Source organism: Somniosus microcephalus, chromosome 34, assembly GCF_052327205.1.
Source record: "Somniosus microcephalus isolate GS21.2 chromosome 34, FLI_Smic_1.0, whole genome shotgun sequence".
NCBI lineage: Eukaryota > Metazoa > Chordata > Chondrichthyes > Squaliformes > Somniosidae > Somniosus > Somniosus microcephalus.
Window position 1 is genome coordinate 13,145,468 of NC_141020.1, and position 144,179 is coordinate 13,289,646.

Here is a 144,179-nt window from a genome sequence, read left to right on the forward strand (position 1 = left end):
GGCATCTTGTCGATAGCACACACTGCAGCCACGGTACATCGATGGTCGAAGTAGAGTGGGCCAGAAATTAGAAGCAACAAATAATTCTACCTGGAACTGCGGCAGGATTAGGGCGATTAGCGAGATAGCAGCATGCAGTGCTTGGTGGCGTTTGTTTACGATGGCTTGGAGCAATTTGAATCTGGGGAGCCTGATCCTGCTCCTATTTCGTGTGTCTAATTCTGTTAGATTCAGGAGATGGGTCAGTGATAGTAGATTGGCGGTTAGGATCAGATCAGCCATGATCTTATTGAATGGCGGAGCAGGCTCGAGGGGCCGATTGGCCTACTCCTGCTCCTATTTCTTATGTTCTTATTAACCAAAAGCTGATACAAAACTGGGGGGGGGGGGGGGGAAGATGCAAGATAGAGAAATATGGTCAGACTGGGAAGTGGGGCTAATGAGTGGTAACTGGATGAATAAAAAGTGGCGAGATTGGTAGAAGGGGAAAGAAGATATATTAAAGCGGTAGTTCAGAAGGCATGATAGAGGAGGGGGATCTGGGAATGCTGTTGGATAGACTGCTGAAATCATCAGCATTGCTATAGCACCTTTCACGACCACCAGACGTCCCAAACCACTTTACAACAATTTACTTTTGAAGTGTGGTCACTGTTGTAATGTAGGAAACGCGGCAGCCAATTTGCGCACAGCAAGCTCCCACAACAGTAATGTAATAATGACCTGATAAAAAAAAACATTAAGTGATGTTGATTGAGGGATAAATATTGGCCCCAGGACACCGGGGAGAACTCCCCTGCTCTTCTTCGAAATAGTGCCACGGGATCTTTTACGGCCACCTGAGAGAGCAGACGGGGCCTCGGTTTAACGTCTCATCCGAAAGACGGCACCTCTGACAGTGCAGCACTCCCTCAGCACTGCACTGGGAGTGTAGGCCTAGATTATGTGCTCAAGTCTCTGGAGTGGGGACTTGAACCCACAACCTTCTGACTCAGAGGCGAGGGTGCTGCCCACTGAGCCACAGCTGACACACAAGTACTCATCCCGGGGGAGACAGAGTTTGTGGTGTGAATCAGTCCAGCCCTGCCTGGAGTTCCTCGTATTCTAGGGTACACTAGTGTAGTGGTTATGTTACTCAACTAGTAATCCAGAGGCCTGGACTAGTGATGATGCGAACGAGAGTTCAAATGCCACCGTGCCAGTTTGAGAATTTGAAAAATCTGGCAATAAAAAGCTAACATCAGTAAAAACCCAACAGGTTCACGAATGTCCTTCAGGGAAGGAAACCTGCCGTGCTTACCCGGTCTGGCCTATAGGTGACTCCAGTTCCATACCAATGCAGCTGACTCTCGACTGCCCTCCGAGCTGGCTGAGCAAGCCCCTCCGTTGTACCAGCCCAACACCACCTTCTTATAAAAAGACTTGCATTTCTATAGCGCCTTTCACGACCTCAGGATGCCCCACAGCGCTTTACAGCCAATTTAAATGTTTTTGAAGTGTAGTCGCTGTTGTAATGTAGGAAACCCGGCAGCCAATTTGCGCACAGCAAGCTCCCACAAACAGCAATGTGATCCTGGCCAGATGAGCACTCCCTCGGTACTGGCCACTGAAGTGTCAGCATTGTGCTCAAGTCTCGGGAGCGGGACTTGAGCCCACAACCTTCTGACCCAAGAGGCGAGAGTGCTGCCCACTGAGGGTAACTAGGGATGGGCAACAAATGCCAAACTTACAAGTGATGCCCACATCCTGAATAACGATACAAAAATAAACCCTCCAGTAACCCCCCCCCGTCCCCATACCATCGAGCTTCCTAACCGCATGGCCCAATATTAAGCTGTGGCACCGAGTCAAAGACTTTGCTACAATCTAAACACGAGTCTGCCTTGTACAGCTCGGTCAGTTCTTTGTGGAAGTCCAACCTCTTCCGGCTAGATGTAGGTCTTATAATCGCTGGAGTTTAGAAGAATGAGAGTGGTTAGCACTGTTGCCTCACAGCGCCAGGGACCCGGGTTCGAATCCGGCCTCGGGTGACTGTCTGTGTGGAGTTTGCACATTCTCCCCGTGTTTGCGTGGGTTTCCTCCGGGTGCTCCGGTTTCCTCCCACAGTCCAAAGATGTGCGGGTTAGGTTGATTGGCTATGATAAATTGACCCTTAGTGTTAGGGGGATTAAATACGTGGGGTTACGGGGATAGGGTGGGATATGTGTTGGTGTAGGGGTTACAGGGATCGGGTGGGATATGTGTCGGTGCAGGCTCGATGGGCCGAAATGGCCTCTATCTGCACTGTGGGGTTTCTGTGGTTTCTGTGGAAACGTATAAAATTCTAACAGGACTGGACAGACTAGATGCAGGATGTTCCCGATGGCGGGGGAGTCCAGAACCAGGGGTCACAGTCTAAGGATAAGGGGTAAGCCATTTAGGACTGAGATGAGGAGAAATTTCTTCACCCAGAGAGTGGTGAACCTGTGGAATTCTCTACCACAGAAGGCAGTGGAGGCCAATTCATTAAATATATTCAAGAAGGAGTTAGATATATTTCTTAAGGCTAAAGGGATCAAGGGATATGGGGCGAAAGCAGGGACAGGGTACTGAATTTGGATGATCAGCCATGATCTCATTGAATGGCGGAGCAGGCTCGAGGGGCCGAATGGCCTACTCCTGTTCCGATCTTCTATGTCCACATGCTGTGGTATAGTCATTCCAACCCCACCAATCCCGGGAGATCTCTGCGCTCCAATTCTGGCCTCTTGAGCATCCCCGATTTCCATCGCTCCACCATTGGTGGCCGTGCCTTCAGCTGCCCAGGCCCCGAGCTCTGGAATTCCCTCCCTTAAACCTCTCCGCCACTCTACCTCTCTCTCTCCTTTAAGACGCTCCTTAAAGCCTGCCTCTTTGACCAAGCTTTTGGTCACCTGTCCTAATATCTCCTTATGTGGCTCGGTGTCAAAATGTTGATTTATAACGCTCCTGTGAAGCACCTTGGGATGTTAACGGCGCTATATAAATACAAGTTAGGGACGTCCTGAGGGTGTGAATGGCAAGTCTTTCTTCTGGATCTCCGGGGTAGCTGCTAGTGGAATCCTGAAGGACGGGGCCAGCAGATATCCAAGTGGGGACAGATGACTATTCTCCTTAAATTGGGAAAGCCAGTGTTAAAAGAGATGCGCCTTTGGGAAGGGCGGGTGGTTTTTGGGGGGGGGGGGGGGGGGGGGGGAACGTCGAGAGGATACCACAACCAAACAGAACATTGGGGAGGTGGGGGAGGGGTCACTAAAATTCACTTTTTTATTTAAAAATCATAGCATTCAGACAAATTTTACATTGAGTTTTGTCGGGTTTTTTTTTTATACATTCTTAAACATAAGTTAAGAAGAGCTGCAGAATTAATGAGAAACATATTCGGGAGCCAGCTCGTTCCAACAGAAAAGACAAAGTCACACTTTGTGAACACATTTTTGGGGGGGGGGGGGGGGAATTAAAACAACACTTGGTTTTGATAAACTCCAGACTGTTCAATCGTTTCCTCTTCTGCCCTAATGCTACTGGCAAATATATTCAGAGTCGCTTTCCCCTCAAACTATAGCAAGGATGCGCTAACAAATACGGGATATTGTTCCCTACAAGCTCTCTCAACAAGTTGCATTCAGTTAAACATTAGCCTCACACAAATCAGGACACAGCATCGCCACTTTTCCATTATTCGAAAGAAAAAAAAAACAGGAAACTGGAGTATACACAGTAAAGAAATGAGAAGGTGGGCAGTCAGCACATCAAAAAAAATCTTAAAAAATTAACAAGAGAAAAACACTTTACATATCCACATCGTTCAAAATTACAGGTTCATGATTCCAAATGTTTTGCCTGGAGCTGAATGCACTCAAAAAGCTCAAGGGGGTGAAAGCCCAGAGGGGGGGGGGGAGAGAGGGGCAGGAGAGGGGAGAGAGAGGGCAGGAGAGGGGAGAGAGAGGGCAGGAGAGGGGAGAGAGAGGGCAGGAGAGGGGAGAGAGAGGGCAGGAGAGGGGAGAGAGAGGGCAGGAGAGGGGAGAGAGAGGGCAGGAGAGGGGAGAGAGAGGGCAGGAGAGGGGAGAGAGAGGGCAGGAGAGGGGAGAGAGAGGGCAGGAGAGGGGAGAGAGAGGGCAGGAGAGGGGAGAGAGAGGGCAGGAGAGGGGAGAGAGAGGGCAGGAGAGGGGAGAGAGAGGGCAGGAGAGGGGAGAGAGAGGGCAGGAGAGGGGAGAGAGAGGGCAGGAGAGGGGAGAGAGAGGGCAGGAGAGGGGAGAGAGAGGGCAGGAGAGGGGAGAGAGAGGGCAGGAGAGGGGAGAGAGAGGGCAGGAGAGGGGAGAGAGAGGGCAGGAGAGGGGAGAGAGAGGGCAGGAGAGGGGAGAGAGAGGGCAGGAGAGGGGAGAGAGAGGGCAGGAGAGGGGAGAGAGAGGGCAGGAGAGGGGAGAGAGAGGGCAGGAGAGGGGAGAGAGAGGGCAGGAGAGGGGAGAGAGAGGGCAGGAGAGGGGAGAGAGAGGGGAGAGAGAGGGCAGGAGAGGGGAGAGAGAGGGCAGGAGAGGGGAGAGAGAGGGCAGGAGAGGGGAGAGAGAGGGCAGGAGAGGGGAGAGAGAGGGCAGGAGAGGGGAGAGAGAGGGCAGGAGAGGGGAGAGAGAGGGCAGAGAGAGGGCAGGAGAGGGAGAGAGAGGGCAGGAGAGGGGAGAGAGAGGGCAGGAGAGGGGAGAGAGAGGGCAGGAGAGGGGAGAGAGAGGGCAGGAGAGGGGAGAGAGAGGGCAGGAGAGGGGAGAGAGAGGGCAGGAGAGGGGAGAGAGAGGGCAGGAGAGGGGAGAGAGAGGGCAGGAGAGGGGAGGAGAGAGGGCAGGAGAGGGGAGAGAGGGCAGGAAAGGGGAGGGGGAGAGAGCAGGGGGTGATGGAGAGAGAGGGGGAGCGAGAGAGAATGGGAAGTGGTGGGGGGAGAGGAGGCGGGAGGGGAGGCGAGAGGGGGGAGAGAGGGGGGAGGGGGGGCGAGAGGGGGGACGAGAGGGGGGAGGGGAGGCAGAGAGGGGGGAGGGGAGGCGAGAGGGGGGAGGGGAGGCGAGAGGGGGGAGGGGAGGCGAGAGGGGGGAGGGGAGGCGAGAGGGGGGAGGGGAGGCGAGAGGGGGGAGGGGAGGCGAGAGGGGGGAGGGGAGGCGAGAGGGGGGAGGGGAGGCGAGAGGGGGGAGGGGAGGCGAGAGGGGGGGAGGGGAGGCGAGAGGGGGGAGGGGAGGCGAGAGGGGGGAGGGGAGGCGAGAGGGGGGAGGGGAGGCGAGAGGGGGGAGGGGAGGCGAGAGGGGGGAGGGGAGGCGAGAGGGGGGAGGGGAGGCGAGAGGGGGGAGGGGCGGCGAGAGGGGGGAGGGGCGGCGAGAGGGGGGAGGGGCGGCGAGAGGGGGGAGGGGCGGCGAGAGGGGGAGGGGCGGCGAGAGGGGGAGGGGCGGCGAGAGGGGGAGGGGCGGCGAGAGAGGGGGAGGGGCGGCGAGAGGGGGAGGGGCGGCGAGAGGGGGAGGGGCGGCGAGAGGGGGGAGGGGCGGCGAGAGGGGGGAGGGGCGGCGAGAGGGGGGAGGGGGGCGAGGGGGCGGCGAGAGGGGGGAGGGGCGGCGAGAGGGGGGAGGGGCGGCGAGAGGGGGGAGGGGCGGCGAGAGGGGGGAGGGGCGGCGAGAGGGGGAGGGGCGGCGAGGGGGAGGGGCGGCGAGAGGGGGAGGGGCGGCGAGAGGGGGGAGGGGCGGCGAGAGGGGGGAGGGGCGGCGAGAGGGGGGAGGGGCGGCGAGAGGGGGGAGGGGCGGCGAGAGGGGGGGAGGGGCGGCGAGAGGGGGGGAGGGGAGGCGAGAGGGGGGGAGGGGAGGCGAGGGGGGAGGGAGGAGGGGAGGAGGGAAATGGGGAGGGGGAGGTGTTGCAACAATCTATCAGCAGCTTCCACTGATCCTGCTATCGAAGGTAATCTAAAGGTGAAGGTGTGAGCGAGTGCAGCCTTGTCGTGATTCGGATCGAAGACTTCGGACAACCGGTCCCACAAACACAAAGTAAACCCTTGCTGCCCTGTGTGTCTGCTGCTAACCCACGACCCATTGTTGAAATGCTAGTCACTGCCCTGTACCAATTTTTTTTTTTTTTTTTAAGTGGTTGTGGGGGTGGGGGGAGATGGGCAAGAGAAAGATATGAAAAGGAATACAGCACCAATCTGAACAGTGGGCCCGTCACACAGTTAATACAACATGTGTTGCGCAGTGCCTTGAAGATCTGTCCCCTTAGTGCCCCCCACCCCTCCCCGTTCAACACTAGTGCTGACACCCGGGACGTTACAATAGTCAGTACGTGTTGAAGTGTCAAACTGTTTTATAATTGGAGCCTCTCAGAAGTAGAGCGTGGTTTAAACGCTCTACATTGCAGCCGGTCCTATTCCAGTCGGGAGATATCACAGCACTTGACGAGTTACACCAACACTTCCAAAATTTAAAGCAAAGCCTTCTTGGAAAAACGTACGGCATAAATAGATATGGATACAGGCCAACTCTGATCAGCAGGCCGCTGGTTTATTACGGGGGGGGGGGGGGGGGCCTGGGGCATTTATTGGCGTTTGCAGTCTGTCCATTTCACCGTGGCATTGCCAACCCATAACGACAGTGCTTTATAATTTAGTAAGCACAAAATCACAGGCATATCGTGCTGGGATAACCGATACTAGCAGAGTGCAGCCGTGATACGACCGACAAGACTGCACCCAAGACAAGGTTAATCGCAGCAGGGATTTCATTCACTGCATTAAAATATCAAAGGTTGTCCGTTGTGTTTGGGCCCCTTCGAGGCTTTGCTCCCCGTCGATTGGGAGGGGCGATTGTTACAGGAAGCGGGTTTGTGCAGGGTCACTGCAGAGCCCTGCCCAGACAGAGCATGCAGCCCCGTACAGGCTGGTGGGGAGAGGGGACAGAGGAAAGAGGGCAAGGAGAGTGCGCCCAGGTGAGCGCCGTCCCCGGGCAACGAGGGCGCCCAGGTGAGCGCCGTCCCCGGGCAACGAGGGCGCCCAGGTGAGCGCCGTCCCCGGGCAACGAGGGCGCCCAGCTGAGCGCCGTCCCCGGGCAACGAGGGCGCCCAGCTGAGCGCCGTCCCCGGGCAACGAGGGCGCCCAGCTGAGCGCCGTCCCCGGGCAACGAGGGCGCCCAGCTGAGCGCCGTCCCCGGGCAACGAGGGCGCCCAGCTGAGCAATGTCCCCAGGGTAAGGAGACAGTGCCCAGGTGAGCAATGTCCCCGGGGTAAGGGGACAGTGCCCAGGTGAGCAATGTCCCCGGGGTAAGGGGACAGTGCCCAGGTGAGCAATGTCCCCAGGGTAAGGGGACAGTGCCCAGGTGAGCAATATCCCCAGGGTAAGGGGACAGTGCCCAGGTGAGCAATGTCCCTAGGGTAAGGGGACAGTGCCCAGGTGAGCAATGTCCCCAGGGTAAGGGGACAGTGCCCAGGTGAGCAATGTCCCCAGGGTAAGGGGACAGTGCCCAGGTGAGCAATGTCCCTAGGGTAAGGGGACAGTGCCCAGGTGAGCAATGTCCCCAAGGTATGGAGACAGTGCCCAGGTGAGCAATGTCCCCAAGGGTAAGGGGACAGTGCCCAGGTGAGCAATGTCCCCAGAGTAAGGGGACAGTGCCCAGGTGAGCAATGTCCCCAAGGTATGGAGACAGTGCCCAGGTGAGCAATGCCCCCAGGGTAAGGGGACAGTGCCCAGGTGAGCAATGTCCCCAAGGTATGGAGACAGTGCCCAGGTGAGCAATGTCCCCAAGGTATGGAGACAGTGCCCAGGTGAGCAATGTCCCCAGGGTAAGGGGACAGTGCCCAGGTGAGCAATGTCCCCAGAGTAAGGGGACAGTGCCCAGGTGAGCAATGTCCCCAAGGTATGGAGACAGTGCCCAGGTGAGCAATGCCCCCAGGGTAAGGGGACAGTGCCCAGGTGAGCAATGTCCCCAAGGTATGGAGACAGTGCCCAGGTGAGCAATGTCCCCAAGGTATGGAGACAGTGCCCAGGTGAGCAATGTCCCCAGGGTAAGGGGACAGTGCCCAGGTGAGCAATGTCCCCAAGGTATGGAGACAGTGCCCAGGTGAGCAATGTCCCCAAGGTATGGAGACAGTGCCCAGGTGAGCAATGTCCCCAAAAGTCGCTACTGAAAGAGCAACCGGCAGAGCTTGTAGAATGGGAGCAGCAGCAGGTAGCTACTATCAACAGACTAGAGCAGCAGGCCAGGCCACTGGGAGTATGAATCAGCACCTGGTACGTAGTAAACACCAGCTTGGCTTGCTGTTACAACCAAGCCTTGTTCATGCCGCCCCGCCAAACTGCAGCTCACTCTGACTGGATCCATAGGAGAACAGCCAGTGAATGGGGTAAATGAAGATTGGCGCCATTGAGACGACGTGTTCTGGGACATTTGGGAGTCGAACTGGTGAAACTAGCTGCGCCAGGCACCATGGTGGTCTCAGGGAGGCAACGTGGCCAATTCCCTGCCCCCCCCCCCTCAAAGCCACAGCCCATTCACATCATTTCCAATCTGTGTGCGTGTGCGTTTGGTGACGGACACTTTAGAAGAGGTAATAGGCAGCTGTGCACTTTGTCTCCAACATCTTGAAGGACAAGGTCATTAGTTCATCATCAAGGCTTCAAATAAGTGGTCCTCCAATCAGGCTTGGGATTGGAGGGTGGGCAGGAAGACACGAGGGGAGAACCATCAACCAGAGGCCTCGCTAATCAATATAGTCAAAGAACCACAGGTTCTTATCGTTGTAAAAGAACTGGTACCTGTGTACAAGAAGGGAGCCCAGAATCAACAAGTCAGGTCTTCTACTGAATTATTTCAGAACCCTGCACATATTTCAAAGCAAAAAACACACAGTACACACACCCGTCAGAATCTATAGTGACTGCATTTCAAAACAACCAGCGCTAGCACAGGGATCAACTGCTGTGCATGGCTACACCGACACAGGGTGGGGCCAGAACCCACCGGAGATAAATGGGACCCTTCAATTGGGAGACCCAACCACCGACATATCTCAGTGCTGGATGGCGTTTGCATCCTGGGTTCTCTCAGGTCAAAGGGGGGGCAGGTGGGGCAAAGAAAAGGGGCAAGAGACACGGAAAGCAAATGCAATATTAGCAAAGCCCCTCCCCTCCGCCACACACTCCAACAAGCTCACCACCCGAGCATTTTACCAAGGCGCTGTACCAGTGGCATCCGTGGCATTGAGAGGAGATCTCATTGAAACTTATAAAATTCTAACAGGACTAGGCAGACTGGATGCAGGGTGTTCCCGATGGCGGGGGAGTCCAGAGCCAGGGGTCACAGTCTAAAGAGAAGGGGTTGGCCATTTAGGACTGATGAGGAGGAATTTCTTCACCCAGAGAGTGGTGAACCTGTGGAATTCTCTACCACAGAAGGCAGTTGAGGCCAATTCATTGAATATATTCAAGAAGGAGTTACAGGAAACTTTGGTTTATCCGGAGGTTGTATGTCCGGAAACCTCGATCTACCGGCAGAAATCAGGAGCCGTTTTGTTAGGTTTTTTTTCTTCTCATGGCTGTTTTCAACAGTCAGGCTCTGGAAAGTCTCTCTGAAGCTGTTGCTAAGCTACAGAGATGCTTCCAAGGTACGGGCCGACTGTTTACAAGCTGTTGCTAAGCAACAGTGTTTGTTGTCAGATACGGAGATGAAAACCTCCGTATGCTTCAACATTAACTTTGTATGTCCAGCAGTTTTGATAGATCGGCAACAGCTCGGTCCCGTCGGTGCCGGATATAACAAAGTTTCCTGTAGATATATTTCTTAAGGCTAAAGGGATCAAGGGATATGGGGAGAAGGCAGGGACAGGGAACTGAATTTGGATGATCAGCCATGATCTCATTGAATGGCGGAGCAGGCTCGAGGGGCCGAATGGCCTACTCCTGCTCCTATCTTCTATGTATCTATGTGTCCAGGGTAGGAGGAGCAAGGACTTGCCCACCTTCCTCGCCCATCGTGTGGGTGTGTATTTTTGGGGGGGGGGGGGGGGGGGGGGGGGGAAGAAGGAGTGGTAAAGAAATACCAGAATGAGAAAGTGGGGAGGCGGGTGGGGGGTGACAAGGTACAGAAGGCGCCCCAGAGATGGACTGTTGGAATCGCAGGTGATCCAATCTCGCGTTTGTTTTGAAATACAGCAATGCATCAGAAGGGCTTCTCTCAATTCGACAAGTGTCACTGGGCCGAGTCCTTCTGGCCCAGGATGATCACTGTTACACACGTTGAATGTTCTGAATCACACTTGGTTTTAAAGAAACATTGTTTCAGTCTATAAATGTCTACGTTAGAAATTACTAATGAATTTTTTTTCCTCTGAATGCTCCAAAAAAAAAAAGCAAATTTTAAACAAACATCATTAAAAAGGGAAACAAACTGTTGTTTCCCGGAGCTGGGATTCCATATTCCTCGATGAAGAAGCATTGTAGAATCACCATTACATGACTCTTAAAAATGCCACATTCCACAAATTGCCAATAGCAAAATGGCATGTCGCGAGCACCAGGCCATGGATATGCCTTTCATGCATAGATCCCCAAGAATTGGAGGCATCTCCTTAACTCACTCCCAACTCTCCAGCACGGCCTTCCCTGGCTCTTCCAGTGGACGGTGACTGGCTCAATCCGGCACGGATTCCCGTTCGGTTCTCGACTCGGGCTGCGGGTGGGGCCAGTGCTGGTAGGGCCGGCACTGCGCTCTCATGGTCGCCCCGTCCGGTCAGAAGCTCTCCATTCAAACTGACCAGGGCCCCGCAGAGCGCAATGGGCAACTTCTAACTCCAGGAGGCTGCGAGTTGGGCCAGTTCTGGTCTTGAGAGTGGGAGGTGATTAATACACGGCATACACAAGCCAAAGATTGGGGGGTGGCGGGGGGATGGGAAGGTTCGAGGCTCCAGCCTTGCGTTACCAAAGTTCTTGCACCCTTCCATCTCTGGAGAGAGAGAGAAAGAGAGAGAGAAAGAGTCTCTCTCCTCTTTGCTCGAGTGCTTGACTTGGATTGGATTTTGAGAGGTTTCTGCATATTCTGAATGTACATCTGTAAGCTCGGGGTTCAATGAACACAAATCCCTCGCAACCCCTTCACACTGACAGAAGTGAATCTGATTGACAAACGGGTCTCTTGTCGCTTGCGCCCCCCCCCCCCCCCCCGCCCGCCCGTCATTAGTATGTACCAATTCCTTTCAGTATAAATCTGCTTTAACACTGTTGACGTCTTGACTGACTAATGTCACTACAGTACCTCCAATAAATATTACTCCGTACCTAACACAGGACACACAAAATTAACGTTGAATAGCGCGCCCCCCCGCCCCCCACATTTACTAACCTGCTGCTAGTTAACATCCTCATATAATCCCACCGCCTCAACAAAAAAAAAAAACCAGGACACAGCCCACAGCCAATTCTCTGCCTCAAAGTAACGCAGCTATGTGCCGGGCAGTCTGGCATGTTTAAATGCCTGACAATGCAACCCCCAAGCTTGGAAAACCATAAAAGAATAGCACCAATTATCCCATTCCCCAAATTTTGCCGCCATTCCAAGAACCAAAGATGATTTTACGGGGGAACTAGAAATTCTCTTTCCTGGGGCATCCCGGACGGAACCTGGTGCCAAACTAGGCCGATCGGTTCCAGGAACTTGGGGACGGCAGTGGGCAGCTCGAAAAGGGGCAGAGATGCCAACCCAGCCGTCCCGCTTCGTTTCCCGAGCACAGCCCAATGGTCAAGTCCCTCCACTGCCAGCTGTCCCGGGACACCGGCAGCTCGCGCGGATTGGGCGAAGCACGTCTGCGCCGGATGTCCAGACGCGGCCGTCGACTGGACGGGGGGGACCCTGACCATCAGCCAGATCCACAGTTGCAATACCGGGGGGGCAAGCCATCGGAGCGCCCCTCGGGGCCGGCCTTGAAGGCGAGAGGTACGGAGCTCCTTTGCATGCAAGTAAACGCAAACATGCGCGCTCGCCCTCGTGATGGGCTGACTCTGTCGTTTGCATATAAACTTATTTTCCATCCCGGGCAAATTTACGAAATGGCATTGGGCTAAAAATCTGCCAGGTTGGGGGCTAGGAGTTTCACTTTCCACTGCAGGGCGGGCAGCCTTTGCAAGCGTCAGTAATGCTTATTTTATATCTACCCTCACAAAACGACGCTTCGAACCGAATGGGGGAACGTTTCTTTATATGCAAAATATGTAACAAAGCCCTGGTGAAAGTGGAAAACCACAGCCAGAGGTCGCTGCCCCCATCCGGTATCGAGCTCTGTTTTAGCACAGTAGGGATTTGGTGTCATTTATGTTCAAAAGTGGCTGACACGTTAGAGAGAGGTTAAAATTCAGAGACAGGCTGGAGCTAGTGGGAGAAAGGGGGGGGGTGGAAATCGGTTCGTTAACGAGTTCTCTCGAACATTAATAAGACCGCCATTCTACTGAGTGCTCTGGGGGCAATAGGTGGATCATTGCATTCCTAATTCTTTCAGGAGGGACTCGCACGGGACGTCGGAAGGGACCGAATTCAGTCGTGCGCATCGTGAGGCTGGCTGGGAGCCATATCTGTATTGGGGTGGGAGTGGGATAGAAGACAACTGGTTTAACAGACAACCCTGCTGGGAAATGCCCCAGAGAAGGGAGGGCTGGGAGAAGGTCAGAGGTCAAGCTACTAGCGCCCTGGCCAAGTTAAGGAGTCAAAAAAGGGCAAAGGGCCATAATGGTCGGTAGTTCCAGGCTAGCTGGGGAGGTTCGGCACAGGGAGTGGGAAACCTCCTTCATTTCATTGATGACCAGTTTCAGATTTAAATAAAGATAACATCGAGCCCGCTAACCGGGTAAGTGCGAAGTCTCTTTTTTTTTTGATATTCAAAGAAGCGATGCTGAATTAATTCCAAGCATGGCGAGGTTACTGCGTTGCTTCGCGCCACTCACTTGGTAAACGGTTGTAGAAATAAAGCGAGTTGCTGAATTACATTCGAGCGCGTGAATCGGTCTACCTTTTGGGAAGTCGAGAGAGACACGCACGCGGAAGGGCCTGGTCGATGACAGTGTCCAGTTCAGCTAACAAGCGGTTTTCACCGCAGTGACATCCTGGGTCACACACTACTGCGCGACTAGCTGTAGGGCAGTAAAAGCAAACACCTGGTCGTAAGGGCTGGGCTGGGGGGGAGATGACTTACAGCGGAGACCAATAATGCTCAGCCTGAGGGGGATAGCGAGCGTAGAACTGACATTTGTTAGTTACAATACAGTTAGGGTGCTCGGCACGCGATGGGCGGCTCGACATTCCGCGACGAGAGCCCGTTCAGTGGCCACGGCGGCAGATGGGCACCCGACTGCATCGCGCTCCCTGCAGTCGTGTACGGGTACAGACCGCTGTGGAAACCCGCAGGTCTTTGGAGGTAAACCTCCGCGAAGGAGGAGCCGTGGCCGCTGTCCGGTCTCCACGGGATTCGGTAGCGGCAGCGCCCCTACCGCGCCTGGCACTAAGGGCAGACGCGGGATACCGGGCCCCCACCCCCCCCACAATGCGCCAGCACAGCAGGCACGAGGCAGCTCGCAGGCACCCGAGAGCCTTCAGGCAGTGTACGAGGGATTTCATGATTGTCAGAACATTAACACTGACATTTAAAAAAAAAAAAAAAATTCGGATGACACGGAAGCAACCAAGCTCCAGACTACACTGCGGTGTCACCGGGAGCAGGCCAAGACTCACCCAAGTATAGACTTTTCATAACCGTTTGGAGAAATGCACCAAGTTCATCTGCCGATACTGCGGCAAAATGCTTTGTTTTCCTCTCCAAACCCCAGCGGTCTCTTCCCCGCACCTCCCCAACGCCAATTAAATAAGCACAGACCCTGGAGTTGAAACCCGTGACCTCTGCTCTGGGTAGGTCACTCAGCGCCTGAGCCACGGGGGGTGGGGGTAAAAAAAAATTCTGAGCTCCCGGCAACTGAAATGGAAATATATTACAGCACGAACCGGACATTCAGCGGACTCGATCCTTGCTGCAATTCCCCGTCGATCAACTGTAGCGGGTGCAAGGAAGCTGTGGGCCAGGCTCCCTTGCCCCACTCCGCTAATGCTATTGGCTGCAGGCTGCAAAGGCGAGAGAATAAAAGGGCAGAAATACCAAGGGGGTCTGATCATCAAATCTCCACCGTCCTCCACTCAGACTGAATTAAACTGCAACGACCAGGATCCCTCTCCACCCCCTAGCACTGCTCCTTCAACTCTCCAACAGCAATGTAGTGCCGGCCAAATATTCAGTCTTAGCTCTGCCATTTGTTCGATCTAGTGTGTGTGTGTGTGTGTGTGTGTGTGTGTGTGTGTGTGTGTGTGTGTGTGTGTGTGTGTGTGTGCGTGCGCGCGTCTCGCTGTACGTCTGTGTGCCCCGCGCGCGTTTGTGCGCACGGGGTCTGCGTGCCCGCCGCATGTCTGTGAGCGTGTCTGCGCCACCGTGCGTGTCTGCGAGTGCCGCCCCCCCCCCCGGCAAGTGCGCGCGTCTCCGTCTGCCCCGCACGTGTCTGCGTGCGTTTCTATGTGCCCCACCTGTGTCGGTGCGCGTCAGTGTGCCCCCTCTCGTGCCCGTGCGTTTTTGTGCGCGCTCCCGTGCTTGCCTGAGTGTGCCCGGGTGGAGCTTGTGTGTGTGCGCACATGTGTATGTGTACCCAAATGGAACATTAAAAACTTGAGATATAGAAATTAATCTTAAAAAAAAGTGTGAAACTTTTGAACGGTGACGTGACCTGCAGCAAGGGGCGCCAGCAGTTCGCGACCTCACTCGGCCATGGGTGGCACCGGGTGTGGGGAGGCCCTCTCGCGCTGTACAGATGTCTCCTTTTTTAAAATATGCACAAACGTCCCCAAAACCATGGCTTTCACAGCAGTGGAGCAGTCGCTGCGAGTTTGTTGTTTCATATGTACATATATAAAAAACACAATTTCTAGAATGAAAGTGAACCGGTAGTAAATTTCCATCCAGCAGCGTCTGCGGTTTTCCGGGGACTCCTAGCTGGCAGCTGAAGACCGATGGTGGAAAAGGTGGATTTTTTGGGATACTGTAGAATTGCCTTCTCCGGATCAGGAGGAGAAAGTCCTGGGTGGTTTTTTTTTTGGTATCGTTGCCGGGTTTAGTCTCGCACACTCGCTGAGTAGGAGAACTGGGGAAAGTGTGCTTTCTGATCACTATCCATCAGGTCCAAGCTGTCGACTGCAGGGGAGAGAGAAGAAAATAAGGCATCGGGCACAATCAGAGGAAAAGCATCACCATCGCCGAATCCCCCACCGTCAACATCCTGGGGGGTCACCATTGACCAGAAACCTAACTGGACCAGCCACATAAATACTGTGGCTACAAGAGCAGGTCAGAGGCTGGGTATTCTGCGGCGAGTGTCTCACCTCCCGACTCCCCAAAGCCTTTCCACCATCTACAAGGCACAAGTCAGGAGTGTGATGGAATACTCTCCACTTGCCTGGATGAGTGCAGCTCCAACAACAGTCAAGAACCTCGACAGCATCCAGGACAAAGCAGCCCGCTTGATTGGCACCCCATCCACCACCTTAAGCATTCACTCCCTCCACCACCGGCGCACCGTGGCTACAGTGTGTACCATCTACAAGATGCACTGCAGCCACTCGCCAAGGCTTCTTCGGCAGCACCTCCCAAACCCGCGACCTCTTCCACCTAGGACAAGGGCAGCAGGCACATGGGAACACCACCACCTCCAAGTTTCCCTCCAAGTCGCACACCATCCCGACTTGGAAATATATCGGCCGTTCCTTCATCGTCGCTGGGTCAAAAATCCTGGAACTCCCTCCCTAACAGCACTGTGGGAGTACCTTCACCACACGGACTGCAGCGATTCAAGAAGGCGGCTCACCACCACCTTCTCAAGGGGCAATTAGGGATGGGCAATAAATGCTGACCTTACCAACGACGCCCACATCCATTGAATGAATATTTTTTTGAAAAGCTACAGAGAGTATATGGGCAAGAATCTTTCTGGGCCCTCAAGCACGCCTGAAGCTGCCAGGGGGCCATCTCCCAGCTCCCAGGCACCTTGACAAGTGCCTGCGGGGACGTGACTGACTGTCAGGAAATCTGTGGCCTCTGGGTGCGATTGGCAGCTTTATAAACTTGCAGCCGTGGTAGAGCTGGGATCTTCCTCTGCAAATCCGGCACCTGCCATCGCCACACCGTGAAACAAGCTAGACGAACGTAACCTTCTGCTGAGTTATGTTCTGCTCTAAATATATATCTATATATACTGTACCAAACAGCTTGCGTTCGGCATGAACCTCTTGTACATCAGTGGAAAATGTAAATATTTGTAACTAGAACACCAACTAAATGTGGCAACATTTCATTGTAGCATTGTCACTTTGTTGAACCAACTGAATCACTCAAAAAGCTTTTTTTATTCAGTAACTGATTTTTCTAATCTCCAAAATAACGTTTTAAACAAAATGAAGTTCAAAAATGTACCCATTGCATAATAATGATTTAATGTGCCCACTAAACTGTAATCTGTGCTTATAATATCCAATTAAAGTTTTTAAAAACATAAGAATTAGGAGCAGGAGTCGGCCATTTGGCCCCTTGAGCCTGCTCCGCCATTCAATAAGATCATGGCTGATCTTCGACCTCAACTCCACTTTCCCGCTCGATCCCCATATCCCTTGATTCCCCTAGAGTCCAAAAATCTATCTCAGCCTTGAATATACTCAAAGACTCAGCATCCACAGCCCTCTGGGGTAGAGAATTCCAAAGGTTCGCAACCCTCAGTGAAGAAACTTCTCCTCATCTCAGTCTTAAACAGCCAATCCCTTATCCTGAAACTCTGCCCCCTCTCCTCTCCCCCCACCTCGCTGTTCCAAACCCCACTCTCTCTGTCTCTCTCCACTCGCTGTTCCAGGCCCCCCACACTCTCTCTCTCCCCCCACCCCGCAGCTCATGGTTCCCTCCGCCCACCATCCCGCCCCAGCCACTCGCTGTTCCGGTTTCACTTCAGTCTCGAGCAGTCAGCCTCGAGGAAAGATGCTCCGAAGGAAGCAGAAGGAATCAAGCGGTGTCCTGCTCACTCACCGGGTCCCCGCAGGGCGTTCATACTCACATTTATCTGGGGGGGTGACTGTTATCGACTCTGCTGTGAACTCATCATCAAAGTATCGCGTGTCTGTCTCCGAGGACACCTGGGGCTTGAATGGGGGCACGAGCTGTTGCACAGAAGGGGAAATGGAGAACAGAGGAATTAGCACCGGTGTCGGGTTCAGTCACTGCACCAGCCAAACTCTCGCTGGGTTCAAAGCGGCACACGATCAGAGCAAAGCTCCACCCTGGGCTGTACCTACCCGCACATCCTGGGCTGTGCCCACCCACACGTACCCCACAGCCAACCCCCCCGTATCCTGGGCTGCACCCTCCCGCACCCCTGGAGAGCAATCACCTGTGCCCCACTGCTATTTGCAAGATTTTGCAGTATGCAAATTAGCTGCCTCAACTTCAGATGTATAAAATTACAAGGGGCCGAGATAGAGTGGATAGGAAGGACCTATTTCCCTCGGCAGAGGGGCCAGGGGGCATAGATTTAAAGTAATTGGTAGAAGGATTAGAGGGGAGTTGAGGAGAACTTTTTTTTACCCAGAGGGTGGTGGGGTCTGGAACTCACTGCCTGAAAGGGTGGTAGAGACAGAAACCCTCATCACATTTAAAAAGTACTTGGATATGCACCTGAAGTGCCGTAACCCGCAGGGCCACGGAGCAAGAGCTGGAAAGTGGGGTTAGGCTGGATCGCTCTTTTTCGGCCGGCACAGACACGATGGGCCAAATGGCCTCCTTCTGTGCTGTAATAAAATTCTAACAGGACTAGACACAGGGAGGATGTTCCCAATGGTGGGGGAGTCCAGAACCAGGGGTCACAGTCTAAGGATAAGGGGTAAGCCATTTAGGACAGAGATAAGGAGGAATTTCTTCACCCAGACAGTGGTGAACCTGTGGAATTCTCTACCACAAAAGGCAGTAGAGGCCAATTCATTAAATATATTCAAGAAGGAGTTAGATATATTTCTTAAGGCTGAGGGATCACGGGATATGGGGAGAAGGCAGGGACTGGGTACTGAATTTGGATGATCAGCCATGATCGCATTGAATGGCGGAGCAGGCTCGAGGGGCCAAATGGCCTACTCCTGCTCCTATCTTCTATGTAAATTTCTACGATTCTGCTCAAAGCAATCCAGTTGAGGGTGAAGTGCTTTGAGACGCTGGTGTGACACGATCAGGCACTGTATAGACACAAGTCTGACAAACTGCCAAGAAAGATCCCATTCAGACCGTTCCAAAGCAGCTCTTGTCCATCCCTGGCTGGTTTTTTTTTTGTCGCTGTTTCTTAGCCATAAATGAGGTTCGCCAACGGCTTCGGTTCTCTCACCCGCTTCTCTATGACATCCTGCCAGTTAACTGGTACAAAGAATTTGTGTTGCATGACTTCCTTCGCATCGTCGGGACCACCGCCCAACCTGGAGGTTAGAGGAGAGGTGAATAATAAGATTAGAAACATATAACATTCTGAGGGGGGATTGACAAGTTAGATGCTGAGAGGTTGTTTCCCCTGGCTGGAGCGTCTAGAACGAGGGGTCACAGTCTCAGGATAAGGGGTCGGCCATTTAGGACTGAGATGAGGAGGAATTTCTTCACTCAGAGGGTTGTGAATTTTTGGAATTCTCTACCTCAGAGGGCTGTGAATGCTCAGTCGTTGAGTATATTCAAGGCCGAGATCGATAGATTTTTGGACTCTCGGGAAATCAAGGGATATAGGGATCGGGCGGGAAAGTGGAGTTGAGGTTGAAGATCAGCCATGATCTTATTGAATGGCGGAGCAGGCGCGAGGGGCCGTACGGCCAACTCCTGCTCCTAATTCTTGTGTTCTTATTTTCTTAATAAAACACTGCCTATCCAACCACCACCAAACACCATCCAAATCACCTGTCCTCTCCAGCCTTCGCCAGCTCCCTACCCCCCCAGCGTGGCAATTTCAGAATCCTTGTCCTAACAAGTTCCAAGGCGCTTCACGGGAGGGCTTTCGGACAAAATTTGACACCGAGCCAATAAGGAGATATGAACATATGAAATAGGAGCAGGAGTAGGCCAATCGGCCCCTCGAGCCTGCTCCACCATTCAATAAGATCATGGCTGATCTGATCCTAACCTCAAATCTTCTATCACTGTGCATCCACCCGAACCCATGTGATCTCCCGGGAGATGCGAAAAACCAGATAAAGACCCAATGGCCATTTTGGGAGAAAAAAAATCTGGGAAATTCCTCTCCGACCCATCTAGGCGATCGAAATTCTTCCAGGAGATCACTCTGTCCCTATATTTTCTACAGTACTTACCTTCTGCAAAGGCGATCTCCACCCCAGCCAGGAACAGGAATAAAACCATCTCCTGAAATCTAACACAGAATTAGAACACAGTAGGAACAGAACCAGGCTACACGGCCCCTGGGCCCACTCCACTACCGGTGGTCAAGGTGGATTAAGGAGTGTCTCAAAAGGAGGAAGTGGAGGTGGAGAGGTTTAGAGGGAATTCCAGAGCTATGGGTCTCGGCAGTTGAAGGCAGGGCCGCCCAAGGTGGAGCGATTAAAATCGGGGATGCGCAAGAGATTTCAGATAATCACAGGACCGGGTTTTACAAAGAGAACTGCGAGGCCGCAGCGACAATCCCACAACAGGAAAACGCCATCACGGCACGGCCAATTGTCTAGATCAGTGAGCATAAGATAAAAGGAAAGCCCTGCAAGTCACAGTAATGGAATGAGAAGATTAACCTCATGATTGTGAGTAAGTTCCCCTTTAAACGAGAATGAATAGTGCAATACCGGAATGATGACAATGTTGGCAAGTAGTTCCCCTTTAACCGTCCCTACTGCATGCAGTGTTGCTCCAGACTTGTTTTTGTGAATATAATTAGGGCAGAGTGGGGAGGGGAGAGGAAGGGGGCCCAGAGTGGGGCGGCGAGAGGAAGGGGGCCCAGAGTGGGGAGGGGGAGAGGAAGGGGGCCCAGAGTGGGGAGGGGAGAGGAAGGGGGCCCAGAGTGGGGCGGCGAGAGGAAGGGGGCCCAGAGTGGGGCGGCGAGAGGAAGGGGGCCCAGAGTGGGGAGGGGGAGAGGAAGGGGGCCCAGAGTGGGGAGGGGGAGAGGAAGGGGGACCAGAGTGGGGAGGGGGAGAGGAAGGGGGCCCAGAGTGGGGAGGGGGAGAGGAAGGGGGCCCAGAGTGGGGAGGGGGAGAGGAAGGGGGCCCAGAGTGGGGAGGGGAGAGGAAGGGGGCCCAGAGTGGGGAGGGGAGAGGAAGGGGGACAGAGTGGGGAGGGGAGAGGAAGGGGGCCCAGAGTGGGGAGGGGAGAGGAAGGGGGACAGAGTAGGGAGGGGGGAGGAAGGGGGACAGAGTGGGGAGGGGAGAGCAAGGGGGACAGAGTGGGGAGTGGGGAGAGGAAGGGGGACAGAGTGGGGAGGGGAGAGGAAGGGGGCCCAGAGTGGGGAGGGGGAGAGGAAGGGGGCCCAGAGTGGGGAGTGGGGAGGAAGGGGGACAGAGTGGGGAGTGGGGAGAGGAAGGGGGACAGAGTGGGGAGTGGGGAGAGGAAGGGGGACAGAGTGGGGAGTGGGGAGAGGAAGGGGGACAGAGTGGGGAGGGGAGAGGAATGAGCAAAATACAGCTTACTCCTTCAATAAACTTTACTCGGCAGGGATGGTTTGAGTGAGGTGGGGATGGATTGCAGCACAAGGGTTTGGGAGTTTAAAAACATTCACCCGAGAGACCCCCGCGTCTCGAGCGACTCTTACCTCTGTTTGGGGTCTTTCTTTAAGAGACCCGAGAGAAGGGACTTGGCTTCGGGGGACAAGGTGCGAGGGAACCGAATTTCTTCCATGAGGATCAGCTCGAAGAGCTTCTCGTGGTCTTGGTTGTAGAAGGGCAGCCGGCCGCACATCATCTCGTACATCACCACTCCCAGCCCCCACCAGTCCACAGCGCGGCCGTAGTCATTGTCCTCCAACACCTGGGGCGAGACAAGAGGGGGGGGGGGGGTGCAATCAGGGAACTCGTAATTTTTTTTTCCCCCCCACAGTGCAGATAGAGGCCATTTCGGCCCATCGAGCCTGCACCGACACATATCCCACCTGATCCCCGTAACCCCACGTATTTAATCCCCCTAACACTAAGGGTCAATTTATCATAGCCAAATCAACCTAACCCGCACATCTTTGGACTGTGGGAGGAAACCGGAGCACCCGGAGAAAACCCACGCAAACACGGGGAGAATGTCTGTGTGGAGTTTGCACAGTCACCCGAGGCCGGGTTCGAACCCGGGTCCCTGGCGCTGTGAGGCAACAGTGCTAACCACTATGCCACCGTGCTGGGGTCAGTCTCCACTGCAGAACTAAACAAGTAACTTCACCCACCCCACCCCCCTCCCACCCCACACCGTGGCCAAGTTTATTTTTTTATTTGTTCACGGGATGTGGGCGTCGCTTGGCAAGGCCAGCATTTATTGCCCATCCCTAATTGCCCTCGAGAAGGTGGTGGTGAGCCGCCGCCTTGAACCGCTGCAGTCCGTGTGGCGAAGGTGCTCCCACAGTGCTGTTAGGGAGTTTGTGGATTAAAAAACACTGGACGAAGGGACCCCAGCCTGTCGTGAACAGCCTGCGTGGTCCCACCACCTTTCAACGGCACAGCTATGTTCGTGCATGGTTAGCAGTAAAAAGTAAAACAGACTTGCATTTCTATAGCGCCATTCACGACCACCGGACATCCCAAAGCGCTTTACAGCCAACTAAGTACTTTCTGATCATAACCTAGGCCCCTATCACACATATATTTTCTTTTTTTATCCACTTTTTGTTTGGCCTTTTTTCCTTCCCTCCCTTCAGCGGTCCTTCATTCTGCCAGCGCAATTCACACCTCATCTAGAGCAACCTTTATTCCTTAACCTGTCCCATTACCACCTCCTCGCGCCTTCAATATCTCTTAAAGTCTCTCAATCTCTCCTGCCTTCTATCCTATCACTGACCTTCCCTTTTGTTCTTTCATTCCCTCCCCCCTTTTCCCAGCCATAGAGTCATAGAGTTTTACAGCACAGAAAGAGGCCCTTCGGCCCTTCGTGTCTGCCCCTAAACTTGCTTTCCATTGCCTGTTTTTCCCCAGTTCTGACGAAGGGTCTTTGACCTGAAACGTTAACTCTGTTTCTCTCTCCACGGATGCTGCCTAGCCTGCTGAGTTTTTCCAGCGTTTTCTGTTATTAAGTACTTTTTGAAGTGGAGTCACTGTTGTAATGCAGGAAACGCGACAGCCAGTTTGCACACAGCAAGCTCCCACAAACAGCAATAATGACCAGATAATCTGTTTGAGGGATAAATATTCAAAATTGTGTCACGGGATCTTGTACGTCCACCTGAGGGGCCTCTGTTTAACGTCTCATCTGAAAGACGGCACCTCCGACAGTGCAGCGCTCCCTCAGCACTGCACTGGAGTGTCAGCCTAGATGTTTGTGCTCTGGAGTGGGACTCGAACCCACGACCTTCTGACTCAAGAGGCGAGGGTGCGGCCCACTGAGCCGCGGCCGACACCTCGTTCGCGATGAAGAATATTTACAACCGCTCACCTTGCATCGCAAGTCCGAGGAGGCCAGAGAACATTCTCTCTCGTAACGTGGTGTGGCTAGGTGCGGTGTCCTCAGTCTGCTGCGGAAGGAGCTGAAGGATTGAATGGACTGAGGTGATAGTACAGCAGTGCGTGGAGGGAAGGGGGAGAAAGCAAGATCACCCCTAAAAGCCACAAATCTCCTGCTTGGGAAGGGAGGTCAGCACCTTCAGAGAGAAGACACTCTTCAGACGGCACGGCTGGCCAGAGAGCCAAACAGCAGTCTCATGGAGCCAGGGGCCGATCCGAACCATAAAGCTGCATTACTAGGAGGAGGCCTGTTATCCACAAGGATGGGTTGGGGGGGGAGAAATAGGAGGGCACCTCCTACTGGTCAGCTCTTAACCCTGTAGGATTTACAGATCCCCCATTATGAAAGAAAATCCGTATTAAAGTGATTTTGGACCCTTGCAAAAAAAAAAACCTCAGTTGGATAAAAAGCATGTTGGGCCCAGCAGGGAGATTAAAGGTCAAAAACAGACTTGGCATTTTTAAAAGGACACGTTCAGGCATGTTTGGGGAAAAAGGCTGCAACAAAGAAGTTGGGATCTACCTATGCAGTAGCCAGTTTGAGTATTCGAGGTAATCAAACTGGGGGGAAACTGTAAGCGTCACTCAGCCCCTATCAAGACATTTACATGCCGACAATAGACCCACGGAAGAACAGCCTCACAGAACCCATCCAAGTCGTGCATAAACCAAATCGTTTAGCCAACCAACAAAGAATCTCAAGGCCCCACAGGAAACTCAAAGACTAAGGACAAAACTAACAATTAAACAAGAGTTTAAACAATCGATGGGACCATCCAGAAACCACTTCACACGTTCTTAAAAAACTTAAGATCGATGGGACCACCCCGAAAGCAATTAAACAATTGAACAGATCAATATTAATGAGCCCGCCCAAAATCTATCCAGATTCGCAGGCCTCGTTTAGTATAACTGGAGACCTGTTTTTACAAGAAAGTAGTTAGTTCATTGAGGGGAGTTCATCAAGGATATCACTTCTCGGCCTTTTGGCTAAGATGAAGTGTAGTATCACACCCCAGTAATGGGATGGTGATGGTCCCCCCCAGCTATGGGGCGGCGTAAATGAAAACCCCCCCTTTTAAGGGGCGGGAAAAAAAAATCCAGAAGCAGTTCTCTCTCTCTACAGAGTTCAGCAGTCAGTTCAGAAAGGCAGCTCTCTCTCTACACAGTTCGCTCTCGAGTTCGACACAGGAGTTCTCTCTCTCTGGAAGCAACAGTTCTCCACAGAAGTTCTCAACAGTGTCAGCGATCCAGATCATCATCAGACACACAGTCGAAGTCCTCTACCGCGTCCGGGGTACGGCAGGCACCAACTAACACATCCAGTGAACCCCCGAAACCGCAAACCAGCTCGACTGCCAAGGATTCGTTTGGTGAGCATTATCCCTGGTCCTTTGGAGCCCAACTCAGCTAGTGAAGTGGGATTGGGAGGGGTGAAGTATTTGTCTACTGTAATTTTCCCTCGTATGTACCGAAGTGTTCCCCATTTTTAGAGTGTTAAGATTATTGTTGTGTATTTTCTTTCTCAAATAAAGATCAAAGTTCTTTCACCAAAATTCAGTTTGTCTGCTGCAATTTCATCACAAACCCCCAAATAAGTCCCCGGTCTAGAACCAAGGGAGTGGGAGCGATTCGAACCGCTCATCAGTCAGAGGTGAAGCTGACCCCACACACCACCCCCTACAACCCCCACCACCTACTGGTCAGCTATTAACCCCCACCTCCTACTGGTCAGCTATTAACCCCCACCTCCTACTGGTCAGCTATTAACCCCCACCTCCTACTGGTCAGCTATTAACCCCCACCTCCTACTGGTCAGCTATTAACCCCCACCTCCTACTGGTCAGCTATTAACCCCCACCTCCTACTGGTCAGCTATTAACCCCCACCTCCTACTGGTCAGCTATTAACCCCCACCTCCTACTGGTCAGCTATTAACCCCCACCTCCTACTGGTCAGCTATTAACCCCCACCTCCTACTGGTCAGCTATTAACCCCCACCTCCTACTGGTCAGCTATTAACTCCCCCACCTCCCAGAGACCTTCGGGGGCAGCAAGGCCAGATAAGAGCACATGGTTTGGGGAGAAAAACCCAATAGGCAAAGAGTTAGAGAATAGCAAACCCCATTGGAGAAGAACTAACCAGCACCCTTTTATGAATTTAATTCTAATTTTGTGGCTGGTTTGGTTACACGTTTCGTAAGATTGATCGGTGAAGTGCAAAGTTGGAAACCCGCTCACCTCGGGTGCCAGGTACTCTGGGGTTCCACAGAAGGTCTTCATGGTGGCTCCGTCTGTTATCCCCTCTTTACAGAGGCCGAAATCCGTGATCTTGATGTGTCCATCTTTATCCAACATGAGGTTTTCCAGCTGAAACGTAAACAAGGGGCAAGCCCCCAGAACTCAATGTTGGCGTTAATATCGTCCGCGCTCCACCGTCGGCCGTGCCGTCAGCTGTCTTGGCCCCCAAGCTCTGGAATTCCCTCCCTAAATCTCTTCGCTCCTTTAAGACGCTCCTTAAAACCTAATGACGTAAGAAAACTACTAGGCACTTGGTCTAAGCGTTAAACAAAGCTTTAATCAACTGTTTCACAACATGGAGGTCTAGTTGTGTCCTTCACTAGTTCCTGTTAAGAATGTCCTGCGCAAGCTGGGCCCGTGCCCGAGTATTTATACTCTCCCTGGACAGCGCCACCCGTAGGTCGCTCAGTATTATTTCATAAGTCTTTCTTTCACGAATGACTGATTCACATCACCTACCTCTGACCAAATGTTTTAGTCGCCCCTCCTAATCTCTCCCCTTGCTCCATTCCCAACTTTGTTCCTTCGACCCGTGAATGGCTTTGAGGTGTTTTGTTACGTTAAAGATTCAATATAAACGTAAGCAGTCTCTTTAAAAAAAAACTTGCATTTACATAGCGCCTTTCAAGATATCAAACGTCCTAAAGGGCTTTACAGCCATTTAAGTACTTTTTGAAGTGTGGTCACTGTTGTAATGTAGGAAACAATTTGCGCACAGCAAGCTCCCACAAACAGCACTGTGATAAAGACCAGATCATCTGTTTTTGCGATGTTGATTGAGGGATAAAGATTGGCCAGGACACCAGGGAGAACTCCCACTGCTCTTCCTTCGAAATAGTGCCATGGGATCTTTCACGTCCACCCGAGAGCGCGGTTCAACGTCTCATCCGAAAGATGGCACCTCCGACCGTGCAGCACTCCCTCAGGAGAGTTAGCCTGGATTTTTGTGCTCAAGTCTCTGGAGCAGGACCTGAACCCACGACCTTCTGACTCAGAGGCGAGGGTGCTGCCCACTGAGCCACGGCTGACACTTTAGGATCGTAAAAACGACCTCCATCCTTCCCCACTCTGCCCCCTCAGCCCCACTGCCAACTACCTGCACAGAATTGGATGCTGGTGAATCAGAATCGGCCATGGTCGAATACCAACCTTCAGATCTCTGTAGACGACGTTCTTGTCGTGGAGGTAGTCCAGAGCGGACACGATCTCAGCCCCATAGAAGCGAGCGCGATCCTCGGTAAAAACGCGCTCTCGAGAGAGGTGGAAGAAGAGCTGAGGAAGGAGCAAGAGGGAGCGAGTAAGCATCGGATGTAGGGAGGCCATTCAGCCCCTCGAGCCCGTTCCGCCATTCAATTAGATCGTGGCCGATCTGTGTCCATCTATACCCTTGCCTAACAAAAATGTATCAATCTCAGTTCTGAACTTTTCAATTGACCCCCATCCTCAACAGCTTTTTGAGAGCGAGCTCCAGATTTCCACTACCCTTTGTGTGAAAAGTGCTTTTTGATATCACCCTTGAACGGCCTGGCTCTAACTTTAAGGAAATAGCTTCTCTCTCCACCTTATCAAATACCATCTCCAACAAGCGAGACTCTAACCATCTTCCCTTGACATTCAATGGCATTACCATCGCCGAATCCCCACTATCAACATCCTGGGGGTTACCATTGATCAGAAACTGAACTGGACCAGCCATATAAATACTGTGGCTACAAGAGCAGGCCAGAGGCTGGGAATTCTGCGGCGAGTGTCTCACCTCCTGACTCCCCAAAGCCTTTCCACCATCTACAAGGCACAAGTCAGGAGTGTGATGGAATACTCTCCACTTGCCTGGATGAGTGCAGCTCCAACAACACTCAAGAAGCTTGACAGCATCCAGGACAAAGCAGCCCACTTGATTGGCACCCCATCCACCACCTTAAACGTTCACTCACTCCACCACCGGCGCACTGTGGCTGCAGTGTGTACCATCTACAAGATGCACTGCAGCAACTCGCCAAGGCTTCTTCGGCAGCACCTCCCAAACCCGCGACCTCTACCACTTAGAAGGACAAGGGCAGCAGACGCATGGGAACATCACCACCTACAAGTTCCCCTCCAAGCCACACACCATCCTGACGTGGACCTGTATCGCCGTTCCTTCACTGTCGCTGGGCCAAAATCCTGGAACTCCCTCCCTAACAGCACTGTGGGAGTACCTTCACCACACGGACTGCAGCGGTTCAAGAAGGCGGCTCACCACCGCCTTCTCCAGGGCAATTAATGCTGGCCTTGCCAGCCAGCGACGCCCACATCCCATGAATGAATAAAAAAAAGTGTTTGGAAAAAACAACAGGGCAAGGAAGGGTCACTGATTAGTATAAAAAAAAACACCCACCCCACCACCCCGATCCTCACAAGGCGGCCCCAGGTTTGAGCCCCAGTCTGTGCCAAGTTATCTGATCTCGGCTCTCTGTGGAAGGGCGGGGTGCAATCAGGCCACAGAACTAAATTTAAGCGGAAACCTAGAGGCCCCCAGATTGAATCAGCCTCTGTGCTGAGCAAGCTGATCTCAGTTGGCATGACAGCGGAGTGGCTTCTGCCAGGCGCTGCAGCCTGGGCCCTCAGAGTCAACCACACAGTGCGCGGGTCTGGAGTCACAGGGGGTCAGACAGGGTGGATGGGGGGAGGGGGGGAGGGGGGGGGCAACAGTGAAGCAGTTGGGGTTTTTACAAACAATCCAGAGGATTCCGCAGTCATTATATTCTGGTGCCAGCCCGCAGGTTGCCAGGTTTATTCCACGCAGTTTTACAACTCGACATCGTGGAATGTGAACTCGCAACCCTTGAGCTGCCAGTCCAGGGTCGCAGCAACAGTTGGGAAGCAGCAGGGGCCTACAATTAGCCTCAGTGCCTCGAGGTACAACTGAGTCGAGGTTCCTGTCCCTGAGCACTGTCCAGGGAATGTGGACGGCAGTGAGGCCTGGACTGGGCGACCTGGTGGAATAGCCGGCTAGCCCACACTCGGTCTGGACTCCCTGGTGGAATAACCGGCTAGCCCACACACTGTCTGGACACCCTGGTGGAATAGCCAGCTAGCCCACACACTGTCTGGACTCCCTGGTGGAATAGCCGTCTGCCCCACACACTGTCTGGACTTCCTGGTGGAATAGCCGGCTAGCCCACACACTGTCTGGACTCCCTGGTGGAATAGCCGGCTAGCCCACACACTGTCTGGACACCCTGGTGGAATAGCCGTCTGCCCCACACACTGTCTGGACACCCTGGTGGAATAGCCGTCTGCCCCACACACTGTCTGGACACCCTGGTGGAATAGCCGGCTAGCCCACTCTCTGTCTGGACTCCCTGGTGGAATAACCGACTAGCCCATACACTGTCTGGACTCCCTGGTGAAATAGGCGGCTAGCCCACACACAGTCTGGACTCCCCGGTGGAATGGCCGTCTGCCCCACACTCTGTCTGGGGAACACGACGAACAGACACTTGGACAAGGTATCAGCAGCTGCAGACGCCACTGGAGCGACAATCCAACCGGACACAGCAGCTTCAGCCAAGGACAGGGGCCGACACCGGCCAAACAAAAGGTGGTGGGGGGGGGAAGGGGAAAAGAGAACAGCCAAGCACCTACCTCTCCACCATTCGCGTACTCCATGACAAAACATAACCGGTCGCTGGTCTGAAAGGCATACTTCAACGTCTGTGGGAGGGAAGGAGAATGGTTGCAGAGTTTTAACTGAAAACACGCCGAGGAACCAGCATCTTCAATAAAACAGATCAAAAACCGCACAGACTGCACCGAGCGGGAGCGAGACAAAGAGAGAATACCCACCCCTGGGGGAGATCAAGACTAAGGTAGAAGGTAGGAGCAAAGCGGGATTGCTGGACTTAGTGATAAATGCACACAGTTGATGTTGTGTATATGAACTTTCAAAAGGCGTTTGATAAAGTACCACATAATAGACTTGTTAGCAAAGTTGAAGCCCATGGGATTAAAGGGACAGTGACAGCTGGGACTCAGTGAAGTTACTACTAACACTACTAACAATAACTAGCCCCAGGACAGTGACATCGTAACACAGAGAATTCGACCCAACAGAATCGTCACTAAGCAAAAGGAAAAATATCTGTCATATTGGGCAGAAACAGCAAAAACCCAAAACAAACTCAATTGCTACTTGGCCCTAAACAGACAATACAACATGGCTGATTACCTGACCATGGTAAAGGATAGCAAACTGAGAAAAACCTTGACAATGTACAGACTTAGTGAACATAGCCTGGCCATCGAAAAAGGTAGACACAGGCAGACCCGGCTACCAAGAGAGGACAGGATATGCTCTCATTGCAGTCAGGGAGTGGTGGAGACAGAGATGCACTTCCTCACAGCTTGTAGAAAATATCAGGGCATAAGGGAGAATTTCTACCCAAAATTCACAAAAATATGCCCTGAATTCAGAAATTTGAATGACGACCAAAAACTCCCATACCTACTAGGGGAACAGAGAAATTGTGTAACCTTAGCGGCACACTATGTTACAGCTTGCCATAAACAGAGGGACAACCATTAAATCTAAGAAAAGAGTATATACAAATTATATGAATGTATATTTATACACTCAGGGATATATCTGTTTATACACTGTATGGATAGACCTGCGTTTATGTGTTCAACCATAAATGTTTTTCAATGCTTTGGCAACATAAGATGTACCTTGTCATGCCAATAAAGCGATTTGAATTGAATTGAATTGAATTGACAGCGTGGACACGAAATTAGCTAAGAGACAGAAAGCAGAGAGTAGTGGTGAACGGGTGTTTTTCAGACTGGAGGGAAGTGTGCAGTGGTGTTCCCCAGGGGTCGGTATTAAGACCACTGCTCTTTTTGATAAATATTAATGACCTGGACTTGGGTATACTTGGAGATACAGTTTCAAAGTTTGCAGACAGCACAGAACTTTTAAACGTACTAAACAGTGAGAAGGATAGTAAGAGACTTCAGGAGGACATAGGCAGACTGCTGAAATGGGCAGACACATGGCAGATGAAATTTAATGTAGAGAAATGTGAAGTGATGCATAGAAACATAGAAGATAGGAGCAGGAGTAGGCCATTCGGCCCCTCGAGCCTGCTCTGCCATTCAATGAGATCATGGCTGATCATCCAAATTCAGTACCCTGTCCCTGCTTTCTCCCCATATCCTTTGATCCCTTTAGCCTCAAGAAATATATCTAACTCCTTCTTGAATATATTTAATGAATTGGCCTCAACTGCCTTCTGTGGTAGAGAATTCCACAGGTTCACCACTCTCTGGGTGAAGAAATTCCTCCTCATCTCTGTCCTAAATGGCTTACCCCTTATCCTTAGACTGTGACCCCTGGTTCTGGACTCCCCCGCCATCGGGAACATCCTTCCTGCATCTAGTCTGTCTAGTCCTGTTAGAATTTTATAAGTTTCAATGAGATCCCCTCTCATTCTTCTAAACTCCAGCGAGTATAAGCCCAATCGACCCAATCTCTCCTCATACGTCATTTCTGCCATCCCAGGTATCAGTCTGGTGAATCTTCGCTGCACTCTCTCCATGGCAAGAACATCCTTCCTCAGATAAGGCGACCAAAACTGCACACAATACTCAAGGTGTGGTCTCACCAAGGCCCTGTACAACTGCAGCAAGACATCCTTGTTCCTGTACTCGAATCCTCTCGCTACGAAGGCCAAAATACCATTTTCCTTCTTAACCGCCTGCTGCACCTGTATGCTTACCTTCAGCGACTGGTGCACAAGGACACCCAGGTCTCGTTGCACTTCCCCTTCTCCCAATCTATTGCCATTCAGATAATAATCTGCCTTCCTGTTTTTGCCACCAAAGTGGATAACCTCACATTTATCCACATTATACTGCATCTGCCCAATCACCCAACCTGTCCAAATCATACTGGAGTTTCTCGGCATCCTCCTCACAGCACACACGCCCACCCAGCTTTGTGTCGTCTGCAAACTTGGAGATATTACATCTAGTTCCCTCGTCTAGATCATTAATATATATTGTGAATGCATGTTGGAAGGAAGAATGAGGAGAAGCAATATGTACTAAGTGGTACAATTTTAAAGGGGGTGCAGGACCTGGGGGTTCACATACATAAATCTTAAAAGGTGGCAGGACAACTTGAGAAGGCTGTTAAAAAAAATACAGGATCCTTAGCTTTATAAATAGAGAAGCATAGAATACAAAAACAAGGAAGTTATGCTAAATCTTTATAAACCACTGGTTGGACCTCAGCTGGAGTAGTGTGTTCAATTCTGGGCACTGTTTAGTGAGAATGTCAAGACCTTGCAAAGGATGCAGAAGAGATTTACTAGAATGGTACCGGGGATGAGGGACTTCAGTCATGTGCAGAGACTAGAGAAGCTGGGGTTGTTTTCTTCAGTGCAGAGAAGGTTAAGGAGAGATTTGACAGAGGTGTTCAAAATCATGAATGGTGCTGATAAGAGTAAATAAGGAGAAACTGTTTCCAGTGGCAGGAGGGTTGGTAACCAGAGGGCACAGATGTAAGACAATTGGCAAATGAACCAGAGGGGGAGATGAGGGGAATTTTTTTTTTTTACGCAGCGAGTTGTGGCGATCTGGAACGCGCTGCCTGAAAGGGCGGTGGAAGCAGATTCAATCGTAACTTTCAAAAGGGAATTGAATACAGGAAACTTTGTGATATCCGGCACTGACGGGACTGGCGTGTTGCCGATCTATCAAAACTGCCGGACATACAAAGTTAATGTTGAAGCATACGGAGGTTTTCATCTCCGTATCTGACAACACAGTTGCTTAGCAACAGCTTCTAAAGAGTCAGCTGCAGCTGCAAGCGTCTGTAGCTGAAGCTGTTGCTATAGCTACAGACCTTGCAGTGGCTGACTGGGGGGGGAAAAAAAAGATCTAAAAAAACTTACAGAAAACGGCTCCTGATTTTTGCCGTTAGATCGAGTATTCCGGACATACAACCTCCGGATAAACCAAAGTTTCCTGTAAATACTCGAAAAGGAAAGATTTGCAGGGCTAAGGGGTAAGCCATTCAGGACTGAAATGAGGAGGAATTTCTTCACCCAGAGAGTGGTGAACCTGTGGAATTCTCTGCCACAGAGGGCGGTGGAGGCCAGTTCATTAAATATATTCAAAAAAGAGTTGGATATATTTCTTAAGGCTAAAGGGATCAAGGGATATGGGGAGAAGGCAGGGACAGGGTACTGAATTTGGATGATCAGCCATGATCTCATTGAATGGCGGAGCAGGCTCGAAGGGCCGAATGGCCTACTCCTGCTCCTATCTTCTATGTTTCTATGCTATGGGACTATTTGGATAGCTTTTTCCAAAGAGCCACCACAGACACGATGGACCGAAAGGCCTCCTTTCTGTGCTGTATCATTCTATGACTATGGCGATTAGTCCCAATGTTGAGACATAATCTTTATACAGAATACTAGAAAATTCAGATGTATGGTGCTGAAATTTTGAGGATACCAAATTGGGGTGGGGGGTTGGTATAGCCGTGGCTCAGTAAGTGGCACCCTCACCTCGGAGTCAGAAGGTTGAACACATAATCTAGGCTAACACTCCCAGGGCCGTGCTGAGGGAGTGCTACTCTGCCGGAGGTGCCGTCTTTCGGATGAGACGTTAAACCGTCGGCTTGCTCGGGTGGACGTAAAAGATCCCGTGGCACTATTTCGAAGAGGAGCAAGAGAGGCCCATATTTATCCCTCAATCAACATCACTAAAAACAGATGATCTGGTCATCGTCACATTGCTGTTTGTGGGAGCTTGCTGTGCGCAAATTGGTTGCCGTGTTTCCTACACTACAACAGTGACTACACTTCAAAAAGTACTTCATTGGCTGTAAAGCGCTTTGGGACGTCCGGTGGTTGTGAAAGGCGCTATAGAAATGCAAGTCTTTCTTTATATAATTTGGAAGACTGCACCAAAACACAGCAAGACAAACAGGCTTGCAGAGTGAGCAGATAAATGCCAATTAAAATTCAACATAGTGAAGTGCGAGGCGATTCCTTTTGGTAGGAAGAATAAAAGGAGGCCACAAATCCCTCGGAAGACAAGAAACTGAGTGGTGTAGAGGAGCAGAGAGATCTGGGAATACAGATACACAAATCACCAAAAACAGCTTTGGAAGATTATACAGAGCGCAGAGTTCTGGGGTTCATTTAAAGAAAGACTTGCATTTCTATAGCGCCTTTCACGCCCACCGGACGACCCAAAGCACTTTACAGCCAATATAGTACTTTTTGAAGTGTAGTCACTGTTGTAATGTTGGAAACACGGCAGCCGATTTGCGCACAGGAAGCTCCCACAAACGGCAATGTGATAATGATCAGACAATCTGTTTTAGTGATATTGATTGAGGGATAAATATGAGCTAGGGCACCGGGGAGAACTCCCCCCTGCTCCTCTTCGAAATAGTGCCGTGGGATCTTTTACGTCCACCCGAGAGAGCAGACGGGGCCTCGGTTTAACGTCTCATCCGAAAGACGGCACCTCCGGCAGTGATTTGTCCTAATGTTGAGAAATGACCTTTACAGAAATATCAAATGTATGCTGTCAAAATTTGAGGATACCAAATTGGTGGGGTATAGCACTGGGAGTGTCAGCCTAGCTTTATGTGCTCAAGTCTCTGGAGTGGGACTTGACACCCACAACCTTCTGACTCAAGAGGCAAGAGTGCCACCCACTGAGTCACGGGCTGACACTTTCTAAAGGAATAGAATACAGCAGCAGGATGCGAATGTCGAATCTATAAAGAACATTGGTTAGACCACGCTTGGAGTACTGTGTGCAGCTCTGGTCTAGAAAAATGGTATTGAAACAATGAGACAAGTGCAGAAAAGGTTTACAATGGTATTACCAGAATTGAGAGGATGCGGCTATCAGGAAAGAGCGAGCCGGTAAAGTGGAGAACTGATAAGAGGTCTTCAAAAGTAGGAAGTGGTTCGATAGGGTGGCTGCGGAGAAACTGTTTGCAATTGTGAGAGAGTCCAGAAAAAAGGGAGCAAAAATGTGTTGGCTGCTAACCGATCAAATAAAGAATTTAGGAAGAATATCTTTACAGAGAGTGGTGAGAATGTGGAACTGGCTGCCGCATGGAGTGGTTGAAGCAAATAGCATTGATGCATTTAAGGGGAGGCTTGATGCATACATGAGGGAGAAGTGAATAGAGGGATACGGGGCAGTGTGGGAAGCGGCAATTAGAGTGGGAGCATGCTCTCGAGTATAAACGCTGGCGGTGAATGGCCTGTTTGTGTTGTCGATTCTATGTAATGCTAAAGATCAGGCAGGCATGTCATTGACCAGCACCCGCCCCACATTGCTCCGATTGTGGGAGTTCCACCTGCGTAAGCAGCGAGGCCGGGGTAATGTTCGATTCACATTAACATGTAATTCGATGCCGTGCTTCGGAGAGCAGCGAAAGCCTCTGACGCAGTTGGAACAAGCCGAGGAGCTTCACACATGGAACTGCAATCTGGAAAGCAATGCAGAGTCAGGGGTTCCCAGTATATCCCGGAAAATGTGCTGCACGGAACAGGCTGTGACAGCGAAGGGAAAAAAAATCAGCATGCAACGACAGCTGCAGGGATGAGACCGGCCTCTTTCTCTCCCCAGAGCGCCGGCTCTTGCTGTGGTACAGCTCCATGGGGCAAGGGTAGAGAAAGAAATAGAAAGAACTTGCATTTCACCACCTCAGGACGTCCCAAAGCACTTTACATAAGATGTAGGAGCAAGAGGTCATTCGGCCCCTCGAGCCTGCTCCGCCATTCAATAAGATCATAGCCTCAACTCCACTTCCCCATAACCCTTGACTCCTTTATCGTTCAAGGGGCAAGCCAGTGAAGTACATTCTGAAATGCAGGCACCTTTGCATTGTCGGAAACACGCCACCCAATTTGCGCACAGCAAGCGCCCACAAACAGCAATAATGACCAGATTAGCTGGGGTTATTTTTTATTTATTTATTTATTTATTTTTTTTTTTTTTTTTTTTAAAGTGATGTTGATTGAGGGATAAATATTGGCTAGGACACCGGGGATAACTCCCCTGCTCTTCTTCGAAATAGTGCCACAGGATCTTATACGTCCACCTGAGGGGGCAGTCCGGGCCTCGGTTTAATGTCTCATTCGAAAGACGGCACTTCCGACAGTGCGGCCCTCCCTCGGCGCCGCCCCTCCCTCGGCGCCGCCCCTCCCTCGGCGCCGCCCCTCCCTCAGTACTGCCTGTCTGACAGTGCAGCGCTCCCACAGTACTGCACTGTAGTGTCAGCCTGGATTTTTGTGCTCGAATCTCTGGAGTGGGACTTGAACCCACAACCTTCTGACTCAGAGGCGAGAGTGCCACCCACTGACGGCACGGCTGGCACGACTCCACTACCTTCCCAGGCCGCCGTTAGTCCTGCGCCAGCCTAGACTGCAGGCGTCACGGGATGTGCGACTGATCAGAAACACCGGCCGACTTTTTGCCTCTTCCTTCTGCCGTCTGATTGAGCTCAGGCTGGGAGGGGTACGGCCCTGGGAAACACTGCTCTGAACAGAGCAACTGCACACTTCAACCAAGTCTCGGAGCGAGATGACACTCCCTTTGCCAGTAGCGACTAAATCAACATCTACTGACTGAATTAGCCAGCACGAAGCAGGGAAAACTAAAACATCCCATCACATGGGAGCTGCCGTTATTGTAAATACCGCTGCCCTGTGCCAAATATATATTTTCATGTAAACAGAAAGCCACACAGGACAGACCTGTACCCAGGAGAACATGGACTGAGCCAAACTGAATCCAGCGTATGTTGCAGTACTTACTGTTAAAAACGGATGTCGTGTGTTCTGTAAGACCCTGCTCTCTGTAACAGTGTGGGCGACTTCATCCTACAGTCGGCAGAAACAAGTATTAATGTTCAGGTACAGTTCTTACTTGTCCAGCGAGCACCAACTCTCATTGGGGCATGAATTGCATGGGCGCTGACCGGGGGGGGGGGGGTCCACGGGCAGTGACTCTCCCCGGGGGAGGGGGTCCACGGGCACTGACTCTCCCCGGGGGAGGGGGTCCACGGGCACTGACTCTCCCCTGGGGGGGGGGGGGGGGGGGGGAGGTCCACGGGCAGGCTCTCTCTGGGCGAGGGGGTCCACAGGCACTGACTCTCCCCGGGGGGGGAAGGGGGGCGGGGGTCCACGGCCAGTGATCCTCCCGGGGGGTGGGGGGTCCATAGGTACCAACTCGCCCTGGAACACAGATTTAAGATAACTGCCAAAAAAAGCCAGGGGGGAGGAGATGAGGTGAATTTTTTCCCCCAGTGCAGCGAGATCTGATCTGGAACGCGCTGCCTGAAAGGCCGGTAGAAGCACATTCAATAGTAACTTATAAAAGGAGATTGGATAAATACTGGCAGGGGAAACATTTGCAGGGCTGTGGGAAAAGAGCAGGGGGGAGTGAGATTAATTGGAGAGCTCTTTCAAAGAGCTGGTACAGGCATAGTGGGCCGAATGGCCTCCTCCTGCGCTGTATCTTTCTATGATTTTACAATCTGAAACAATGAATGTAGATTCTGTCTGGGACAATGGCAAGGCATCAACAAGTGAAGGAAGAAACCCTCACGTAGTCTCACTGCCGCTCGAAAAAATCATGGGAGAGTTAAACAAAAATTTGAGATTTTCTTTGAAGAGTTTATTCATTCGTCATCAAAATATCAGATGGGGAGGAAAGGCCGTTTGGACTGATGATGAAGAACCATCCAATCAGGGAACGAAGAGTCTGTTCGCTTTCCAATTGGCTGTGGGAAGGCAGGCACCACGAAGATGGACGCGCCGGGCGACCAATGGCAGGAGTTTGGGGGGGGGCGGGGCAGGTGGTCATGTGATGACACCTCCAGGAATATGTCCCACAGGAGTTGGCAACCCTAGTTGGGGGGAGGAAAGGGAAGGGATGGAGAGAGCGGTGGGTTTGAGGAAAATCCCAGGCTGTGCTGCTTACGGAGGTGCAAAGTGACAGGGAGCCAACAACCGACAGAGACAATCCCTCTTCGCGAAATGAATCTCAAAAGTAAATACTCACTTTAGCAATAATTACTTCTTTCCGTAGAATTTTCATGGCGTAGTAACGGCCCGTGGCCTTCTCTTTAACCAGGATAACTTTGCCAAAGGTGCCCTTCCCCAGTAACTTTAAATAGTCAAAATCATTCATCGTCTGCAAGCAGAAAAGGTCAGCAGCTAATTCAGCCCCCTCACTCGTTTATTCCGATGTAACAAGACCGAAGATTAGGTCGGACACGGCTAGAAAGCTCAAACGGTGAGGTTACATTCAGCCTGTCCAGTAAAGTGAACCCACGCACCCTCACTGAAAACGCTGGGCTGTAACCTCTGCGGAACCGAACGGCTATGAGGAATGAGGGGGCGCGGGTTCTTCCCCGCGTCGCTGGGCGCATTAGCACATGGTGAAACTGAGTGACGTGGACACGCTTTCCCGACGGGCATTGCCCGACTCAGCCCAGGTTACAGGAGAGGGTCTCATTCAATCGCCCCTGGCCCCTATCCCGCTGACACCAGCTTTACCCGTTAGGAAGGAGCAAAACCCCATTCCATTGGAAACGCAAATCTACCCAATCAAATATTCAAATCTGAACAACCTAAATCTGATTGGATGTCTTGATCTAAAAAGGGGAAGAGGGAGGGGGGGTTTCGAAGCCTCACACCTCTGCAGCACGCGGGGACAAACGCGAGAGGTCCCAATCCCGCCGCAATCGGGCTTTACTCTGCCCAAAGGGAGGCGCTGAGCCCTCGTACTAACCACTTTGTTCCTTGACTTCAAAATCGACACCTCCATCTCCTCCATCCCCGAGCTGTCGCTGGGCGAGCCGCACTTGACGTCCATAGCATCGTCTCCCGGCTCCTGGTGTTTTAAGCTGTTTGCGACAGTCTGGATGGCCCTCGTCCACTCCTCTCTGGAACGCAATGGCATGCGCGGTCAGTGACTGCCGACCCATTGCGGCCAGCACTTACCCTGCCTGCCAGTAGGCGCGTGGACCATTTCCCTCGCGATGGAACAACCGACTGGATCTTGGCTCACAAGTGAAACGGGCGAGGTCCAAAGCAGCATTCCCCTTTAAAGGTGGTGCCACGCTACCAATTAAAGGGATGGTTCTGGTGGGCCTGTCATGCTCTGCATTTTTAATAAAACAAAGAAGCCATTTCCAATGGTCAGCTCACTGGAAGAAATATTTCTCTAGGTTTTTTTTCGTCTTTCATCCGTTTGTTCCTTCTCTCTGATAGGTTTGACACGACGGGCCGAACAGCCTCCGTCTGTGCCATAAACTTGTGATTTGCGGTGTCAGACTTTTGTTAGACAAGGGTATGAAGGGATACGGAACCAAGGCCAGTCAGTGGAGTTAAGATACAGATCAGCCACAATGCAACTGAATGGCGGGACAGGCTCCTGTGGGCCGCTCCATGTCCAAGCCTCACGGAAACCTCACGTTCCACACCAAGGATGGGAGGAACTCGATTCAGATGGGAACTCCTGTACAGACACACACGCTCGCCCCCCACACACGCACGCTCGCTCGTCCCCCACACACGCACGCTCGCTCGCCCCCCCCCCCACACGCACGCTCGCCCCCCCCCACACACACGCTCGCTCCCCACACACACGCTCGCTCGCCCCCCACACACACGCTCGCTCGCCCCCCCCACACACACGCTCGCTCGCCCCCCACACACACACGCTCGCTCGCCCCCACACACACACGCTCGCTCGCCACACCCACTCACTCTCGCTCGCCACACCCACTCTCTCACTCACCACACCCACTCACTCACTCACCACACCCACTCACTCTCACTCACCACACCCACTCACACTCACTCACCACACCCACTCACTCTCACTCACCACACCCACTCACTCTCACTCACTCACCACACCCACTCACTCTCACTCACTCACCACACCCACTCACTCTCACTCACTCACCACACCCACTCACTCACTCTCACTCACCACACCCACTCACTCACTCTCACTCACCACACCCACTCACTCTCACTCACCACACCCACTCACTCTCACTCACCACACCCACTCACTCTCACTCACCACACCCACTCACTCTCACTCACCACACCCACTCACTCTCACTCACCACACCCACTCACTCTCACTCACCACACCCACTCACTCTCACTCACCACACCCACTCACTCTCACTCACCACACCCACTCACTCTCACTCACCACACCCACTCACTCTCACTCACCACACCCACTCACTCTCACTCACCACACCCACTCACTCTCACTCACCACACCCACTCACTCTCACTCACCACACCCACTCACTCTCACTCACCACACCCACTCACTCTCACTCACCACACCCACTCACTCTCACTCACCACACCCACTCACTCTCACTCACCACACCCACTCACTCTCACTCACCACACACACCCACTCTCACTCACCACACCCACTCTCACTCACCACACCCACTCACTCGCCCCCCACACACACTCACTCGCCACACCCACTCACTCACCACACCCATACAACCACACTTGCCACGCCCACACACACACACTCGGGGTGTCAATCCCACTCACTGGTATAATGCCCACTGTCGCTGCACCTTGAGGGTGAAGGAGCCGAGGGGTACGGGGGTGAAGCGAGGTGCATCCCTGTAAAGCGCCGCAGTATTAAACCAAGTCCCGCCCCCTTCAGCACCGGCCTCACCGTTCATCCGGCGTATCAACGTGAAAGGTCCTCTCAATCACCGTCGTCCACTGCAGGCACCGAATGATAAATGTGTTGGGCCGTGGCCGCTCGGTCTTCATCAGCTGGCATTCTAGTCGGAGCGGAGAAACGGCGAGAAGTTACAGACCCGCTGGAAGGTTCAGCATTCCATAGTCTACAGCACAGGAACAGGCCATTCGGCCCAACTGGTCCACGCCAGAGTTTATGCTCCACACCAGCCTCCTCCCACTCTACTTCGTATAACCTTTTCAGCATATCCTTCAGTTCCTTTCTCCCTCATGTGTTTATCTAGTTTCCCTTAAATGCATCTATGCTATTCACCTCAACCACTCCCTGTGGTAGCGAGTTCCACATTCCCACCACTCTCTGGGTGAAGAAGTTTCCATTGAATTCCTTATTTATTAGTGACTATTTTATACTAGCTTTGGTCTCCCCCACAAGTGAGAACAACATCTCTTTAAAATTATGAAGGGGTTTCAAAGACCTCTATTAGGCTCCTTTCTAGAGACAAGAGCCCCAGCCTGTTCAGTCTTTCCTGATAGTTATAACCACTCAGTCAAATCCCATGATAAGGGTTGTGCCAGATTGGCCGTGAATTTTCTGTTGGTAGGACGGCGTACTCTCAGAGCATGCGGTCATACCGCCTTTGAAATTGACCGCAAGTTCGGGATTTCCGACGCACTTGCGCTAAACCCCGAACTTGCGACCGATCAAGTTCCGAATAGAGAGATGGTCCGCTGCGACTTTCAAGTGTTCATTGAAATCGAGAAGTTGGGCTAATTGCCCACCTACTGCACATCAATTATGCTGGAAAATGTTGCGGCTGGTGCAAACAGGCGCAGGAGCCTGTTTGCACAGCATAAGGCCGGGGGGGGGGGGGGGGGGGGGGGAGGAAATGAGAAAATTGTATAATGATTAAAAGCAAACATGTAAAAGAACCTCCCAGGCAGCTGTAAAGGCTCGGTTTGAGGGGTGAGATACTTTAAAAAAAATTTTAAATCTTGCAGAGTCTTCCAGTAAATAACTACTTACTCCAAAGTTTTCCCTGTGCTTTTTAAAGCCAAGTACTGTACTCGTCAAATAAATATAATTAGTAGCACACCGTTTAATTTACAAGTTGTAATACACGGGGCTCTGTGTGTTCCTGATTGGCTAGTGAAAGGAGCACCGCCCCACGTGATCCCAGGTACGCTTGCACACAACGGGGCGCCCCAGGGATCCGTGGGCCACAACTCTGCGAACAACTCCGCAGCATTTCACAGCAAGTTTTTGCCTGGGGCTTTGCACGAGGCAAGTGTGGATTTCATTCAGAGGTCGGTGGATACTCCTTAGCAACCACAAACTCCTCTTCTTTCATAGGCAGTCCCTCGGAACCGAGGATGACTTGCTTCCACATTAAAAATGAGTTCTCAGGTGACTGACGAGTCCAATGCGGGACCTACAGTCTCTGTCACAGGTGGGGCAGACGGTGGTTGAATGGGCGGGTGGGTGGGGTGCTTGGGTTGACGTGCACTCCTTCCGCTTGGCTTCCGCTTGCTCCCGGCGAAGAGACACGAGGTGTTCCGCGCCTTCCCGGATGCTTCTTCTCCACTTTGTGCGGTCTTGGGCCCAGGGATTCCCAGATGCAGCACGGTGGCATAGTGGTTAGCACTGTTGCCTCACAGCGCCAGGGACCCGGGTTCAAATCCGGCCTCGGGTGACTGTCTGTGTGGAGTTTGCACATTCTCCCCGTGTTTGCGTGGGTTTTCTCCGGGTGCTCCGGTTTCCTCCCACAGTCCAAAGATGTGCGGGTTAGGTTGATTGGCCATGATAAAAAAAATTGGCCCTTAGTGTTAGGGGGGATTAAATACGTGGGGTTACGGGGATAGGGCTTGGGTGGGATGGCTGTCGGTGTAGGGACCGGGTGCTTGGGTTTGGATGATCAGCCATGATCTCGTTAAATGGCGGAGCAGGCTCGAATGGCCTACTCCTGCTCCTATCTTCTATGTTTCTATGTCGGTGGGGATGTTACACTTTTTCCAAGGAGGCTTTGAGGGTGTCCTTGAAGCGTTTCCTCTGCCCACCTGGGGCTCTCTTGCCGTGCCGGAGCTCCGAGTAGAGCGCTTGTTTTGGGAGTCTCGTACCGGGCATGCGGACAATGTGACCTGTCCATCGGAGCTGATTGAGCGTGGTCAGAGCTTCGGTGCTGGGGATGTTGGCCTGAGCGAGAACACCGACGTTGGTGCGCCTATCCTGCCAATGGATTTGCAGGATCTTGTGGAGGCAGCATTGGTGCTTTGAGGTGCCTGCTGTACATGGTCCATGTCTGAGGCATACAGCAGGGCGGGTATCACTGCTGCTCTGTAGACCATGAGCTTAGTGCCGGGTTTGAGGTCCTGGTCTTCAAACACTCTCTTCCTCAGGCGACCGAAGGCTGCACTGGCACACTGAAGGCGGTGTTGGACTTCGTCATCGACGTCTGCCCTTGTTGACAGTGTGCTCCCAAGGTATGGAAAGTGGTCCACGGACCACAAATACAGGGGTCACTATGTCCCTCCACCATCTCTCCTGGAGACTTGGTCAGGTCCAGCTCTACACCTTCCTCCATTCTTCACCCTTGCACCAATGCAGCGGGGCCTGGGCAAGGTACCCGACTGTCGAGACAATCGCCGCATAGCTCAGTCCTGATCGCCCCAGTGTGCTCCCACACGCACACCTCCCCAGCACTGGACTGTGGACCCACCTCCGCCATCCCAGAGGCAAACTGTCGTGGCCCCAGATCACTACAGTCACTTACTGCAATAGGCCAACTTAGGGATCACGGGATGTTCCTGGGCAGTATGGTTCAGTGCGACACAGGGTGGTGCATATACCCACGGGGGGCTAACAACTGACCCTCGGCCATTCGATTAGCGAAAGAATCTGACGTTAAAACACAAAGAAGAACGAACTTGCATTTGTGAAGTGCTTTTCACGGCCTCAGGACGTCTCAAAGCGCTTTACAGCCAATAAAATACCTTTGAAGGGTAGTCACCGCTGTAATGTAGGCAACACGGCAGCCAAATTGCCCACAAGAGCGCAAAAGCAAGCTAAGAACAGATTATCTGGTCATTAAATCATTTTGCTGTTTGTGGGAGCTTGCCGTGCACAAATTTGCTGCTGCGTTTCCTACATCAGCGACTACACTTCAAAAGTGCTGTAAAGCGTATTGGGACGCCCAGAGATCATGAAAGGCGCTATATAAATGCAAGTTCTTTCTTTCTGTCCTTACTCTCTATATCTGTATGTTGTCACAGAACATGACTCGATGGGTTTATTTTAAGGGATCCATTTCCCAAATGCTCCTCTGCCCTTGTTTAATTCTCTGTCGAGCTTGGTAGTAGGAGACTGAGGCGCAATTAGCGGCTGAAATCTTTCGGCAACACGAGGAATGAAGCTTTGACATTCTTGTGGACGGGAAGGCACCCCGGCCACAATTTGGCTGCATCAAGCCCTTGTGCCGACACTCGCTTCACGAAGTCTAGTGCTGATTGACTACACCGGAGAGGGGCGAGACGAGATGGCCGCTGGACCACGGGGAGGACAGGAGAGACAAGATGGCCGCTGGACCACGGGGAGGACAGGAGAGACAAGATGGCCGCTGGACCACGGGGAGGACAGGAGAGACAAGATGGCCGCTGGACCACAGGGAGGACAGGAGAGACGAGATGACCGCTGGGCCACGGGGAGGACAGGAGAGACAAGATGGCCGCTGGACCACATGGAGGACAGGAGAGACAAGATGACCGCTGGACCACGGGGAGGACAGGAGAGACAAGATGGCCGCTGGACCACGGGGAGGACAGGAGAGACAAGATGGCCACTGGACCACATGGAGGACAGGAGAGACAAGATGGCCGCTGGACCACATGGAGGACAGGAGAGACAAGATGACCGCTGGACCACGGGGAGGACAGGAGAGACAAGATGGCCGCTGGACCACAGGGAGGACAGGAGAGACAAGATGGCCGCTGGGCCACTGGGAGGACAGGAGAGACAAGATGGCCGCTGGACCACAGGGAGGACAGGAAAGACAAGATGGCCGCTGGACCACGGGGAGGACAGGAGAGACGAGATGGCCACTGGACCACAGGGAGGACAGGAGAGACAAGATGATCGCTGGACCACAGGGAGGACAGGAGAGACAAGATGGCCGCTGGGCCACTGGGAGGACAGGAGCGACAAGATGGCCGCTGGACCACAGGGAGGACAGGAGAGACAAGATGATCGCTGGACCACGGGGAGGACAGGAGAGACAAGATGGCCGCTGGACCACGGGGAGGACAGGAGAGACCAGATGGCCGCTGGGCCACTGGGAGGACAGGAGAGACAAGATGGCCACTGGACCACAGGGAGGACAGGAGCGACAAGATGGCCACTGGACTACAACGAGGACAGGAGAGACAAGATGGCCACTGGACCACGGGGAGGACAGGAGCGACAAGATGATCGCTGGACCACAGGGAGGACAGGAAAGACAAGATGGCCACTGGACTACAACGAGGACAGGAGAGACAAGATGGCCGCTGGAAAAGGCTCAAGCCGTTCGACACTACTCACATGGTTGGCATTCGCCGGGGCAGACTGGTAATTGTGGTAGAATTGGTGAAAAAAATGGAAGTGGAACTCCCAAATCAAAATCCAGCAGTTTGATAAAACATTGAAGGAGATTCCATTCAACAAAACCTGGGACAGTTGGACCCAGGAAAAAAAAAAATTCAACCACCTCCGGGAGAGAAGGGATCGGAGGGGGGTAGAAATGAGGCCGAAATAAATGAAGTCAGATAAAAGGTCAAATAGACAGCAGAGTGTAGCGCAAACAACCCAACCGCTCAGAGCATGTTGTTGGAGGGTCAGTTTGTCCAGGTGATGTTCTTCACAGGGTGAACAAACATTCGGCCCATCGGGCCTGTGCTGCTGCTAGCTCATGAACAGGAGCGGTTCACTAATTCCGCCTTCCATATTCTTTCGGTGCGAATAATCTACCACTCTTCACCCGCGCAGATACCATCGTAGTTTTGAGAAAAATCTTAGCTCCTCCTTTAACCTTCTCGACTGATAGGAAAACCCAATTTTGAGCCTCACCCATCACTTCTTATTCCAGGGATGTTTCTAGTTGTCCCCATGCCGTGGCTCCAATATCCTTCCTATAATGGAATGCCAGAGCTCCAATGCACAATACTCCAACTGTGGTCTAGCCCGTGTCGTGCACTAATTCAACATCACAGTCTTGCTTTTGTACAAAATGCCCCAGGATCCTAGCCGCCTTTAGAAACATAGAAAAATAGGAGCAGGAGTCGGCCATTCGGCCCTTCGAGCCTGCTCCGCCATCTCAATACCATATTCCCTCTCTCTCCCCATACCCCTTGATGCCTTTTGTGTCTAGAAATCTATCTATCTCCTTCTTAAATATATTCAGTGACTTGGCCTCCACAGCCTTCTGTGGTAGAGAATTCCACAGGTTCACCACCCTCTGAGTGAAGAAATGCCTCCTCATCTCAATCCTAAATGTCCTACGCCGTATCCTGAGACTGTGACCCCTCGTTCTAGACTCCCCCAGCCAGGGGAAACATCCTCCCTGCATCCAGTCTGTCTAGCCCTGTCAGAATTTTATACGTTTCAATGAGATCCCTTCTCATTCTTCCAAACTCCAGTGAATATAGGCCTAGTTGACCCAATCTCTCCTCATACGACAGTGCTGCCATCCCAGGCATCAGTCTGGTGAACCTTTGCTGCACTCCCTCTATGGCAAGTATATCCTTTTCATGGCCTTTTCCGCCTGCACCCCCATCTTTAAAGACCTCCGTATATACACCTCGAGATCTCTGTCCCTCCACTCAGAAGAATCGTACCATTTAGGGTAGAATCATGCAAACTTACAGCACAGAATGAGGCCATTCAGCTCATTGTGCCTCTGCCGACTTTGAGAGAACTATCCAAATAGTCCCACTCTCCCTGTTCTTTCCCCATAGCCCGGCAAGTTTCTCCCCTTCAAGTGTTTATCCAAATCCCTTTTCAGGAAGTACATAAAAGGTATACTTTCTCTTCGCTGTTCCTTTTCTCAAAAAGTACTACTTCATATATCTCCACATTGAACTGCATCTGCCGCCTATCTGCCCACTTCAGCAACAGACGGCCAGTGGCCTGTACAAGTCAAGTAGAAAGCCAGTGGCGAAACCGCACAGCGGTTCAGGAAGCAGCTGATTCGATCAAACCACCCCACGCTGGGGCAGCTCTGAAAGAGCTGTGGTCCCGGCAACGTGTTGGGCAATACAGAAAATGGCCCAAAGGCGCTGAGAAACTTTAGATGGCTCAGTCACGCTCGAGGGATAACTATAGTTTGTTTAAGAAACAAACTGTTTCAGTTAGTGACTGCGGTTGATAAAAACCCACAACTTTGGCGGGGGGGGGGGGGGGGGGGTGTCGCTGGCAAGGTCAGCATTTATTGCCCATCCCTACTTGCCCTTGAGAAGGTGGTGGTGATCCACCTTCTTGAACTGCTGCAGTCCGTGTGGTGAAGGTGCTCCCACAGTGCTGTTAGGGAGGGAGTCCCAGGATTTTGACCCAGCGACGATGAAGGAACGGCCGATATATTTCCAAGTCAGGATGGTGTGTGACTTCGAGGGGAACTTGGAGGTGGTGGTGTTCCCGTGCGCCTGCTGCCCTTGTCCTTCTAGGTGGTAGAGGTTGCGGGTTTGGGAGGTGCTGCCAAAGAAGCCTTGGCGAGTTGCTCCCACAATACTGTTAGATAGGGAGTTCCATTGGCCTAGCGACCACGAAGGAACAGCAATATACGACCAAGTTAACATGGTGCACGACTTGGAGGGGAACCTGTGTATATTAGAGACACACACTTCAACTAGCACGAGTGAAATCACTCACTCACCTAAAGACTCACCTGCTACAGAGAAGTTGTTTAGCGGTGGTAGTCCATGATCTGGGCTCTCGGGCTTCTCTTTATAGCCAATAAAAGAACCATCTGATTTCAGCAGGAAGTACCTTGGCCTCCATGTTTTAATATATTCACCTGCAAACAGCAAAGAGCACGGGTAAACAAGGTTAGGACAGCATTCACTCCTCAGGGTCAACTGGCCTTGCTGCAGTGGCCCCAGAAGTAATGGCTCATCATGATTTGGAAAGACTCCACTTCTCTCCACCCCCCCACCCGCTGCCGCAGCTTAAAACAAGTCCATGCATGCGCGCGTACACAGAGCACCGCCAGAAAAGGGTTCGAGAGGTTCAAGTCCACTTGAGAGAGTAGGACATTTTGGTAAACCATCTGAATGAACTGCCCATTGCCCAGGGACTGGTATGGAACGTCAAGTAGCAGGGAATGGAAGACCCCCATTTCCCAGCACTCTTTGCAAGTTCCCCAAGTACAGGAAACTCTCGATTTACCGGCACCTAAATAACCGGAAATCTCTGTTAACCGGCAAAATTCAGGAGTAGGTTCAGGTAAGTTTTACTTCATATTAGTGGCCGTTCCTCGATCTGTGGCCGTGTAATCGGGGTTCCTGCATAAACAACAGGGACACCTGGTCTGTGGCCAGGCTTCTTGCACCTGTTGCTAAGCAACAGGGAAGCCTGGATTTGTTGCTGTGTACGGGGCTCTTGTACCTTTTAACGATACCTCTCTGTAATCCGGACTTTTTGATAAACCGGCACCACGCCGGTCCCGTCGGTGCCGGATAAAAAAAAGAGTTTCCTGTACTTGAAGCTAGCTATTGATTTTCTGTTTAAATTTTAAGCGGAGATAGGCTCAGCTGATAAAAGCGAGGCTCTTCCCTTTCACTGGGTACATCTAATGAACCAGTCCGGAATATCAACCCAACAAGAGCTTAGCGTGCGTCCATAAACAAAGTGAACGCCACCACTGCTCCAACATTGTCTCTGCTCCGTGCCGGGATTTATGAGGGCGGGCAGCCTCACAGGGAGATGAGGAAAGCTGCGAGGGGCTGGAATGGAGAGGTTTAACACACTTTGGTCAACGGATTTGTATTTTAAGCTCAAGTCCCACAAGTTTTGGCCTCCTTATCTGAGGAACATAAGAAATAGGAGCAGGAGTCGGCCATTTGGCCCCTCGCGCCTGCTCCGCCATTCAACAAGATCATGGCTGATCTTCAACCTCAACTCCACTGTCATGCACTAACCCCATAGCCCTTAATTCCCAAAAATGCATCGACCTCTGTCTTGAATATAACGACTGAGCATCCACAGCTCTCTGAGGTAGAGAATTCCAAAGATTCACAACTCTGAGTGAAGAAATTTCTCCTCATCTCAGTCCTAAATGGCCCACTCCTTATTCCGAGACTGTGACCCCGTGTTCGAGATTCCCTGTCAAGCCCTGTAAGAATTTTGTATGTTTCAATGAGATCACCTCTCATTCTTCTAAACTCTAGGGAATATAGGCCTAGCCTACTCAATCTCTCCTCATAGGGCAATCCCCCCCATCCCAGGAACCAGTCTAGTGAATATTCATTGCACTCCCTCTAAGGCAAGTATGTCTTTTCTTAAATAAGGAGACCAGAACTGTACACAGTACTCCAGGTGTGGCCTCACCAATGCCCTGTATAATTGTAATAAGACTTCTTTACTATTATACTCTAATCCCTTTGTAACAAAAGCCAACATACCATTTGCTTTCCTAATTGCTTGCTGTACCTGCATGTTAACTTTGTGATTCATGTAAAAGGACACCCAGGTCCTACTGAATGCAAAGATTTCCCAGTCTCTCGCCATTCAAAAATTGTTCTGCTTTTTTGTTTTTCCCATCAAAGTGGATAATTTCACACTTCCCCACATTGTATTCCATTTACCATGTTCTTGCCCACTCAGTCGCCCTGTCTATATCTCTCTGCAGCCTCTTTGCGTCCTCCTCACAGCTTACTTTCCCACCTAACTTTGTATCATCAGCAAACTTGGATACGTTACACTCAGTCCCTTCATCGAAGTCATTGATGTCCTGGCCAATAGTTATCCCTCAAACAACATAACAAAAACTGATTATCTGATCATTATCACGTTGCTGTTTGTGGGCTCTTGCTGTGCGCAAGCTGGCTGCCGCGTTTCCTACATTACAACAGTGACTCCACTTCAAAAAGTACTTCATTGGCTGTAAAGCGCTTTGAGACGTCCGGTGGTCGTGAAAGGCGCTATAGAAATGCAAGTCTTTCTTTAATATAGATTGTAAATAGCTGAGCCTCAAGCACTGATCCTTGCGGTACCCACTGGTTACAGCCTGATAACCTGAAAAAGTCCTGTTTATTCCTACTGTTCCTGTCCATTAACCAATCCTCAATCCATGCTATTACCCCCAATCCCATGAGTCCTAATTTTGTGTAATAACCTCTTGTGTGGCACCTTATCGAATGCTTTTTGAAAATCCAAATACACAACATCCACTGGTTCCCCCTTATCCATCCGACTAGTTACCTCTTCAAAAAACTAACAGATTTGTCGAACATGATTTCCCTTTCATAAAACCATGTTGACTCTGCCTGACCATATTATGGTTTTCTAAGTGCCCTGTTACCACGAGGAAGGACATACTTGCCTTAGAGACGGTGCAACAAAGGTTTACCAGATTAATTCCTGGGATGAGAGGATTGTCCTGAGGAGAGATTGAGGCTATACTCTCTGGAGTTTAGAAGAATGAGAGGTGATCTCATTGAAATACAAAAGATTCTGAGGGGGGATTGACAGGGTGGATGCTGAGAGGTTGTTTCCCCCTGGCTGGAGAGTCTAGAACTAGGGGTCACAGTCTCAGGATAAGGGGTCGGTCATTTAAGACTGAGATGAGGAGCAATTTCTTCACTCAGAGGGTTGTGAATCTTTGGAATTCTCTACCCCAGAGGGCTGTGGAAGCTGAGTCGTTGAGTATATTCAAGGCTGAGATCGATAGATTTTTGGACTCTAGAGGAATCAAGAGATATGGAGATTGGGTGGGAAAGTGGAGATGAGGTAGATGGTCAGCCATGATTCTTAGTGAATGGCGGAGCAGGCTCGAAGGGCGGTAAGGCCTACTCCCAATTCTTATGTTCGTACGTTCTAAGAGTACAACAGCAAGTTGATAAAAAAAAGCATACACGATCCTGGGCTTTATAAATAGAGGCAGAGACTACAAAAGAAAGTTATGCTAAACCTTTATAGATCACTGGTGAGGTCTCGGCTGGCCACCGAGCATTGCATGTGAATGATGATGTTACTGCCCTGCGGCCACGAGTACTAAATTCTCCACACAACGGTCATATTAAGAATAAAACAATTGGGTTATTTCTCAGTCGCAGCTTCCCACCCCCCCCCCCCCAACCCACATCAGTTGACCAGAGTCAAAATATTGTGGAACTGCCCTCTTTCTGTCACGTGATGCAGGCAGGTTTATTTTAATTTTATTCGTTCATGGGATGTGGGCGTCACTGGCAAGGGTGGCATTTATTGCCCATCCCTAATGGCCCTTGAGAAGGTGGTGGTGAGCCACCTTCTTGAACCGCTGCAGTCCCATGTGGTGAAGGTGTTCCCACCGTGCTGTTAGGGAGGGAGTTCCAGGATTTTGACCCAGCGACGATGAAGGAACGGCCGATATATTTCCAAGTCAGGATGCTGTGAGACTTGGAGGGGAACTTGGAGGTGGTGGTGTTCCCCATGCACCTGCTGCCCTTGTCCTTCTAGGTGGTGGAGGTCGCGGGTTTGGGAGGAACAGTCGAAGAAGCCTTGGCTTCTTAATAAAGTTAGTTATCAATAAACATTTGGTGGCATCAGCGAGTCCGACTTCACGCTTACCTCTTTTATGAAGCCATCCCTCCTTCACAACTGACACTTCATTCATATTGGTACCAAAATATTCCGAGGAAAACCACGGATTCACTTAGAAGCCGCAGGGGAGGCACCTGCCTGACCCCAGTGACAGGATCCTCAGCAACTCGTCCCTCTTCCCAAACACAGCACGGAATCTGCGGCGAGAGAGAGAAATCATAAAGAGTTAGCCGAGTGTAGCACGATTTCAAAGTCCAGAGGATGTGAAAGACGCTATAGAAATGCTTAGAAGGTCTTTCTTTCATCGGTATTAGGTGAGCTCTCGATTGGTCCTGCAAAGCTCTAAAAAATTCCAAACTTACAGGTGCGTCATACTCTCGAAGGTTCAAATCGAGACTCAGCACTCTCAAAAAAAGAGACTTGCATTTCTATAGCGCCTTTTACGACCACCGGACATCCCAAAGCGCTTTACAGCCAATGAAGTACTTTTGAAGTGGCGTGACTGTTGTAATGTAGGAAACGCAGTAGCCAATTTGCGCACAGCAAGCTCCCACAAACAGCAATGTGATACTGACCAGATAATCTGTTTTTAGTGATGTTGATTGAGGTATTATTAGCCCCAGGACACCGGGGATAACTCCCCTGCTCTTCTTCGAAATAGTGCCATGGGATCTTTTACGTCCACCTGAGAGAGCAGACGGGGCCTCGGTTTAATGTCTCATCCGAAAGACGGCACCTCCGACAGTGCGGCGCTCCCTCAACACTGCACTGGGTGTGTCAGCCTAGATTTTTGTGCTCAAGTCTCTGGGGTGGGACTTGAACCCACGACCTTCTGACTCAGAGGCGAGGGTGCTACCCACTAAGCCACGGCTGACACATCAACACAATGGCCCAGTAATTCCTTTCCAAACGCGTAAGTACGGTCGGGGTACTCACGCGTCTGGCCGGAGGAAATGCCGGTTTTCAGCATGCACAGCAAACCGGCATTTCCTGTCCTCTGAACGAAGGGGTTCAGAGGCAGAACGCGCGCGACTGCACGGGCAGCGCTTGTGCGCAGTGAAATTCCTTCCCCCCCCCCCAGAGTTGCGCGCGTGTAAAGGCCTCCGGTCTTTACGCGTGGAAAAACAAGACGTAAGTAGTTAGTTTTTCAGGTAAGTGGGCTTTTGTACAATGTAGAAATTTTTTTTCCACAGGTTTGTTATTTTTAAACAATTCACAGGATGGCAAGTTTAGTTTTAGACCCTATTTTTTAAAATTTATTTTTTTCAAAAAATTGATTAATTGTTTAAAACATTTTTTTAAACTTATTTATAGTTAATATAATCAGTGGGATGTTTTTTTAAATTTTATTTAAAGTTTAACTAGTGTTTTGGGCCCCCGTAGTTTTCATGAGTTTGACAGTCTTTACTATCAAACTCATGAATGAGTTTCCCCTCCCTTGATTGGCTGCAGAGTGCTCGCCTGATTTCAGCCGGCACATCGCACTAAGTACGCCGCTGGATCAGGTACGCACTGTGCGCCGACATCTGAACCGGGCCAGTGACAGGAAATCCACTGCGGGCCAGGTTTCAGATGTCGGCGCGCCGGGTAAGTGCACATCGGGGGCTTGCACGCGCGGCAAGCCCCCGACACCAAGTTCTGGGCCATTCTTTCCCAGAACCTCAAAACTGTGATAACCCCACCTCTTTCAGTCAATAAGCTGAAGCGGGAAGGAGCGAGAGCTGCATTGCACGATCGGAGACCCCCGGGATAAACAAGCCGGCCGAGAGCTGCCGTCGTTTGTTTTTCACCTTGCCTCGGTAGTACTGATCCTCAGCTCTTACCACCCCTCCTCCCCCGAATGTTGGCGAGTTGAAGTTCCAGTGTCCTGTGTCACAGCCGTGATAACTTAAGCGCAATGACTGGCATTAACCGTGAGCTTGGAGAAGTGACTAAATAGCCTTTTTTTTTTTTAAAAGGGACAGAAGGAGCTGCAGGATATTGTGAAATGTTGTGCACAAACACTGACCTTTGAGACAATAACTTGACAATGGAGAGTCTGATTGGAGCAATTCGGGAGAGTTCTGATTACGGAGAGAGAGACAGGGACTGCCCTGAAACCCTTCGACAGATCCACCCCTCCCATCACGCAAGAACAAAAAATCATAACAGAAGAAATAGGAGCAGGCCATGTGGCCCCTCAAGCCTGCTGCGCCATTCAGTAAGATCATGGCTGATGATCTTGGCCTCAACTCCACTTCCCTGCCTGTTCCCCATAACCCTCGACTCCCCTGTCTGTCTCCGCCTTGAATATATTCAATGACCCAGCCTCCACAGCTCTCTGGGGCAGAGAATCCCAAAGATTCACAACCCTCAGAAGAAATTCCACCTCATCTCAGTCTTAAATGGGCGACTCCTTATTCTGAAACTATGCCCCCTCGTCTAGACTCTCCAGCCAGGGGAAACATCCTCTCTGCATCTACCTTGTCGAGCCCCTTCAGTATCTTATATGTTTCAATAAGATCACCTCTCATGCTTCTAAACTCCAATGAGTATAGGCCCAACCTGCTCAACCTTTCCTCATAAGACAACCCCTTCATCCCAGAGAATCAACCTCGTGAACCTTCTCTGAACTGCCTCCAATGCAAGTATATCCCTCCTTAAATAAGGAGACCAAAACTGTGCACAGTGCTCCAGGTGTGGTCTCACCAACGCCCTGTACAGTTGTAGCAAGACTTCCGTACTTTTATACTCCATCCCCCTTGCAATAAAGGCCAACATTCTAATTATTTGCTGTACCTGCACGCTAACTTTTTGTGTTACATACAACGACAAAAATCGCATATTTAAAAGTTACCGTGAAAACCAGTGCGGGGGGGGGGAGGGGGATGTGCCGTCGTGAGCTGGCAGGTGATGGATCTACTGGCTGGTGTGACTGGGGCAGCAGAATGTACAGTACCCGGTGCAATCACTGGGGTTTCAGCAAGAGGTTTAACAGGGGCCGGGTGAAATTTCAACGCCGTGTCCACTTAAATTGAGAACAGCCACCACAGATGCACAGTTTACAGCCCAAGAGGTCGTCATTCGGCCCATGGGGTTTGTGGGAGCTTGCTGTGCGCAAATTGGCTGCCGCGTTTCCTACGTGACTACACTTCAAAAAGTACTTCATTGGCTGTAAAGCGCTTTGGGACATCCTGAAAGACTTGCATTTCTATAGCGCCTTTCACGACCTCAGGACGTCCCAAAGCGCTTTACAGCCAATGAAGTACTTTTTGAAGTGTAGTCACTGTTGTAATGTAGGAAACGCGGCAGCCAATTTGCGCACAGCAAGCTCCCACAAACAGCAATGTGATAATGACCGGATAATCTGTTTTCGTGATGTTGATTGAGGGATAAATATTGGCCCCAGAACACCGGGGAGAACGCCCCCCCCCTGCTCTTCTTCGAAATAGTGGCCATGGGATCTTTTACGTCCACCTGAGAGAGCAGACGGGGGCCTCGGTTTAACGTCTCATCCGAAAGACGGCCCCTCCGACAGTGCAGCACTCCCTCAGCACTGCACTGGGAGTGTCAGCCTGGATTTTTGTGCTCGAGTCTCTGGAGTGGGACTTGAACCCACAACCATCTGACTCAGAGGCGAGAGCGCCACCCACTGAGCCACGGCTGACACCTGAGGTAGTGGAAGGCGCTATATAAATGCAAGTCTTTCATTTCTCTTTCCTTAAAAGATGCAATGGTTTCTCGGGAGTTTGCCCAATTGCCTTTGAGGGATCAGAAGTAAGTTTGTGACAGGTTGCCCCTCTCCCAGGTTGTTTGGGGGGGCTGGGGGGGGGGGGGGGGGGCTGGGGGCAGAGAAGAGAAGAGTAGGGACATGGGGACGAGTCAAGTAAGAAATGGGGCGGGTAACAATGCTCTATCAACCCTGCGTTTAAAGAACTTTTGGCTAAATTTGTTCTCTCTGATCATTTTGAACTACTGACCCGTCTCTGACTTCCCACAGGAAACAGTCTTTCCTTGTTAAACTTCAAAATTCTCTACAACACACGCTCACAGGGGTAAAATACTGACAGTGGAAGGAATCTGAGGGGATGAATTACAATTATCCCACAACATTTAGGCGCATTGGCCTAAATACAATGATGCCATTGTTATTAGTACCAACACTCTGACTAAGCTGCGGCCTGTACCCACAACGGCACTGACAAATCCCAGAGTGTGGATGATTTTGGTTTAATCCGGCAGAGTCCAGGCTAGCGTCCGGTTTCGACTTAATCCCTACATGCAAATCCCCTATAAACAAATCTGGATTTGAAAAGCACGGCTGTGATCTTAACGCACAATGCATTAAAATGATGCTAAAAATGGAAACACCAGTCTGCCTCAACAATGACTCACTCTTTCACTCTGACATGTTCCTCTTACACAGAATTCAACCACAGCTTCCAACTCAAATTCAAAAGGCACAATTCTAACTGCTTTAATTCGTTCACGGGATGTGGGCGTCGCTGGCAAGGCCCAGCATTTATTGCCCATCCCTAGTTGCCCTTGAGAAGGCGGTGGTGAGCCACCTTCTTGAACCGCTGCAGTCCGTGTGGTGAAGGTGCTCCCACAGTGCCGTTAGGGAGGGAGTTCCAGGATTTTGACCCAGTGACGATGAAGGAACGGCCGATATATTTCCAAGTCAGGATGGTGTGTGACTTGGAGGGGGTGGCGTTCCCATGCACCTGCTGCCCTTGTCCTTTTAGACAGTAGTGGTTGCGGATTTGGGAGGTGCTGTCGAAGAAGCCTTGGCGAGTTGCTGCAGTGCATCTTGTAGATGGTACACACTGCAGTCACGGTGCGCCGGTGGTGGAGGGAGTGAATGTTGAAGGTGGTGGATGGGGTGCCAATCAAGCGGGCTGCTTTGTCCTGGATGGTGTCAAGCTTCTTGAGTGTTGTTGGAGCTCCACTCATCCAGGCAAGTGGAGAGTATTCCATCGCACTCCTGACTTGTGCCTTGTAGATGGTGGAAAGGCTTTGGGGAGTCAGGAGGTGAGACACTCGCTGCAGAATACCCAGCCTCTGACCTGCTCTTGTTGCCACAGTATTTATGTGGCTGGTCCAGTTAATTTTTGGTCAATGGTGACCTCCCCAGGATGTTGATGGAGGATTCGGTGATGGTAATCTGTTGAATGTCATGGGGAGGTGGCTAGACTCCCTATTGTTGGAGATGGTCATTGCCTGGCACGAATGTTACTTGCCACTTATCAGCCCAAGCCTGAACATTGTCCAGGTCTTGTTGCATGCGGGCACGGACTGCTTCATTATCTGAGGAGTTGCGAATGGAACTGAACGCTGTGCAATCATCAGAGAACATCCCCACTTCTGACCTTATGATGGAGGGAAGGTCATTGATGAAGCAGCTGAAGATGGTTGAGCCTAGGACACTGCCCCGAGGAACTCCTGCAGCGATGTCCTGGGGTGGAGATGATTGGCCTCCAACCACCACAACCATCTTCCTTTGTGCTAGGTATGACCCCAGCCAGTGGAGAGTTCCCCCCCGCCCCCATTGACTTCAATTTTGCTAGGGCTCCTTTGGTCAAATGCTGCCTTGATGTCAAGGGCAGTCACTCTCACCTCACCTCTAGAATTCAGCTCTTCTGTCCATGTTTGGGCCAAGGCTGTAATGAGGTCTGGAATCGAGTGGTCCTAGTGGAATCCAAACTGAGCATTGGTGAGTAAGTGTTACTTAATAGCACTGTCAACGACACCTTCCATCACTTTACTGATGATTGAGAGTAGGCTGATGGGGCGGTAATTGGTCAGATTAGATTTGTCCTGCTTTTTGTGGACAGGACATACCTGGGCAATTTTCCACATGGTCGGGTAGATGCCAGCGTTGTAGCTGTACTGAACAGCTTGGCAGAGGCACGGCTAGTTTTGGAGCACGTCTTCAGCACTGCAGCCGGGATATTGTCAGGGCCCATAGCCTTTGCTGTATCCAGTGCGCTCAGCCGTTTCTCGATATCACGTGGAGTGAATCGAATTGGCTGAAGACTGGCTTCTGTGATGGTGGGGACGTCAGGAGGAGGCCAAGTGGGATCATCCAATCGGCACTTCTGGCTGAAAATGGTTGCAAACGCTTCAGGTTTGTCTTTTGCACTCACATGCTGGGCTCCACCATCATTGAGGATGGGGATGTTCATGAAGCCTCCTCCTCCCATTAGTTGTTTAATCATCCACCACCATTCACTACTGGATGTGGCAGGACTGCAGAGCTTTGAGCTGATCTGTTGGTTGTGGAATCACTTAGATCGGTCTATAGGGTGCTGCTGCCGCCGCTGTTTAGCATGCACATCGTCCTGTGTTGCAGCTTCACCATGTTGGCACCTCATTTTTAGGTACGCCTGGTGCTGCTCCTGGCATGCTCTTCTGCACTCCTCATTGAACCCGGGTTAGTCCCCTGGCTTGATGGCAAGGGATATGCCGGGCCATGAGGTTACAGATTGTGGTGGAATACAATTCTGTTGCTGCTGATGGTCCACAGCGCCTCATGGATGCCCAGTTTTGAGCTGCTAGATCTGTTCGGAATCTATCCCATTCGGAACGGTGGTAGTGCCACACCACACAATGGAGGGTGTCCTCAATGTGAAGACGGGGCTTTGTCTCCACAAGAACTGTGCGATGGTCGCTTCTGCCAATAATGTCATGGACAGATGCATCTGCGACAGGTAGATTGGTGAGGGCTTGTATTTCTACAGCGCTTTTCACAAGATCAGGACATCCCAAAGCTCTTCACAGCCAATGCAGTACTTTTGTAGTGTGGTCACTGTTGTGACAACAACCAATTTGCGCACAGCAAGGTTCCACAATCCTGCTGCTCTTCAAAATAGCGGCATGGGATCTTTTCCGTCCAACTGAGGGGGGCAAATGGGGCCTCGGTTTAACGTCTCATCCGAAAGACGGCACCTCTGACAGTGCAGCGCTCCCTCAGCACTGGAGCTGGGAGTGTCAGCCTGGATTATGGGCTCGAGTCTCTGGAGTGGGGCTTGAACCTACACAACCTTCTGACTCAGAGGCGAGGGCGCGACACCCACTGAGCCACGGCTGACACCTAAACCGAGAACAAACATCCCCTTTAAAAACAGAAAAGCCCTTTAAATCAGGCCCCCAAGCAGGTCCTGAATACAAGGAGCGCTTCCAAACACAAGAGCAAAGAAGAAAAACAATCCTTTTATTTTTGAAACTAGGGAGTGCAGCAATGAGCAATACAGATACACTGGGAATACCAGCATTGGATGACTACAGCACCCCCCACCCCCAAGCTCGAGCCTGACCAGTGCTGGAGAAGCCAGTCCGACCATTCGGATTCGATTCGGCCTGCTTTTGAGGACTGGGAAGGCACGCTCACAGGGAGCCAGGAATCATTTCCAGGAAGCCAAACATTCCTAAAGTCATAGCAGGAGTGACATGGGGGGGGGGGGGGGGGGGGGGGGGGGAGGCGGGAGGAATGTCAACCCTTTGCAAGGGGCAGAGGAAAGAAGACACTGCTGCACGGTGCAAACTCTCAGCAGCCTTCAGCCCAAGTGCCCCACAGACTGGCTCAGATGATTGACAAAGCTGGGAGTATCTCCCGAGTGCGTTCTGTTCAAACACAATCCCTGCGATCTTCACCGGCTAAATAGCTGGAATATTCGTTAACACAAATCAACGTGCACGCAGCCTGGCGCTTTCATCATGAATAGCCGAGCTCTCTCTATGCTCGAACCTTCTGCACACTCGAAAAGAGGAAGTACAATGTGTTTTCATTTTCTAACAAGTCACCACATCCTTTGCAGTTCCTGGATTTAACGCTTTAACATTGCAAAAACTGACTATATAAAGCACTGCACGGAAGGTGCTGTAGCAAACATGGGGCGGGCGCAAACACAGGGCCGCGCGCAGCAGAAAGTTAGACAGTGATCCTCAACTAATTAAAAGGCCTAATGGCCAAACTCGCACACTGGAAGTCCTATTTCGTTTCAAAAGGTCATTTTCCTTCGTTGTTACATTTTTTTTAAATCCCCTTTTCCTCTCGTCTTGCTCCCTGCTAATCCGACACTCTTCAACACCGAGGATGATGGATTGCCCCAAGCTTGCATCCAACTCTGCTCAGCAGCTGCACTTCAAGACTCACAACCCACTACCAGGCTGGAAGAACCAAACCCAAACATACCGGGTGAAACCGTTCCGTCAGAAACTGCCAAGCAGAGCGTCCCCCGCTGCCTGCACGCAGCCATCCCCCCTAGCGACTGCGCCGCGGGGCCTTATTCGTCCGGAGGCTCCCCTGCGGATCGCGTGCAAGGTCACTGCCCAGAGCAGCACCGTTGCGCAGTTAAACCTCCCATCTTTGATCCTGGCCTGTGCCAAGACTGCAATGGGGACCCTGCTCCTGGTCACAACCCAGTCACCACCCCCACCCCCCTGCGGGAACATGGGTGCGCTGCTCCCACTGTCGAACAGCCCAACGCCCACTGTGCAGGCAAAGCGGCGGAGGGCCACAGGCAGCCATGGCACTGCATCCCAGCACGAATCAGCACCTTCGAACGGAGCGAGGGGGTGCGAGAAAGACATAAAAACATAGAAGATAGGAGGAGTAGGCCATTCGGCCCCTCGAGCCTGCTCCGCCATTCAATGCGATCATGGCTGATCATCCAAACTCAGTACCCTGTCCCTGCTTTCGCCCCATATCCCTTGATCCCTTTAGCCTTAAGAAATATATCTAACTCCTTCTTGAATATATTTAATGAATTGGCCTCAACTGCCTTGTGTGGTAGAGAATTCCACAGGTTCACCACTCTCTGGGTGAAGAAATTCCTCCTCATCTCAGTCCTAAATGGCTTACCCCTTATCCTTAGACTGTGACCCCTGGTTCTGGACTCCCCCGACCATCGGGAACATCCTTCCTGCATCTAGTCTGTCCAGTCCTATACTAATCAGAACAGATAACAGAGGCCTGGCAAACACTTGTTCTTGGACCCTGATGGAACCGTTCATATACCTGCAAGCCCCATCGACCTGTGCTTCAACATCCGATCGTACAATCATACAGCACAGGCCATTCAGCCCACCGTGCCTGGGCCGGCTTAGAGCGGTGTAGTTAATCCCACTCGCCCATCTCTTCTCCCCGGCAAATTTTTCCTCTAAGTATTTATCCAATTCCCTTTTGAAAGTTATTGAATTTCAGGCAGCGCATCCCAGATCACAACAACTCACTGCGTTAAAAAAAAACACATTCTCATCTCCCCCTCTGGTTCTTTTGCCAATGGTCTTAAATCGGTGTCCTCTGGTTACCGCCCCTCCTGCCAGTTTCTCCTTATTTACGCTAACAAAATTCTCAGCAATTTTGAACGCCTCTATTAAATTTCCCCTGTAGCCTTCTCTGCTCGAAGGAGAACAATTCCAACAAGCAAACACAGCGACTTTTTCCCCCCGGGCAATAAGACCTGGAAAAGTAGGAGGGGTGCACCAGCATTTCGGGAGCAGGCAGGTTTGGGATGGAGAGTCCTGGTCGGTATCGTGGTGCTGGCTTACCTCCTCCTTCCGTCAGACTCCTGGGCCGCTGGAGCCTGCACCACCCCGTCAGGTCTACATGCTCCCTTTCTCCAACTGGGCTAGCCTGTTTGAACCATTCGCACATTCTCTGGGTCTCCCGCATTGGCCTTCTATGCCACTAATTTCTCTCACCCTGCCTCCTTTTTGTCTCCCGCTATTACCACCTCTGGCAGCTCCTGTGCTCCACCCAATCACTTCACAGCTCGTTCTCGCTCTTTTCTGATGTTTTTCTCCTCTCGCTCCGACTTACAAGCAGCTCATCGACAAGATGATCAGATTCTGGTGAAGGGCCGTGCCTGAAACGATCAGATTTTCCTTTTCGTAGCAGACCCCGCCCGGCTTGCTCAGCGCTGACAGCATTTCCCGCTGTTTTTCTTAAGATTTCCAGTACCTGCGGTATTTGGGTTTTTTTTTGTTACATGATGCAGAGTCCACTTTAAAATCGGACTTTGAAAAAGAGAACTGCGATCACGTTTAAATAAGGGAGCGGTGGCATAGTGCTAATGTTACTGAGCTAGTAATCCAGAAGCCTGGACTAATAATCCAGGCCAATGAACAAGAGTGCATGGCAGCTTGGGGGGAATTTAAATTCACTTAATTAAATAAATCTACAATAAAAAGCTAGTATCAGTAATGGTGACCATGAAACTATCAGATTGCCGTAAAAACCCATCTGGGTTCACTTTCGGGAAGGAAATCTGTCGTCCTTACCCGGTCTGGACTATATGTGACTCCAGACCCACAGCAATGTGGTCGACTCTTAACTGCCCTCTGAAATGGCCTAGCAAGCCACTCAAGGGCAATTAGGGATGGGCAATAAATGCTGGCCTTGCCAGCGATGCCCACGTCCCGAGAATGAATTAAAAAAAAAGAGATTTCAGTAAAAATTACAACTTTATCAGGGTGCTATGTCCCAACCCCAAACACGCAAGGAGTCAATTAACACGCCCTGATGTTCAGACACTGAAAATCCTTGTTACTGTGTCCCTACTGAGGTTAATCCACCCTCACACAACTTACATTTATATAGCGCCTTTAATGTAGTAAAGCATCCCAAGGAGCTTCACAGGAGCGTGATCAGGCACAATTTGACACCGAGCCACATAAGGAGATATCAGGACAGGTGACCAAAAGCTTGGTCAGAGATAGGTTTTAAGGAGCGTCTTGAAGGAGGAGAGGGGGGGTGGGGGGGGGGGGGGGGGGGAGGCTCAGCCAGCATCCGACCTGCCTCCGCTGTCAACCTAACATGCTCGCAGGGGTAGGCTTTGTTAGCCTTTACTGTACAACTCTTCAGGGGCCAGTTCACTCACGGTGCCGGGCTCAGTAATTACTGACAGCCAGTAACCCCTGGGTAACTGTCTGCCCTGGCCAGTTCACTCACGGTGCTGGGCTCCAACTCCGATCGCCCACTCCCCCTGATTGAACGGTGGGCGATGCTGAAGAAAAACATTGAACTCATCAGCTGAAACAGAAAGGTGGAAATCAGTCATCGCCGTATAGGAACAGGAGCAGGCCATTCAGCCCCTCGAGCCTGCCCCGCCATTCAATTAGATCATGGTGGATCTGTATCTTAACCAAAGGATCAGGAATAATCCTATCAAACGGGGTGAGGGGCAGTATTGAGGAACGTTAGATCAGGAATAGTCCTATTGAACAGGGCGAGGGGCAGTATTGAGGAACGTTAGATCAGGAATAGTCCTATTGAACAGGGCGAGGGGCAGTTTTGAGGAACCCCTTTAATAAGCACAAGCAGAAATGTTAAAAATGCGCGGAGGAATTGAGTAGAAATGAAAAACTAGGAACGTACAGCCTGCTATTTGTGATATTAAAAGCTCGGAGAGCGGCAGGTATCGGTCAGGCTTCGAGAGCGGGCCGCTGTCGGGCGGGCTCGGGCACGGAGAGGCCTCGACAAGACCCAGGATCACTCACGCAAGGCCTGGGCGGGTCCAAGGGCAGCCAGCTCCCTCCCACTACCCACCAGGATTGGGCTGCACTCGTTCCACAGACTGAGGGAAAACAGCAAGCGACAGAGGCAGCTCGATCTGATCTCGGTCAGTGAGATACTGGGACCGTCATCAGTGCGTGTCTCTCTCCTCCGCCTCCACCCCCCCCACCCCACACCCTCACAGTACAATACTAAGTTAGACAGGCTTTATTTCCATTTCCAGTCCATGCGGTGTCAGGGGGGGCAAGCCAGGATCGAGCTGGGCTCGGTCTGCATTGGTGGGTCCACACCTCAAGGATAAGGGAGTGGGCGGGGGGAAAGAGGAGAAATTACTACAAAGTAACGGTGCCGCGCACGGATTTCGCCCAGCCCGGTGACTCTGCCAGTGCGGGTACGCCGAAGGGAGGAGAGGAGCCTCGCTCGCTGCCGAGAGTTTGAGGAGGTACAATACTTTACGCAGAGGGTGGACTGAAGCAGTGACTGCAGCCAGGAACAACAGATTCATATCCTGAATGGAGACAGCCAGCAGTCTCGTATGAAGTGTTGTGGGGGGGGGGGGGGGGGGTTGGGTGGGAAGAACACGGGACAGCAAGGGGGATTTCAGGATTCGGAGTGGGAGCCAGGCGGAGCATTTGGGGGGGGGGGGGGGGTGGGGTGCCTGAAAGAAGAGGGCTCAGCACGGAGAATAGTGTGTGCATGAGAGAGCGAGAGAGACCGGGGGGGGGGGGGGGGCTGGCGAAAGGTCCTGCATATCTCTGGCTGAGGGCGGGGGTAGGGCCTGCTTGTGTATGACCTGAGGGGGAGGGGAGCGATTACTGCATATCTATGAGTACGGCCGGAGGGGGAAGGGAGGGGAGAGTTCCTGCCTCAGCATGACTTTGGGGGGGGGGGGGGGGGGGGTCCAGCTTGTCTACGACCTGGGCCTGTGTGTCTGACTGTGTCTAAGGAGGACGGAAGCTCAGTCTTCACTTCCTGCTTTTCAAAACCAAACAACAAGACAGTCCAGAGAGCTGCCATTCTCTCTCTCTCGATTCCTGTCTGGCTCACTCTCTTATTTACATAGCACAGGGTTACCCTGAATTGCAGTGAGCAGCATTGCCAGCTTGTGAGTGTCGCAGCCGCTGAATTAAAGTGACTGCTTCACTGAAAGTCTAAAAGTAACTGAGCCCTGAACTGCTCTAAGGTCCCAAATCCATTTATATTTACTCATCATAACAGTGACTGGCAAGAAACCGTTGCCAACAGCAACTTAATTTGGGGGGGGGGGTGGGGTGGCTACAGGTACAACGAGGGAGAGAAGTGCTACATAACCCGACCGTCAGGCAAATACAAGACTCACTGCAAAGCTGCGCTTCCCCTGCCAGCCAGCCAGCCGTCCGCACACGGACCTGGAGCCGCGCAACCGTTGCCCTCTTTCCCCCCCTACCCCCCCATCCGATGTGGCTGCTCGGCTCGGCAGCATGGCCTCGCAGGCAAGTAGCTGCCACTGCACATGCTCGGAGCCCGAGCCCTGGCCAGGCAAACAAGCAACGCTCAGAGCAAACACTGGGTCGGGCACGGGGGGGGGGGGGGGGGGCGTGTGGGAGAGCAAACAAGAGGCGGCAGCAAAGCGAACAAGAGCTGGCCAACGCCTGCTCGCCGCAGCTGCCTTCAAATATTTACCTCGGTGCGGAGAAAGAAATCGATGAGGCTGAAGGTGGTGGGAGGGGGGGTGGTGTTCCTGTCTTTCCCCGCTTGGCCTTCACACCACCAGGCCTGAAATCACAGGCCCCGCTCCGCGGTGTAGTCCAGCGGAAGGGCCGAGGCTTATTTGAGATGAGGCAACGGACGGTGCGACAATTGGCCTCCTCCCTCCCTCCCCTCACCCCCAGGCAAAGTGCCAGCTCAGTAGCTGGCGCTCTCCGAGACAGAAGGTCGTGGGTTCAAGCCCCACTCCAGCGGCTTGAGCACGTCACCCAGGCAGACACTCCCAGTGCCACGGCTGAGAACATAATAATCAGGGGCAGGAGTAGGCCGCTCGGCCCCTCGAGCCTGCTCCGCCATTCAACAAGTTCACGGTCGATCGTTCACCTCAACTCCACTTTCCCGCCCGATCCCCATATCCTTTGATTCCCCCAGAGTCCAAAAATCTAGCGATCTCGGCCTTGAATATACTCAACGACTCAGCATCCACAGCCCTCTGGGGCAGACAATTCTAAAGATTCACAACCCTCTGGGCGAAGAAATTCCTCCTCATCTCAGTCTTAAATGGCCGACCCCTTATCCCGAGACTGTGACCCCCTAGTCCTAGACTCTGCAGCCAAGGGAAACAGCCTCTCGGCGTCTACACTGTCGGGAGGTGGCGTCTTTCGGATGAGACATTATGGTGGACCTCTCGGGTGGATGTCAAAAATCCCATGGCATTATTTCGAAGAAAAACAAGGATGTTCTCCCCGGTGTCATAGCACTCACTCCAAACAAAGAGTCGCGGGGACTCGAGAGAAAGGCACAGATGCAGCGGGTGCATGCAGCGGTTGCGCAGCAACACCGTAGTCATGGAAACTCGACAATCAAAGGGGCCAAATCTGGTGACAAGACAACACAAATTAACATGGAGGGGGACTTTACACTCACTTATCCTGTGGTTTGACCCAGTCACGTAACCGAAGGTTTTCACTGTATATTTAAGGGATTTCCCCGCTTTGCTGTCAGTCACTGAGTAACTAGTTTTACCTCCTTTCGAGTCAGCTGTGACTCAGTGGGTAGCACCCTCGCCTGAGTCAGAAGATTGTGGGTTTAAATCGAGGCGGACACCCTAGTGCGGTACTGAGGGAACGCTGCACTGTCGGATGAGACGTTAAACCGAGGCCCCGTCTGCCCCCTCAGGTGGACATAAAAGATCCCACGGCCACTATTTCGAAGAAGAGCAGGGGGGGGCGCGTTATCCCCGGAGTCCTGGGGCCAATATTTATCCCTCAATCAACATCACTAAACAGATGATCTGGTCATTATCTCATTGCTGTGTGTGGGATCTTGCTGTGCGCAAATCGTCTGCCGCGTTCCCTACGTCACAACAGTGACTACACTTCAAAAAGTACTTCATTGGCTGTAAAGCGCTTGGGACGTCCTGAGGTCGTGAAAGGCGCTACAGAAATGCAAGTCTGTCTTTAATGCAGCAAATGACCTTATCTGCTTCACATCGTACTTACAGCACAGAAACAGGCCATTCGGCCCAACTGGTCCAGACTGACGTTAATGCTCCACACGAGCCTCCTCTCACCCTATTAGTATATCTTATTCTTTTCTCCCTCGTGTAGCTTCCCCCCTTAGATGCATCTCCGCGGTTCGCCTCAGTCACTCCCTGTTCCGCAGGCAAATTGTGCGGTGCTGTACGAATAGAATCCTTCCCCTGCTCTTGGTTCAACAGCTTCACCAGTGCTGCTGTAGATCCAGCTAGGATACCGGGCACAAGCGACCCAGTAGGCCATAGTCTCCCTTTCCTTCCCCCCCCACCACCGCCACACCGACCCCCAACCAAATCGGAAGTTGAAGAAATGGGTGTCAAGCAGCAGGAGAGGTGGCTGAATGCCCAATCGAAGAGATTGGCTTTGAGAAACTGCAGAGACTGTGGAGAGAGCAGGATGGCAGGCTCAGGGAGGGGGGTTCCAGGAACTTGCTGGTGTAGCTGAATGCTGTGCCACCAGCGATGGGGATGGCTAAGTACAGGAGACCCGATTAACCTCTCAATGGTTCTAACTGGCTCCCTTGGCACCGGCAGAACCACACTACCCTCCCACCCCCCTGGCAATGGCAGAACCACATCCCACCTCTCCCGGCAGAACCGCACAACCCACCTCCCCACCACCACATCCCCCCACCCACCTCCCCCTCCCACCCCCGGGTAGCCGTGACCCCCCCCCCCCCCCGGCAATGGCACAAACCCATCTCCGCCCCCGCCATCACTCCCCAGATACCGGGTAACTACGACCCCTGGCATGGAAGACCCCCTCCCCTTCCTGGCACCGGCAGAACCGCACCCACCTAGTTTGGTGTGCACTTTTGGTCGCCTTATCTGAGGAAGGATGTTCTTGCCAAGGAGGGAGTGCAGCGAAGATTCACCAGACTGATACCTGGGATGGCAGGAATGACGTATGAGAGAGATTGAGTCTATTGGGCTTATATTCGCTGGAGTTTAGAAGAATGAGGGGGGATCTCATTGAAACTTATAAAATTCTAACAGGACTAGACACAGGAAGGATGTTCCCGATGGCGGGGGAGTCCAGAACCAGGGGTCACAGTCTAAGGATAAGGGGTAAGCCATTTAGGACAGAGATGAGGAGGAATTTCTTCACCCAGAGAGTGGTGAACCTGTGGAATTCTCTACCACAGAAGGCAGTTGAGGCCAATTCATTAAATATATTCAAGAAGGAGGTAGATATATTTCTTAAGGTTAAAGGGATCAAGGGATATGGGGAGAAGGCAGGGACAGGGTACTGAATTTGGGTGATCAGCCAGGATCTCATTAAATGGCGGAGCAGGCTCGAGGGGCCGAATGGCCTACTCCTATCTTCTATGTTTCTATGATAAGGTGACCAAAACTGCACACAATACTCAAGGTCTCACCAAGGCCCTGTACAACTGCAGCAAGACATCCTTGCTCCTGTACTCGAATCCTCTCGCTATGAAGGCCAACATACCATTTGCCTTCTTAACCGCCTGCTGCACCTGCATGCTTACCTTCAGCTGGTGCACAAGGACACCCAGGTCTCGTTGCACCTCCACTTTTCCCAATCTATCGCCGTTCAGATAATAATCTGCCTTCCTGTTTTTGCCACCAAAGTGGATAACCTCATATTTATCCAAATTATACTGCATCTGCCATGCATTTGCCCACTCACCCAACCTGTCCAAATCATACTGGAGTTTCTCTGCATCCTCCTCACAGCACACACGCCCACCCAGCTTTGTGTCTCTGCAAACTTGGAGATATTACATCTAGTTTCCTCGTCTAGATCATTAATATATATTGTGAATAGCTGGGGTCCTAGCACCGATCCCTGCGTTACCCCACTAGTCACTGCCTGCCACTCGAAAAAAGACTTGTTTATTCCAACTCTTTGCTTCATGTCTGCCAACCAGTACTCTATCCAAGTCAGTACCTTGCCCCCAATCCCATGTGCTTTAACTTTGCATGCTAATCTCTTATGCGGGACTTTGTCGAAAGCCTTCTGAAAGTCCAAATATGCCACATCCACTGGTTCTCCCTCATCACCTTCGTGACCAGTCCAACAACACAGGGTTGACTCAATGCCTGGGGCCAACGAATATTGCTCTCCGAGGTCCTTTAACGTGTTTGCGCCTCCCGTGCACATCTTTCCCGTAGCTCCATGTTTGAATCTATCCAATCAGCTTTCCGCCCAGTTACAGCACTGAAACGGTCCTAATTGATGTCACAAACGACGTCCTGTGTGACTGTGACCGTGGTGCACTGTCCCTCCTCGGCCAGTCTTCAGCCTTTGACATGGTCAACCTCCTCCTCCTCCTCCTCCTCCATCATCTCTCCCCCGTTGCCCAATCAGTGGCACTACTCTTCTATGGTTCCACTCTTCCCTGCCCAATTATAGCAGAGCATCTCCTGCAATGGCTTCTCTCCCTGCCCACATACTGCTACCTCGGCAGCCTCCCAAGAGCCTATTCTTGAGCCTCTCCTAGTCCTCGTGGACATGCTGCCCCTTTGGCGGCACCATCTGAAGACGTGTGCTCAGCTTCCACACGCAGAGGCGGCGCACCCAGCTCTACCTCTCCACCAGCTCTCAGCCACCCCTCCGTGTCGTTAGCCTGCGTTTCCAGCATCCAGCCCTCGACCAGCTGCAATCTCCTCCAGTTAAACACTGGGAAAGACTGAAGCGATTGTCTTCTGCCCCCGCCAGTGATTCCATCCCCCTCCCTGGCCACGGCCTCTGCTTGAACCAGATTGTTTGCAACCTCAAAATCCTGTTCAACCCCAAGCTGAGCGTCTGACCCCACGTCCGCTCCATCGCAAAGCCCGCTGACCTCCACCTCCGTAACATCGCCCGTCTTAGCCCATCTGCTGCTGAAACCCTCATCCATACCGCCATCACCTCCAGACTAAAGTATTCCAATCATCTCCAGGCCTCCCATCCCCAAATCAAATCAAATTAACTTTTATTGTCATTGTTAGTGCACAAGTGCAGTACAACGAAATGTAGGCTTGCGGCTCCCGAGAGTGCACATTTGGATTAAGACATTTAAACATTCAACATACATTTGGCTTGTAATACATTAACATAAACATAACCATAATAAAGTGCATTGGCAGATGTGCAGGCTTTAGAGTTTATTTGTGGAGTTCAGTAGGATGACAGCCCTGGGAAAGAAGCTGTTCCTAAATCTGGTCGTTCGGGTGCGAATGCATCTGTAGCGTCTCCCAGATGGCAGGAGGGCGAACAGACTGTGGCTGGGGTGGGTAGGGTCTTTGATGATGGACCGTGACCTCCGTAGACAGTGTTTCTGGTATATGTGCTCTATGGTCAGTAGCCGGGTGCCGGTAATGCGTTGGGCAGTTTTGACTACCCGCTGCAGGGCTTTCCGGTCATAGTAGCTACAGCTGCCATACCATACTGTGATACAGTTCGTCAGGATGCTCTCTATCGTGCAGCGGTAAAAGTTAGACGGGATCAGGGGTGACAGATTACATCCCTTCAGCCTCCATAAGATTCCAGTTCATCGAAAACTCTGCTGCCCTTATCCTTTACCACACTAACCCATCACCCTAGTGCTCGCTGACCTACATTAGCCCCCGGTTCCTCAATGCCTCCAATTTAAAATTCTCAACCTTGGAATTCCATCTCTAACCTCCTCCAGCCCTGGCCTCTTGTGCATCCTCCAGACCCTTCCCTCCACCTTCAGCCGTTCACACTCTGCAACTCCCTCGCTAAACACCTCCCCCATTTCGGGCCCTCCTTAAAACACACTTCTGGTGACTAAACTTTTACTTACCACTCCCAATTATGTCCTTTGGTTCGACGTCAATTTACACTTCTGTGAAGCGCCCTGGGGCTTTTCGTTTGTAGAATCTTACAGCACAGAGGGAGGCCATTCGGCCCAGCGAGCCTGCGCCGGCTCACAGCTTTTCTACATTAATGGCGCTACATAAATGCAAAGTCACTGTTGCCTCGCCATCGTCGCCCACATCCCAAGAATACAACAACACATTTTCATCGTTAAACCACAGCACAGGCGTGATGGGCCGAACAGTCTCCTCCTTTTGCGAACAAAAGCGAAACAAAGTCCATAAAATATTAAATAAGCAGCTCGGCTTTGGAGGTTGTCTGGGAAAGATTCAGATAGGTACTGTGTGAACTTACTCTGCTGCTGCCGAAGGAAGTGCCTCAACACTTTCAGAAATTCAGAAATAGGTAGCTCACCACCTGTTTCTGACTTTCCTGTAGCCACTTCTTCACAGAGTGAACTTCCTCAGGAAGGACTCCGGGACTGATTCTCCATTTCACATCCGCACCGTTCGAGCATTCCTGATCTATCCGGGACACGCGGGCATTGGGCGAGGGCGGGATCGGATTGAGCCGCGGTGCCTTCCCACAGCCAAAATGCCTGCCGGGCTCAGTGCCGCGGTTCGCGCGTGACTGGCCATTCGGGAAAGGTGCAGAGGGACACCGCCCATTGCGCTGCGCCCCGACAAGGAGCTGGTGCCTTCGGAGGGAAGGGAGAAAGGTGCCAGGAAAAGGGGAGGAAAGCTCTTGCAAAGATCCTTAAACCAGACCACCTCCCACTTCTTTACAGCCAAACCCTCACCGATGACCCCCAGAGTGATGATCAAGCATCACTATTTCTTTGCCTCTCGATACCAATCAAGGTGAAACAGGCACATCGCGCCAGCTTACAGAAGGTCACCACACTACAGGTGCTGACACCGCAGAATCGGAGAACGTGCCAACACAGAATGGCCACCCAGCCCCTATTCTCCAGAGACCTGAGCACAAAAATCGAGGCCGACGCTCCCAGTGCAGTGCTGAGGGAGTGCCGCACTGTCGGAGGTGCTGTCCTTCGAGTGAGACGTTAAACTGAGGCCCCGTCTGCCCTCTCAGGTGGACGGAAAAGATCCCACGGCACCGTTTTGAAGAGCAGGGGAGTTCTCCCCGGTGTCCTGGGGCCAATATTCATCCCTCAATCAACATCACTAAAAACAAATTATCTGGTCATTATCACATTGCTGTTTGTGGGAGCTTGCTGTGCGTAAATTGGCTGCTGCGTTTCCTATATTACAACAGTGACTATACTTCAAAAAAGTACTTCACTGGCTGTAAAGTGCTTTGGGATGTCCGGTGGATGTGAAAGGTGCTATATAAATGCAAGTCTTTCTTTCTTTCTCTTTTCTGCACCATGATATTTCTCCCTGAACCACCTAGTCTAATCCCGTATTCCCACTTGCTCCCCCATTACCCCTCAATATGGGGTCCCCCGCACCGCCCCCAAACGTCTGTCGAATTCCCTTCGAAAAGAATCTGTGGATTCTGCTTCAACAGTTTGCAGCAGAGAAGTCCGGCTTCGAGGCGTCCTCCGGAAGGCTCGAGCTCGGTTAGGGAGGAGCAGGCAGTGGGCCTAGAACGGGGCAAGAGGCCAAAGATTAGGGGAGTTTGTGGAGACAGGAATGGGAGGTGCAACAGCACCATCAGTGGCAGGAGGCCTGCAACTACATCGTGACGGGTAAACGTTTGCAGTGCGTCAGTGGGTAGCACTCGTGCCTCGGAGTCAGAAGGTTGTGGGTTCAACTCCCACCCCCAGAGACTTGAGCACAAAAAGTAAGGCTGACACTCTCAGCGCAGTACTGAGGGAGTGCCGCACCGTCAGAGATGCCGTCTTTCAGATGACACATTAAACCTGCCTGCCCCCTCAGATGAACGTAAATGATCCCACGGCTCTGCTGGAAGAGCAGGGGGAGTTCACCCCGGTATCCTAGCCAATATTTATCCCTCAATCAACATCACAAAGAGAGAGCGGGACCTTGCCATGCGCCAATTTGTTGCCGTGTTTCATATACAGGAAACTCTTCTTTATCCGGCACCGACGGGACCGGCGTGGTGCCGGTTTATCAAAAAGTCCGGATTACAGAGAGTTATAGTTAAAAGGTACGAGAGCCCCGTACACAGCAACAAATCCAGGCTTCCCTGTTGCTTAGCAACAGCTGCAAGAACCCCGGCCACAGACCAAGCGTCCCCGTTGCTTAGCAACAAGTGCAGGAACCCCCGATTACACAGTCAAGAATCAAGAAACAGCCACTAATATGAAGAAAAACTGAACCTACTCCTGAATTTTGCCGGTTAACCGAGATTTCCGGTTGTTTGGGTGCCGGTAAATCGAGAGTTTCCTGTATTACAAAGTGACACGCTTCATTGGCTGTAAAGTGCTTTGGGAGATCCTGAGGTAGTGAAGGGCGCTAGATAGGTGCGGGCCTTTCTTTACTATTCCTGATTTAGCCGATCTTCTCCCTTCTCAACCTGGGTGGTCACCTGCCACTGGGGGCCATGGCGCTTCCTCCGGGTTACTCACCTTTTCAGAGTTGATGTAAACAAGACAAGACAGACACTGCGGCTAGTTTGTCAGATACAACATTCTCCTCCCCTCCTGTTACCACAGTGCAAGCTTCACGATGCTAACGAGGCACAAACAAACTTTGCTCAGATTACTTCCCAAGAGCTCTTAAAGGCCCAGGTAAAAGGCAACGCAAACATGTTTTGGGCAGGAGAAGGGCATTAGCCCCTCGAACCTATCCTTCAAACCTCCCATCAGCTCCCTTACCGTGATTCTGGGACTGTAACATCTCAGGGGCCCCTCATTCTTGAATTCTGTACCAGGAAAATTACTGGATCCAACTTCTCCATATGCAAGAAAACCTCAACACGTCCTTCCCCCTTCACCCCCTGCCCCACCCCCAGAGATGAGGTCCCCAGGGTTAAGCATCTTTTCCTCCTTGTTCTTCATCCAAGTTCAGGAAACTGGCGCAAAGTGGGCTGCCAACATGAGCCAATAAAGCACCTCTTGGAGACGGGGATTGGGGGGGGAGCAGGTTCGAGTGCTGCTCAGACACGGGATAAGAGCTGCTTGCTATCGGGTCACCGGGCGGCTGGAGCAGCCTCGCCGCTTCCTACCGGACTTACGCCCGCGGCATCAAACGTGGCACTCTCAGGAAAACAAAAGGGACGGTCACACTGGAGGCAAAGAATTATTGATACGTGGATGTGATGGTGGGCTGTTGGGGGGGGGGGGGGGGGGGGGGGGGGAAAGAAGAGAAAGAGACTGCAGGAGTGATAACGTGGGCCTCATCCATATCCACATTCCGGGTACAAACTGGGCCCAAGTTTGTGGGACATGTAGACACATCCCCGAGGCTGGCACAGGGGATGGTCACCAGTCCTGACCAAGTGCACTGAGAGAAGGATTAAAAGAGAGAGAGCGAGAGAGCGAGAGAGAGAGAGAGCGAGCTCACCTACCTCCTCGGGGCCCAGCTCAGAACCATTCGCCCACCCTCTCTGTCGGGGAGTTCTGGATGACGCAGACAAACCTAAAAGAAGAAAAAATCATTTACAAATCGGGGTCGACTCTTAATTTTCCGATTTTCACCTGTAGGCACAGACTCCAGCTGTGATAGTTCTAGGAATGCCAGGGATCCAACACTTCCAGCCCATGTGTGAGTATGAGCAGTGAATGGCAACGGACTATTCAACTGGGTGGGGCAGCTGTCAGCAAACCCAATGATGTCCTCAGTGAGCAACTTTGGGAGGGGGGGGGGGGGGGGCAACGATACAGAGATTAACTGCAGCATCCTGCTCGTTGCTGTTGCGATCAGCAAACCCAACCTCTGCAGAGACTAGAGACTGAAGTTGGGACTTGTGGCCTACCTCTACGGGCAATTCCCCCTACTGTTGGGGAAGCTCAGGGTGAATGAGACTCCCAGCACAATGAGACTGAGGGAGTCTTTCGGATGAGACATTAAACCAAGATCCCATCTGCCCTCTCTCTCTCTCTCTCTCTCTCTCTCGTGGACGTAAAAGATGCACGTCACTATTCAAAGACTAGCAGGGGAGTTACCCCCGGTGTCCTGGGGCCAATATTTATCCCTCAATCAACATCACTAAAATAGATGGTCTGGTCATTATTTCATTGCTGTTTGTGGATCCTTGCAGTTTCCGACATTGCCACACTTCAAAAAGTACTTCACCGGCTGTAAAGCGCTTTGGGACGTCCTGAGGTCGTGAAAGGCGCGGTAGAAATACAAGTCTTTCTTTAGGCAAGTTTTATATTTATGGTGCTCAGTTCCTTGAAGCGCATTCCAAGCTAGGCAGACAGTCAGCGGGCTGCATGTCATTGGTTACATACAGGCAAACGTTTGTGCATTCTTAGAAAGAGTGTGCAGCTCTACACAAGAATAGAAACCGTCTCGGCTCTCCTGATGGCTCAATGAGCTTATACACTAAATAGCTGAGCCACAGAGCAAGACGTCGCCAAGTTGCAGTCCTGGCGCGTGCCGATCGCAGCAGTCAGATGCCACACCGGGCCTCAGCCCTGCTCGTTGTCCGCTGACCCTCACTGGAAAGGGCCACACCGTGTCGATAGCGGGCGAGGGCTCAATCAGGGTCAGCCGTGCTGCCTCTCACAGTCGAAGAGCCAGCCAGCACCCAGCGTCTGTGGAGTGACACGACGAGGAGGAGCCGCCACTCAGGACGAGGTGCCGGAGGAGGCAATGAAATAATGACCAGATCATCTATTTTAGTGATGTTGATTGAGGGATAAATATTGGCCCCAGGACACCGGGGAGAACTCCCCTGCTATTCTTTGAATAGTGACGTGGGATCTTTTGAGAGAGAGAGAGAGAGGACAGATGGGGTCTTGGTTTAATGTCTCATCCGAAAGACTCCCTCAGTACTGTGCTGGGAGGTGCGCGAGTCAGAACGAGCACTCCCGGGGAAGCAAAACTGTCAAGAAGAAAAGCACACACACACACAAACATGCACGCAATTCTGAGCAAGAATAGAATAGCATGCGGCTGGTTAGATGTTTGTGCAGGTTTCTTCTAAAAGAGCAGACGGTTCGACACCAAGTCCGGTAAATAACCCACAAGAAAAACAGAAAGGTACACCACATGGAGTCACGTGGGTCACAGAACTGTTTACACAGAAGTTACTCAAAATAAGCCAAGGGAGAGAGGAAGCAGAGAGGCCGCATCACTGAGTGAGGGGAGGGGGCGGGGAACACAGCTTCCTCCCACCCTCGACGCTCTCCACCCCCGTGCAGCAGTCTGCACCATCCTTGCCGGGCCACTACCGCACTTCCTACTTTGTTAGGGAAATATCCCGGGAGACAAATTCTCCTCGGGAGTTACGCAAATGGCTTCTGTACAATGTAGGGAGGAACAGTTAAACGTTGTGGCACTCCATCCACCACCTTAAACATTCACTCCCTCCACCACCGGCGCACCGTGGCTGCAGTGTGTACCATCTACAAGATGCACTGCAGCAACTCGCCAAGGCTTCTTCGGCAGCACCTCCCAAACCCGCGACCTCTTCCACCTAGAAGGACAAGGGCAGCAGGCGCACGGGAACACCACCACCTCCAAGTTCCCCTCCAAGTCACACACCATCCTGACTTGGAAATATATCGGCCGATCTTTCATCGTCGCTGGGTCAAAATCCTGGAACTCCCTCCCTAACAGCACTGTGGGAGCACCTTCCACCTTCACCACGCGGACTGCAGCGGTTCAAGAAGGCGGCTCACCACCACCTTCTCGAAGGCAATTAGGGGATGGGCAATAAATGCTGGGCCTCGCCAGCGACGCCCACATCCCAAGAATACATTTTTTTTAAAACATTAAAACCTGAAATGAAATTCCTGGAAATTCTGCAGCGGTTGGCTGGGGATCAGACGCTTTCATCCGCAGCCGAGGTTTCGAACACTGCTGTCTGTTGCCAAAACAGATGGGCAACACCCCAAACCGAGGGATTTACCTGTTGATAACCGGCTCACATCAGCATGGCACACGGCTGTTCAGTAATCTTTTGTGCATACGTTCTTTTATCTCAACGCCGGGCTTTCTTTCCTAGTAATTTTGCCTTTAACTTCACAATTTCTGCCTCCCCCCCCCCCCAATCTCCTGTTGGGTTACAGCGCTTGCCACCTCCCACAGGGCAAAGCCCATCGCCCTCTGGCAAGGAATGACTGGGCAAATTTCACCACCCCACCTCCCGCTCACAATCGGCAGATGCCGATAGCTTACCCTGCTCCCCCTGCCCGCACGTGGAAATGACTTTTTAGCCGTGGCTCAGAGGGCAGCCCCCTCGCCTCTGAGTCAGAAGTTTGTGGATTCAAGTCCCACTCCAGAGACTTGAGCACAAAAATCTAGGCCGATGCTCCCAGTGCAGTGCTGAGGGAGCGCCGCACTGTCGGAGATGCCGTCTTTCGGATGAGATGTTAAACCGAAGCCCCGTCTGCTCTCTCAGGTGGACTTAAAAGATCCCACAGCACTATTTCGAAGAAGAGCAGGGGAGTTCTCCCTGGTGTCCTGGTCAATATTTATCCCTCAACCACCACTAAAAACTGATTCTCTGGTCCTCATCACATTGCTGTTTGTGGGAGCTTGCTGTACGCAAATTGGCTGCCGCCTTTCCTACATTACAACAGCGACTACACTTCAAAAAGTTCTTCATTGGCTGTAAAGCGCCTTGGGTCCCCTCTCATTCTTCTAAATTCCAATGAGTATAGGCCCAATCTGCTCAACCTTCCTTCATAAGTCAACCCCCTCATTGCAGGAATCAACCGAGTGAATCGTCTCTGAACTGCCTCCAATGCAAGTATATCGAGGGATGTGGAGATAATGCAGGAAAGTGGAGATGAGGTAGAAGATCAGCCATGATCTGATTGACTGGTGGAGCAAGCATGAAGGGCCGAATGGCCGACTCCTGCTCCTATTTCTTATGCTCTCATCTCCAGTCCCTCTGCTGCCAAAACCCTAATGCTCGAGCCCAGCGTTGTTCAACAGAAGTTGCTGACTCGCCACAGGTGTGTCTACAGCTACACTGTGTACACACACACAGAGTGAGATGTACTTCACGTGTATAGTACTTACCACCCACCACCATTCAAGCGCTCAACAATGAAAAAAAATCTGGATTCCCAATTAGACAGATGGGAAATTGGGAATTTTCCAAAAGGCCAGGGGCTAATGAATTGGACAACACTCCTCTAACACTTGATTTTCCATTGCCCTCCTCTCCGGCTGCTTCTCCTCCAGAAACTCCAACTTGTCCGAAACCCAGCTACTCCCGTCCACCAACCACCCCGAGTCCCGTCCGCCAAGCACCCCGAGTCCCGTCCGCCAAGCACCCCGAGTCCCGTCCGCCAAGCACCCCGAGTCCCGTCCGCCAAGCACCCCGAGTCCCGTCCGCCAAGCACCCCGAGTCCCGTCCGCCAAGCACCCCGAGTCCCGTCCGCCAACCACCCCGAGTCCCGTCCGCCAACCACCCCGAGTCCCGTCCGCCAACCACCCCGAGTCCCGTTCGCCAACCACCCCGAGTCCCGTCCGCCAACCACCCCGAGTCCCGTTCGCCACCCACCCCTATCCTCGCACACCTACACTGGCTCCCTGACTCCAAACGTATTGAACTTACTAAGACCTTTAAGGGGCGAGGTCATGAAGGGATTTGAAAGAGACCTGCATTTCTATCGCACCTTTCACGGCCACCGGACGTCCCAAAGCGCTTTACAGCTAACGAAGTACTTTTTGAAGTGTAGTCACTGTTGTAATGTAGGAAACGCGGCAGCCAATTTGTGCACAGCAAGCTCCCACAAACAGCAATAATGACCAGGTAATCTGTTTTATTGATGTTGATGATTTGAGGGATAAATATTGACCAGGAAAACTCCTCTTCGAAATAGTGCCTTGGGATCTTTTACGTCCACCTGAGGGGGCAGACGGGGCCTCGGTTTAACGTCTCATCCGACAGTGCAGCACTCCCTCAGCACTGCAGTGGGAGTGTCAGCCTGGATTTTTGTGCTCAAGTCCCTGGAGTGGGACTTGAACCCACAACCTTCTGACTTAAGAGGCGAGAGTGCCGCCCACTGAGCCAGGGCCGACACTGGACGCGGAGAACGAATTGGCCGTAGTCAACGGCTTCAGTCTTCCCAGCAGTTAACTGGAGGAAACTGCAGCTCATCCAAGGCTGGATGTCGGACAAGCAGGCAGACAACCAAAGGCAGTGGAGGGGACCGAGAGAGGAGGTGGTGGAGTAGGACTGGGTGGTGTCAGCATTCATGTGCTAGCTGAGCTCATGTCTCCAGATGGTGCTGCCAAGGGGCAGAATGTATATGAGGGGGGGGGGGGGGGGGGGGGGGCAAGGATACACCCTTGGGGGAACTCATAGGAACACGAGTAGGCCATTCAGCCCCTCGAGTCTGTTCCAGCATTCAACTAGATCATGGCTGATCTGTCCCTCAACTCCACTGACCCGCCTTTGCTCCACATCCCTCACCTAACAAAAATCCATCAATCTCAGTTGACATTTTCAATTGAGCCCCCCCTTCCACCCTCAACAGCCTTTTTGGGGGAGAGTTTTCCACATTTCCGCTAGCCTTTACGTGAAGAAGTGCTTCCCGACATCACTCCTGAACGGCCTGGCTCTCATTTTAAGGCTGTGCCCCCTTGTTCTGGTTGCCCCTATTCCGAAGGTGTGTGGAGGATGAGGAATGAGCATTAGACCCCCCCCCCCCCCACAGGCCCCACCATATCGATCACATCCTTCTCTCCAGAAAGACATCTGATTGCCCGTTGAACGTACTTATACTGTCCACCTCAACGCCCGACCTGCCAATGCGTCCCGAGTGAGAAACTTCCTCATTTCCCTTACAATCCTCACGTTTAACTTGTTCCCATGGCGATTTGAACCCTTCACAGTGAAGAGTTTCCCCGGTTTTAATCAATTCCCTTCATAATCTTGAAACGGTCAATTCGGTCACCTCGGAATTTCTTCTTTTCCAAAGACATTAAACCAAACTACCCGAATCCTTCCGACTTAACTTTAAAAGTGATCATGGATTTGGAGCAGCCACACAACTTTAATCTAGTAAAACGTCCCCAGGCGCTTCACAGGAGCGTTTTCAGACAGAATCTGACATCGAGCCACATAAGGAGATCATGGCCCAGAAATTCGGGTCCCCACGGGTGAGTACGCGCTGGGTACTCACCCATAGGGCCTAACGAAAGTGCCGGTTTCGTGCATGCACTGCGCTTGCGCGGGAAACCGGAACTTCCGTTCCCTTAAAGGAAGGGGTTCAGAGGTCGAGCGCGTACGCCTGGAACTTATGCTTTTTTTTGCAAGTTTCTCCGGGAGGGTAAGTCTCCAGGAGCTACGCTTGTAAAAAGCAGTCGCAAGGCCTGCTTTTAACAAGGTAAGTGGTGAATTAAGTAAAATTAAAACATTTTTTCCCACAGGTTTATTATTTTTAAATACTTTAAAGAAAGGTAAGTTTATTTTTAGCCCTGATAGAAACTGTAATTAATTTGATCAAAAATTTAAATTATTGTTTAAAATAGTTATTTTATGTAATTTATAGTTATTTTAAAAAAGTGATTTTTTTTAAAATTTATTTGAAGTTTTAGTTTTGGGGCTGAATTGTATTCATAGATTTGACAGCTCTTCCTGTCAAATCTATGAATACAGATTCCCTGCTACCATTGGCTCTCCATGGCCCACGTGATCCCAGGGATACGCAAGCACTGCACGCCGGCAGTTGGAGCAGGCCCAGGATCGGAATCCCACGCGGGCACACGGCACAACGGCCGGCGTGCTAGGCAAGTGCAGGTCGGAGGCTTGCACCCGCGGGAAGCCCCCAACCCGAATTTCTGGGCCATTAGGGCAGGTGGCCAAAAGCTGGGTCAAAGAGGTCGGTTTTAGAGGTGTGCTAACTGGCTCTAACCATGCCAGTTTAACCAGTGAATTACACAGGGTCGTGGGCTCAAGGCCCCGCTCCAGGACGCGGGCACGTAATCCAGGCCGACACTCCAGTGTGGCACAGAGGGCTTGCTGCACTGTCGGAGGGGTTAAACCAAGGCCTCAGCTGCAAGTTGAAGTGGGTGCAAAAGATGCACGGCACTTTCAAAGAGGCGAGGAGTTCTCCCAGCATCCTGGACGAAACCCCCCCCACCCCAGTCAGTACCACCAAGAATAGTTCACCTGGTCATTCACCGCATTTCCCATTTGTGGGAACTTGCGCATAAAATGGCCGCCACCTTTGCTCACTTATAGACTGGATTTCATTGGTTGTGCAGCACTTTGGGAGGACATATGGTGCTACACAAATGAAAGAAGATAAGAATTAGCAGTAGGAGTCAGCCACACGGCCCCTCGAACCTGCTCCACCATTCAATAAGATCACGGCTGATCTTCGACCTCAACTCCACTTTCCCGCCCGATCCCCATATCCCTCGATTCCCCTAGAGCCCAAAAATCTATCGATCTCAGCCTTGAATATACTCAACGATTGAGCATCCACAGCCCTCTGGGGTAGAGAATTCCAAAGATTCACCACCCTCTGAGTGAAGAAATTCCTCCTCATCTCAGTCCCAAATGGCCGACCCCTTATCCTGAGACTGTGAGCCCTGGTTCTAGACTCTCCAGCCAGGGGAAACAACCTCTCAGCATCTACCCTGTCAATCCCTCGCTAAAATTCTCTTTACTGGTTTGAATTGGAAAACTGGAGAGTAGGGACTGCTGTAGGCTGTGTTCAGTCACTACTTGTTGCTAATATTTACACAGTATTAAAAACCTTACTTCTGCAAACACTTCATGTCTACAGAACCCTACTTCCCATTACATTTTTGTGTCACATTTTCCCCATTATAAATTCATGTGGTCGTGGTATAACTGTGCCCTCCGCCTGTGGTGATGCTGCAGTGCCTCAGTGTCACGTCTCCCAGCTCCCTGCGGGAAAATCTCCTCGGTTCCAGCCAACCCTACCCTCGCTGCTTCCGAAATCACGGGACGTTACGCTGTTTCCTCGCGAACAATATAAAACCTATGCATTATTTAAAAATTGGTATAGGAGGCACAGCTAGATAATGTCTGCGCGCCGTGGTCACCTCGCCTCCCTGGATCCAACGCCACACGGGATTGATTAGCATCTAGCAGATTTCACATCAGTTATAGAGCATGGTGAAGGCATGGGTTGGGAGTGGGTGGAGACATCGTCCGCCATATCTACATCGACTCCAACACTGAAAACTGGGCGCGGACACCCGACAACTGCAATTCTACCCGTTCAGATTTTACAGCACGCAACTTGGGTGCCGGCCTTAGCTCAGTGGGTCGCACTCTGGCTTCGGAGTCAGAAGGTTGTGGGCCCAAGTCCCACTCCAGAGATGTGAGCACAGAAATCTAGGCCAACGGCACTGAGGGGGTGCTGCGCTGTCGGAGGTGCCGCTTGCCTTTTGGGTGAAATTGAACCACCGCCTGCCCTCTTGGGCAAGTGTAAAAGATCCCACGACACTACTCGAAGGGCAGGAGGAGTTTCTCCTCCGTGTCCTGGCCAATATTTATCCCTCAACCAAATAGAAAAGCCGGGCCATGCGTGGTATTTTGAATGGGCCGCGCGGCCCACAAAAAAAACAGGGAACATTGCCCTCAACCAACATCACTAAAAACCGATTATCTGGTCATTATCACACTGCTGTTTGTGGGGTCTTGCTGTGCACAAACTGGCTGGCACATTCCCTAAATTATCGACGGTAAAGCGCTTGGGGACGAACCGAGATCCTGAAAGGCGCTTTATAAATGCACGGTTTGTTTTCTCCTTTCAATTTAAACGCACTCCTGAATTTTTTTTCACTCTCTTCCAAATCTCAAATTGACACAACAACTGAACTGGACATCTCGCCGGTAACAGGCAGACAGAAGGAGCAGGAGCAGCATTTTCAGAATCCGCAAAGTGCTCACGGTACCTGGAGGAGCCCCCCCACCGAAGCCCCGACACTCCTGCGCGCCGGTTAAGAGAGCGGTGCAGTGCGTCGAGCGCAAAGGACCCCAAACCCGACAGCTACGGGTGCAGTGTTCATGGCGAGGGTGGCTTCTCCTGCTGTTGAGCGGGTCGGGGGGAACGGCCCCCTCTGGTGCAGGAGCAGATCCAGACAAGCGCACAACTTCCTATCGGGCTCGCCAACCTCCGCTCGCCGATTCCTGTTCCACAGGAGACGTTCTGACAAGTCTGAGAAGACCACAGTGCGGCAGCGAGTCGAGAACACCACAGGGGAGAAAAAAATAATCACCTGGAAGAGGAAGCTGTCGAACTCTATTTTTTATACATTCGGTTTTATTTACTGTAATGTCAGGCCGACTAACTCCTCCCTAGGCAGCTCCCTGTCGAGGTTCTCCACAATATTTATGTTTAAACAGCGAGAGCAAAGAGAGGTTTTGTTTCCAAACAGAGGCGCGTTTGATTTTTTTTTCCCGAAACGGGGCAACAGGTAACAAAGCCACACCTAGAATTCCGCAGCGCCTCGAGGGGAAACACGGGCCGATTCGGCGGCGGAATTTAGATTGCGTCGCAGGTCAGTGCGGCTCAGAGCAGGGACTCGGCCACCATGAAAGACTTGCATTTCTATAGCACCTTTCGCCACCTCAGGTTGTCCCGAAGCACTTTACAGCCAATGAAGTACTTTTGAAACGTAGTCACTGTTGTAATGTGGGAAACGCGGCAGCCAATTTGTGCACAGCAAGCTCCCACAAACAGCAATGCGACAATGACCAGACCATCTGTTTTAGTGAAACAACAACAGAAAAAGCTGGAAAAACTCAGCAGGCCCGGCAACATCCGTGGAGAGAGAAACAGAGTCAACGTTTCAGGTCGAAACCCTTCGTCAGAACTGAGAAACACAGGAAATGAAACCGATTAAAAGGCCAGTTTGGGGACTGGGAGAGAACAAAAGAGAAGTGAAGAGACATTAAGAGGTATTCAAAACCAGACGAGATGGTGGTCGGACTAGTGGAGACAAAAGACGGCTCTAGATTAGGTGTGACATGCGCTGGCAGAATGAGAGACAGCTGCCATGTGAGAGAGAAAAAAAGGGGGAAGGGCCAAAACAAAGGTGTGGATAAAAAATATATGTAAAAATGTATTAGGGGCCGAGGTTATGATCTGAAATTGTTGAACTCGATATTGAGTCCGGAAGGCTGTAAAGTGCCTAATCGGAAGATGAGGTGCTGTTCCTCGAGCTTACACTGGGTTTCTGTGGAACAATACAAGAGGCCGAGGACAGAGAGGTCGGAGTGGGAATGGGGCGGTGAATTAAAATGACAGGCGACCGGAAGCTCGGGGTCACCCTTACGGACTGAACGGAGGTTCACCCAATCTGCGTTTGGTCTCCCCAATGTAGAGGAGACCGCATCGTGAGCAGCGAATACAGTATACTAGATTGCAAGAAGTACAAGTAAATCGCTGTTTCACCTGGAAGAGGTGTTTGGGGCCCTGGACAGTGGGAAGGGGGGAGGTATAAGGGCAAGGGTTGATCTCATGGCGCAAACGAGGCCTCGGTTTAACATTTCATCTGAAAGACGGCACCTCAGACGGTGCAGCACTCCCTCAGCACTGCACTGGGAGTGTCAGCCTAGATTTTTGTGCTCAAGTCTCTGGAGTGGGACCTGAACCCACAGCCTTCAGACTCAGAGGCGAGAGTGCTGCCCACTGAGCTACGGGCTCTGCCTTAATGTCCCAGGTACAGCGCACTGCTGCAGGATGCCCTAACTAAACAGGCGACACACATATCCCAGTCTGCCTCGGAGCCGTTTCTCACGTGAGAATAGCAAAAATAATTGCTTCAGCTACGTCCACGCAAAGTCAGTTTTTTGCATTTCTGTTAATCAAACAGATTAAGACGCCCTGGAGCGGTTTGCAAGGCGGCGACACATCAAAGGGCGGAGAGGATGTCCCTCAGCTCAGAGTTGCAGGTACCTCAGAATATGATTCGAACTTCACTTACAATCAGAGAAGACTCAAAAGAGGTACAAAGTGGGCAAAGTAATGCGGAAAGCGAGCGGCAGCAACAGAGTAAGGACCCTGGCGCCAATTCCAATGAAGGTCGACAAGCTCCAGGTGGCCTTACCTGGCTGTTGGAGAGGAGATGCCATGAACTACAGCATCGTCTCCAGTTTTTGGGGAGGGGCGTGTGTACAGAATCTCCGAGGACCACCAACTCAGGGACCAAATCCCACAAGGAGTGGGAGGCAAACTCTCGGCGTGTCTCAGAACATCAGCTCCTCTTCTGCCCTCCATCTATTTGCTTCCTCCAATCTTTGAAACACCAAGCCTGCTACTCTCTAATTTTACATCAGATTACATCGGATATACGGCACAGAAACAGGCCATTCGGCCCAACCAGTCCATGCCGGCGTTTATGCTCCACTCGAGCCTCCTCCCACCCTTCTTTATCTCACCCCATCAACATATCCTTCTATTCCTTTCTCCCTCATGTGTTTATCTAGCTTCCCCTTAAATGCCTCCATACTATTCGCCTCAACCACTCCCTGTGGTAACAAGTTCCACATTCTCACCACTCTCTGGGTAAAGAAGTTTCTTCTGAATTCCCCATTTGATTTCTCGGTGACTACCTTATATTGATGGTCTCTTGTTTTGCTCTTCCTCACAAGTGGAAACATTCTCTCTGTATCCACTCTATCAAAACCTTTCATAATTTCCAAGGCGCCTCTACTAGGTAAACGGTAAAGGGTAGCTACGGCAGAAGGTGGGAGGTGGGGTCCCACAAGGATCAGTGCTGGGACCATTGTTCACAATTTAGATTAACGATTTAGACTTTGGAATCACAAACACAACTCCTAAATAGGCGGAGGACACCAAATTGGGAGTTAGTCAACACTGAGGAGGACTGCAACAAATTACAAGACGACATTAATAAACATGCGGAATGGGCATTCAAACTGGCAAATGAATTTTAACATAGATAAGTGTGAGGTATTCTTGTAAGAAAAAAAGGTCACATATTACAGGAAACTTTCGATTTACTGGCACCTAAATAACCGGAAATCTCGGTTAACCGACAAAATTCAGGAGTAGGTTCAGGTAACTTTTATTACTTTTTTTTTACTCCATTTGTTGCTGTGCAAGGGTGTGGCTGCAGCTGTTGCTAAGCTACAGAGACGCTTGCAACTTGTGGCCATTGTTCTGAAGCTGTTGCTAAGCAACAGGGTTTGTTGCTTTATACGGAGCTCTCAGCTCCGTATCTTTTACTATAGCGTTCGGTTATCCGGAATTTTTGATGAACCGGCACCACGTCGATCCCGTCCGTGCCAGATAAAAAAAAGTTTCCTGTACTTGGAAAATAAAAATCTAAATGGGGTAGAACAGCAAAGGGATCTGGGAGTACAAACACAAATCACAAAGTTGTGACGCAGGTCAAAAAGGCCATAACAAAAGCAAACCAAGAACTAGGGTTTATTTCTAGAGGGATAGAATTGCAAAGTAGAGTTCTGCTAAACTTGTATCGAACCTTGGTTGGACCACGCTTCGAGTAAAGTACAGTTCTGGTTGCCATATTATAATTTATAATCCTAAACTTTCCGTCATCTAGTCGCTAATTTGGAAATCCCAGATTGCCGTCACGTAACTATCGATTTCTAATCCCAATTTAGTCTGTACCTAATCAATTGAGAATCATCTTCTGTTGGGCTTCCCAATCCCGCTGATGCCTCAATCCTTTAGCTGGGATCCTCGGGAGAGAAGAATCCCAATCTTGCTACCTGCAAATGTTAGTGACCAGCCATCAATTGTTGGTCAGATACATGAGCCAACGGCGGGAGGGACACGGTTAAAGAGGGGCGGGAGGTGGCTCGTGCACACTGAATATATTTAAGGAGATACAGGAGACTTTGTTATATCCGGCACCGACGGGACCGAGCTGTTGCCGATCTATCAAAACTGCCAGACATACCAGCGTTAATGTTGAAGCATACGGAGGTTTTCATCTCCGTATCTGACAACAAACACTGTTGCTTAACAACAGCTTCTAAACAGTCGGCCCGTACCTTGGAAGCGTCTCTGTAGCTTAGCAACAGCTTCAGAGAGACTTTCCAGAGCCCGACTGTTGAAAACAAAGCCACGAGAAGAAAAAAAACCTAACAAAACGGCTCCTGATTTCTGCCAGTAGATCGAGGTTTCTGGACATACAACCTCCGGATAAACCAAAGTTTCCTGTAGATAGATTTCTAGACACAAGGGGCATCAAGGGGTATGAGGAGAGAGCGGGAATATGGTACTGAGATAGAGGGTCAACCATGATCATATTGAATGGCAGAGCAGGCTCGAAGGGCCGAATGGCCGACTCCTGCTCCTATTTTTCTATGTTTCTATGGAGCATAAACACCGGCCTGGACCAGTTGGGCCGAATGGCCTGTTTCGGTGCCATACCAGTCATGTAATTCTATGCAATCGCGCCTTCACACAATCTGCTGACCTTGGACTGCACTCAAGCCATGACACAGGCCGACAGAAGATGCCACGGCACATTTTGGTCTTGGTTAGCTGGGCCGGTGGCACGTTTATGGGCCGTTTCAGAAGCGCCCGTAAACTAACCGAGGCAAAACATACAAGTGGCAGCAATGTCCCCGCTAAGGTGCGTGCGAGGCCGCGCAGTAATCTGAAAGGCCCCACGCAGGCCGCTCACCAGCTTCTACATCGTAAACACCGCACGTGCGCTAAAATTTAAAGGGACCACGCATTAAAAGAAACAGGCCGCGCAGAACAAGGGGCAGCTGACAGGAACTGTGGCGGCAAGCCACTCTACCCAACGTACCGAGAGACACAAGAAACCAATTCAATAGCTGAATGTCTGCTCAACTTTTTAAAAAGTAAATTAAGCCTGTTGCTGCGAGGGACAAAGCAGAGCAAATATTTAGAAAAGGGAATGGGCGAACAGCCTCAAGTGACTGGCACAGACTGCTGACTCACAGACAACACAACGGGCCAACATTAACCTCCATCTAGGTCAAGGCTCAGCGCAAAGATCAGCCGCCAAGTCTTGGGACTTGGCAGGTCGATAGCCTAACTCGGCTCCTTTTTCCAATCAATTGGGATTTAGAAATCATAGTTACAACTTCACAGCGGAGAAGGAGGCCGTTTGGCGCCTCTTGCCTGTGCCGGCTCTCTGAAAGAGCTCTCCACCTAATCCCATTCCGCTGCTCTTGTCTCGTAGTCTTTCAAATGCGTCTGTGTCAAATATGGATCCCCCTTCGCTTTCAAAAGCGATTATGCATTCTGCGATTCTCCCACTATTGGTGGCCGGGCATTACATGTCCTAACAACCCTCTGCTTAAAAAAATTCTCCCGACCGCTCCCTTCGTATTGCTGGTGAAGATCTTAAATCGATGCCCTCGTTAGCAACTCCCCGACCAGTGAATATAGTTTTCGTCCCAACCAGTTAATATAGTTCTCCCCGTAAACCTCATCAAAACCCCTCAGAATTTTCAATTCCGAAGCATTTAAAACAACTTGAACAAAAGCGTTGAGAGAATTATAACCAAGACACGCCAATGGACATATACAAGAACTGCCGTTTCCACAGTGCCTGTGCCCTTGGAATGTAGACATAGAAACATAGAAGATAGGAGGAGAAGGCCATTCGGCCCCTCGAGCCTGCTCCGCCATTTAATGAGATCATGGCCGATCATCCAAACTCAGTACCCTGTCCCTGCTTTCTCCCCATATCCTGTGATCCCTTCAGCCTTAAGAAATATATCTAACTCCTTCTTGAATATATTTAATGAATTGGCCTCAACTGCCTTCTGTGGTAGAGAGTTCCACAGGTTCACCACTCTCTGGGTGAAGAAATTCCTCCTCATCTCAGTCCTAAATGGTTTACCCCTTATCCTTAGACTGTGACCCCTGGTTCTGGACTCCCCGTCATCGGGAACATCCTTCCCGCATCTAGTCTGTCTAGTCCTGTTAGAATTTTATAAGACCTCTGTTTAGCGTCTCATCCGAAAGACCGCACCGCTGGCAGGGCAGCATTCCCTCAGTCCTGCACCAAAGTGTCAGCCTAGATATTGTCTCTGGAGTGGGACTTGAACCCATGACCTTCTGACTCAGAGAGAGTGCTACCCACCGAGCCATGACCGACACCTTGTTGACTGGTGCCAGGGCCTGTCCCAGTCACGTCAACTAACTCTGGGGTAACTGCGCCAGTCTGTTGGACTACCCCAACAGACTGAATCGTTGAGTATATTCAAGGCCGAGATCGATAGAAACATAGAAGATAGGAGCAGGCCATTCGGCTCCTCGAGCCTGCTCCACCATTCAATGCGATCATGGTTGATCATCCAAATTCAGTACCCTGTCCCTGCTTTCTCCCCATATCCCTTTAGCCTTAAGAAATATATCTAACTCCTTTAATATATTTAATGAATTGGCCTCTACTGCCTTCTGTGGTAGAGAATTCCACAGGTTCACCACTCTCTGGGTGAAGAAATTCCTCCTCATCTCTGTCCTAAATGGCCTACCCCTTATCCTTAGGCTGTGACCCCTGGTTCTGGACTCCCCGACCATCGGGAACATCCTTCCTGCATCTAGATCTTTAGACGCTAGGGGAATCGAGGGATATGGGGATCGGGCGGGAAAGTGGAATTGAGGTCGAAGATCAGCCATGATCTTATTGAATGGCGGAGCAGGCTCGAGGGGCCATATGGCCGACTCCTGCTCCTATTTCTTAAACTCTTATTAGCCATATGGACCCAGATCCGATTCTTGGTCTGTGCCGAGTCAGCTTGTATCGTAATAAAAAGGAAAAAGTGTCAGAGAAGTTGGTTAAGCTAAAGGAGGAGAGTGTGCCAGGACCTGATGAGCTTTCATCCAAGGGTCGGGGGAAATCGGGGGAAGAAGCAGCAGAGGCCCGAGAAATTATATTTCAGGGTTCTATCGAAAGTGGATGTGAGCCAGAGGAACAGGAGGAGGCCTTTGAGCCCCTCGAGCCTGTTCCGCCATTCAATGAGATGATGGCTGATCTGTGACCTAACTCCATATCCCTTCATAACTTGATTAGCAAAAAATCTATCAATCGCAGATTTAAAATTAACAATTGACCGAGCATCACCTGCCGTTTGCGGAAGCGAGTTCCAAACCTCGATCGCCCTTTGCGTGCAGAAGTTAACTTCACTCCTACGGTTATATCCCCTAGTCCTAAGCTCTCCAACCAGCGGAATCGTTTCAGATGGAGACAGAGCTAGCGCGAGGAAAGGAGGAAGGGAAAGACTTGCATTTATATAGCGCCTTTCACGACCACCGGACGTCTCAAAGCGCTTTACAGCCAATTACTGTAAGTACTTTTTGAAGTGTAGTCACTGTTGTAATGTGGGAAACGCAGCAGCCAATTTGTGCACAGCAAGCTCCCACAAACAGCAATGTGATAATGACCGGGTAATCTGTTTATAGTGATGTTGATTGAGGGATAAATATTGGCCAGAGCACCGGGGAGAACTCCCCCTGCTCTTCTTCGAAATAGTGGCCGTGGGATCTTTTACGTCCACCTGCGAGAGCAGACGGTTTAACATCTCAACCTAAAGACGGCACCTCAGACAGTGCAGCACTCCCTCAGTACTGCAGTGGGAGCGTCAGCCTAGATTTTTGTGCTCAAGTCTCTGGAGAAAGGTTTCTCCTGCTCCCTGTCCTAAATCTCTTTTAGTCTTGTATCTTATGTCCCTTGGTTCCAGACCCCTCACTGGAAAGTCTGTTTCGATCTACTCAGTCCCATCTCTTCATAACTTTAAACCGGTCTATCAAATCACCCCTTACTCTCCACTTCTACAAAAACAGCTCCAATTATTCAAGTCTTTCTTCATTAGTTGCATTTCCTCATACCGGGCAGCATCCTAGTGAGTCTATTGCCTCAACATCCTTCCTATAGTGTGGAGCCCAAAACTGCACACACTACTTCAACTTTTATATTCTATGCCTCCTGCCATAAAACCCAGGTGTTCTGTTAACTTTGTTATGGCCTTATCCACGTGGAGGGGCTGCTGTTAATGTCTTGTGAACCTGAATCCTCAAATCCCTCTGCTCTTCCACATTAGCCAACCTTCTCCCTGCTCCCCCCCCCATTCAAACCATTCACACCTTTAATTGCTGTGATTATCTCTCTGCTGAGGTGTGATAAAGGGCAGTTAGAAAGATTACCTGTAATCATCTGGCATAGAAACATAGAAGATAGGAGCAGGAGTAGGCCATTCGGCCCTTCGAGCCTGCTCCGCCATTCAACGAGATCATGGCTGATCATCCAAACCCTAGCACCCGGTCCCTGCACCGACAGCCATCCCATCCAAGCCCTATCCCAGTAACCCCACGTATTTAATCCCCCCTAACACTAAGGGCCAATTTTTATCATGGTCAATCAACCTAACCCGCACATCTTTGGACTGTGGGAGGAAACCGGAGCACCCGGAGGAAACCCACGCAAACACGGGGAGAATGTGCAAACTCCACACAGACAGTCACTCCACACAGACAGTCACTCCACACAGACAGTCACCCGAGGCCGGATTTGAACCCGGGTCCCTGGCGCTGTGAGGCAACAGTGCTAACCACTATGCCACCGTGCTGGCAGTGTTCTGTGACTATATAAGCTGTGCCTATATGCATCTCTTCACTTCACCTGACGAAGGAGCAGCGCGCCGAAAGCTTGTGATTTCAAATAAAGCTGTTGGACTATAACCTGGTGTTGTGTGACTTCTTACATTTGTCCACCCCAGTCCAACACCGGCATCTCCACACCTTAAGTGACTGGGATTGATTTTCCGCACATTATTTGTATTGTGAGACTATCCTCCACTCATTGCATCCTGCTTTTATCGGGAGGGGTTGCTGTAGTTTCTGTCATGAGTTCGGATTACTGTAGTTCGCAGAGACTCTTTTTAAATAGACTCTGTAGACTGTTTGCTGTAGTGTGCTGTTTAAATAGATTCGGTTTGCTGTAAAATATAGACTGCTGCGAGTTCTGCCCGAAGTCCCATCCCAACACAGTGGAGTCAAGAGACACTCGGAACTAAATGTGTATTTAAAACAGAGCAGCTACTTAGTCTTGGCGTGGAATGGCGGACACATTCAATGAAGTCTCCCAGACAGACCTCCCCTGTTCTGAGGCCCCGCACACCAGCTTTTCGCCACAGCAAGTTGGCTGATTGCATGACCTTCCTTCACTCGCTTTACAAGGCGATGCCAGCACTAGATAACTGACCAACATCTTCCACAGACTGTGCTACATGTAAACAGATCAGCGTTTGCAAAAAAACAAAAGTCTGTGGTCAGCTCATGTCAGTTTTGTACTCTCCCTTCTGAGTCAGATGGCCGTGGGTTCAAGCCCCACAGCAGGCCTTGAGCACATTAGTTAGGCTGACGCTACAGTGCGGGACGGAGGGAGGGCTTCTCTGTCAGAGGCGGCATCTTTCGGATGAGGCAATAAACCAAGGGCTTTGTCTGTTTGTTCAGTGAACGTAAAAGGCGTCAGTGCTGTTCAAAGCAGGCGAGTTCTTCTGGTGTCCTGGCCAACATTTCTCCCTCAACCAACACAGGAGTACCAAGTCATTTGTCTCACTGCTGTCTCAGGGATCTTGCTGTGCGCAAATTGACTGCTGTCTTTGACCACACTTCCAGAGTGCTTCATTGGCTGTGACTTTGGAACGTCACAATGATGTGAAAAACACTGTATAAGTGTAAGATTCCACCCCCCCGCACCTGCCTTAAATTTACCTGCTGTCCCACAGGCCTCCTGTGAATAATGAATGTTCTGGTTTGTGTATGTCTGAGGATTTTAAATCAACAGAGAGGTTTTCCCCACGGGTAGAGTGCAGAAATGGTGTGTGTGGGACTTGGTGAATAGAGCCCGTCAAACACATCACTCAGTGCAGTCGCTTTCCAGTAATTGACAGTGCAGAGGAAACACTGTACAAACAGCAGATACCATCTACATTTACAACACATCACATGGACACACTAACTGCTGAGGCAAGTTTCAGCCTGCCAAAATCGAACGCTAATGATGTAACGTCATATATATATATATACACAAAAACCTCTCCAGCCCACACACACACCTACCTCACACACACACCTACCCCACCCACCCACGCAGCCCTATTCCCTCCCGCCCGCGCGCCCCCACCCCGCCCGCACGCGCGCGCCCCCACCCCGCCCGCACGCGCGCGTCCCCACCCCGCCCGCACGCGCCCCCATCCCGCCCGCGCGCGCCCCCATCCCGCCCGCACGCGCGCGCCCCCATCCCGCCCGCACGCGCGCGCCCCCATCCCGCCCGCACGCGCGCGCCCCCACCCCGCCCGCACCCCCACCCCGCCCGCGCGCGCCCCCACCCCGCCCGCGCGCGCCCCCATCCCGCCCGCACGCGCGCGCCCCCATCCCGCCCGCACGCGCCCCCATCCCGCCCGCACGCGCGCGCCCCCCCATCCCGCCCGCACGCGCGCGGCCCCATCCCGCCCGCACGCGCGCGGCCCCATCCCGCCCGCACGCGCCCCCATGCTGCCCGCGCACGCCCCCATCCCGCCCGCACACGCGCGCCCCCATCCCGCCCGCACACGCGCGCCCCCATCCCGCCCGCACACGCGCGCCCCCATCCCGCCCGCACACACGCACGCACCCCCATCCCGCCCAAGCACACGGACCCTATCCCACCCACGCACACGGACCCGTATCACGCACACGGACCCCTGTCCCATCCAAGCACACGGACCCCTATCCCACCACTGCCCACTAAACAAACATTTTCACACCAGTGCAGCTTATATCTAGCGTTCAGTGCAGGCGTTAGGGAAGCTTGTATAGACGGGAGCACCCTGCCGCCATCCACTGCGGCTGGTCCAAACCAGTCACACTGCCACCTACACATGGCTACATGCTTACACCCAAGGGACAGTGTTAACCTGAAACAGGCAATTACATAAAACACGCTCCACTTGACTAGAACTTCTAACCCTACATGGAATCACAGCAGAGGAGGAGGCCATTCAGTCCATCACCCATGTACTGGTGCTGGGTCTGCATGCTGGAGCCGTTTGCTTTAATCCCAGCTCCCGGCCCAATTCCCCGTATCCTTCTATATTCTTCCTTTCCAAATACTTGTCCAATTCCCCTTCAAATGTTACAGCCTCTGCCTCAACCAGCAAGAAGCGGCGAAGCATTCCACGTTCTAAACTCGGTTTTTCCAGCGTCTGAGCCTCCTCATTACCGATTTACCAGCCAGGGAAAACAATCTTTCACCAATTACCCTCTCAAAAACCTCGATTGATCATTTCAAATGAGATCGAGAGATTTTTTCTGGACAAGGGCATCAGAGGATATGCAGCCAAGGCAGGTAAATGGAGTGAAGATACAGATCAGCCATCATCACATTGAGTGGCTGAACAGGGTCGAGGGGCTGAATGGCCTCCTCCTGTTCCTATGATTACAAGATCACAAAATAATTACACAGAAGGAAGGCCATTCGGCCCATCTTGATTGTTTTATCGTGGCCCTAAAACTCCTCCATTGCAGCATCCCAGAAGATTGGCCCTCTTCACCGTCTGGTCCACTGAGAACCTTCCCAGGTTTTTTTCCATAAACAGCCCTTTACTGTCCTCCAACCCTTCCTATAATGAGGTGACCAGTCCTGCAATCAATACTTCAACTGTGGTCTAGCCAAGGTCTTGCACTAATTCAGCATCACTTCCGTGGTTTTACATTCATTTCCACGAGGCAGCCACCGGGAATCATCTTTTAAGAGCACTCCCAGCGTTCAAGGTCTCTCTATCTGCAGTCCCAGATCATGCTGTTCCTCCGCGCGGAGGAATCGTACTATTAAGGGTACATTTCCTTCCACTACTCTTATTTGCAACATGCACTTCTGCATTAAGCAGCATCTGCATGTCGCATTCCACTTCTCTTTTCATCAGATTCAATGTTTTACAGACAATGGTGAAAACCAAACCACTTTCCATTTTGGCTTAGGGGCAGTTAGTGTCGGCAAACACTCCCACAGCACGGATTAGATACAGAGTAAAGCTCCCTCTACACTGTCCCATCAAACACTCCCAGGGCAGGTACAGCACGGGTTAGATACAGAGTAAAGCTCCCTCTACACTGTCCCATCAAACACTCCCAGGGCAGGTACAGCACGGGTTAGATACAGAGTAAAGCTCCCTCTACACTGTCCCATCAAACACTCCCAGGGCAGGTACAGCACAGGTTAGATACAGAGTAAAGCTCCCTCTACACTGTCCCATCAAACACTCCCAGGGCAGGTACAGCACGGGTTAGATACAGAGTAAAGCTCCCTCTACACTGTCCCATCAAACACTCCCAGGGCAGGTACAGCACGGATATCTGCGCTCCTCCAATTCTGGCCTCTTGAACATCCCCGATTTCAATCGTTCCACCACTGGTGGCCGTGCCTTCAGCTGTCTAGGCCCCAAGCGCTGGAATTCCCTCCCGAAACCTCTCCACCTCGCTACCTCTCTCTCCTCCTTTAAGACGCTCCTTAAAACTTACCTCTTCAACCAAACTTTTGGTCATCTACCCCAATATCTCATGACGTGGCTTGGTGTCAAATTTTGTTTTAGAACGCTCCTGTGGAGCGTCTTGGGACATTTTACTATGTTAAAGATGCTGTATAAACGCAAGCTGTTGTTGCAGAATTTCTGCTAGCACCAAGAATTCCCCATGGGGGAAATAGTTTATACACCAAAGAAAGTGGCACAGGAGAGCAGCATGCACTGCAGCGCCATCACTGGTGGGAGGGTGTAATTACAGCGTGACAAGATTACATAGGAACTTTTCATTCTAAAACGTGACAATGCACGACTTTAAAATAGGGACTGAATTACTCTGCACATCCTGGTGGAAAACTCCGTCATCCTCTAACCCCACTCCACCTCAACGGCACCTCCGACAGCGCGGCACTCCCTCAGCACTGCACTGGGAGTGTCGGCCTAGATTACGTGCTCAATTCTCTGAAGTGGGACTTGAACCCACAACCTTCTGATCTGGCGAGCGCTGGTTGTGCGATACGTGTGTAATGTAAAGAAAGAAAGCACGCAAGACTTGCATTTATATAGCGCCTTTCACGACCACCGGACATCCCAAAGCGTTTTACAGCCAATGAAGTACTTTTGGTAGTGTAGTCACGGTTGTAATGTAAGAAACGCAGCAGACAATTTTGTGCACAGCAAACTCCCACAAACAGCAATGTGATAATGACCAGATGATCTGGTTTTTTTTTTAGTGATGTTGATTGAAGGATAAATATTGGTCAGGACACCGGGGAGAACTCCCCAGCTCCTCTTCGAAATAGTGTCATGGGATCTTTTACATCCACCTAAGGGGGCAGACGGGGCCTTGGTTTAAGGTCTCATCCGAAAGACGTACCTCCGACTTTGCGGCGCTCCCTCAGCACCGCACTGGCAGTGCCAGCCTAGATTTTTATGCTCAAGCCTCTGGAGTGGGACTTGAACCCACAACCTTCTGACTCCGAGGCAACAAATAGGGAGATCTGGTGTTCATAAGTTTTTTTTCTGTTCTAATATTTATCTGATACTTTTTCATAACTTGTATACGAGATGGAGAATGGTGAACAGCAGCAAAAAAGGGAGTTTCACTTGGCCCCCAAGCCGTTTCCTTTGCAGCAACTCTGGATTCTGCAGCCGGTTTGCGAAGGGTTACTGCTGATTTATAGATTATTAAATGAATCGCGCTCACCCCAAATAGAGTTAAAGCCAACATATGGCATCAGCTGTTGCAGTGGTTACATAGAAACAGAGGATTGGAGCAGGAGTAGGCCATTCGGCCCCTCAAGCCTGCTCTGCCATTTAATGAGATCATGGCTGATCATCCAAACTCAGTACCCTGTCCCTGCTTTCTCCCCATATCCGTTGATCCCTTTAGCCTTAAGAAATATATCTAACTCCTTCTTGAATATATTTAATGAATTGGCCTCAGCTGCCTTGTGTGGTAGAGAATTCCACAGGTTCACCACTCTCTGGGTGAAGAAATTCCTCCTCATCTCTGTCCTAAATGGCTTACCCCTTATCCTTAGACTGTGACCCCTGGTTCTGGACTCCCCTGCCATCGGGAACATCCTTCCTGCATCTAGTCTGTCTAGTCCTGTTAGAATTTTATAAGTTTCAATGAGATCATTCTTCTAAACTCTAGCGAATATAAGCCCAATCGACCCAATCTCTCATATCATACGTCATTCCTGCCATCCCAGGTATCAAGTCTGGTGAATCTTCGCTGCACTCCCTCCATGGCAAGAACATCCTTCCTCAGATAAGGCGACCAAAACTGCACACAATACTCAAGATTGTGGTCTCACCAAGGCCCTGTACAACTGCAGCAAGAAATCCTTGCTCCTGTACTCGAATCCTCTCGCTACGAAGGCCAACATACCATTTGCCTTCTTAACCGCCTGCTGCACCTGCATGCTTACCTTCAGCGACTGGTGCACAAGGACACCCAGGTCTTGTTGCACTTCCCCTTCTCCCAATTTACTGCCATTCAGATAATAATCTGCCTTCCTGTTTTTGCCACCAAAGTGGATAACCTCGCATTTATCCACATTATACTGCATCTGCCCAATCACCCAACCTGTCCAAATCATACTGGAGTTTCTCTGCATCCTCCTCACGGCACACACGTAGCTTCGGTGATATCCTGGGGACCAAATCTCGGAGCATTCGGCGCGGCGAAAGTGAAGGCGGCAGCATCTGCATGCATCTATGTGCACCTCGAATCCCACAACCAGCGCTCGCCAGATCAGAAGGTCGTGGGTTCAAGTCCCACTCCAGAGAATGGAGTCTGTAATCTAGGCCGACACTCCCCAGTGCGGTGCTGAGGGAGCGCTGCACTGTCGGAGGTGCCGTCTTTCGGATGAGACGTTAATCCGTCTGCTCTCTCGGTTGGGCCCCGCAGCAGTACTTCAAAGAGGAGCCGGGGCGTTCCCCGGGCGTCCATGGACAACATCTGGTCAACAAACACCATCACTAAAAACAGATGATCCGGTCATCGTCACGTTGCTGTTTGTGGGAAGCTTGCTGTGCGCAAATTAGCTGCCGTGTTTCCTACATTACAACAGTGGCTACACTTCAAAAAAGTACTGCGTTGACTGTAAAGGGCTTTGGGACGTCCCGAGGTCCTGCAAGGCGCTACAGAAATGCACGTTCTTTTCTTTTAAAAGGGGCAGGAGGTGGCAGTGTCTCAGTGCGAGAGGAGACGTTAAACCACCAGAGCAGAGACGGGGGTGCCCTGCCAAGTGAACCTATTACAGGGTGTAATCAGTCTCGATTACGCACAGCGAGATACTGCTGATTAAAGGCGGGGGGAGGGGGGGCCGATGTGCCGTTTGACCGCACAGACCCGTACTTGGGCCATAATCGTTAAACAGGCTGCTGGGAAACGCGTGGCGAAAAAAAACGGCGAACCGTTAAAACCGTAACCTAGCACATTCCCTGGGAACAGGAGCAAACCTTCAACGTTTTTTATTCCTCCTTTGAAACAGCAAGGGGAGATTTTAAGACATCAAATTACAATCGGCCATGGCACTGACCCGCTTATCCAGTTCAGGTTTAGACTTCCTCTTATGATTTTTTTTTTTTTTTTTAAAGAAAAATATTTGATCCCCTCCCAATCTTGCTGGCAAGGCACCCTCCGCACACCATCCGTGTCCCGCCGGGCAGTAATCCGCTCCCGGGCCTGTGCCACCTGGGAGCAGATCTTATGGAGAGGTACGAGTTCCCCTCTAGTTCTTTTACGAATTATTGTAAATCTGTGACCGCTGGTTACTGACCCACTTGCCAGAGCAAACAGTTCCTCCCTATTTGCTCTATCAAAACCCCTCATGATTTTTACTACCTCCATTAGGTCTCCCCTTAACCTTCTCTGCTCCAAGGAGAACAATCCCAGCTTCTCCAATCTCTCCGGAGATTGAGCCGGAGGCAGGCCTGGCTCAAAGAATTGATGTCAGGCAGGCAGTCTGATCGGAGAAGTCAGTGAAGTACAGCTGGGTATAGAAAAATAGACTTGCAGTTATATTGCCTTTCATTACCTCAGGGTGTTCCAAAGCGTTTCTACAGGCAATGAAAGAGTTTCCAAGTGTGGTCACTGTTGTAATGTAGGAAACGCGGCAGCCAATTTGCGCACAGCAAGCTCCCACAAACAGCACTGTGATAAATGACCGGATAAGCTGTTTTAGTGATGTTGGTTAGGGGGTAAACAACTCCCCTGAACTCCTCTTCAAAATAGTGCCACGGGATTTTTTACGTCTGCCCGAGGGGGCAGACAGGGCTTCGGTTTAACGTCTCGTCCGTAAGATGGCACCTCCGACAGTGCAGCGCTCCCTGGATTATGTGCCCAAGGTTCTGGAGCTGGACTCGAATCCACGACCTTCAGACTCGGACGCGAGAGTGCTGCCAACAGAGCCACGCCTGGCACTGTGCCTGCAGGTGGTGTCACCAAGCGTAACATGTGGATAAGGAGTGGGTGGCAGATTAGTCTTGTTGGACCCCAGCGGTGACAGTGCAAGGGAAGAGAAGCCATTGCTGGAGATACAGTGGCTGTGCCTAGATAGGTAGCAATAGAACCGTACCAATAGAACTGGACGACGGAGGATAGGCATTTGAGGACATAAGCTGCACAGAGGTCGAGAACAAGGAGGGATAAAGCATCACGGTCACAGACACACAGAATGTCACGACCTTAGCTAGGGCTGTTTTAGCGCTTGGGGATCGGTGGGATAATGGATTTGACCAAATTTTGGGAGGGATAGGCACAGGGCTGGTGGCATGTTCAAGGGCCGGAGGGGGCGGCAGGGGGAAAGGGAGATTGGAGATAGAGGTGTAAGCTGGAGAGGGCAGATGGGTTGAAGGTGATTTCACTTTGAGAGGGAAGTGCAGGAAGCAAATGCGTACCAACATTTAGAAACAGGTACACCCGCTGTGAAACACCCACTGTACCGGCAGAACAGATAATGCCACTTGCCAGTCTGTCCTGGAGGTCCAAAACACCACAAATTCCTTAACAAGAGGAATTCAATGTTGTCACTGGGGTTGTATAATGCCTTAGAATCCTAGAATAGTACAGCACAGAAGGCCATTCGGCCCATCAAGTCTGCGCCGGCTCTTTCAAAGAGCAATCCAGTTAGTCCCACTCCCTCGCTCTTTCCCCATATCCCGGCAATTTTCTCTCCAAGTATTTATCCAATTCCCTTTTGAAGGCTACTATTGAATCTGTATCCACCGCCCTATCAGGCAGCGCGCTCCAAATCCTAACCACTCGTTGTATAAAAAAGTTTTTCCTCAGGTCGCCTCTGGTTCTTTTGCCAATCGCCTTAAATCTGTGCCCTCTGGTTCTCGACCCTTCAGCCATTGGAAACAGTTTCTCTTTATTCACTCGATCTAAACTCTTCATGATTTAAACACCTCTATCAAATCTCCTCTTAACCTTCTCTGGTCTAAGGAGAACAACCCCAGCTTCTCCAGTCCCTCCACGTAACCGTAATCCGTAATCCCTGGAACCAATTCCCTTCTGCACCCTCTCCAAAAGAAGAATCTTACTTGCCTGCAATGTTGGGTGATACACTCCTTGTCTGACACCCTTACGTAATCTCCTCAAATCTATCCCACCAGTGAAGGCCTGTACCAAAAGCACCCTACCTACCCTCACATTACAGAGCTCAAAATGCTCTCTCCCACGTTACGTGGGAAAGGCCTGATCTATAATTGTGCGGGTGGGTGTTTTTTTCACAGTTCAAGTGTGTCTTGTACAAAAAAAGTTCACACCTTTCACACCCACCGCTTACTGAAAAGTGATCGCCTTCGACAGGAATCCAAGTCAGAGCAGTGAAATTAACTGTGATGTGTCCCTGGGATCAGTGCAGCAAAAGTCTTCAGGTGACAGGGCTAGAGCAAAGCCTTGCATGTACACAGCCCTTTGTCCTGTCTGAGAAATGTACCAAATAACAGACATACAGTGAAGTACAATCACTGGTATGTAGGTGAATGAAAGACTTGCATTTCTGTAGCGCCTTTCACCAGCAAAGCGATTTACAGCCAATGAAGTACTTTTTGAAGTGTAGTCACTGTTGTAATATAGGAAATGCAGCAGCCAATTTGTGCACAGCAAGCTCCCACAAACAGCAATATGATGACCAGATCATCTGTTTTTTAGTGATGTTGATTGAGGGATAAATATTGGCCCCAGGACACCGGGGAGAACTCCCCCCTGCTCTTCTTCGAAATAGTGCCCCGGGATCTTTTACATCCACCTGAGGGGGCAGACGGGGGCCTCGGTTTAACGTCTCATCCGAAAGATGGCACCTCTGACAGTGCAGCACTCCCTCAGTACCGCACTGGGAGTGTCAGCCTAGATTTTTATGCTCAAGTCTCTGGAGTGGGGCTTTAACCCACAACCATCTGACTGGCGAGGGTGCTGCCCACTGGGCCACGGCTGACACACAAATCACAAATGAGGCAGCCATTGCGTGCACAGCAGGATCCCACAAACAGCAATGAGATGAATGACTGTTAATCTATTTTTGGTGGAAGGGTGACTAGTCACTCAAAGAGCGGCACAGGATTTTTTAAATATGCACCCGAACCGCAGAATAAGGCAGAATGGATTAACGTCTCTTACAAAGCATGCACATCTCGACAGTGCAGCGCTCCCCCAGTACTCCAAGTGTCAGCCTGGATTAGGTGCTCTGTACTGGAGCGGGGCTGGAACCCACAGCCTCCTGACTCAGAGGCGAGCGCGGTACTCACTGAGCCAATCCGATGAAGACTACCTCAATAAACCAGTTACTGGAAGGGTGCAGTTAGACCGCAAGTAATGATTGGAATCCACGACAAGGCCTTGGACAACGTGGACCACTTTCCATACCTCGGGAGCCTACTGTCAACAAGGGCAGACGTCAACGACGAAGTCCAACACCGCCTTCAGTGTGCCAGTGCAGCCTTCGGTCACCTGAGGAAGAGTGTTTGAAGACCAGGACCTCAAACCCGGCACTAAGCTCATGGTCTACAGGGCAGCAGTGATACCTGACCTGCTGTATGCCTCAGAGACATGGACCATGTACAGCAGGCACCGCAAAGCACTGGAGAGGTACCACCAACGCTGCCTCCGCAAGATCCTGCTCAGGCCAACATCCTCAGCATCGAAGCTCTGACCACACTCAATCAGCTCCGATGGACGGGTCACATCGTCCGCATGCCCGATACAAGACTCCCAAAACAAGTGCTCTACTCGGAGCTCCGGCACGGCAAGAGCCCCAGGTGGGCAGAGGAAACGCTTCAAGGACACCCTCAAAGCCTCCTTGAAAAAGTGCAACATCCCCACCGACACCTGGGAATCCCTGGCCCAAGACAGCACAAAGTGGAGGAGAAGCATCCGGGAAGGCGCCGAACACCTCGAGTCTCTTCGCTGGGAGCAAGCGGAAGCCAAGCGCAGGCAGCGCACGTCAACCCAAGCACCCCACCCACCCGCCCCCTTCAACCACCGTCTGCCCCACCTGTGACAGAGACGGTAGGTCCCGGCACTGGACTCATCAGCCACCTGAGAACTCATTTTTAATGTGGAAGCGAGTCATCCTCGGCTCCGAGGGACTGCCTGAGAAGAAGACGACTGATTGGAGACGGGTTTACAGTCCCAGAGCAGGCAGCAGTGCGTTATACTGCTCGCTCTGTACTCATTTCTCTAAATTCTCTATACTAAAAATCCTACAATCCGTTCGCCAATGTTCCCTGTAATGTTTTTGGGGGGGCCACGTGGCTTCCTGAACGGGCTGCGCGGCCCATTTAAAAAACCTCCCATCTCGGTTTCACTATTTAGAACATAAGAACGTAAGAAAGAAGAGCAGGAGTAGGCCATACGGCCCCTCAAGCCTGCTCCGCCATTCAATAAAATCCAGCGAGCCCGCTCCTCGTGACCCCTCCAGCGCTGCCCTCCCGCACAGCTTAAAGGGAACATCGCTGCTCGCATTTTCCAACATTCGCCATTAGAAATTTCTACGGCCACAATGCGAAGGGAAAACCGCCTTTGCAATTATGCCCTCCCCCCAGAGGGGGCACTGGCTGCAATTAGTCAAAAAGTTGGTTTTTTTTTAAAAAGGGGCCCCAATGCATCAACTTGGAACTTTCGGACAATTATTGTGCACCAGATGCAAAAACACAGCACCCGCCAAAATGCAAAGCGCCCTGCAGTTCGGCAACTGCACACCCGGTTCGATGGGCAATGCAAAGTGGCTTCTGCCCCCCCGCCGATGACCTTCAACCAGAATCGGGAGCAAGCCTCGCGAGGATCAGTCCCTCCTCCCGAGAAGTCAGCCAGGGCAGCGCGGGGGGGGGGGGGGGGAGCGACTGGGCATTTGGGCTGGAATGCACAGGGGGTGGAAGTTACGCTACAGCTGTATAAAGCTCTGGAGTAGCTGCGTTCAGTGCTGGGCACCACACCTCAGGAAGGGGAGGTTGGCCTGGGGGTGGGGGGGGGGTGCAGTGCAGATTCACCAAAAAGATCAAGAGCTAAAAGCGTTAAAGTATGAGCACAGGTTGCATAGACCAGGCTTGTATATAGAAGATTAAGGGATAGAAACATAGAAGATAGGAGCAGGAGTAGGCCATTCGGCCCCTCGAGCCTGCTCTGCCATTCAATGCGATCATGGCTGATCATCCAAATTCAGTACCCTGTCCCTGCCTTCTCCCCATATCCCTTGATCCCTTTAGCCTTAAGAAATATATCCAACTCCTTCTTCAATATATTTAATGAATTGGCCTCTACTGCCTTCTGTGGCAGAGAATTCCACAGGTTCACCACTCTCTGGGTGAAGAAATTCCTCCTCATCTCTGTCCTAAATGGCTTACCCCTTATCCTTAGACTGTGACCCCCTGGTTCTGGACTCCCCGGCCATCGGGAACATCCTTCCTGCATCTAGTCTGTCTAGTCCTGTTAGAATTTTATAAGTTTCAATGAGATCCCCTCTCATTCTTCTAAACTCCAGCGAGTATAAGCCCAGGGGCAGCACGGTGGCATAGTGGTTAGCACTCTTGTCGCACAGCGCCAGGGACCCGGGTTCGAATCCGGCCTCGGGCGACTGTCTGTGTGGAGTTTGCACATTCACAGAAATCACAGAAACCCCACAGTGCAGATAGAGGCCATTTCGGCCCATCGAGCCTGCACCGACACATATCCCACCCGGTCCCCGTAACCCCTACACCAACACATATCCCACCCTATCCCCGTAACCCCACGTATTTAATCCCCCTAACACTAAGGGTCAATTTATCATAGCCAATCAACCTAACCTGCACATCTTTGGACCCTGTTTGCGGTGTTTGCGCGGGTTTTCTCCGGGTGCTCCGGTTTCCTCCCACAGTCCAAAGATGTGCGGGTTAGGTTGATTAAGGGTCAATTAATCATAGCCAATCAACCTAACCCGTACATCTTTGGACTGTGGGAGGAAACCGGAGCACCCGGAGAAAACCCGCGCAAACACCGCAAACAGGGTCCAAAGATGTGCAGGTTAGGTTGATTGGCTATGATAAATTGACCCTTAGTGTTAGGGGGATTAAATACGTGGGGTTATGGGGATAGGGTGGGATATGTGTTGGTGTAGGGGTTACAGGGATCGGGTGGGATATGTGTCGGTGCAGGCTCGATGGGCCGAAATGGCCTCTATCTGCACTGTGGGGTTTCTGTGATTCTGTGAATCGACCTAATCTCTCCTCATACGTCATTCCTGCCATCCCAGGTATCAGCCTGGTGAATCTTCGCTGCACTCCCTCCATGGCAAGAACATCCTTCCTCAGGGTGATCTAATTGAGATGCTTATGATTAAAGGACTTGATAGGGTAGATGGAGAGAGAGAAACTTATTTCCTCTGGTGGGGACAGTCCAGAACAAGGAGGCGTAACCTTAAAATGAGAGCTAGGCCCTTCAGGGGAAAATTCCAAAACTGAGATTGGTCGTTTTTTGTTAGGCGAGGGTATCAAGGGTTACGGAACCAAGGCGGGTAACTGGAGTTAAGATACAGATCAGCCCTGATCGAATTGAATGGCGGAACAGGCTCAAGGGGCTGAATGGCCTCCTCCTGCTCCTATGATCCTAGGTGCCGCAACTGGAGAGAAGCATTGGCACAGACTTGATGGACCGAATCGGCTGCTTCTGCGCAGCAAACGTTTCATCCATTCTCTCTCGACAGGATTGGCTCTGACACGTCAGGCAAAGGCCTGTAAATCGAACTCGAGAGCCCTGGGAGTGGCTTTCTCCCAACGCCTCAGACCTCCGAGGCAAATTTAACGAACTTCCACCGCTGGCACTCGGATTGGGTCCACCATCTAGAAAAGTGGAAGAGTAGCCAACGGCGCAAGCACGAGATTTAAAATGGACACCAATGTATCTCGGACGCGAAACGGATAAATGAGCGTCACGTGATCTGCTCCGGACCTCATCAAACCAGAATGGAGAGGTAACATCCCCAAATCCAACTGCCAAAACGGCAAGAACGGAGGTTACTTTTAATATTTTCTTCAATTGCATACATTCTGCCGGCTGTGTCATTATGGAATCAAATAGTTTTACAGCACAGAAGGCGGCCATTCAGCCCAGCGTGCCTGTGCCGGCTCTCTGAATGAGCTGTCGACTTCGTCCCCTTCCCCTTTAAAGTCTTTCTTTTTCAATGACTTATCCACTTTCTTTTCAAAAGCTATGATGGCTCCTCCGTCCCTCACTGTTTCTGGTGGGGCTTTCCATGTCCTAACAACCCTCTGCCATAACAAAAATATTCTCCCAAACACGCCAGTCATTTTTTGGGGTAATGATCTTAAATTAATGGCCTCTAGTTACAGACTCACTGACCACTGGAAATAGATTTCCCGATTTACTTCATCACACCTCTCATGGTTTTGAACCCCTTGATCAGACCTCCTCTTAACCTGCTCGATTGCAGTGGATAGGCTCCAGTTTCTCTAGTCTCTCCTTGCAACTCGCATCATCTTGGTGAATCTCCACCACACCCACACCAAGGTCTCGACAGCCTTCCTAAAGTAAGGAACCCAAAACTAGACAATATTCTAACAGTGGCCTAATCATTGATTTGTACAGGTTTAGCATCACTTCTTTACACTCTATGCCTTTATTTATAAAACCTAGGATCATAAGAATTAGGATCAGGAGTAGGCCATTCGGCCCCTCGAGCCTGCTCCGTCATTCAATAAGATCATGGCTGATCTTCGACCTCAACTCCACTTTCTCGCCCGATCCCCATATCCCTTGATTCCCCTAGAGTGCAAAAATCTATCGAGCTCATCCTAGAATATAACATAAGAACATAAGAAATAGGAGGAGTAGGCCAATCGGCCCCTCGAGCCTGCTCCACCATTCAATAAGATCATGGCTGATCTGATCCTAACCTCAAATCTTCTATCACTCTCCATCCCACCCGAACCCATGTGATCTCCCGGGAGAGGCGAAAAACCAGATAAAAAAACCCAATGGCCAATTTGGGAGAAAAAATCTGGGAAATTCCTCTCCGACCCATCTAGGCGATCGAAACTCGTCCAGGAGATCACTCTGCCCCTATATTTTCTACAGTACTTACCTTCTGTAAAGGCGATCTCTACCCCAGCCAGGAACAGGAATAAAACCATCTCCTGAAATCTAACAGAATTAGAACACAAGTAGGAACAGAACCAGGCTACACGGCCCCTGGGCCCGCTCCACTACCCACAGGGCCATGACCATTCCGAACCTAGACTCATGTCCAATTTCCTGCCCGCTCCCCGTAACCCTTAATTCCCTTTACTTCTAGGAAGCTATCTATTTCTGTTTTAAATTTATTTAATGATGTAGCTTCCACAGCTTTCTGGGGCAGCAAATTCCACAAACCTACCACCCTCTGAGTGAAGAAGTTTCTCCTCATCTCAGTTTTGAAAGAGCAGCCCCTTATTTTAAGATTATACCCCCTAGTTCTAGTTTCACCCATCATTGGGAACATCCTCATCGCATCCACCCGATCCAACCCCTTCACAATCTTATGTGTTTCAATAAGATTGCCTCTCATTCTTCTGAACTCCAATGAGTAGAGTCCCAATCTGCTCAACCTCTCCTCATATGACCACCCCCTCATTCCCAGGATTAACCGAGTGAACCTTCTTTGTACTGACTCGAGAGCAAGTATGTCTTTTCTTAAGTATGGACACCAAAACTGTATGCAGTATTCCAGGTGCGGTCTCACCAATACCTTGTATAACTGCAGCAATACCTCCCTGTTTTTATATTCTATCCCCCTAGCAATAAAAGCCAACATTCCATTGGCCTTCTTGATCACTTGCTGCACCTGCATACTAACTTTTTGAGTTTCGTGCACCAGGACCCCCAGATCCCTTTGTACTACAGTACTTTCCAGTTTCTTGCCATTAAGATAATAACTTGCTCTATGATTTTTCCTGCCAAAGTGCATAACCTCACACTTTCCAGTATTGTATTCCATCTGCCAAATCTCTGCCCACTTACTTAGCCTGTCTATGTCCCCTTGCAGGTTTTTTTACGTCCTCCTCACTCACTACTTTCCCTCTCATCTTAGTATCATCTGCAAACTTTGGTATGTTACACTCGGTCCCCTCCTCCAAATCGTTAATATAGATTGTAAAGAGTTGGGGACCCAGCACTGACCCCTGCGGAACACCACTAGTTACTGATTGCCAGTCTGAGAATGAACCATTTATCCCAACTCTCTGCTTTCTGTTAGAGAGCCAATTCTCCACCCACGCCAGAATATTACCCCCAATCCCGTGATTTTTTATCTTGAGCAATAATCTTTTGTGTGGCACCTTGTCAAATGCCTTTTGGAAGTCTAAATACACTACATCCACTGGTTCTCCTTTATCCACCCTGTATGTTACTTCCTCAAAGAACTCAAGCAAATTTGTCAAACATGACTTCCCCTTCATGAAACCATGCTGAGTTTGTCCTATTAAATTATGTTTATCCAAATGTCCCGTTACTGTCTCCTTAATAATGGACTCGAACATTTTACCAACCACAGATGTTAGGCTAACAGGTCTATAGTTTCCAGCCTTCTGCCTACTACCCTTTTTTAAATAAGGGTGTTACATTAGCAGTTTTCCAATCTGCCGGGACCTTTGGAAAATTATTACCAATGCATCCACAATCCCGACCGCCACTTCCCTCAAGACCCTAGGATGTAAGCCATCAGGTCCAGGGGATTTATCCGGCTTAAGTCCCATTATTTTACCAAGTACCACTTCCTTAGTGATTTTAATCGTATTTAGCTCCTCTCCCCCTAGAGCCCCCTGTTTGTCCAGTGTTGGGATATTCTTAGTGTCCTCTACCGTAAAGACTGATACAAAATATTTGTTCAGCGTTATTGCCATCTCCATATTTCCCACCATTAATTTCCCAGGCTCATCCTCTAAGGGACCAACATTTACTTTAGCCACCCTTTTTCTTTTGACATAACAAAAGAAACTTTTGCTATCCGTTTTTATATTTTTTGCTAATTTACTTTCATAATCTATCTTCCCTTTCTTAATCAATCTTTTAGTTATTTTTTGCTGTCTTTTAAAGACTTCCCAATCTTCTATCCTCCCACTAGATTTGGCTACCTTATATGCCCTTGTTTTTAGTCGGATACTATCCTTAATTACTTTACTTAGCCACGGATGGCTATCTTTTCTTTTACACCCTTTTTTCCTCAGTGGAATATATATTTTTTGGAAGTTGTAAAATAACTCCTTAAATGTACACCACTGATCATGTACCGTCTTACCCTTTAATCTATTTTCCCAGTCCACTCTAATCAATTCCGCTCTCATACCTTCATAGTCTCCTTTATTCAAGCTCAGCACGCTTGTTTGAGATCCAACCTTCTCACCCTCTACTTGAATATGGAATTCAACCATGTTATGGTCACTCATTCCAAGGGGATCCTTTACTAGGACATTTTTAATTAATCCTGTCTCATTACACAGGACCAAATCTAAGGTTGCTTGCCCCCTGGTCGGTTCAGTTACATACTGCTCAAGAAACCCATCCCTAATACACTCAATGAACTCATCCTCAAGGCTGCTCTGCCCAGTTTGATTTGTCCAGTTAATATGATAGTTAAAATCCCCCATAATTATAGCTGTTCCCTTATTACAAGCCTCAACTATTTCCTGATTAATACTCCGTCCAACAGAGTTGCAACTGTTCGGAGGCCTATAGACTACGCCCACTAGTGTTTTTTCCCCCCTTATTATTCCTTATCTCTACCCAAACTGTTTCACTATCCTGCTCCTTTGACCCAATATAATTTCTCTGTATTCTAGTGATTCCTTCCTTTATTAACATAGCCACCCCACCTCCCCTCCCTTCCTGTCTGACCTTCCTGATTGTTAAATAACCTGGTATGTTTAATTCCCAGTCATGGTCACCCGGCAGCCATGTTTCTGTAAAGGCCACAAGATCATACCCATATGTAGTTATTTGTGCCGTTAACTCATCCATTTTGTTACGAATGCTACGTGCATTCAGATAAAGAACTTTCAAATATGTTTTGTGACACTTAGTTCCTGTTTTTTCCCCTTTTACTACTTTACCTTTTACTCCATACCTTCTGTCCCTTCCTGACACGTTCTGTTTTTTAATTTCCCCACTGCTACCTAAGTCTATGACCTTCTCCGTTGTCATTTCTGTTATTTGCTCTCTAGAAACCTCCCCCCCACTAATTAGTTTAAAGCCCTCTCTACAGCCCTAGTTATATGATTCGCCAGGACTCTAGTCCCAGCACTGGCCAATACTCAATGATTCAGCAGAGTATTCCAAAGATTCACAACCGTCAGTGAAGAAATTCCTCATCTCAGTCTTAAATGGCCGACCCCTTATTCCGAGACTATGGTCCCTAGTTCTAAACTCTCCAGCCAGGGGAAACAGCCTCTCAGCATCTACCCTGTCAAACCCCCCCGTAATCTTCTATATTTCAATGAGATCACCTCTCATTCTTCTAAACTCCAGAGAGTATCGGCCCAATCTACTCAATCTCTCCTCATGGGACAGCCATCTTATCCCAGGATCCCATATGCCCGTCCTCCCACTTTTAAAGATTTGCTTATCTGAATCACCAAGTCTCTCTGATTCTTTACCCTTTAAAGTTTTACTATTTAGTGTTATGTTTCCTCCCATTATGCATCACCTCAAATTTCCGCACATTAAACTTTAACTGACATCTATCTGCCCTCTGCCAGCTGCCGTCGATCCTAAAGTTACTTACAGCCCCTTCACATTTAACCACAGTATTACAGGGAACTGACAGGGTAGAGAGAGAAAGAATCTATTTCCACTGGTTGGGGAGTCTGGGGCTAGGGGACAGAACCTAAAAATTGGAGCCAAATCTATTACTAGTGAAATCAGGAAACACTTCTACACGCAAGGGTAGTAAACTCTCTTCTGCAAACGGCAACTGATGCTGGGCCAATCGTTAATTTTAAATCTGAGATTGATAAGATTTTTGTTGACCAAAGGTATTAAGGGATATGGGCCAAAGGCAGGTATATGGAGTTAGGTCGCAGATCAGTCAGGGTCGCATTGAATGGCGGAGCAGGCTCGAGGGAATAAATGGCCTCCCCTCCTGTTCCTATGCTCCCATGTCCTTAGTTTTATTCCACCTGCAAATTTTGATATCTGCATCCAAATCCAGATCACTTGTATGTGTTAATAGTACACTTTCCTACTTGGGAGCTCCTTTATCAAGACCGCCTACTGCCACTTGTGTAACATCGCCCGTCTCTGCCACTGTCTCAGCTCATCCGCTGCTGAAACCCTCATCCATGTCTTTGTTACCTCCGGACGCGACTGTTCCAACGCTGCCTTGACCAGTCTCCCATCTTCCACTCTACATAAACTCGGTCATCCAAAACTCGGCTGTCCGTGTCCTAACTCGCACCGAGTCCCGTTCATCCATCACCCCTGTGCTCGCTGACCTACATTGGCTCCTGGTTAGGCAATGCCTCGATTTTAAAATTCTCATTCTTGTTTTCAAATCCCTCCGTGGCCTCGCCCCTCCCGATCTCTGTAACCCCCTCCAGCCCCACAACCCTCCGAGAACTCTACATTCCTCCAATTCTGGCCTCTTGTACACCTCGATTTTCATCGCTCCACCATGGGCGGCCGTGCCTTCAGCTGCCAAGACCCCAAGCTCTGGAATTCCCTCCCTAAACCTCTCCGCCTCTCTCTATCCCCTTGTTTAAGACGCTCCTTAAAACCCACCTCTTTGACCAAGCTTTGGCCGCCTGTCCCAATATTTCATGTGGCTCGGTGTCAAATTTTGTCTGAAAACGCGCCCATGAAGCGCCTTGGGGGCATTTTACTACTAGACACAGGTGGAAGGCCCCTCCTTAATGTTGCAAATCTCCCTACTCAGGCTCAGAAAGGCATCCGACACCAGCCACCTTCCACCAATACACAATCACGCTTCGTACTGGAGCCACACATCTCCTGAAATCGATTAATAAAATCATAATAAGCACTGACTCCTGCCCTGATTTTCTGCCAGCCAACAGGAGCAAGACCACACCTTGAGTATTGTGTGCAGTTTTGGTCGCCTTATCTGAGGAAGGATGTTCTTGCCATGGAGGGAGTGCAGCAAAGATTCACCAGACTGATACCTGGGATGGCAGGAATGATGTATGAGGAGAGATTGTGTCGATTGGGCTTATACTCGCTGGAGTTTAGAAGAATGAGAAGGGATCTCATTCAAACTTATAAAATTCTAACAGGACCAGACAGACTAGATGCAGGAAGACTGTTCCCGATGGTCGGGGAGTCCAGAACCAGGGGTCACAGTCTAAGGGTAAGGGGTAAGCCATTTAGGACAGAGATGAGGAGGAATTTCTTCACCCAGGGAGTGGTGAACCTGTGGAATTCTCTACCACAGAAGGCAGTGGAGGCCAACTTATTAAATATATTCAAGGAGTTGGATATATTTCTTAAGGCTAAAGGGATCAAGGGATATGGGGAGAAAGCAGGGACAGGGTACTGAATTTGGATGATCAGCCATGATCTCATTAAATGGCGGAGCAGGCTCGAGGGGCCGAATGGCCTACTCCTGCTCCTATCTTCTATGTTTCTATGTTTCCCTGCCCGGTGATGCCTGCAGTGGGCGTCCCGCCTCTCCTCGGCCAACGCACCAGCAGGAATCGGCATTGGCGGTTCATCGCAAGCTTAAACCGGGCACCACCCCCTCCCCACCCCCCGCTCAATATGGTATCCTGGAATAGTTCTGATAGCCAAGGGAAATTGGGGAGGGATTTTCCACCCCACGCCCTCCCCCGCGGACCATGGGTTTTTAAATCTGGTTTTCCACTTCTCCCAGGAGATCACATCATGGGTGGGGAGGGTCCTGACTGACGTTCCCTTTAAGTTGCGCAGCACGCCGGGGATCCCGCTCAGCCGGCTTTGCAACGTAAAAAACGCCCACGCGCGGCATTTTGAAAAGCCCACGCAACCTCTTAACGGGCCCGCGCGGCGGCAAAAAAATTCTCTAGCGGGAACATTGGCCCTGACACGATGGAGAAGGCACCACAGGACAGGCTACATGGACCAGCTGGTGTTTCCCTATCCCAAACTTCCCCATGGTCCGATCCTCCACCCAAACGGTCTCCCCTCGAATGAGCCTGCACTGCGAGTGTGGGCCTGCTATTCCACCCTGGGGGGCATCGCGGTCTTGTCCTGGCCAGAGTCACCGGACAGCGATCAGAAGCCGTTTTTTTTTTGCCACCTCCCAAGAACAGGGCAATGAAACCAAGTGCAGCCCCAGCCAAAAGCTGGCGTCGCCGTTAGCTATCAGGCGAGCTGCACCGGGGACCTCGATAGCCAGAGGTCGTTCCCATTAGTCGGGGCTGAACAAACAGGACATCCTGGTAAGTGGAACAGTGCCCTATACCCACCAGACAACCCCGGCCCTCTCCATTAGCTGCTGCCCAGCCTCACGGGGCCGTGACCCAGTGGGCAGTGCCCTCGCCTCCGAGTCAGGAGATTGTGGGTTCAAGTCCCACTCCAGAGACTTGAGCAGAAAAATCTATGCTGACGTCCCCGGTGCAGTGCTGAGGGAGTGCGGTACTGTCAGAGGTGCCGTCTTTCAGATGAGACACTAATCCGTCTGCCCTACCAGGTGGACGCAAAAAGATCCCATGGTAATATTTCAAAGAAGAGCAGGGGGAGTTCTCCCCGGTGTCCTGGGGCCAATACTTATCCCTCAACCCACATCACTAAAACAGATGAGGAACAGCACCTCATCTTCCGATCGGGTACTTGACAGCCTTCCGGACTCAATATTGAGTTCAACAATTTCAGATCATAACCTCGGCCCTTATCATAGAAACATAGAAGATAGGAGCAGGAGTCGGCCATTCGGCCCCTCGAGCCTGCTCCGCCATTCAATGAGATCATGGCTGATCATCCAAATTCAGTACCCTGTCCCTGCTTTCTCCCCATATCCCTTGATCCCTTTAGCCTTAAGAAATATATCTAACTCCTTCTTGAATATATTTAATGAATTGGCCTCTACTGCCTTCTGTGGTAGAGAATTCCACAGGTTCACCACTCTCTGGGTGAAGAAATTCCTCCTCATCTCTGTCCTAAATGGCTTACCCCTTATCCTTAGACTGTGACCCCTGGTTCTGGACTCCCCGCCATCGGGAACATCCTTCCTGCATCTAGTCTAGTCTAGTCCTGTTAGAATTTTATAAGTTTCAATGAGATCCCCTCTCATTCTTCTAAACTCCAGCGAGTATAAGCCCAATCGACCCAATCTCTCGTCATACGTCATTCCTGCCATCCCAGGTATCAGTCTGGTGAATCTTCGCTGCACTCCCTCCATGGCAACAACATCCTTCCTCAGATAAGACGACCAAAACTGCACACAATACTCAAGATGTGGTCTCACCAAGGCCCTGTACAACTGCAGCAAGACATCCTTGCTCCTGTACTCGAACCATCTCGCTACGAAGGCCAACATACCATTTGCCTTCTTAACCACCTGCTGCACCTGCATGCTTACCTATCGTACTTTTATATATTTTTCATCCACACCTTTGGTTTGTGCCTTTTTCTTTTTTTCTCTCTCCCACACGGCAGCTGTCTCTCACTCTGCCAGCGCATTTCACACTTCATCTAGAGCCATTGTTTGTCTCTTTACCTGTCCTATTACCATCTCGTCTCACCTTGAATATCTCTTAATGTCTCTTCACCTCTCACAGACCTTCCCCTTTGTTCTCTCACTCCCCTCCCCCATTTCCCAGCCCCCAAACTTGCTTTTTAATCTGTTTCATTTCCTGCTTTTTTTCCCTCAGTTCTGACGAAGGGTTTCGACCTGAAACGTTGGACTCTGTTTCTCTCTCCACGGATGTTGCCGGGCCTGCTGAGTTTTTCCAGCGTGTTCTGTTGTTATTTCACTAAAACAGATGATCTGGTCATTATCACGTCGCTGTTTGTGGGAGCTTGCTGTGCGCAAATTGGCTACCGCGTTTCCCACATTACAACAGCGACCACACTTCAAAAAGTACTTCATTGGCTGTAAAGCGCTTTGGGACGGTCGGAGGTCGTGAAAGGCGCTATAGAAATGCACGTCTTGCTTTCTTTTCTGTCTGGGTAATGACACCCCAACACCACAGAAGCCAACCCAATCGGCAGCAGCTTGCACGCTGGCTTTTCCCCGCCGCTCCGTGGCTTCAAATTGCGGCCAGGCTGACGGAAATGAAAGGCTCCTCTCGGCCTGCTGCCCCGCAGAACAGAACAGCCCCTCAGACAGGGTGGCAGGATGGATGGCGCGGCAGAATCAAGAGGCCACACGAGTGATGGGGCAGGAAACGGACAGGAAAAAGAAAAAAGCACACCAGCGCAAAGATTTGCCGCGGAATTGCCTCACCCAATCTGTACGGGACTTTCGGGGGCACGGCTGCTCCCCCTCAAGAGTCCTCCTGCCTTCGGAAATCCTTCTTAGAACAGAGAAGGTTAAGAGGAGATTTGATAGAGGTGTTTAAAATCATGAAGAGTTTAGATCGAGTGAATAAAGAGAAACTGTTTCCAATGGCTGAAGGGTCGATAACCAGAGGGCACAGGTTTAAGGCGATTGGCAAAAGAACCAGAGGTGAAATGAGGGAAAACTTTTTTATACAACGAGTGGTTAGGATTTGGAACGCGCTGCCTGATAGGGCGGTGGATACAGATTCAATAGTAGCCTTCAAAAGGGAATTGGATAAATACTTGAAGAAAAAATTGCAGGGATCTGGGGAAAGAGCGGGACTAACTGGATCGCTCTTCGAAAGAGCCAGCGCAGACTCGATGGGCCGAATGGCCTCCTCCCCTGCTGTGCTATTCTAGGATTCTATGATTCAACAGCTCTCCTTCACCGATGAGTCTTGCTGTTAGTTGCTAGCACAGGTGATCTCTACGGGCCTTACACTGCCAACAGTGCAGTAGACAGCTGGAAGAGAGGGAGTGCCGCGAAGGTTCACCAGACTGATTCCTGGGATGGCAGGACTGTCGTATGAGGAGAGATTGGGTCGACTAGGCCTGTATTCACTAGAGTTTAGAAGAATGAGAGGGGGATCTCATTGAAACGTATAAAATTCTGACAGGGCTAGACAGACTGGATGCAGGGAGGATGTTTCCCCTGGCTGGGGGGGTCTAGAACGAGGGGTCACAGTCTCAGAATACGGGGTAGGACATTTAGGACTGAGATGAGGAGAAATTTCTTCACTCAGAGGGTGGTGAACCTATGGAATTCTCTACCACAGAAGGCTGCGGAGGCCAGGTCACTGAATATATTTAAGAAGATCGATAGATTTTTAGACACAAAAGGCGTCAAGGGGTATGGGGAGAGAGCGGGAATATGGTATTGAGATAGAGGGTCAGCCATGATCATATTGAATGGCCGACTCCTGCTCCTATTTTTCTATGATTGCTCGCTACTTTCCCCCACCGCCCCGTGTCCAGAGAAGACCTCCTTTAGGACAAGACTCCACCCCCATCAAGACCTCCCCCTCCTCCACCAACCATTTTCGAGGTGGATTTTGCCCCAGGCCAACAACAGACCCACTGGGATCGCCTCATTCCCTTGGGTGACGTTACACCCGCAGAGTAACAACAACCAGAGAGTCTATCAGCTAATGAACTGACATCCCTGCAGGCAAAAGCCGGCTTCGTCTGTCTCCTAACTGTTGACTACAAGCACAAGCTCCACACTGAACTCGGCATTATCCGTGCAGCTTTGAAAAAGTTTAGCAGAACAGGGGAGTCGAGGGCGGCAACGGGAGAATCTTCCGAACTCTCGTTTACAGCCAAGATGCAGACATACTGAACTAACACACTCCTCCTCCCTCACACCGCCTCCGGCGCTAGCTCAAGCTTCTCAAAAACGATGGAACTCCTTACCTCCCTTTGTCTTGCTTTGCTCAACTGTGCTTCAGGCTTTTAAAATCCAAACTCAGCGTCACCTAACTATTACTTACCGATTCATCTCGTCTCCTTCACTCCTTGCAGCCTGGCTGCTGTCGTGCACCGTGGGCTATTGGCCCTTCACCTGGACTCAATACAAAAATATGGGACGCTCATTACAGCGGCACCTCTGCAGGGGCCCCCGCCCACACTCGGGTCAGCTGGTCCCTCAAAGCCAACGAGGACCGAGCGATGTCGTCGGCGCATCACCGAGTTCCACCCCTCTCTGAGCCGGCTGTGCGGTGATGCCCCGCACAGCGGAGCTGCCTCGTTTGTTTAGCACCAGCCCACTCGCCGGTTGAGGGCTGACAGCATCTCCGCCAACAGGAATCACGTGCGACCACTTTTAGAAAGGCAGGCAGCGAGTGGTGCTGCTGCACTTTCCATCGTTCCCAGGTCGGTCACACTGGAACGGAACGCACCTGCTTTCATTTATATAGCGCCTTTAACGTAGTAAAATGTCCCAAGGCGCTTCACAGGAGCGATTATCAAACAAAATTTGACAGTGAGCCACATAAGGAGATATTAGGGCAGATGACCAAAAGCTTGGTCGAAGAGGTAGATTTTAAGGAATGTCTTAAAGGAGGCGAGAGAGGTAGAGAGGTTTAGGCAGGGTATTCCAGAGCTTGGAGCCCAGGCAGCTGAAGGCACGGCCGCCAATGGTGGAGCGATTATAATCAGGGATGCTCAAGAGGACAGAATTAGAGGAGCGCAGATATCTCGGAGGGTTGTGGGGCTGGAGGAGGTTACAGAGATAGGGAGGGGCGAGGGCCATGGAGGGATTTGAAAACAAGGATGAGAATTTTGAAATCGAGGCGCTGCTTAACCGGGAGCCAATGTAGGTCAGCGAGCACAGGGGTGATGGGCGAACGGGACTTGGTGCGAGTTAGGACTCGGGCAGCTGAGTTTTGGACGAGCTGAAGTTTACGTAGGGTGGAATGTGGGAGGCCGGCCAGGAGTGCGTTGGAATAGTCAAGTCTAGGAGGTAACAAAAGCAGAAACCCAGTAACACAAGTGATTAGAAACATAGAAGATAGGAGCAGGAGTAGGCCATTCGGCCCCTCGAGCCTGCTCCGCCATTCAATGAGATCATGGCTGATCATCCAAATTCAGAACCATCAGCTTCAGCTCCATCTGAAGCCAGCTCTTTGAGCTGGGGCGGTGGTAGGAGTAATCCAGGCAAACCTTACGCCAAGAGCTTTTAGCGTGGTACAGTGTGAGGACTCCCATAGTGCATAAGCAGCACAGGCCCAACAACAACCCCTGATCCTCTGTTTATGTTGTTCACTGTTTGGGTGAGTGAGCCATGACTCAGTGGGCAGCACCCTCGCCTCTGACTCAGCAGGTTGTGGGTTCAAGTCCCCACTCCAGAGACTTGGGCACAAAAATCTAGGCCGACACTCCCAGCGCAGTGCTGAGGGAGCGCCGCACTGTCGGAGGTGCCGTCTTTCGGATGAGACGTTAAACCGAGGCCCCGCCTGCTCTCTTTTGAAGATGAGAAGTTCTCCCGGGTGTCCTGGGGCCAATATTTATCCCTCAATCATCATTAAAACAGGTAATCTGGTCATTACCACCTTGCTGTTTGTGGGAGCTTGCTGTGTACAAATTGGCTGCTGCGTTTCCTACATCACAAGTGACTACACTTCGAAAGTACTTCATTGGCTGCAAAGAACGTTGGGACATCCTGAGATCGTGAAAGTTGCTATATAAATGCAAGTCTTTTTATTAAATCAAGACACCTGCCATACTTCGAAGCCCATTCCCGTTAAATACTGGGATTAATGGTAGGTTTTAGCTCAATAATCACCACTGCAGGAGTTATCAGGCCTGCCAATCACAGACAACCCCCCCCCCCCCCACACCACCCCCTCTTATTGGAATAAATCTCAATATGAAGTGGAACAGATCCCGAGAAAGGTTAACCTATTCACATCGTGTGGGGCTTCACGCAGCCAGTCTGAGCGCAGGCAGGTCATTCCAACAACTCCAGAGTTTACAAAGCGCCAGCCCTCCAGCTCAGCCGAGACCCCCACACGTCATTCTCTGCCACCTACCCCGCCCAATCGCTCCGCCAGAACGCGCCCTGTGCTCTCTCAGCCTTGGGCTGCAACCCCAGCTCCATGGCACCAGCCCATAACCCCAGCCCATGTGGGCAAACCTTATTCCAATTTCACAGGCAAGAATATTAATGTGAAGTGGAACTGCACAATGAGACTGTGGAGGTAAATGAGGGAATCCCCCCACTTAAGGAGGGGGGCAAATCTCCCGCCCCCTTAAGGAGGGGGGCAAATCTCCCACCCCCTTAAGGAGGGGGGCAAATCTCCCGCCCCCTTAAGGAGGGGGGCAAATCTCCCGCCCCCTTAAGGAGGGGGGGCAAATCTCCCGCCCCCTTAAGGAGGGGCGCAAATCTCCCGCCCCCTTGAGGGCGGCAAATCTCCCGCCCCCTTGAGGGCGGCAAATCTCCCGCCCCGTAAAAGGGGGGGCAAATCTTCCCCATAAAAAGGGGGCAAATCTTCCCCATTAAAAGGGGGCAAATCTTCCCCATTAAAAGGGGGCAAATCTTCCCCATTAAAAGGGGGCAAATCTTCCCCATTAAAAGGGGGCAAATCTTCCCCATTAAAAGGGGGCAAATCTTCCCCATTAAAAGGGGGCAAATCTTCCCCATTAAAAGGGGGCAAATCTTTCCCCATTAAAAGGGGGCAAATCTTTCCCCATAAAGAGGGCAAATCTTTCCCCATAAAAAGGGGCAAATCTTTCCCCATAAAAGGGGGGCAAATCTTTTCCCATAAAAGGGTGGCAAATCTTTCCCCATAAAGGGGGGGCAAATCTTTCCCCATAAAGGGGGGGGCAAATCTTTCCCCATAAAAGGGGGCAAATCTTTCCCCATAAAAAAGGGGGCAAATCTTCTCCATAAAGGGGGGCAAATCTTTCCCCATAAAGGGGGGCAAATCTTTCCCCATAAAGGGGGGCAAATCTTCCCCCATAAAAAGGGGGCAAATATTCCCCCATAAAAAAGGGGCAAATCTTCCCCATAAAGGGGGGCAAATCTTTCCCCATAAAGGGACAAATCTTTCCCCATAAAAAGGGGCAAATCTTTCCCCATAAAAAGGGGCAAATCTTCCCCATAAAAAGGGGAAAATCTTCCCCATAAAAAGGGGGCAAATCTTCCCCCATAAAGGGGGGCCACTCTCCCTCGGCTCTGAAGGGGGCGATGTGATGCGATATGATCCCCCTGCCCAGAGGGTGATCCCCCCGCCCTCTCTCTCTCTCTCTCTCTCTCTCCGGGAGGCCCGGGGGCCGCTCGGATCCCCAGCGCTGCGCTCGCTGCCCCCGGGCGCTCGGGCCTCACCTGACGCGTTGCTGTGGGTGCGGGTTGTGACGGGCGCTGCCCCGGGCGGCCGGTCCACAATCCTCGCTCTCTCGAGCCGACTCTATCTCGGTCTCTCACCGTTCCCGAGCGCTGGGCCCGGCTCCCGGACGCGGCTCTTCAGATCGGCCGGAAGTGATCAGCGGCAACCCGGCGCACTGCACGGCGGGTAGCGGGGCACGGCCAGCCAATCAGGACACGCGGCACCGCCGCAATTCCGCGGCAGCCAATCAGCGGGCGGAAGGGCGACAAAGTAGCCAATCAGAGAGCGGAAGGGCGAAAAAGCCGCCAATCAGCGGGCGGTGGCACAAAGCAGCCAATCAGCGGGCGGAGGGACAAAGCGACCAATCAGCGGGCGGAGTCAAACAGCCAGTAGACAAACGGGAAATTCAAGCAACTCAGGAGCAGTGCAGAGATCTTAAAATGTGGGAAGCCAGGCAACCATCCCATAACCAGGCAACCATCCCATAACGAGGGAAACATCCCATAACCAGGGAAATAATAATAATAATAAATAATAATTCAACTTTATTGTCATTGTACAATGCACAAGTACATGAACAACGAAATGTGAACTTGCAAGCTCCCATGAGTCCAGTACAAATAACATTAACATTAAACGTGAATAGCACCGTCCTGGGAGAAGCAAAGCCGCTGCGTCTGTGTGCGCGCCGCCATTCCATTTCCACCATTCTGACAATCTTCAGCCCAACGCCCAAGCCTGCTCACCAGCTGCCCCTCCTGGGGCTCCTTCCATGGCCTTCTGTACCTGGTCTTCCCTGATGGTCACCCCTCCAAGTACTAACAAGGCCTGGCTCTACTTAGCTTCCAAGCCTTGCCAGTGACCCTGTCCCTAGTCCCAGGAACATCCCATAACCAGTCAACATCACATAACCGGGAAACATACCATAACCAGGGAAATATCCCATAATCAGGGAACATCCCAAAATCAGGGAATATCCCATAACCAGGGAAACAACCCATAACCAGGGAAACATCCCCTAACCCGGGAAACATCCCATAACCAGGGTAACATTCCATAACCAGGGAAACATCCCATAACCAGGCAACATCCTATAACCAGGGAAACATCCCATAACCAGGCAACATCCCACAACCAGGCAACATCCCATAACCAGGGAAACATCCCATAACCAGGGAATCTCCCATAACCAGGCAAATATCCCATAACCAGGGAAACATCCCATAACCAGGGAAACATCTCATAACCAGGCAAACATCCCATAACCAGGGAAACATCCCATAACCAGGGAAACATCCCATAACCAGTCAACATCCCATAACCAGGGAAACATCCCATAACCAGGGAACATCCCAAAACCAGGGAACATCCCATAACCAGGGAAACATCCCATAACCAGGGAAACATCCCATAACCAGGCAAATATCCCATAACCAGGGAACTATCCCATAACTAGAGAAACATCCCATAACCAGGGAAACATCCCATAACCAGGGAAACATCCCATAACCAGGCAACAATCTCATAACCAGGCAAACATCCCATAACCAGGGAAACATCCCATAACCCGGGAAATATCCCATAACCAGGGAAACATCCCATAACCAGGGAAACATCCCATAACCAGGGAAACATCCCATAACTAGGGAAACATCCCATAACCAGGCAAACATCCCATAACCAGGGAAACATCCCATAACCAGAGAAACATCCCATAACCAGGCAAACATCCCATAACCAGGCAACATCCCATAACCAGGCAACATCCCATAACCAGGCAAACATCCCATAACCAGGCAACCATCCCAAACATGGACAAAGGAGCTGAATTCCAGATGTGAGTTGAAAGTGACTGCCCTTGATATCAAAGCAGCATTTGACCGAGAGTGGCATCCAGGAGCCCTCGTAAAACTGAAGTCAATGGAAATCTTTGCGTGTGGAAGGAGGTGGAGCTCTCCACTGGCTGGAGTCATACCTAGCACAAAGGAAGATGGTTGTGGTGGTTCAAGGTCAATCAGCACAGCCCCAGGTCATCGCTGCAGGAGTTCCCCAGGGCAGTGTCCGAGGCCAAACCATCTTTAGCTGCTTCATCAATGACCTTTCCTCCAAAATAAGGTCACAAATGGGGATGTTAGCTGATGACTGCACAGTGTTCAGTGCCATTCACAATTCCTCAGGTAATGAAGCAGTCCATGCCCGCATGCAACAAGACCTGGACGACGTTCAGGCTTGGGCTGATAAGTGGCAGGTAACATTCGCGCCACACAAGTGCCAGGCAATGACTATCTCCAACAAGCGAGAGTCTAACCACCGGCCTTTGACATTCAATGGCATTACCATCGCCGAATCCCCCACCATCAACATCCTGAGGGTTACCATCGACTAGAAACTTAACTGGGCCAGCCACATAAATACTGTGGCAACAAGAGCAGGTCAAAGGCTGGGTATTCTGTGGTGAGTGTCTCACCTCCTGACTCCCCAAAGCCTTTCCATCATCTACAAGGCACAAGTCAGGAGTGTGATGGAATACTCTCCACTTGGCTGGATGAGTGCATCTGCAACAATACTCAAGAAGCTCGACACCATCCAGGACAAAGCAGCCCGCTTGATTGGCACCCCTTCCACCACCTTAAACATTCACTCCCTCCACCACCGGCGTACCGTGACTGCGGTGTGTACCACCTACAAGAAGCACTGCAGCAACTCGCCAAGGCTTCTTTGGCAGCACTTCTCAAACCCATGACCTCCTCCATCTAGAAGGAAAAGGGAAGCAGGCGCATGGGAACACCACCGCCTCCAAGTTCCTCTCCAAGTCACACACCATCCTGACTTAGAAGTATATCGCCGATCCTTCATCGTCGCTGGGTCAAATTCCTGGAAATCCCTCCCTAACAGCACTGTGGGAGCACCTTCACCACACGGACTGCAGCGGGTCAAGAAGGAGGCTCACCACTGCCTTCTCAAGAGCAATTAGGGATGGGCAATAAATGCTGGCCCTGCCAGCGACGCCCACATCCCATATACAAATTTTAAAAATCCCATAACCAGACAAACTTCCCATAACCAGGCAACCATCCCATAAACAGGGAATATCCCATAACCAGGGAATCTCCCATAACTAGGCAACCATCCCATAATCAGCGAATCTTCCTTAAGCAGGGAATCATCCCATAACCAGGCAGACATCCCATAACCAGGGAAACAACCCAAAACCAGGGAAACATCCCATGACCAGGGTAACATCGCATAACCAGGCAAACATCCCATAACAAGGGAAACATCCTATAACCAGGCAAACATCCCATAACCAGGGAAACATCCGATGACCAGGGTAACATCCCATAACCAGGCAAACATCCCATAACCAGGGAAACATCCCATTACCAGGGAAACATCCCGTAACCAGGGAAACATCCCATAACCATGGAAAAATCCCATAACCAGGGAAACATCCCATAACCAGGGAAACATCCCATAACCAGGCAAACATCCCATAACCAGGGAACCATCCCATAACCAGGGAAATATCCCATAACCAGGGAACCATCCCATAACCAGGAAATCACCCATAACCAGGGAATCTCCCATAATTAGGCAACCATCCCATAATCAGGGAATCTCCCTTAAGCAGGGAATCATCCCATAACCAGGCAACAATTCCATAGCAAGGCAACCATCCCATAACCAGGCAAACATCCCATAACCAGGGAAAAACCCCATAACCAGGCAAACATCCCATAACCAGGGAAAAATCCCATGACCAGGGAAACATCCCATAACCAGGGAAACATCCCATAACCAGGCAAACATCCCATTACCAGGGAAACATCCCATAACCAGGGAAACATCCCATAACCAGGGAAACATCCCATAACCAGGCAAACATCCCATAACCAGAGAAACATCCCATAACCAGGCAGACATCCCATAATCAGGGAAACATCCCATAACCAGGCAACATCCCATAACCAGTGAAACATCACATAACCAGGGAAACATCCCATAACCAGTGAAACATCCCATAACCAGGGAAACATCCCATAACCAGGCAAACATCCCATAACCAGGCAAACATCCCATAACCAGGGAAACATCCCATAACCAGGCAAACATCCCATAACCAGTGAAACATCCCATAACCAGGGAAACATCCCATAACCAGGGAAACATCCCATAACCAGGCAAACATCCCATAACCAGGGAAACATCCCATAACCAGGGAAACATCCCATAACCAGGCAAACATCCCATAACCAGGCAAACATCCTATAACCAGGGAAACATCCCACAACCCGGGAAACATCCCATAACCAGGGAAACATCCCACAACCCGGGAAACATCCCACAACCCGGGAAACATCCCATAACCAGGGAAACATCCCATAACCATGGAAACATCCCATAAACAGGGAAACATCCCATAACCATGGAAAAATCCCATAACCAGGGAAACATCCCACAACCCGGGAAACATCCCATAACCAGGGAAACATCCTACAACCCGGGGAACATCTCATAACCAGGGAAACATCCCATAACCATGGAAACATCCCATAAACAGGGAAACATCCCATAACCATGGAAAAAACCCATAACCAGGGAAACATCCCATAACCAGGGAAACATCCCATAACCATGGAAAAATCCCATAACCAGGCAAGCATCCCATAACCAGGGAAACATCCCATAACCAGAGAAACATCCCATAACCAGGCAAATATCCCATAACCAGGGAAACATCCCATAACCAGAGAAACATCCCATAACCAGGCAAACATCCCATAACCAGGGAAACATCCCATAACCAGGGAAATATCCCATAACCAGCAAACCATCCCATAGCCAGGCAAATATCCCATAACAAGGGAAACACCCCATAACCAGGCAAACATCCCATAACCAGGGAAAAATTCCATGACCAGGGTAACATCCCATAACCAGGCAAACATCTCATAACCAGGGAAACATCCCATAACCAGGGAAACATCCCATAACCAGGGTAACATCCCATAACCAGGGAAACATCCCATAACCAGGCAAACATCCCATAACCAGGGAAACATTCCATAACCAGGCAGACATCCCATAATCAGGAAAACATCCCATAACCAGGGAAGCATCCCATAACCAGGCAAACATCCCATAACCAAGCAAACATCCCATAACCAGGGAAACATCCAATAACCAGGCAAACATCCCATAACCAGGCAAACATCCAAAACCAGGCAACATCCCATAACCAGGCAAACATCCCATAACCAGGCAAACATCCCATAACCAGGGAAAAATTCCATGACCAGGGTAACATCCCATAACCAGGGTAACATCCCATAACCAGGGAAACATCCCATAACCAGGCAAACATCCCATAACCAGAGAAACATTCCATAACCAGGCAGACATCCCATAATCAGGAAAACATCCCATAACCAGGGAAACATCCCATAACCAGGCAAACATCCCATAACCAAGCAAACATCCCATAACCAGGGAAACATTCAATAACCAGGCAAACATCCCATAACCAGGCAAACATCCCATAACCAGGCAACATCCCATAACCAGGCAAACATCCCATAACCATGGAAAAATCCCATAACCAGGGAAACATCCCATAACCATGGAAAAATCCCATAAACAGGGAAACATCCCATAACCAAGGAAAAATCCTATAACCAGGGAAACATCCCATAACCACAGAAAAATCCCATAACCAGGGAAACATCCCATAACCAGAGAAACATCTCATAATCAGGCAAACATCCCATAACCAGGCAAACATCCCATAACCAGAGAAACATCACTTAACCAGGGAAAGATCCCATAACCAGTGAAACATCCCAACACCAGGGAACATCCCATAACCAGGGAAACATCCCACAACCCGGGAAACATCCCATAACCAGGGAAACATCCCATAACCATGGAAACATCCCATGAACAGGGAAACATGCCATAACCATGGAAAAATCCCATAACCAGGGAAACATCACATAACCACGGAAAAATCCCATAACCAGGCAAACATCCCATAACCAGGGAAACATCCCATAACCAGAGAAACATCCCATAACCAGGCAAATATACCATAATCAGGGAAACATCCCATAACCAGGGAAACATCTCATAACCAGGTAAATATCCCATAACCAGGGAAACATCCCATAACCAGGGAAACATCTCATGACCAGGGGGAAACATCCCATAACCATGGAAACATCCCATAACCAGGGAAACTTCCCATAACCATGGAAAATTCCCATAACCAGGGAAACATCCCATAACCAGGCAAACATCCCATAACCAGGCAAACATCCCATAACCAGAGAAACATCACATAACCAGGCAAATATACCATAATCAGGGAAACATCCCATAACCAGGGAAACATCTCATAACCAGGCAAATATCCCATAACCAGGGAAAAGTCCCATAACCAGAGAAACATCCCATCAGCAGGCAAATATGCCATAATCAGGGAAACATCCCATAACCAGGGTAACATCCCATAACCAGGCAAACATCCCATAACCAGGGAAACAGCCCATAACCAGGGAAACATCCCATAACCAGGGGGAAACATCCCATAACCATGGAAACATCCCATAACCAGGGAAACATCCCATAACCATGGAAAATTCCCATAACCAGGGAAACATCCCATAACCAGGCAAACATCCCATAACCAGGCAAACATCTCATAACCAGGGAAACATCCCATAACCAGGGAAATATCCCATAACCAGGGAACCATCCCATAACCAGGAAATCACCCATAACAAGGGAATCTCCCATAATTAGGCAACCATCCCATAATCAGGGAATCTCCCTTAAGCAGGGAATCATCCCATAACGTTCCTGGGAGGACTGGAGGTAGATAAACAATGGCAAACATTTAAAGATAGAATGACAAAATTGCAAAAATTGTTTATACCAATCTGGCATAAAAGGAAATCTAAAAAGGTGACTCAACCGTGGATAACAGGGGAAATTAGAGACAGCATAAAATCCAAAGATAGGGCGTATAAAATAGCCAAAAAAAGCGCCAGAGCGGAAGATTGGGAACAGTTTAAGATAGAGCAAAGGAGGGCAAAGGGCATGATCAAGAGGGGCAAAATAGCTTACGAAAACAAGCTGGCGGAAAATATAAAAACTAACTCCAAAAGCTTTTATAAATATATCAAAAGGAAAAGACTGGTGAAAACCAAAGTTGGTCCATTGCAGTCAGATACGGGGGAATATATAATGGGAAATAAGGAAATGGCAGATCAACTAAATGCATACTTTGGGTCAGTCTTTACGAAGGAAGACACAAAAAACCTCCCTGGGATATCGGGAAAAATAGGGACATTGGCAAAGGAGGAACTGACGCAAATCAATATCTCTAAGGATATGGTGTTAATGAAGCTAAAAGGATTGAAGGTGGACAAATCCCCAGGGCCTGATAACATGCATCCTAGGGTACTGAAGGAGGTGGCCCTAGAGATAGCGGATGCACTAAGGATGATTTTTCAGAATTCATTAGACTCGGGAACAGTGCCGATGGATTGGAGGGTAGCTAACGTTACCCCACTATTCAAAAAGGGGGGTAGGGAAAAAGCAGGTAATTACAGACCTGTAAGCCTTACATCAGTTGTGGGCAAAATGCTGGAGTCCATCATTAAGGATGAAATAGCGGAGCACTTAGCAAATGGGGACAGGATAGGACAGAGTCAACATGGATTTACAAAGGGTAAATCGTGCTTGACTAATCTATTGGAATTTTTTGAGGGAGTAACTGGTAGAATAGATGGGGGAGAGCCAGTAGATGTGGTGTACCTGGACTTCCAAAAGGCCTTCGATAAGGTCCCACATAAAAGATTAGCATGGAAAATTGAGGCTCATGGGATAAAGGGGAAAGTTTTGGCGTGGATAGGGAACTGGCTGTCAGATAGAAAACAGAGAGTTGGAATAAACGGCTCATTTTCTGAATGGCAGGCAGTAACAAGTGGGGTACCACAGGGATCTGTCCTGGGCCCCCAGCTGTTCACAATTTACATTAATGACCTGGATCAGGGAGTCGGATGCAGCATTTCCAAATTTGCAGACGACACTAAACTAGGAGGGGGGGTGGGCTCAGAGGAAGAGACCAGGAAGCTCCAGAGCGATTTGGACAGACTGGGCGATTGGGCGGATAAATGGCAGATGCACTATAATGTGGACAAGTGCGAAGTTATCCACCTTGGGTGCAGGAACGGGAGGGCAAATTATTATTTAAATGGCAATAGATTGGGAGAGGGGGAAGTACAGAGAGACCTGGGTGTTCTTGTACACCAGTCACTGAAGGCGAGCATGCAGGTGCAACAGGCGGTCAAGAAGGCAAATGGTATGCTGGCCTTCATAGCAAAAGGGTTAGAATACAGGAACAGGGATACCTTGCTGCAGCTGTACAGGGCACTGGTGAGACCACACCTCGAGTACTGTGTACAGTTTTGGTCGCCTCATCTGAGGAAGGATGTTCTTGCCATGGAGGGGGTGCAGCGGCGATTCACCAGGCTGATACCAGGAATGGCGGGAATGACCTATGAGGAGAGACTATGTAGTTTAGGGATGTACACACTGGAGTTTAGAAGATTGAGAGGGGACCTCATAGAAGTGTATAAAATTCTGACAGGTCTAGACAGACTGGATGCAGAAGGAATGTTTCCCTTGGCGGGTGAGAACAGAACTAGAGGACATAATTTAAGGATAAGGGCTAAACCATTTAGGACAGAGATGAGGGGGAATTTCTTCACTCAGAGAGTGGTGAACCTGTGGAACTCATTGCCACAGAGGGCAGTGTACGCCAGCTCATTAAATATATTTAAGAGGGAATTAGATATATTTCTACGGGCAAAAGGGGTTAAGGGTTACGGAGAGAAGGCGGGGACGGGATACTGAATTAAAGGATCAGCCATGATCTCATCGAATGGCGGAGCAGGCACGAAGGGCCGAATGGCCTACTCCTGCTCCTATCTTCTATGTATCTATGTATCTATGTATAACCAGGCAACCATTCCATAGCAAGGCAACCATCCCATAACCAGGCAAACATCCCATAACCAGGGAAACATCCCACAACCCGGGAGACATCGCATAACCAGTGAAACATCCCACAACCCGGGAAACATCCCATAACCAGGGAAACATCCCATAACCATGGAAAATCCCATAACCAGGGAAACATCCCATAACCAGGGAAACATCCCATAACCACGGAAAAATCCCATAACCAGGCAAACATCCCATAACCAGGGAAACATCCCATAACCAGAGAAACATCCCATAACCAGGCAAATATACCATAATCAGGGAGACATCGCATAACCAGGGAAACATCCCACAACCCGGGAAACATCCCATAACCAGGGAAACATCCCTTAACCATGGAAACATCCCATAAACAGGGAAACATCCCATAACCATGGAAAATCCCATAACCATGGAAACATCCCATAACCAGGGAAACATCCCATAACCATGGAAAAATCCCATAACCAGGGAAACATCCCATAACCAGGCAAACATCCCATAACCAGGCAAACATCCCATAACCAGGGAAATATCCCATAACCAGGGAACCATCCCATAACCAGGAAATCACCCATAGCCAGGGAATCTCCCATAATTAGGCAACCATCCCATAATCAGGGAATCTCCTTTAAGCAGGGAATCATCCCATAACCAGGCAACAATTCCATAGCAAGGGAACCATCCCATAACCAGGCAAACATCACGTAACCAGGGAAACATCATTTAACCAGGGTAAAATCCCATAACCAGGGTAACATCCCATAACCAGGCAAACATCCCATAACCAGGCAAACATCCCATAACCAGGCAAACATCCCATAACCAGGCAAACATCCCATAACCAGGGAAACATCCCACAACCCGGGAAACATCCCATAACCAGGGAAACATCCCATAACCATGGAAACATCCCATAAACAGGGAAACATCCCATAACCAGGGAAATATCCCATAACCAGGGAACCATCCCATAACCAGGAAATCACCCATAACCAGGGAATCTCCCATAATTAGGCAACCATCCCATAATCAGGGAATCTCCCTTAAGCAGGGAATCATCCCATAACCAGGCAACCATTCCATAGCAAGGCAACCATCCCATAACCAGGCAAACATCCCATAACCAGGGAAACATCCCACAACCCGGGAGATATCGCATAACCAGTGAAACATCCCACAACCCGGGAAACATCCCATAACCAGGGAAACATCCCATAACCATGGAAAATCCCATAACCAGGGAAACATCCCATAACCAGGGAAACATCCCATAACCACGGAAAAATCCCATAACCAGGCAAACATCCCATAACCAGGGAAACATCCCATAACCAGAGAAACATCCCATAACCAGGCAAATATACCATAATCAGGGAGACATCGCATAACCAGGGAAACATCCCACAACCCGGGAAACATCCCATAACCAGGGAAACATCCCTTAACCATGGAAACATCCCATAAACAGGGAAACATCCCATAACCATGGAAAATCCCATAACCATGGAAACATCCCATAACCAGGGAAACATCCCATAACCATGGAAAAATCCCATAACCAGGGAAACATCGCATAACCAGGCAAACTTCCCATAACCAGGCAAACATCCCATAACCAGGGAAATATCCCATAACCAGGGAACCATCCCATAACCAGGAAATCACCCATAGCCAGGGAATCTCCCATAATTAGGCAACCATCCCATAATCAGGGAATCTCCTTTAAGCAGGGAATCATCCCATAACCAGGCAACAATTCCATAGCAAGGGAACCATCCCATAACCAGGCAAACATCACGTAACCAGGGAAACATCTCATAACCAGGGTAAAATCCCATAACCAGGGTAACATCCCATAACCAGGCAAACATCCCATAACCAGGCAAACATCCCATAACCAGGCAAACATCCCATAACCAGGCAAACATCCCATAACCAGGGAAACATCCCACAACCCGGGAAACATCCCATAACCAGGGAAACATCCCATAACCATGGAAACATCCCATAAACAGGGAAACATCCCATAACCAGGGAAAAATCCCATAACCAGGGAAACATTCCATAACCAGGGAAACATGCCATAACCAGGGAAACATCCCATAACCACGGAAAACTCCCATAACCAGGCAAACATCCCATAACCAGGCAAACATCACATAACCAGAGAAACATCCCATAACCAGGCAAATATACCATAATCAGGGAAACATCCCATAACCAGGAAAACATCCCATAACCAGGAAAATATCCCATAACCAGGGTAACATCCCATAACCAGGCAAATATACCATAACCAGGGAAACATCCCATAACAAGGGGGAAACATCCCATAACCATGGAAAAATCCCATAACCAGGGAAACATCCCATAACCATGGAAAAATCCCATAACCAGGGAAACATCCCATAACCAGGGAAACATCCCATAACCACAGAAAAATCCCATAACCAGGGAAACATCCCATAACCAGAGAAACATCCCATAACCAGGCAAATATCCCATAACCAGGGAAACATTCCATAACCAGGCAAACATCCCATAACCAGGCAAACATCCCATAACCAGGCAAACATCCCATAACCAGGCAAACATCCCTTTACCAGGGAAAGATCCCATAACCAGTGAAACATCCCAACACCAGGGAACATCCCATAACCAGGCAAACATCCCATAACCAGGGAAACATCCCATAACCAGGCAAACATCCCATAACCAGTGAAACATCCCATAACCAGGGAAACATCCCACAACCCGGGAAACATCCCATAACCAGGGAAACATCCCATAACCATGGAAACATCCCAAAAACAGGGAAACATCCCATAACAATGGAAAAATCCCATAACCAGGGAAACATCCCATAACCAGGGAAACATCCCATAACCACGGAAAAATCCCATAAACAGGCAAACATCCGATAACCAGGGAAACATCACATAACCAGGGTAATATCCCATAACCAGGAAATATACCATAATCAGGGAAACAGCCCATAACCAGGGAATCATCCCATAACCAGGGGGAAACATCCCATAACCATGGAAACATCCCATAAACAGGGAAACATTCCATAAACATGGAAAAATCCCATAACCAGGGAAACATCCCATAACCAGGGAAACATCCAATAACCACAGAAAAATCTCATAACCAGGGAAACATCCCATAACCAGAGAAACATCCCATAACCAGGCAAAAATCCCAAAACCAGGGAAACATCCCATAACCAGGGAAACAACCCATAACCAGGGAAACATCCCATAACCAGGGAAAGATCCGATAACCAGTGAAACATCCGAACACCAGGGAACATCCCATAACCAGGCAAACATCCCATAACCAGGGAAACATCCCATAACCAGGGAAACAACCCATAACCAGGGAAACATCCCTTAACCAGGGAAAGATCCGATAACCAGTGAAACATCCGAACACCAGGGAACATCCCATAACCAGGCAAACATCCCATAACCAGGGAAACATCCCATAACCAGGGAAACATCCCATAACCAGGGAAACATCCCATAACCCGGGATACATGCCATAACCAGGCAAACATCCAATAACCAGGCAAACATCCCATAACTAGACAAACAGCCCATAACCAGGCAAATATCCCATAAGCAGGGAAACATCCCATAACCAGGCAACATCCCATAACCAGGCAACATCCTTTAACCAGGGAAAGATCCCATAACCAGTGAAACATCCCAACACCAGGGAACATCCCAAAACCAGGCAAACATACCATAACCAGGGAAACATCCCATAACCAGTGAAACATCCCAACACCAGGGAATCATCCCATAAACAGGCAGACATCCCATAACCAAAGAAACATCCCATAACCAGGGAAACATCCCATTACCAGGGAAATTTCCCATAACCAGGTAAACATCCCATAACCAGGGAAACATCCGATGACCAGGGTAACATCCCATAACCAGGCATACATCCCATATCCAGGGAAACATCCCATAACCAGGGAAACATCCCATAACCAGGGAAACATCCCATAACCATGGAAACATCCCATAACCACGGAAAAATCCCATAAACAGGGAAACATCCCATAACCAGGCAAACATCTCATAACCAGGCAAAAATCCCATAACCAGGAAAAGATCCCATAACCAGGGAAAGATCCCATAACCAGGGAACCATCCCACAACCAGGGAATCATCCATAACCATGGAATCTCCCATAATTAGGCAACCATCCCAGGATCAGGGAATCTCCCTTAAGCAGGGAATCATCCGATAACCAGGCAACCATTCCATAGCAAGGCAACCATCACATAACCAGGCAAACATCCCAAAACCAGGGAAACACCCCAGAACCAGGAAAACATCCCATAACCAGGGTAAAATCCCATGACCAGGGTAACATCCCATAACCAGGCAAACACCCCATAACCAGGGAAACATCGCATAACCAGGGAAACATCCCATAACCAGGGAAACATCCCATAACCAGAGAAACATCCCATAACCAGGCAAACATCCCATAATCAGGGAAACATCCCAAAACCAGGGAAACATCCCATAACCAGGCAAACATCCCATAACCAGGGAAACATCCCATAACCAGGCAAACATCCAATAACCAGGCAAACATCCCATAACCAGGCAAACATCCCATAACCAGGCAACATCCCATAACCAGTGAAACAGCCCATAACCAGGGAAACATCCCATAACACAGGAAACATCCCATAACCATGGAAGTATCCCATAACCAGGCAAACATCCCATCACCAGGGAAACATACCATAACCAGGCAAACATCCCATAACCAGAGAAGCATCCCATAACCAGGAAAATATCCCATAATCAGGGAAACATCCCATAACCAGGGATAATCCCATAACCAGGCAAATATCCCATAACCAGGGTAACATCCCATAACCAGGGAAACATCCCATAACCATGGAAAAATCCCATAACCAGGGAAACATCCCATAACCATGGAAAAATCCCATAACCAGGGAAACATCCCATAACCACGGAAAAATCCCATAACCAGGGAAACATCCCATAACCAGGCAAACATCCCATAACCAGGGAAACATCCCACAACCAGGGAAACAACCCATAACCAGGGAAACATCCCATAACCAGGCAACATCTCTGAACCAGGGAAAGATCCCATAACCAGTGAAACATTCCAACACCAGGGAAACATCCCATAAGCAGGCAAATATCCCATAACCAGGGAAACATCCCATAACCAGGGAAACATCCCATAACCAGGGAAACATCCCATAACCCGGGAAACATCCCATAACCAGGCAAACATTCAATAACCAGGCAAACATCCCATAACCAGACAAACATCCCATAACCATGGAAATATCCCATAACCAGGCAAACATCCCATAACCACGGAAACATCCCATAACCAGGCAACATCCCATAACCCAGGAAACATCCCACAACCAGGCAAATATCCCATAACCAGGGAACATCCCATAACCAGGGAAACAACCCATAACCACGGAAATATCCCATAGCCAGGGTAACATCCCATAACCAGGCAAACATCCCATAACCAGGGAAACATCCCATAACCAGGGAAACATTGCATAACCAGGCAAACATCCCATAACCAGGGAAACATTCCATAACCAGGCAAACATCCCATAACCAGGCAAACATCCCATAACAAGCAAAACATCCCATAACAAGGGAAACATTCCATAACCAGGCAAACATCCCACAACCAGGCAAACATCCCATTACCAGGCAAACATCCCATAAACAGGGAAACATCCCATAACCAGGGAAACATCCCATAACCAGGGAAATATCCCATAACCAGGGAACCATCCCATAACCAGGGAATCACCCATACCCAGGGAATCTCCCATAACCAGGGAAACATCCCATAATCAGGGAAAGATCCCATAACCAGGGAAAAATCCCATAACCAGGCAAACATCCCATAACCGAGCAAACATCCCAAAACCAGGGAAACATCCCTTAACCAGGCAACATCCCATAACCAGTGAAACATCCCATAACCAGGGAAACATCCCATAACCAGGCAAACATCCCATAACCAGGGAAACATCCCATAATCAGTCAAACATCCCCTAACCAGGCAAACATCCCATAACCAGGGAAACATCCCACAACCCGGGAAACATCCCATAACCAGGGAAACATCCCATAACCATGGAAACATCCCATAAACAGGGAAACATCCCATAACCAGGGCAACATCCAATAACCAGGGAAACATCCCATAACCACGGAAAAATGCCATAACCAGGCAAACATCCCATAACCAGGGAAACATCCCATAACCAGGGAAATAGCCGACAACCAGGGAAACATCCCATAACCAGGGGGAAACAATCCACACCATGGAAACATCCCATAACCAGGGAAACATCCCATAACCATGGAAAAATCGCATAACCAGGGAAACATCCCATAACCAGGGAAACATCCCATAACCACAGAAAAATCCCATGACCAGAGAAACATCCCATAACCAGGCAAACATCCAATAACCAGGGAAACATCCCATAAACACAGAAAAATCCCATAACCAGTGAAACATCCCAACACCAGGGAACATCCCATAACCAGGCAAACATCCCATAACCAGTGAAACATCCCAACACAAGGGAATCATCCCATAACCAGGCAGACATCCCATAACCAAAGAAACATTCCATAACCAGGGAAACATCCCATAACCAGGGAAACTTTCCATAACCAGGCAAACATCCCATAACCAGGGAAACATCCCACAACCAGGGAAACAACCCATAACCAGGGAAACATCCCATAACCAGTCAACATCCCTGAACCAGGGAAAGATCCCATAACCAGTGAAACATTCCAACACCAGGGAAACATCCCATAAGCAGGCAAATATCCCATAACCAGGGAAACATCCCATAACCAGGGAAACATCCCATAACCAGGGAAATATCCCATAACCCGGGAAACATCCCATAACCAGGCAAACATTCAATAACCAGGCAAACATCCCATAACCAGACAAACATCCCATAACCATGGAAATATCCCATAACCAGGCAAACATCCCATAACCACGGAAACATCCCATAACCAGGCAACATCCCATAACCCAAAAACATCCCATAACCAGGGAAACATCCCACAACCAGGCAAATATCCCATAACCAGGGAACATCCCATAACCAGGGAAACAACCCATAACCACGGAAATATCCCATAACCAGGGTAACATCCCATAACCAGGCAAACATCCCATAACCAGGCAAACATCCCATAACCAGGGAAACATTCCATAACCAGGCAAACATCCCATAACCAGGGAAACATTCCATAACCAGGCAAACATCCCATAACCAGGCAAACATCCCATAACAAGCAAAACATCCCATAACAAGGGAAACATTCCATAACCAGGCAAACATCCCACAACCAGGCAAACATCCCATTACCAGGCAAACATCCCATAAACAGGGAAACATCCCATAACCAGGGAAACATCCCATAACCAGGGAAATATCCCATAACCAGGGAACCATCCCATAACCAGAGAATCACCCATACCCAGGGAATCTCCCATAACCAGGGAAACATCCCATAATCAGGGAAAGATCCCATAACCAGGGAAAAATCCCATAACCAGGCAAACATCCCATAACCGAGCAAACATCCCATAACCAGGGAAACATCCCTTAACCAGGCAAACATCCCATAACCAGGCAAACATCCCATAACCAGGCAACATCCCATAACCAGTGAAACATCCCATAACCAGGGAAACATCCCATAACCAGGCAAATATCCCATAACCAGGGAAACATCCCATAATCAGTCAAACATCCCCTAACCAGGCAAACATCCCAATACCAGGGAAACATCCCACAACCAGGGAAACATCCCATAACCATGGAAACATCCCATAAACAGGGAAACATCCCATAACCAGGGCAACATCCAATAACCAGGGAAACATCCCATAACCACGGAAAAATGCCATAACCAGGCAAACATCCCATAACCAGGGAAACATCCCATAACCAGGGAAATAGCCGATAACCAGGGAAACATCCCATAACCAGGGGGAAACAATCCACACCATGGAAACATCCCATAACCAGGGAAACATCCCATAACCATGGAAAAATCGCATAACCAGGGAAACATCCCATAACCAGGGAAACATCCCACAACCACAAAAAAATCCCATGACCAGAGAAACATTCCATAACCAGGCATACATCCAATAACCAGGGAAACATCCCATAAACACAGAAAAATCCCATAACCAGTGAAACATCCCAACACCAGGGAACATCCCATAACCAGGCAAACATCCCATAACCAGTGAAACATCCCAACACCAGGGAATCATCCCATAACCAGGCAGACATCCCATAACCAAAGAAACATTCCATAACCAGGGAAACATCCCATAACCAGGGAAACTTTCCATAACCAGGCAAACATCCCATAACCAGGGAAACATCCGATGACCAGGGAAACATCGCATAACCAGGGAAACTTTCCATAACCAGGCAAACATCCCATAACCAGTGAAACATCCCAACACCAGGGAATCATCCCAAAACCAGGCATACATCCCATATCCAGGGAAACATCCCATAACCAGGGAAGCATCCCATAACCAGGGAAACATCCCATAACCATGGAAACATCCCATAACCATGGAAAAATCCCATAAACAGGGAAACATCCCATAACCAGGCAAACATCCCATAACCAGGAAAAGATCCCATAACCAGGGAAATATCCCATAACCAGGGAACCATCCCATAACCAGGGAATCACCCATAACCAGGGAACCTCCCATAATTAGGCAACCATCCCATAATCAGGGAATCTCCCTTAAGCAGGGAATCATCCGATAACCAGGCAACCATTCCATAGCAAGGCAACCATCACATAACCAGGCAAACATCCCAAAACCAGGGAAACACCCCAGAACCAGGAAAACATCCCATAACCAGGGAAAAATCCCATGACCAGGGTAACATCACATAACCAGGCAAACTCCCCATAACCAGGGAAACATCGCATAACCAGGGAAACATCCCAAAACCAGGGAAACATCCCATAACCAAGCAAACATCCCATAACCAGGTAATCTCCCGTAACCAGGGAATATCCCATAACCAGGGAAACATCCCATAACCAGGTAAATATCTCATAACCAGTGAAACATCCCATAACCAGGCAACATCCCTTTACCAGGGAAATATCCCATAACCAGGGAAACATCCCAACACCAGGGACCATCCCATAACCAGGCAAACATCCCATAACCTGGGAAACATCCCATAACCAGGGAAACATCACATAACCAGGGAAACATCCCAAAACCAGCCAAATGTCCCATAACCAGGGAAACATCCCATAACGAGGGAAACATCCCATAACCAGGGAAACATCCCATAACCCAGGAAACATCCCATAACCAGGGAAACATCCCAAAACCAGGCAACATCCCATAACCAGGGAATCTCCCATAACCAGGCAAACATCCCATAACCAGGCAAACATCCATAACCAGAGAAACATCCCATAACCAGGCAAATATCCCATAATCAGGGAAACATCCCATAACCAGGGAAACATCCCATAACCAGGCAAACATCCCATAACCAGGGTAACATCCCATAACCAGGCAAACATCCCATAAGCAGGTAAACATCCCATAACCAGGGAAACCCCATAGCCAGAGAAACATCCCACAACCAGGGAAACATCCCATAACCGGGGAAACATCCCATAACCAGGGAAACATCCCATAACCAGGCAAATATCCCATAACCAGGGAAACATCCCATAACCAGGCAAATATCCCATAACCAGGGAAACATCCCATAACCAGCGAAACATCCCATAACCAGGGAAACCCCACAACCAGGGAAACATCCCATAACCAGGGAAACATCCCATAACCAGGAAACATCCCATAGCCAGGGAAATATCCTATAACCGGGGAAACATCCCATAACCAGGGAAACATCCCATAACCCGGGAAACATCCCATAACCAGAGAAACATCCCATACCAGGGAAACATCCCAAAACCAGGGAAACATCTCATAACCAGGGAAACATCCCATACCAGGGAAACATCCCATAACCAGGCAAACATCCCATACCAGGGAAACATCCCAAAACCAGGGAAACATCCCATAACCAGGGAAACATCCCATAACCAGGGTAAAATCTCATAACCAGGGAGACATCCAATAACCAGGGTAACATTCAATAACCAGGCAAGCGTCCCATAACCTGGGAAACATCCCATAACCAGGCAAACATCCCATAACCAGGCAAACAACCCATAACCAGGGAAACATCCCATAACCAGGGTAACATCCCATAACCAGGGAAACATCCCATAACCAGGCAACATCCCATAACCAGGGAAACATCCCATAACCAGGCAACATCCCATAACCAGGCAAACATTCCATAACCTGGGAAACATCCCAAAATCAGAGAAACAACCCATAACCAGGGAAATATCCCATAACCAGGGAAACATCCCATAACCAGGGAAAGATCCCATAACCAATGAAACATCCCATAACCAGGCAAATATCCCACAACCAGGGAAACATCCTATAACCAGGCAAATATCCCATAACCAGGGAAACATCCCATAACCAGCGAAACATCCCATAACCAGGGAAACATCCCATAACCAGGCAAATATCCCATAACCAGGGAAACATCCCATAACCAGGCAAATATCCCATAACCAGGCAAATATCCCATAACCAGGGAAACATCTCATAACCAGCGAAACATCCCATAACCAGGGAAACCCCACAACCAGGGAAACATCCCATAACCAGGGAAACATCCCATAACCAGGAAACATCCCATAACGAGGGAAATATCTTATAACCAGGCAAATATCCCATAACCAGGCAAATATCCCATAACCAGGGAAACATCCCATAACCAGAGTAACATCCCATAACCAGGGAAACATCCCACAACCATGGAAACATCCCATAACCAGGCAAATATCCCATAACCAATGAAAAGTCCGATGACCAGGGTAACATCCCATAACCAGGCAAACATCCCATATCCAGGTAAACATCCCAAAAACCAGAGTAACATCCCATAACCAGGCAAAGATCCCATAACCAGGCAAATATCCCATAACCAGGGAAACATCCCATAACCAGGGAAACATCCCATAACCAGGTAAATATCTCATAACCAGTGAAACATCCCATAACTAGGCAACATCCCTTTACCAGGGAAATATCCCATAACCAGGGAAACATCCCATAACCAGGGACCATCCCATAACCAGGCAAACATCCCATAACCTGGGAAACATTCCATAACCAGGGAAACATCACATAACCAGGGAAACATCCCAAAACCAGCCAAATGTCCCATAACCAGGGAAACAGCCCATAACCCAGGAAACATCCCATAACCAGGGAAACATCCCATAACCAGGCAACATCCCATAACCAGGGAATCTCCCAGAACCAGGCAAACATCCCATAACCAGGCAAACATCCATAACCAGAGAAACATCCCATAACCAGGCAAATATCCCATAATCAGGGAAACATCCCATAACCAGGGAAACATCCCATAACCAGGCAAACATTCCATAACCAGGGTAACATCCCATAACCAGGCAAACATCCCATATGCAGGTAAACATCCCATAACCAGGGAAACCCCATAGCCAGAGAAACATCCCATAACCAGGGAAACATCCCATAACCGGGGAAACATCCCATAACCAGGGAAACATCCCATAACCAGGCAAATATCCCATAACCAGGGAAACATCCCGTAACCAGGCAAATATCCCATAACCAGGGAAACATCCCATAACCAGCGAAACATCCCATAACCAGGGAAACCCCACAACCAGGGAAACATCCCATAACCAGGGAAACATCCCATAACCAGGAAACATCCCATAACCAGGGAAATATCCTATAACCGGGGAAACATCCCATAACCAGGGAAACATCCCATAACCCGGGAAACATCCCATAGCCAGGCAAACATCCCATGCCAGGGAAACATCCCAAAACCAGGGAAACATCTCATAACCAGGGAAACATCCCATACCAGGGAAACATCCCATAACCAGGCAAACAACCCATACCAGGGAAACATCCCAAAACCAGGGAAACATCCCATAACCAGGGAAACATCCCATAACCAGGGTAAAATCTCATAACCAGGGAGACATCCGATAACCAGGGTAACATTCAATAACCAGGCAAGCGTCCCATAACCTGGGAAACATCCCATAACCAGGCAAACATCCCATAACCAGGCAAACAACCCATAACCAGGGAAACATCCCATAACCAGGGTAACCTCCCATAACCAGGGAAACATCCCATAACCAGGCAACATCCCATAACCAGGGAAACATCCCATAACCAGGCAACATCCCATAACCAGGCAAACATTCCATAACCTGGGAAACATCCCATAATCAGAGAAACAACCCATAACCAGGGAAATATCCCATAACCAGGGAAACATCCCATAACCAGGGAAAAATCCCATAACCAATGAAACATCCCATAACCAGGCAAATATCCCACAACCAGGGAAACATCCTATAACCAGGCAAATATCCCATAACCAGGGAAACATCCCATAACCAGCGAAACATCCCATAACCAGGGAAACATCCCATAACTAGGCAAACATCCCACAACCAGGGTAACATCCCATAACCAGGCAAACATCCCATAAGCAGGTAAACATCCCATAACCAGGGAAACCCCATAGCCAGGGAAACATCCCATAACCAGGGAAACCCCATAGCCAGGGAAACATTCCATAACCAGGGAAACATCCCATAACCAGGGAAACATCCCATAACCAGGGAAACATCCCATAACCAGGCAAATATCCCATAACCAGGGAAACATCCCATAACCAGGCAAATATCCCATAACCAGGCAAATATCCCATAACCAGGGAAACATCTCATAACCAGCGAAACATCCCATAACCAGGGAAACCCCACAACCAGGGAAACATCCCATAACCAGGGAAACATCCCATAACCAGGAAATATCCCATAAGGAGGGAAATATCTTATAACCGGGGAAACATCCCATAACCAGGGAAACATCCCATAACCCGGGCAACATCCCATAGCCAGGCAAACATCCCATACCAGGGAAACATCCCAAAACCAGGGAAACAACCCATAACCCGGGAAAAATCCCATACCAGGGAAACATCCCATTACCAGGCAAACATCCCATACCAGGGGAACATCAAAAAACCAGGGAAACATCCCATAACCAGAGAAACATCCCATAGCCAGGGTAACATCTCATAACCAGGGAAACATCCGATAACCAGGGTAACATCCCCTAACCAGGCAAACATCCCAAAACCTGGGAAACATCCCAATACCAGACAAACATCCCATAACCAGGGAAACATCCCATAACCAGGGGAACATCCCATAACCAGGCAAACATCCCATAACCAGGCAACATCCCATAACCAGGGAAACATCCCATAACCAGGCAACATCCCATAACCAGGCAAACATCCCATAACCAGAGAAACAACACATAACCAGGGAAACCCCACAACCAGGGAAACATCCCATAACCAGGGAAACATCCCATAACCAGGAAATATCCCATAACCAGGGAAACATCCCATAACCAGGAAACATCCCATAACCAGGGAAATATCCTATAACCGGGAAACTATCACATAACCAGGGAAACATCCCATAACCCGGGAAAGATCCCATAACCAGGGAAACATTCTATGACCAGGGTAACATCCCATGACCAGGGTAACATCCCATAACCAGGCAAAAAGCCCATAACCAGGGAAACACCACAGAACCAGGGAAATATCCCAAAACCAGGGAAACATCCAAAAACCAGGGAAATATCCCAAAACCAGGGAAACATCCCATAACCAGGGAAACATCCCATAACCAGGCAACATCCCATAACCCGTGAAACATCCCATAACCAGGCAAACATCCCATAACCAGGGAAACATCCCATAACCAGGGAAACATCCCATAACCAGGTAAATATCTCATAACCAGTGAAACATCCCATAACCAGGCAACATCCCTTTACCAGGGAAATATCCCATAACCAGGGAAACATCCCATAACCAGGGACCATCCCATAACCAGGCAAACATCCCATAACCTGGGAAACATTCCATAACCAGGGAAACATCACATAACCAGGGAAACATCCCAAAACCAGCCAAATGTCCCATAACCAGGGAAACATCCCATAACCAGGGAAACAGCCCATAACCCAGGAAACATCCCATAACCAGGGAAACATCCCATAACCAGGCAACATCCCATAACCCGGGAATCTCCCATAACCAGGCAAACATCCCATAACCAGGCAAACATCCATTACCAGAGAAACATCCCATAACCAGGCAAATATCCCATAATCAGGGAAACATCCCATAACCAGGGAAACATCCCATAACCAGGCAAACATCCCATAACCAGGGTAACATCCCATAACCAGGCAAACATCCCATATGCAGGTAAACATCCCATAACCAGGGAAACCCCATAGCCAGAGAAACATCCCATAACCAGGGAAACATCCCATAACCGGGGAAACAGCCCATAACCAGGGAAACATCCCATAACCAGGCAAATATCCCATAACCAGGGAAACATCCCGTAACCAGGCAAATATCCCATATCCAGGGAAACATCCCATAACCAGCGAAACATCCCATAACCAGGGAAACCCCACAACCAGGGAAACATCCCATAACCAGGGAAACATCCCATAACCAGGAAACATCCCATAACCAGGGAAATATCCTATAACCGGGGAAAAATCCCATAACCAGGGAAACATCCCATAGCCAGGCAAACATCCCATGCCAGGGAAACATCCCAAAACCAGGGAAACATCTCATAACCAGGGAAACATCCCATACCAGGGAAACATCCCATAACCAGGCAAACAACCCATACCAGGGAAACATCCCAAAACCAGGGAAACATCCCATAACCAGGGAAACATCCCATAACCAGGGTAAAATCTGATAACCAGGGAGACATCCGATAACCAGGGTAACATTCAATAACCAGGCAAGCGTCCCATAACCTGGGAAACATCCCATAACCAGGCAAACATCCCATAACCAGGCAAACAACCCGTAACCAGGGAAACATCCCATAACCAGGGTAACATCCCATAACCAGGGAAACATCCCATAACCAGGCAACATCCCATAACCAGGGAAACATCCCATAACCAGGCAACATCCCATAACCAGGCAAACATTCCATAACCTGGGAAACATCCCATAATCAGAGAAACAACCCATAACCAGGGAAATATCCCATAACCAGGGAAACATCCCATAACCAGGGAAAGATCCCATAACCAATGAAACATCCCATAACCAGGCAAATATCCCACAACCAGGGAAACATCCTATAACCAGGCAAATATCCCATAACCAGGGAAACATCCCATAACCAGCGAAACATCCCATAACCAGGGAAACATCCCATAACTAGGCATACATCCCACAACCAGGGTAACATCCCATAACCAGGCAAACATCCCATAAGCAGGTAAACATCCCATAACCAGGGAAACCCCATAGCCAGGGAAACATTCCATAACCAGGGAAACATCCCATAACCAGGGAAACATCCCATAACCAGGGAAACATCCCATAACCAGGCAAATATCCCATAACCAGGGAAACATCCCATAACCAGGCAAATATCCCATAACCAGGCAAATATCCCATAACCAGGGAAACATCTCATAACCAGCGAAACATCCCATAACCAGGGAAACCCCACAACCAGGGAAACATCCCATAACCAGGGAAACATCCCATAACCAGGAAACATCCCATAACGAGGGAAATATCTTATAACCGGGGAAACATCCCATAACCAGGGAAACATCCCATAACCCGGGCAACATCCCATAGACAGGCAAACATCCCATACCAGGGAAACATCCCAAAACCAGGGAAACAACCCATAACCCGGGAAACATCCCATACCAGGGAAACATCCCATTACCAGGCAAACATCCCATACCAGGGGAACATCCCAAAACCAGGGAAACATCCCATAACCAGAGAAACATCCCATAGCCAGGGTAACATCTCATAACCAGGGAAACATCCGATAACCAGGGTAACATCCCCTAACCAGGCAAACATCCCAAAACCTGGGAAACATCCCAATACCAGACAAACATCCCATAACCAGGGAAACATCCCATAACCAGGGGAACATCCCATAACCAGGCAAACATCCCATAACCAGGCAACATCCCATAACCAGGGAAACATCCCATAACCAGGCAACATCCCATAACCAGGCAAACATCCCATAACCAGAGAAACAACACATAACCAGGGAAACCCCACAACCAGGGAAACATCCCATAACCAGGGAAACATCCCATAACCAGGCAAATATCCCATAACCAGGGAAACATCCCATAACCAGGAAACATCCCATAACCAGGGAAATATCCTATAACCGGGAAACTATCACATAACCAGGGAAACATCCCATAACCCGGGAAAGATCCCATAACCAGGGAAACATTCTATGACCAGGGTAACATCCCATGACCAGGGTAACATCCCATAACCAGGCAAAAAGCCCATAACCAGGGAAACACCACAGAACCAGGGAAATATCCCAAAACCAGGGAAACATCCCAAAACCAGGGAAATATCCCAAAACCAGGGAAACATCCCATAACCAGGGAAACATCCCATAACCAGGCAACATCCCATAACCCGTGAAACATCCCATAACCAGGGAAACATCCCATAACCAGGCAAACATCCCATAACCAGGCAAACATCCCATAACCAGGCAAACATCCCATAACCAGGCAAACATCCCATAATCAGGGAAACATCCCATAATCAGGGAAAAACCACATAACCAGGCAAATATCCCATAACCAGGGGAAAATCCCATGACCAGGGAAACATCCCATAACCAGGGAAACATCCCATGTCCAGGGAAACATCCCATAACCAGGCAAAGATCCCATAACCAGGGCAAAACCCCATAACCAGGCAAA

At 50.2% G+C, this 144,179-nt stretch overlaps 1 protein-coding gene across 3 annotated transcripts; it reads right to left on the reverse strand.

The window, feature by feature from the left end:
- Window positions 1–8,818: 8,818 nt before the first annotated feature.
- LOC147096775 (RAC-beta serine/threonine-protein kinase) lies at window positions 8,819–118,187 on the reverse strand. Of its 3 annotated transcripts, none has more exons than XM_085973394.1 (15): window positions 118,031–118,187; window positions 72,612–72,682; window positions 50,634–50,803; window positions 46,753–46,881; window positions 39,816–39,927; window positions 37,875–38,028; window positions 37,143–37,274; window positions 35,894–35,959; window positions 28,680–28,748; window positions 26,202–26,324; window positions 24,993–25,121; window positions 20,867–21,081; window positions 18,458–18,545; window positions 17,144–17,246; window positions 8,819–15,240 (listed from the first exon to the last, which is right to left on the reverse strand). In XM_085973394.1, exons 3-15 carry the CDS (start codon window positions 50,677–50,679, stop codon window positions 15,161–15,163), a joined length of 1,446 nt encoding a protein of 481 aa, XP_085829520.1. In that variant the 5' UTR covers window positions 50,680–50,803; window positions 72,612–72,682; window positions 118,031–118,187; the 3' UTR covers window positions 8,819–15,160. The 3 variants fall into 3 exon arrangements, with proteins under 3 accessions (XP_085829520.1, XP_085829521.1, XP_085829522.1); XM_085973395.1 differs by having other exon boundaries at window positions 72,608–72,682; XM_085973396.1 differs by lacking the exon at window positions 72,612–72,682.
- Between the last annotated feature and the right edge of the window lie 25,992 nt (window positions 118,188–144,179).

What these genes read in the sequence shown, in the direction of transcription:
- LOC147096775 (XM_085973396.1), bottom strand. Translation starts at nt 50,679, where the DNA reads ATGAATGAAGTGTCAGTTGTGAAGGAGGGATGGCTTCATAAAAGAG. An exon ending in GGGATGGCTTCATAAAAGAG is followed by an intron (nt 46,882 to 50,633) that starts GTAAGCGTGAAG and finishes TGCTGTTTGCAG; the next exon opens with GTGAATATATTAAAACATGG. An exon ending in AAGAAGTAATTATTGCTAAA is followed by an intron (nt 35,960 to 37,142) that starts GTGAGTATTTAC and finishes TGCCGACTGTAG; the next exon opens with GATGAAGTCGCCCACACTGT.